This window comes from Nerophis lumbriciformis, linkage group LG20, assembly GCF_033978685.3.
Source record: "Nerophis lumbriciformis linkage group LG20, RoL_Nlum_v2.1, whole genome shotgun sequence".
Lineage (NCBI taxonomy): Eukaryota > Metazoa > Chordata > Actinopteri > Syngnathiformes > Syngnathidae > Nerophis > Nerophis lumbriciformis.
In genome coordinates this window covers 11,712,848-11,834,743 of record NC_084567.2, presented here as the reverse complement: position 1 = coordinate 11,834,743, position 121,896 = coordinate 11,712,848, and the positions used below count along the sequence as shown (strand labels likewise).

At 40.3% G+C, this 121,896-nt stretch overlaps 3 protein-coding genes across 3 annotated transcripts; all 3 read left to right on the top strand.

Moving 5' to 3' along the window:
* Nucleotides 1–776: 776 nt before the first annotated feature.
* LOC133619871 (uncharacterized) lies at nucleotides 777–48,290 on the top strand. Its single transcript, XM_072915278.1, has 6 exons — nucleotides 777–1,206; nucleotides 10,180–11,532; nucleotides 39,381–39,432; nucleotides 39,653–39,665; nucleotides 39,729–39,939; nucleotides 46,777–48,290. Exons 1-6 carry the CDS (start codon nucleotides 1,023–1,025, stop codon nucleotides 48,036–48,038), a joined length of 3,075 nt encoding a protein of 1,024 aa, XP_072771379.1. The 5' UTR covers nucleotides 777–1,022; the 3' UTR covers nucleotides 48,039–48,290.
* On the top strand, nucleotides 18,603–30,427 carry LOC133619419 (uncharacterized). The gene is made up of 2 exons (XM_061980422.2): nucleotides 18,603–19,036; nucleotides 29,065–30,427. Exons 1-2 carry the CDS (start codon nucleotides 18,853–18,855, stop codon nucleotides 30,087–30,089), a joined length of 1,209 nt encoding a protein of 402 aa, XP_061836406.1. The 5' UTR covers nucleotides 18,603–18,852; the 3' UTR covers nucleotides 30,090–30,427.
* Nucleotides 48,291–62,688: 14,398 nt separating the features above from the next.
* Nucleotides 62,689–91,869, top strand: LOC133619870 (mRNA export factor GLE1-like). The gene is made up of 15 exons (XM_061981143.1): nucleotides 62,689–62,905; nucleotides 66,209–66,436; nucleotides 69,998–70,132; nucleotides 74,662–74,810; nucleotides 77,151–77,211; nucleotides 77,287–77,544; nucleotides 80,229–80,457; nucleotides 84,494–84,606; nucleotides 84,666–84,878; nucleotides 84,948–85,138; nucleotides 87,756–87,885; nucleotides 88,014–88,118; nucleotides 91,250–91,332; nucleotides 91,417–91,480; nucleotides 91,742–91,869. The coding sequence occupies exons 1-15, from the start codon at nucleotides 62,807–62,809 to the stop codon at nucleotides 91,808–91,810; spliced, it is 2,127 nt and encodes a 708-aa protein (XP_061837127.1). The 5' UTR covers nucleotides 62,689–62,806; the 3' UTR covers nucleotides 91,811–91,869.
* Nucleotides 91,870–121,896: the final 30,027 nt, after the last annotated feature.

The following is a 121,896-nucleotide window of genomic DNA, read 5'->3' as shown; positions in this document are numbered from 1 at the left end:
ACAGCAATATTCACATGTGAATAATATAAATACAGTCTAGGATGCATTTAAGTACAGTCAAGAAGGAACATATGCATTATACAGTCTGTACAGATGTCAATAAACACTTAGGTATTTTTTTTACATGTGAATAATATAAATACAGTGTATTAAACAGCATTATTCACATGTATATAGTATAAATACAGTCTATTATACAGAATTATTCACATGTGAATAATATAAATACAGTCTATTATACAGAATTATTCACATGCGAATAATATAAATACAGTCTATTATATAGCATTATTCACATGTGAATAATATAAATACAGTCTATCATACAGCATTATTCACATGTGAATAATATAAATACAGTCTATTATACAGCATTATTCACATGTGAATAATATAAATACAGTCTATCATACAGCATTATTCACATGTGAATAATATAAATACAGTCTATTATACAGCATTATTCACATGTGAATAATATAAATACAGTCTATCATACAGCATTATTCACATGTGAATAATATAAATACAGTATCATACAGCATTATTCACTTGTGAATAATATAAATACAGTCTATTATACAGCAATATTCACATGTGAATAATATAACTACAGTCTAGGATGCATTTAAGTACAGTCAAGAAGGAACATATGCATTATACAGTCTGTACAGATGTCAATAAACTTCTCAATCAATCAATCAATCAATCCAGAGGGTGGCGGTAATGCGTTAGCTTAGTTTTCAACCGCCGTGAAACAAAAACGAAGAAGAAGACTTCCGGTAGACCTACCCTTCGTGTAGAGACGAGCAACATCGCCGTGTGTCATTTAAGTTCGCGGTAATTCCTGCATTTCTAGATGTTATACTTATTGTTGGTCTTCGACATACTACACTTTATCAATGTTTCGCGTCGGGATAAACTCGACTCGTCCCGGTGAACTTCGAGGCCTCTCCGGCTAGCTTAGCTCGCTCGTTAGCTTAGCTTGCTAGCTGCTAACAAAGAGAGCTAAAGCGGAGAAAATGTGTAAAGTACAAATGTTGAGGGTGTTGGTGAATCAGCGACTAAAGGCGGCTGCTGAAGAAATATGTGCAGTGTTAGAGAGAACAGTGGCAGAGTACGAGAGGGAACTTTCCCGAACAAAAGAGGAGAACGAGCGACTACGTCAACTACTGGACGCTGTTTTCAAGAAGCTGCCGAGAACAGGTTTGTTTACTTCTTACTCTCACATGTTTACTAACTTTATATTTCATCATCAACAAAAAAAACACTTAGAATAACTTTACTGGGTGGAGGAGCATTGTCAAGATGTGTAAGTAAGATGTGGAAATTGCATTCAATTTGTATTAATACACACTTCAGAGGCGTCAAATAGACTATCTTGCCTTTGACTCACATATGAACTTGAAGTGCCATCCCATTCCTAACCCATAGGGTTCAATATAGGGCTGGGCGATATGGCCTTTTTTTAATAACTAGATATTTTAAGGCCATGTCACGATACACGATATATATCTCGATATTTTGCCTTAGGCTTGAATGAACACTTGATGCATATAATCACAGCAGTATGATGATTCTATGTGTCTACATTAAAACATTATTGTTCATACTGCATTAATATATGCTCATGTTTTTAACTTTCATGCAGAGAGGGAAATCACAACTAAGTAAATTTACCAAAACTGTATTTATTAAACAGTTATTAAGCAGTGTCACAAACATTCATGTCATTTCAAAACAGATAGTGCAAGATTGTCAGAGACATTTTAAAACAAGCTATGAGTGCACTTTTGTGCATGATGTCACCAAGATGACATATCAAAACAACTCTAAATGAAAGTGCACTTTTTGTACAGAACGCCACTGCAATAGTTTAAAACAGGGGTGTCAAACTCAAATACAGAGTGGGCCAAAATTTAAAACTGAACAAAGCCACGGGCCAAGGTAGAACAAATTAACCTTTAATGTAGTCTACGAGCTATCGTCACGTCCGCTTTTCATCCATTGTAACATCGTTCAGACCCAGTCACAAGATACGTGCGGCTTCTGTACACACACACACGAGCGAATGCAACGCATACTTCATCAACAGCGATACAGGTTACACTGAGGGTGCCAGTATAAAAAACTTGAACACTGTTAGAAATATACGCCACACTGAATCCACACCAAACAAGAATGACAAACACATTTTGGGAGAACATCCGCACCGTAACACAACATAAACACAACAGAACAAATACCCAGAATCCTTTGCAGCACTAACTCTTCCGGGACGCTACAATATACACCCCCGCTACCACCAAGCCTCCCCCCCACACACACACACCTTGTAGCGTCCCGGAAGAGTTAGTGCTGCAAAGGGTTCTGGTTTGGTGTGGATTCACAGTGTGGCGTATATTTCTAACAGTGTTAAAGTTTTTTATTCGGCTACCCTCGGTGTAACCTGTATCGCTGTTGATGAAGTATGCGTTGCATTCTAATGTGTGTGCGTGCAGAAGCCGCACATGTTATGTGACTGGGCCAGCACTCGTTGGGCTGGTTGGCTGGCTGGCAGGCTGGCGTTTGGAAGACTCCTGGGAGGATCGGCGGGCCAGCTTTAGTGTTAATTTGATATTGCCTCAAGGGCCAAGTGAAATTACACGGCGGGCCAAATTTGGCCCGCGGGCCAGAGTTTGACACCCATGGTTTAAAACAAATAAAGTGCCATTTTATGCATGATGTCACACAAGATATTTCAATAACTGTCAAATAAAAATGAGCTGCATAATAGGAAATCAAATAGTGTATGTCCTTCACTATGTGGTAGGTTCTGGTTATCTCCTTCTGTTGTTGACTTTTTTTTTCATACGGTGTTGATGTGGATATAGTTGCTTCGGCATTTTGTTGGTGTGGCACCGGCCGGAGATGTTGACATGCAGAGTTTCAAGCACTCTTCATTCTCTAGCGGGTGACTTTTCAACTGATGCTACATTAGCGGGTGCTACTTTTTGTAGCAACGCTTTTGCCGCATAATTGTTCAACATATTCCCGCTTGAAGCCAAACCACCGCCAGACGATAGATCCCGTGCTGTTTTTCTTGGGAATTAATTCTTCCTCCATTTGTTACCAGATTCGCACCTTCTCTCTCTCCTATTACCACCCACACCTCACCGTTAGCATCACAGCTAGCGTTACCATGTCGCTACCTCTCTGCTCCGCGGGAGCGTGTGACGTTGCACATGTGACGTGACGTATGTAAGAAGGTGCGCTTGGTTTACGTCTCTGTGAGAAGGAGAGACAAGAAAGAGTGGGAAACACATGCAGTGTAATGGCCACAGCTAAAAGCAACTGCGTGAGAACGTATACTCGAATATCACGATATAGTCATTTTCTATATCGCACAGAGACAAGCCCGCGATATATCGAGTATATCGATATATCGCCCAGCCCTAGTTCAATATGATGTGGGTCCACCGTCTGCAGCTTTTACAGCTTCAACTCTTCTGGGAAGGCTGTCCACGAGGTTGGGGAGTGTGTTTGTAGGAATTTTCCACCATTCTTCCAAAAGCGCATTGGTGAGGTCACACACTGATGTTGGTGGAGAAGGCCTGGCTCTCAGTCTCCGTTCTAATTCATCGCAAAGGTGTTCTATCGGGTTCAGGTCAGGACTCTGTGCAGCCCAGTCAAGTTCATCCACACCAGACTCGGTCATCCATGTCTTTGTGGACCTTGCTTTGTGCACTGGTGCACAGTCATGTTGGAAGAGGAAAGGGCCCGCTCCACACTGTTCCCACAAGGTTGGGAGCATGGAATTGTTCAAATTGTTTTGGTATCCTGGAGCGTTCAAAGTTCCTTTCACTGGAACTAAGGGGCCAAGCTCAACTCCTGAAAGACAACCCCACACCGTAATTCCTCCTCCACCAAATTTCACACTGCAGTCGGAAATGTACTGTTCTCCCGGCAACTTCCAAACCCAGACTGGTCCATCAGATTGCTAGATGGAAAAGCGTGATTCATCACTCCAGAGAAGAGGTCTCCATTGCTCTAGAGTCCAGTGGCGATATGCTTTACACCACTGCATCCCACACTTTGCATTGGACTTTGTGATGTATGGCTAAGATGCAGCTGCTCGGCCATGGAAACCCATTCCATGAAGCTCTCTGCGTACTGTACGTGGGCTAATTGGAAGGTCACATGAAGTTTGGAGCTCTGGAGCAACTGCAGAAAGTCTTTGCACTATGCGCTTCAGCATCCGCTGACCCCTCTCTGTTAGTTTACGTGGCCTACCACTTGGTGGCTGAGTTGCTGTTGTTCCCAAACTCTTCCATTTTCTTATAATAAAGCCAACAGTTGACTTTGGAATATTTAGGAGCGAGGAAATTTCACGACTGCACAAAAAAAATGTTAAGCAATGTTTGAGGAATTAATCTGAAAGAATTGTTGCACCTTGACACTTAAGAGCAATGTGTTACAAAAGCAAATTAAATCTTCAAACTAATCGATTAATTGAAAAAGAAAATCGATAGATTAATCGATTCAAGAAATAATCGTTTGATACATCCCTCATTATTTTTTATACACACACTGTAAGCGTATACATAAAGTATATAATGTAGTAACAGGCATATTCATAACATGTCATACTTACATATTTTGCTCTTTTTAAGCTAGATTGACAGACACATCAAAACATTTGCTATTTCAAAATGTGACCCAGAACCAAATATTTTTGAGCCTGAATATGCAGAGGATGAGCTCCAAGTTTTAGAAGCTGAGTAATACACAGCTCTAGCAAGTAGCGGTGTTGCTATGTGCTGAACAAGAAAAACAAACCACTAAACCCACATATTAAAACAATCACTTACTGTACAATGTCTGCTCTCACTGGGATGCAGACTGATGGGAATTTCAGGGCTGGAATAAAATGGCAAAAAAACAAAACACACCATTATTTTTCATTGATTGTGAAATTGCGATTATTAATAAGATTATTCATCCATTTGAAAACATGAGTATTTATTGCACCACCATACCTCAACTTTAAATATAGCTTAAAAGAACAACTGATATAAATTAGTAACGGATAATAATAACAACAATAAATTAAATTGCAATAAAATACAACTAAAAAACACTTTTTTTCTTAACCTTTTACATGTATTTTACCACCATAGAGTGTGTGCTTTTTGTGTCATAAATACAATTTTATAAAACACAAAAATCCTCTTTATTGGTGCAATACATTTTTGGACAATTGTCACCAGTATTTGAAGTCAGAGCGTGCTATTTTTCGTAAATGTATCAACAAGTGCTCCAAGTACATTATTAGTAGGATACTTTTTTGAAAACGTTATTGTGTTAGAGCAGTGAGACCGTCATTGTGAAAGAGCTTGACGAGTTTAGTGAAGACTTGAGGCTGTTTATTTGTTTAGTTTTTTAAAAAGAGCGTCTCTCAAGTGTCGATTGCTGTCCTGTTTGTACATTGTTCTTACATCCATGATTCCGTTCACAACTACACAAGCAGATGAGATGTGTTGTGGGTGTATGGATTGTTCTTGCTCGCTTTAGCTTCCTAGTTTAGTAGCGGTTTCAAGGGTGTTTTGGGGATGAATGAGTGGCACCGGCCGGACATTTCCTGTTCCTGTTCCTCACAATGACAGCACTTCACTCACATTTACAGTCGTGGTCAAAAGTTTACATACACTTGTAAAGAACATAATGTCATGGCTGTCTTGAGTTTCCAATCATTTCTACATCTCTTAGTTTTTTTGTGATAGAGTGATTGGAGCACATACTTGTTGGTCACAAAAAACATTCATGAAGTTTGGTTCTTTTATGAATTTATTATGGGTCTACTGAAAATGTGAGCAAATGTGCTGGGTCAAAAGTATACATACAGCAATGTTAATATTTGCTTACATGTCCCTTGGCAAGTTTCACTGCAATAAGGCGCTTTTGGTAGCCATCCACAAGCTTCTGCTTGAATTTTTGACCACTCCTCTTGACAAAATTGGTGCAGTTCAGCTAAATGTGTTGGTTTTCTGACAATTACTTGTTTCTTCAGCATTGTCCACATGTTTAAGTCAGGACTTTGGGAAGGCCATTCTAAAACCTTAATTCTAGCCTGATTTAGCCATTCCTTTAGCACTTTTGACGTGTGTTTGGGGTCATTGTCCTGTTGGAACACTCAACTGCGCCCAAGACCCAACCTCCGGGCTGATGATTTTAGGTTGTCCTGAAGAATTTGGAGGTAATCCTCCTTTTTCATTGTCCCATTTACTCTCTGTAAAGCACCAGTTCCGTTGGCAGCAAAACAGGCCCAGAGCATAATACTACCACCACCATGCTTGACGGTAGGTGGTGTTCCTGGGATTAAAGGCCTCACCTTTTCTCCTCCAAACATATTGCTGGGTATTGTGGCCAAACAGCTCAATTTTTGTTTCATCTGACCACAGAACTTTCCTCCATAAGGTTTTATCTTTGTCCATGTGATTAGCAGCAAACTTTAGACGAGCCTTAAGGTGTCGTTTCTGGAGCAAGGGTTTCCTTCTTGCATGGTAGCCTCTCAGTCCATGGCGATGCAAAACACGCTTGACTGTGGACACTGACACCTGTGTTCCAGCAGCTTCCAATTCATTGCAGACCTGCTTTCTGGTGGTTCTCGCTTGACTCTTGATCATCCTGACCAATTTTCTCTCAGCGGCAGGTGATAGCTTGCGTTTTCTTCCTTTTCGTGGCAGTGACAAAACTGTGCCATGCACGTTATACTTACCAACAATTGTCTGTACAGTTGCACTTGGGACCTTAAGCTGCTTTGAAATGGCTCCAAGTGACTTTCCTGACTTGTTCAAGTTAATGATTCCTTTTTTCAGATCTGTGCTGACTTTCCCATTGTCACGTTAGTAACCGAGTCTAATGACTGCATCACATGAGTCCTATTTAAATGGGCTCAGAGAAGTCAACAGGTGTTGTCAATCATAATCACTCACATGAAGTTAAGAGGCCATGCCATGAAGCTCATTTGATTTGATTGTAACTTTTCTACATCACCAACATTGATCATGTATGTTGCTGTATGTATACTTTTGACCGAGCAGGTTTGCTCGCATTTTCAGTAGATCCATAATAAATTCATAAAAGAACCAAACTTCATGATTGTTTTTTGTGACCAACAAGTACATGCTCGAATCACTCTATCACAAAAAAATAAGAGTTGTAGAAATGATTGGAAACTCAACACAGCCATGACATTATGTTCTTTACAAGTGTATGTAAACTTTTGACCACGACTGTATGTAAATTTCTCTGATATTCTGCATCAAACTGTGCATTCTGTGGTATCGGCCATTTGTGTGACTGTGTCCGTAGTTAAAGGGGAACATTATCACCAGACCTACGTAAGCGTCAATATATACCTTGATGTTGCAGAAAAAAGTCCATATATTTTTTTAACCGATTTCCGAACTCTAAATGGGTGAATTTTGGCGAATTAAGCGCCTTTCTAATATTCGCTCTCGGAGCGATGACGTCACAACGTGACGTCACATCGGAAAGCAATCCGCCATTTTCTCAAACGCCGAGTCAAATCAGCTCTGTTATTTTCCGTTTTTTCCACTGTTTTCCGTACCTTGGAGACATCATGCCTCGTCGGTGTGTTGTCGGAGGGTGTAACAACACGAACAGGGACGGATTCAAGTTGCACCAGTGGCCCAAAGATGCGAAAGTGGCAAGAAATTGGACGTTTGTTCCGCACACTTTACAGATGAAAGCTATGCTACGACAGAGATGGCAAGAATGTGTGGATATCCTGCGACACTCAAAGCAGATGCATTTCCAACGATAAAGTCAAAGAAATCTGCCGCCAGACCCCCATTGAATCTGCCGGAGTATGTGAGCAATTCAGGGACAAAGGACCTTGGTAGCACGGCAAGCAATGGCGGCAGTTTGTTCCCGCAGACGAGCGAGCTAAACCCCCTGGATGTCTTGGCTCACACCGTCCCTTATGTCACCGAAGATGATCAAGAGGAGAATATCGACCCTAGCTTCCCTGGCCTGCTGACATCAACTCCAAAACTGGACAGATCAGCTTTCAGGAAAAGAGCGCGGATGAGGGTATGTCTCCAGAATATATTAATTGATGAAAATTGGGCTGTCTGCACCCTCAAAGTGCATGTTGTTGCCAAATGTATTTCATATGCTGTAAACCTAGTTCATAGTTGTTAGTTTCCTTTAATGCCAAACAAACACATACCAATCGTTGGTTAGAAGGCGATCGCCAAATTCGTCCTCGCTTTCTCCCGTGTCGCTGGCTGTCGTGTCGTTTTTGTCGGTTTCGCTTGCATACGGTTCAAACCGATATGGCTCAATAGCTTCACTTTCTTCTTCAATTTCGTTTTCGCTACCTGCCTCCACACTACAACCATCCGTTTCAATACATGCGTAATCTGTTGAATCGCTTAAGCCGCTGAAATCCTAGTCTGAATCCGAGCTAATGTCGCTATAGCTTGCTGTTCTTTCCGCCATGTTTGTTTGTGTTGGCTTAACTATGTGACGTCACAGGAAAATGGACGGGTGTTTATAACGATGGTTAAAATCAGGCACTTTGAAGCTTTTTTTAGGGATATTGCGTGATGGGTAAAATTTTGAAAAAAACTTCAAAAAATATAATAAGCCACTGGGAACTGATTTTTAATGGTTTTAAGAATTCTGAAACTGTGATAATGTTCCCCTTTAATAAGAAAAAACGACCGACGGGAAGGCGAGAAACACTTTTTATTTCAACACACTTTCGCGCCGTACCTGCTGTCAAAACTCTAAAGACCGACCGCACAATAAAAGCGCTGCTTTATCCTGCCTGCGCTGACAAAATAAGAGTCTCAGAAAAGTAGCGCGCACAAGCTAGCAAGCTACGGAGTTTGCCGCCAATGTATTTCTTGTAAAGTGTCTAAAAAGGATGCTCAAAAAAGTTAATTATGCCTTCTTATTCATATCCTCTTTCAAACGTTCTTGTAATCAGACAATATTTTCGGTATATTAGAATCAGAATCAGAATAGTTTTTATTGCCAGTGTTTGAGAACGGGTTCACAAACTACGAATTTTACTTGGCGCAATCGTGCGACATAAAACACATATAACGCAGAATAGAATAACATGAGCTGTAACTGAGCTATCAGATCTCGTTATTGTTCATGTGCCTGATGGCCGAGGGGAAAAAACTGTTCAGGTGGCGGGAGGTGTGGGTCTGGATGGACCGTAGTCTCCTGCCTGAGGGGAGAGGGGAGAATAGTTTGTGTGATTAGATGGAATCTTTACCTGACATGTTTTGACTGTCATCTGCTGTCTTCTTCAGAAGGGTCACCTGACCCCTGACCACTAACTCATCTAATATACCGAAAATATTGTCTGATTACAAGAACGTTTGAAAGAGTGTATAAAAAGGAGTATGGAAGCTGGACAAATTAGATGGCAAAAAACAAACCACTTTCATGTGGTATTGGACAGAAAGGAGGACTTTGTTTCTCCTCCATTTGAAAATGTGGACCTTATCATCACTACTGTCTGATTCCAATCAATGCAAGTCATCAGAATCAGGTCATACACCAACGTATATTCTTGTCTTCATGAAATAAATGAATGGTAAACATGCTTGTATTATCATTAAACACCGTTAACTTGTTAACAAAAACCTCTCTTTCATAAATAAATCAATATAAATGATAAATATGAATGAGGTAGATCCCCTCCACTTGGTCCATTGAAAAGTAGCTCGCCTGCAAAAAAGGTGTGGGCACCCCTTCTCTTCATAGTGGTCAAAAGGAATATAGCTCACCAAACCAAAGCAAATTTAAATAAGCCCAAACTTAGCAAACATGTCTTCCCTTTTGAGGGTTTCCTTATTTGCTTTTTGATTTCGGTTGTTCTGCTTTCTTTTTTCTCTTGAATGTTCCTTTGTGTTTCTCCCACAGTTGATTTCTTGCAAGATTTGCAAGGGGATTTCATAAATCACGTTTGATTTATTTTTGTCCCGTTCTGTTGTGTCCCTGGAGTGTACAAGCAGCTGTCTTATTTGTATGTAAGGCTTTACTGCTAAGGTTATTTTGTCTTTTTTCATGACATCACATTGACAATGTCTTATTCGATTGACTAAAGCTGGACTTTTCTAAAGCATTTGTTTGTTTTTTTGTCTCCGGTAGACGGCTTTCAAGGAAATCTTCCTGAGCAGCAGGAGTGGTCTTCCAGGATGGAGCAGGAAGAGGCACAGCCAGCGCAAACTAAGGAGGATGAGGAGTACCCACAACTTGAAGAGGACATTGAGGAGCCAGAGTTCATTCACATTAAAGAGGAAGATGAGGAGCCACTGCCCCAGCATATTAAGGAAGAAGGGGAGGAGCCACAATCCCAGCAAATTAAAGAAGAAGATGAGGAGCCACAGCACCCTCACATTAAAGAGGAGGAAGATGAGGTGCCAGATTCCCCCATGTCAAAGAGAAAAAGTCACAGCCCATCTACCTTAAAAATTAAGAGGATGAGCCACAAACCACCTCAAAATAAAGAAGAGGAGGAACACAACATGAGTCAAGATGGAGAGCATCTTGAAGGACTGGAGGAGGTTGATGTCACCAAGATGCCATTGACTGTTGTCATTGTGAAGAGTGAAGATGATGAGGGTGAAGGTGAGGAAAAGGGAGAGGCGGAGCCTCCAACTCCACACATGACAACAGAAGCTGATGGAGACCACTGTGGAGGATCACAAGCAGACAAGCTCTTCGCTCCACTATCAGATAGTGAGGACATAACGTCACACTCTCCTGACACTGATGATGAAGAAGATGATGACACTGATGATGAAGACTCTAAAGCTGACATGACATGTCACACTGACAACAAACACTTGAAGTGCTCTTACTGTGACAAAACCTTTAATCACCGTGGTCATCTGAAAACACACACGAGAACGCACACTGGAGAAAAACCATTCATGTGCTCAGTTTGCAGTAAAAGCTTCTCACGAAAGGCAAGTTTGAAAATACACACAAGAATACACACTGGAGAAAAACCATTCCTGTGCTCAGTTTGTAGTAAAAGATTCCCTCTAAAGCAACATTTGAAAGTACACATGAGAATGCACACTGGAGAAAAACCATTCCTGTGTTCAGTTTGTAATAAAAGATTCCCTCTCAAGCAACACTTGACGGGACACATGAGAATGCACACTGGAGAAAAACCTTTCATCTGTTCGGTTTGTGGTAAAGGTTTCGTGCGGAAATTCGATTTGAAATTACACACAAAAATCCACGCCGGAAACAAACCTTTCAAATGTTCGGTCTGCGGCAAAGGTTTTATACAAAACAGCGATCTGAAATTACACATGAGAACGCACACCGGAGACAAACCCTTCATGTGTTTAGTTTGTAATAAGAGATTCACTCAGAAAGGAAATTTGATGACACACACGAGAACACACACCGGAGAGAAAGTGTTGAGTTGCAGTGTGTGTGATGAAAAATTCTCATATAAGTACCAGTTCAAGAAACACACGTGTGCTGGTGAGAACAACAGTAGCAAATGAAGATGCAGGATTTGAAATAAACTGTGAAAACTTTAACTTTGACTTTCCAACATCAGCACATGTGACATGTGTGACATCATTGTGTGTGGAACACAATCTTGTTAATATGATTTTAACATTTATCGATTAGATTTGCTAGACCACTGTTTGTATGTGTATGTATGTATGTATGTATATGTATGTACAAATGTCTTTGAAAAGGTGTAAGCGGAAGCTTTCGTTTGACTGTGGAAATTAATTACGTGTCCCATGATGACACTGCCAAGTGGAAGCATGTAAATATTAAAAACAAGAGGACCTAAAATAGATCCTTGAGGGACACCACATGTGATTTGCTTGTATCCATACTTAGCAAGAATATTGTGTCTGAGGGATAGGAAGTGAACCACTTGTGAACAGTACCAGCAGGTGTTTGAGTCTATTTCAAAGAATGAAGTGATCTACTGGATCAAAGGCAGGACTAAGATCCAGTAGAACCAAGACTGACACTTTTTGAGGATCAACACCTAACCTGAGATAATTTACTATCTTTTGAAAGTGCTGACTCTGCTGTGGTTCACCTTATATACAGACTGGAAAGTCTCTAAAATATTACAATTATTTAAACATTATAACGCTGTTTAAACACCAGTTTTTCTTCAAATTTGACCTTAAACTGACCTGGATACTGTTCCATAACAGCAATTTATAATAGTCTCATCAAATATTGTAAAAAAAAAAAAGGGTGTCATGTGATGTAAAAGACATGTGGCACCAATTATTAGCAGTGAAGGAGGCCGATGAATTATATTTGAAGCTGATGTTTTTTAGTAAAACTTAACATATTAAATATTATAGCAGACTTCAACACTTTACTAGAATCTATTCTAAAGACGTATACGAATTTGAATAAATAAATATCTCCATGAAGTTTTGTATCTTTGAAATAATTTGTATCCCTTCCACGCAGACAGTCTGAAATAATTTTTATCCCTGAATGACGTCAACTGTGATGGATGAAAATACTCCAATACACAAGTGTTGATAGTTGATATTGACAGATGGCAACATTGGCTAGTGGGCAGCCTGGGACGGAGTCAGCTATCTGTTCCTGTCTGTGGCCGTGCTGCCCACCTCCAACAATGGCGGCCGATGGCTTGAGGCCACTGTGGTGTGTGTGGATGTTGAAATGGTCTTTTGGTTTGTTTCCTTGATGTAATTGTATGTGCAACATTTATATTATTGATTGCTCATTGGGTTTGACTTTTGTAGCTGTATGTAGAAACGACACAGCTGAAATGGCAGCTGGTTGCATCAGCTCTGTGCTCTCTTAATGTATTTGATGTATTTTTGGGGGTTTTTTACCTTATTTTTTGTGGACTTTTTCTATTTGCACAGCAACCACATAATTTGCCTACATCTCCCTAATATTGCTCAAATATGTCCCATTTTGCCAACCAATAACGCCGAGATCATTAGACATGCATTTTTTTACTTCTCGTCTTGTTTATTGTGACGTCTTATATTCTGGTCCCTCCATGTCCAGCAATAAAGGAATGCAGTTGGTACAAAATGTGGCTGCTAGACCAGTGGTTCTCAAATGGGGGTACGCGAACCCCTGGGGGTACTTGAAGGTATGCCAAGGGGTACGTGAGATTTTTTTTAAATGTCTGTCAAAAAGAACTGTGAAAAGAAATGCAACAATGCAATATTCAGTGTTGACAGCTAGATATTTTGTGGACATGTTCCATAAATATTGATGTTAAAGATGTATTTTTTTGTGAAGAAATGTTTAGAATTAAGTTCATGAATCCAAATGGATCTCTATTACAATCCCCAAAGAGGGCACTTTAAGTTGATGATTACTTCTATGTGTAGAAATCTTTATTTATAATTGAATCACTTGTTTATTTTTCAATAAGTTTTTAGGTATTTTTATATCTTTTTTTCCAAATAGTTCAAGAAAGACCACAACAAATGAGCAATATTTTGCACTGTTATACAATTTAATAAATCAGAAACTGATGACATAGTGCTGTATTTTACTTCTTTATCTGTTTTTTTCAACCAAAAATGCTTTGCTCTAATTAGGGGGTACTTGAATTTAAAAAATGTTCACAGGGGGTACATCGCTGAAAAAAGGTTGAGAACCACTGTGCTAGACTTTGGACAAGGACAAAAAAGTTTGATCATATTACGCCTATGCTGTATATACCTTTATATATACACACACACACACACACACACACACACATATATATATATATATATATATATATATATATATATATATATATATATATATATATATATATATATATATTTATATATATATATGTATGTATATGTAAGTATATATTTATATATATATGTGTATGTATGTATGTATATATATATATTTATATATGTATGTATATGTAAGTATATATTTATATATATATGTGTATGTATGTATGTATATATATATATATTTATATATATATGTGTATGTATGTATGTATATATATATATATGTATACATATATATATATATATATATGTATGTATATATATGTATGTATGTATATGTAAGTATATATTTATATATATATGTGTATGTATGTATGTATATATATATATATGTATATATATATATATATATGTATGTATATATATGTATGTATATATGTATATATATGTATATATGTATGTATGTGTATATATATATATGTATGTATATATATATATGTATGTATATCTGCCACCTTAACGTGGTAGAGGAGTTTGCGTGTCCCAATGATCCTAGGAGCTATGTTGTCCGGGGGCTTCCATGCCCCCTGGTAGGGTCTCCCAAGACAAACAGGTCCTAGGTGAGGGATCAGACAAAGAGCAGCTCGAAGACTTCTATGGAAATGCAAGAAACGAGACTCAGATTTCCCTCGCCCGGACGCGGGTCACCGGGGCCCCCCTCCGGAGCCAGGCCCGGAGTTGGGGCACGATGGCGAGCGCCTGGTGGCCGGGCCTGCCCCCATGGGGCCCGGCCGGGCACAGCCCGAAGAGGCAACGTGGGTCCCCCCTCCAATGGGCTCACCACCCATAGCAGGGGCCATAGAGGTCGGGTGCAATGTGAGCTGGGCGGTAGCCGAAGGCAGGGCACTTGGCGGTCCGATCCTTGGCTACAGAAGCTAGCTCTTGGGACGTGGAACGTCACCTCGCTGGGGGGGAAGGAGCCTGAGCTAGTGCGCGAGGTAGAGAAGTTCCGGTTGGATATAGTCGGACTCACCTCGACGCACAGCAAGGGCTCTGGAACCAGTTCTCTCGAGAGGGGCTGGACTCTCTTCCACTCTGGCGTTGCCAGCAGTGAGAGGCGACGGGCTGGGGTGGCAATTCTTGTTGCCCCCCGGCTCAGAGCCTGCATGTTGGAGTTCAACCCGGTGGACGAGAGGGTAGCTTCCCTCCGCCTTCGGGTGGGGGGACGGGTCCTGACTGTTGTTTGCGCTTACGCGCCAAACAGCAGCTCAGAGTACCCACCCTTTTTGGATTCACTCGAGGGAGTACTTGAGAGTGCTCCCCCGGATGATTCCCTCGTTCTACTGGGGGACTTCAACGCTCATATTGGCAACGACAGTGAAACCTGGAGAGGCGTGATTGGGAAGAATGGCCGCCCGGATCTGAACCCAAGTGGTGTTTTGTTATTGGACTTTTGTGCCCGTCACGGATTGTCCATAACGAACACCATGTTCAAGCATAAGGGTGTCCATGTGTGCACTTGGCACCAGGACACCCTAGGCCGCAGTTCTATGATCGACTTTGTAGTTGTGTCATCGGATTTGCGGCCTCATGTTTTGGACACTCGGGTGAAGAGAGGGGCGGAGCTTTCTACCGATCACCACCTGGTGGTGAGTTGGCTGCGATGGTGGGGGACGATGCCGGACAGACCTGGCAGGCCCAAACGCATTGTGAGGGTTTGCTGGGAACGTCTGGCAGAGTCTCCTGTCAGAGAGAGTTTCAATTCCCACCTCCGGAAGAACTTTGAACATGTCACGAGGGAGGTGCTGGACATTGAGTCCGAGTGGACCATGTTCCGCACCTCTATTGTCGAGGCGGCTGATTGGAGCTGTGGCCGCAAGGTAGTTGGTGCCTGTCGTGGCGGTAATCCTAGAACCCGTTGGTGGACACCGGCGGTGAGGGATGCCGTCAAGCTGAAGAAGAAGTCCTATCGGGTTCTTTTGGCTCATGGGACTCCTGAGGCAGCGGACAGGTACCGACAGGCCAAGCGGTGTGCGGCTTCAGCGGTCGCGGAGGCAAAAACTCGGACATGGGAGGAGTTCGGGGAAGCCATGGAAAACGACTTCCGGACGGCTTCGAAGCGATTCTGGACCACCATCCACCGCCTCAGGAAGGGGAAGCAGTGCACTACCAACACCGTGTATGGTGCGGATGGTGTTCTGCTGACCTCGACTGCGGAAGTTGTGGATCGGTGGAGGGAATACTTCGAAGACCTCCTCAATCCCACCAACACGTCTTCCTATGAGGAAGCAGTGCCTGAGGAATCTGTGGTGGGCTCTCCTATTTCTGGGGCTGAGGTTGCTGAGGTAGTTAAAAAGCTCCTCGGTGGCAAGGCCCCGGGGGTGGATGAGATCCGCCCGGAGTTCCTTAAGGCTCTGGATGCTGTAGGGCTGTCTTGGTTGACAAGACTCTGCAGCATCGCGTGGACATCGGGGGCAGTACCTCTGGATTGGCAGACCGGGGTGGTGGTTCCTCTCTTTAAAAAGGGGAACCGGAGGGTGTGTTCTAACTATCGTGGGATCACACTCCTCAGCCTTCCCGGTAAGGTCTATTCAGGTGTACTGGAGAGGAGGCTACGCCGGATAGTCGAACCTCGGATTCAGGAGGAACAGTGTGGTTTTCGTCCTGGTCGTGGAACTGTGGACCAGCTCTATACTCTCGGCAGGGTCCTTGAGGGTGCATGGGAGTTTGCCCAACCAGTCTACATGTGCTTTGTGGACTTGGAGAAGGCATTCGACCGTGTCCCTCGGGAAGTCCTGTGGGGAGTGCTCAGAGAGTATGGGGTTTCGGACTGTCTGATTGTGGCGGTCCGCTCCCTGTATGATCAGTGTCAGAGCTTGGTTCGCATTGCCAGCAGTAAGTCGGACACGTTTCCGGTGAGGGTTGGACTCCGCCAAGGCTGCCCTTTGTCACCGATTCTGTTCATAACTTTTATGGACAGAATTTCTAGGCGCAGTCAAGGCGTTGAGGGGATCCGGTTTGGTGGCTGCAGGATTAGGTCTCTGCTTTTTGCAGATGATTTGGTCCTGATGGCTTCATCTGGCCAGGATCTTCAGCTCTCACTGGATCGGTTCGCAGCTGAGTGTGAAGCGACTGGGATGAGAATCAGCACCTCCAAGTCCGAGTCCATGGTTCTCGCCCGGAAAAGGGTGGAGTGCCATCTCCGGGTTGGGGAGGAGATCTTGCCCCAAGTGGAGGAGTTCAAGTACCTCGGAGTCTTGTTCACGAGTGAGGGAAGAGTGGATCGTGAGATCGACAGGCGGATCGGTGCGGCGTCTTCAGTAATGCGGACGCTGTATCGATCCGTTGTGGTGAAGAAGGAGCTGAGCCGGAAGGCAAAGCTCTCAATTTACCGGTCGATCTACGTTCCCATCCTCACCTATGGTCATGAGCTTTGGGTTATGACCGAAAGGACAAGATCACGGGTACAAGCGGCCGAAATGAGTTTCCTCCGTCGGGTGGCGGGGCTCTCCCTTAGAGATAGGGTGAGAAGCTCTGTCATCCGGGGGGAGCTCAAAGTAAAGCCGCTGCTCCTCCGCATCGAGAGGAGCCAGATGAGGTGGTTCGGGCATCTGGTCAGGATGCCACCCGAGCGCCTCCCTAAGGAGGTGTTTAGGGCATGTCCGACCGGTAGGAGGCCACGAGGAAGACCCAGGACACGTTGGGAAGACTATGTCTCCCGGCTGGCCTGGGAACGCCTCGGGATCCCCCGGGAGGAGCTGGACGAAGTGGCTGGGGAGAGGGAAGTCTGGGCTTCCCTGCTTAGGCTGCTGCCCCCGCGACCCGACCTCGGATAAGCGGAAGAAGATGGATGGATGGATGGATGGATGTATATATATGTATATATGTATATGTATATATATATGTATGTATGTATGTATATATATGTATGTATGTATGTATGTATGTATGTATATATATATATATATATATATATATATATATATATATATATATATATATATATATATATATATATATATATATATATGTATGTATGTATGTATGTATATATATATATATATATATATATATATATATATATATATATATATATATATATATATATATAACTAAAGGGTTTAACGCCATCTTGCTGATTGTATTGTACCTAATGTTCGGTACGGAAATTTAGGTTCCAAAAACGCGGGCTTATTAGTGACCCTCTGAGCTCCTCAAAAAAGCCTGAAGGCTATGGAGTGTTTTCTATTGGGGCTCCAGTACTCTGGAATGTTCTACCACCAATAGTTCGAGACGTTAGCTCAGTAGAAGCAATCAAGTCCCGTCTTAAAATTCACTTCTATATTCTAGCTTGTGCATACACGGATCCTGTTTAGACCAGTTGACCTGCTGCTTCTCTGTTTTGACCCAGAGGACACCAGGTGGTCAGGGATCATTTCTGGAGAGGTTGCAGTCTGGAGGACTGGGTGAAGAATTGTTTAATTATTTATTTTATTTTGACATTGCTTCAAGTTGTTGTGCACTGGGGATTAGATCGTAAACTTGTTTTTTTTTCTTGAGTGTGATGCCATGTTTGTTGCAGATATTTGAAAGAATATCTGCAAGTCAGAGTTCATACAGGACCCCCAAACATAGCTGGCCCTGTCTATGCCTGTAACAGTTGAGTTGTTTCGTTTTATTGACATATTGTTTCAGGTGTTTTTGCATTGGGGATGAGATTGTCATGTCTGACTTCCACTCCGCAGCAGTAGGTGGCGGTAATGCACCATTAAGAACGCCAAACACTAAACAGAAGTACGTCGTCCTTGCGCATGCGCCTACTGAGCCGCTTCCGGTAGGCCGAGCACTCGTGTAGAGACGAGCGACATAGTGTGGTCTATATGTTTGTGGTCATTCCTGCATTTATAGCTTTCTACTTATTTGTTTATCGCACCACTAACTACACTTTTGTTAATTTTTCTTGTCAGGATAAACTCGCCTCAGTGAACTGACGCTTTTCAGGCTAGCTTAGCTCGCTAGTTAGCTTAGCGTGCTAGTTAGCTTAGCTTGCTAGCCGCGGAAGTTATCAACACATCGCTAAGCAGAGAAAATGTGTAAAGTACAAATGTTGAGAGTGTTGGTGAATCAGCGACTAAATGAGGCTGTGGAAGAAATATTTGTAGTGTTGGAAAGAACGATAGCAGAGTACGAAGATGAACTTTCCCGAACAAAAGAGGAGAAGGAGCGACAACGTCAACTACTGGACGCTGTTTTCAAGAAGCTGCCGAGAACAGGTTTGTTTACTTCTTACTCTCACATGTTTACTAACTTTATATTTGTTAGCAGAGATGTGTTGACAGTAGTCCTCGCGTGGTAAACTCTCTGAGGCCTCGGTTAGCTTTATGTTACCATCTCTTATGTTAACGGGTCGGTTTTGACCCATGTCTTAAATCAGCTGTAAAATACACTAAAAACAATTATATAGCATCCAATTTGTTTCTCATCTCTTGGTTACCTTGTTAGGCTTCCTTATCCATGAAAATATTGGTTTTAAATTAAAACCAATATTTTCATGGATATTATCCGATGTTATCGGCCGATAAATGCTTTAAAATGTAATATCGTATTATCGGTATCGGTTTCAAAATTATCAATATCGGTTTCAAAAAGTAACATTTATGACTTTTTAAAACGCCGCTGTGTACACGGACGTAGGGAGAAGTACAGAGTGCCAACAAACCTTAAAGCAGGGGTCACCAACCTTTTTGAAACCGAGAGCTACTTCTTGGGTACTGATTAATGCGAAGGGCTACTAGTTTCCATCCATCCATTTCCTACCGCTTATTCCCTTTGGGGTCGGGGGGGGCGCCTGTCTCAGCTACAATCGGGCGGAAGGCGGGTACACCCTGGACAACTCTCCACCTCATCGCAGGGGCTACTAGTTTGATACACACTTAAATAAATTGCCAGAAATAGCCAATTTGCTCAATTTACCTTTAACTCTATGTTATTATTAATAATTAATGATATTTATCTTTGTGGAAACACTGATCATCTTAATGATTCCTCACAATAAATATATATAGAAACAGATAAATATCAATATGCAACACTTTATTTTTATATTTTCTCTAAGTGCACATTTTTCAAATTGAACATTTTCAAATGATCACTTCTAAGACAGTCTTGTGAAATCACAATATCCCATTTTAACTAGCTAGCCACTAAAATTTGTTTAAGAAATCATGAATTACCATGTTTGTACAAATAATAACTCATGTAAAACACAAAAGTCAACTCTCAAATTTTTAAATAAAACATGTCACACTTTGAACTGGACACCAAATCTGTTTTCTGTTTCTTTGTCAGTTAGTGAAGACCAAGTCTTTAAAATATTTTCTTGGATTTTCAAATTCTATTTGAGTTTTGTTGAGCAAAGCGAGACCAGCTTGCTAGTAAATAAATAAACATTTAAAAATAGAGGCAGCTCACTGGTAAGTGCTGCTATTTGAGCTATTTTTAGAACAGGCCAGCGGGCTACTCATCTGGTCCTTACGGGCTACCTGGTGCCCGCGGGCACCGCGTTGGTGACCCCTGCCTTAAAGGCACTGTCTTTGCGTGCCGGCACAGTTACACAATATATACGGCTTTTCACATACACAAGTGAATGCAAAGCATACTTGGTCAGCAGCCATACAGGTCACACTGAGGGTGGACGTATAAACAACTTTAACACTGTTACAAAGATGCGCCACACTGTGAACCCACACCAAACAAGAATGACAAACACATTTCGGGAGAACATCCGCACCGTAACACAACTTAAACACAACAAAACAAATACCCAGAACCCCTTGCAGCACTAACTCTTCCGGGACGCTACAATATACACCCCCGTTACTCCCTACCCAAAACCCAGACACCCCAACCCCGCCCACCTCTACCTCCTCATACTCTCTCAGGGAGATCATGTCCCAAATTCCAAGCTGCTGTTTTGAGGCATGTTAAAAAAAATAATGCACTTTGTGACTTCAATAATAAATATGGCAGTGCCATGTTGGCATTTTTTTCCATAACTTGAGTTGATTTATTTTGGAAAAGGAGGACTCTTGATATCATATGAAAGGTCTGAAGTGACATTGTTGCCCGAAATATTTCTGCCTGTCGATGCGTCCCAGAGACTATCAGTGGCCTCATTGCAGGATCTGTACACTCCAGCAATAGGAAGAACACCAATATAAGCATCCAGGTATTCCTCATCCATGTCTTTCCACATGTGTCCATCGACTTTTTTTCCTTCAAGGTTTGTCATGGCAATGATGACTCTTTTTAGTGACAATGGCATAAATAGCTCAAAACATGTCTTGATGTCAGTGACTCTCGTCACAGCAAGCCTTGAGATTCCAGGGGTCATTTTGATGACATTTGCAGCAGCTATGTAAATCATGAGGTACTGAGCTCCAACAGATCTTACCATTTTTGGACTTGAATCTTTCAGCGGGAGTAGCTTCACCACCGGTGACCTCCTCATCAGACTCATCAGATGTGTCTGTGTCTTCTGGATGATACTCCACATTGACTTCCTCCTCAAAAACCTGTTCATCCGTATCACTATGCTGCTCTGTGTCCTCTCCCTCTTTTTCACTAAAAATATTATCCAGAACTTCTCTCACTGTAAATCTTTTTTTCATTTTTGCATGCTGCAAATTGGAGATGTGGCGGCAAGGCGTAGTGGGTAGAGCAACCGTGCCAGAAACCTGAGGGTTGCAGGTTCGCTCCCCGCCTCTTACCATCCACAAATCGCTGCCGTTGTGTCCTTGGGTGGGACACTTCACCCTTTGCCCCCGGTGCCACTCACACCGGTGAATTGAATGATGAATGATAGGTGGTGGTCGGAGGGGCCGTTGGCGCAAATTGCAGCCACTCTTCCGTCAGTCTACCCCAGGGCAGCTGTGGCTATGAAAGTAGCTTACCACCACCAGGTGTGAATGATTGATGGGTTCTACATGTAAAGCGACTTTGGGTACTTAGAAAAGCGCTATATAAATCCCAGTTATTGTTATTATTATTATTATGTGCACTCTGCAAGGCACCAACTCTATACTGAATTGACCTCACATGTCTGGACATGCCCGTCTTTGTTTGTTTTTGTACTGGATAACAAGGTAAAATGAGCATCCCCTAAAGCTCACATGATTGGGAGAGGAGCTGGCTGTCAGTGTGTTCAGTTTTTGCTCTAATTATTGCTTTATAATCTTATTTTTATAACTGGGTCAAAACCGACCCTAACAACACCAAGGTCATAATTTCAACCAGAGCATTTTATAATTTAGTGAGAGAGACATTTTTTTTTATTTTGTTGAAAAAGAGGTTCCTGACAAAGTCAAAAAGCCTTGATGCAAAAAAAATAAATTTATGTGGTTCTTTTAGGCATTTCAAAACTAAAACGGGTCGGTGCCGACCTTAACACAAGATGAAGGTTAAATTAACAGGACTTGTTCTTTCTCGATAGGTAGTACAGACAACTTAGTCACCACAGAACACTGCCGGCTAGTGGTCATTGTGAGAATGACACGAGAGAACACAATAGGGAAACCTCACGATATTTCGTCATTAACACAAAAGAACACTTGAAAAACACTTTGTCGTTTAAAAAAACAGAATAGGAAAAATGACAATGGAATATTGTTTTTATTTGAATAGAGACAATACAGTTCAAAGGAGTTCCAAAACAATGAATGCAACTGCACAGTGTCTATAGCTAATGCTAATTTACATCCTTAACATAACATATTTTTTATATATATATATATATATATACACATACATACACACACACATATATATATATATATATATATATATATATACACACATACATACACACACACATATATATATATATATATATATACATATGTATATATACATATGTATATATATATACACATACATACACACACACACATATATATATAAATATACATATGTATATATATATATAAATATACATATGTATATATATATATATATATGCCATCCATCCATCCATCTTCTTCCGCTTATCCGAGGTCGGGTCGCGGGGGCAGCAGCTTAAGCAGGGAAGCCCAGACTTCCCTCTCCCCAGCCACTTCATCCAGCTCCTCCCGGGGGACCCCGAGGCGTTCCCAGGCCAGCCGGGAGAGATAGTCTTCCCAGCGTGTCCTGGGTCTTCCCCGTGGCCTCCTACCGGTCGGACGTGCCCGAAACACCTTCCTAGGGAGGCGTTCGGGTGGCATCCTGACCAGATGCCCGAACCACCTCATCTGGCTCCTCTCGATGTGGAGGAGCAGCGGCTTTACTTTGAGCTCCCCCCGAATGACAGAGCTTCTCACCCTATCTCTAAGGGAGAGCCCCGCCACTCGGCGGAGGAAACTCATTTCGGCCGCTTGTACCCGTGATCTTGTCCTTTCGGTCATGACCCAAAGCTCATGACCATAGGTGAGGATGGGAACGTAGATCGACCGGTAAATCGAGAGCTTTGCCTTCCGGCTCAGCTCCTTCTTCACCACAACGGATCGATACAGCGTCCGCATTACTGAAGACGCCGCACCGATCCGCCTGTCGATCTCACGATCCACTCTTCCCCCACTCGTGAACAAGACTCCGAGGTACTTGAACTCCTCCACTTGGGGCAAGATCTCCTCCCCAACCCGGAGATGGCACTCCACCCTTTTCCGGGAGAGAACCATGGACTCGGACTTGGAGGTGCTGATTCCCATATATACAGGTAAAAGCCAGTAAATTAGAATATTTTGAAAAACTTGATTTATTTCAGTAATTGCATTCAAAAGGTGTAACTTGTACATTATATTTATTCATTGCACACAGACTGATGCATTCAAATGTTTATTTCATTTAATTTTGATGATTTGAAGTGGCAACAAATGAAAATCCAAAATTCCGTGTGTCACAAAATTAGAATATTGTGTAAGGCTAATACAAAAAAGGGATTTTTAGAAATGTTGGCCAACTGAAAAGTATGAAAATGAAAAATATGAGCATGTACAATACTCAATACTTGGTTGGAGCTCCTTTTGCCTCAATTACTGCGTTAATGCGGCGTGGCATGGAGTCGATGAGTTTCTGGCACTGCTCAGGTGTTATGAGAGCCCAGGTTGCTCTGATAGTGGCCTTCAACTCTTCTGCGTTTTTGGGTCTGGCATTCTGCATCTTCCTTTTCACAATACCCCACAGATTTTCTATGGGGCTAAGGTCAGGGGAGTTGGCGGGCCAATTTAGAACAGAAATACCATGGTCCGTAAACCAGGCACGGGTAGATTTTGCGCTGTGTGCAGGCGCCAAGTCCTGTTGGAACTTGAAATCTCCATCTCCATAGAGCAGGTCAGCAGCAGGAAGCATGAAGTGCTCTAAAACTTGCTGGTAGACGGCTGCGTTGACCCTGGACCTCAGGAAACAGAGTGGACCGACACCAGCTGGACTGCTGCTGAGTGGTCCAAAGTCATGTTTTCTGACGAAAGCAAATTTTGCATTTCCTTTGGAAATCGAGGTCCCAGAGTCTGGAGGAAGACAGGAGAGGCACAGGATCCACGTTGCCTGAAGTCTAGTGTAAAGTTTCCACCATCAGTGATGGTTTGGGGTGCCATGTCATCTGCTGGTGTCGGTCCCCTCTGTTTCCTGAGATCCAGGGTCAACGCAGCCGTCTACCAGCAAGTTTTAGAGCACTTCATGCTTCCTGCTGCTGACCTGCTCTATGGAGATGGAGATTTCAAGTTCCAACAGGACTTGGCGCCTGCACACAGCGCAAAATCTACCTGTGCCTGGTTTACGGACCATGGTATTTCTGTTCTAAATTGGCCCGCCAACTCCCCTGACCTTAGCCCCATAGAAAATCTGTGGGGTATTGTGAAAAGGAAGATGCAGAATGCCAGACCCAAAAACGCAGAAGAGTTGAAGGCCACTATCAGAGCAACCTGGGCTCTCATAACACCTGAGCAGTGCCAGAAACTCATCGACTCCATGCCACGCCGCATTAACGCAGTAATTGAGGCAAAAGGAGCTCCAACCAAGTATTGAGTATTGGACATGCTCATATTTTTCATTTTCATACTTTTCAGTTGGCCAACATTTCTAAAAATCCCTTTTTTGTATTAGCCTTAAGTAATATTCTAATTTTGTGACACACGGAATTTTGGATTTTCATTTGTTACCACTTCAAATCATCAAAATTAAATGAAATAAACATTTGAATGCATCAGTCTGTGTGCAATGAATAAATATAATGTACAAGTTACACCTTTTGAATGCAATTACTGAAATAAATCAAGTTTTTCAAAATATTCTAATTTACTGGCTTTTACCTGTATATGTATGTGTATATGTATATATATATATATATATATATATATATATATATATATATATATATATATATATATATATATATGTATGTATGTATGTATGTATATACATACATATATATATATATATATATATATATATATATATATATATATATATATATATATATATATATTAAGGGCTGCAACAACTAATCGACTAAATCGATTAAAATCGATTATAAAAATAGTTGTCGATTCATTTAGTCATCGATTCGTTGGATCTATGCTATGCGCATGCGCAGAGGCTACTTTTTTTATTTTTATTTTTTTATATATTTTTTTATAAACCTTTATTTATAAACTGCAACATTTACAAACAGCTGAGAAACAATAATCACAATAAGTATGGTGCCAGTATGCTGTTGTTTTTTTTCAATAAAATACTGGAAAGGATAGAAATGTAGTTTCTCTTTTATCCGATTATTAATCAATTAATAGACGTAATAATCGACAGATTAATCGGTTATCAAATTAGTTGTTAGTGCAGCTCTAATACATATATACACACACATATATATATATATATATATATATATATATATATATATGTATGTGTGTGTGTGTGTGTGTGTGTGTGTGTGTGTGTGTGTGTGTGTGTATATATATAAATATGTGTGTGTGTATATGTATATATATATATATATATATATATATATGCATATACAGTGAAATAAAAAAGAAGGTAGGACCTAAAAAAAAGTACAACTACATTAATGTGTGCAGTTTTGATTTCCCTTTAGCTAACATTTCAACTTTGTTTTGAACAGATTCACATCTGACATTAAAGCAGCAGCAGAATCGAAAAACAAGTTGACTTTATACGCTTAATTGTGTTTCATTGTATCTATTAAACCATGTACAATTGTATTTACAATCCGCAAAGTATGTGAAAACATACAGACGTTCTAAACATCACAATACGCCATAAATTCAGTCAGCCATTTTAAATATTCCTCTCCGAATACCGTCAGCTATTTTAGGAGAGTAACGCTTTTGCACTCTGACCACATTATTAGATCAGTCATACTGGAAATATGCAAACATTGGAAAGAGATTTGGTTTTTATCATTTAGAATCCTTATGTAAGACAATAACACATGACAACAGAGACTCTTACCAGGAGGACTTTGAGTTGGATACGCAGACACGGTACCGTGAGTACGCTTCCAAACATTTGATCGCTTGCCTGTACGTGTGTGCCGCTATGTGCATGTCACGTAAATAATTCAATGTACACACCCTGATGATCATCTTGTGTGATGACTGTATTATGATGATAGTATATACAATAGTATATATCTGTATCATGACAAGTTGAAAAACTTATTTGGGTGTTACCATTTAGTGGTCAATTGTATGGAATATGTACTTCACTGTGCAACCTACTAATAAAAGTCTCAAAAAGTCTCACATACGTAACTTTGGGGACTTTGGGGAAATATATGTGCTGTATGAACTTTGGGGAGGTGAACAGTACTTTGGGCTGTGGGATTGAGTGTGTTGTGCAGGTGTTTGAGTTGTATTGGCGGGTTATATGGACGGGAGGGGGGAGGTGTTTGTTATGCGGGATTAATTTGTGGCATATTAAATATAAGCCTGGTTGTGTTGTGGCTAATAGAGTATATATATGTCTTGTGTTTATTTACTGTTTTAGTCATTCCCAGCTGAATATCAGGTCCCACCCGCCTCTCACAGCATCTTCCCTATCTGAATCGCTCCCACTGCCCTCTAGTCCTTCACTCTCACTTTCCTCATCCACGAATCTTTCATCCTCGCTCAAATTAATGGGGAAATCGTCGCTTTCTCGGTCCGAATCGCTCTCGCTGCTGGTGGCCATGATTGTAAACAATGTGTAGATGTGAGGAGCTCCACAACCTGTGACGTCACGCTACTCGTCTGCTACTTCCGGTAGAGGCAAGGCTTTTTTATCAGCGACCAAAAGTTGCGAACTTTATCGTCGATGTTCTCTACTAAATCCTTTCAGCAAAAATATGGCAATATCGCGAAATGATCAAGTATAACACATAGACTGGACATGCTATCCCCGTTTAAATAAGAAAATCGCATTTCAGTAGGCCTTTAACTTGGGCACACATATCTATACCTTTGGCAGTTTTAAGCCAGTAATTTCCAGGAGTTATCTCACCCGCTGAGACGCTTACTTAATGTGTTGCCTTCATTATAACACTTACATAGGGCTTTTAACTTTTTGCGGCTCCAGACAGATTTGTTTTTTGTATTTTTGGTCCAATATGGCTCTTTCAACATGTTTGGTTGCCGACCCCTGAACTAGACCCACCCAAACAAAGCAAAAATGTCTCCCACGTGTTCCTTTTTAAGGTTTCCCCATTTTTTAAGGTTTCCTTATTTGCTTTTTCTTTTTGGTTTCTTGCTCTTCTTTCTCTTTTTGATTTGCCCACACTGTATTCAAGATTCAAGATGCTTTATTGTTGTCCATTCTTTAACATGTACAAGACACATAAGAACTGTAATTTCATTTTCGGCACAGTCCCACTAAGAGCGGACATACGTTACAAGGGGACAAGACGGGACCGCCAACGGATCAGCCACTTACGGCGCTCCTTAAAAAAGGTGACATTGGGAAAGGGGGAAGAGTAAAAAAAATATCAGTCTAAGGCTGGACCCTCAGGAGGGGTCCAGACTGAGTTCGAGGAAAAAACCTCACATAGCATAGCACACATAAACATGATACATGTAATCACAACAACTCGCAACAGAGGGGGGCGGGGGGTTAGGGCCCTGGAGGCCGGCGTGCTGCTGTAAAGCGCTACTCAGCCATCCACAACCCCGGAGGAATTAAGCAGTGGTGAAGGCGTTGATTGGGGGAGGGGCGGGTGCGTGCATGTATGCCCAATTAACTTGGGTGAGATGTTGAAATGTTTTTGTGGACTGGGGCCGATCTCAAAGTTCGACACCAGGTGTTGTTGAAAAAAAGGAAGGTCAAAAGCGTCCATCGTTGAGGAGTCCTCGGGGGAGTTCTTCAGAACAGCCTGTTCCTGATAGCATCAAGGCCATTCGAGGGAGTCAAATCGTAGATTAAGATGTTGTTTTCTTCGAGCAGTCAAAACAATGACCTGCCTGCTCTGTGTGTCTCTGCTGGATCTCTCAAATTCAATTGAATTCTTCCTTCTCAGCAAGCTTCTCCAAGATGAGATCCATTTTGCGATTCAAATCAGAAATCGCCCCAGTCTGTGTTCCTACAGCTCGACCCAAACCTTCCATTGCGATGAACAGCCGTTGGGCTCCTTGAGTGGCTGCCATCGTCTTCCGAATTTGACGATACACCAGAGCAATGCCCAGCCCAATCAGCAGGTGCCCCGCGATCACGGTTCCAAATAGGTAGATGTCTTCCACTTCCTCGATGGAAAGGACTGAGAGGCACATGAGTCTCCATTTATCTCAGGAATCTCTCACGTACCCTGCAGCAATGGTTCCATCAGGGCAGCCAGGCTCCCCCGAACCTCTTTTCCTTGTCGAAAAGACTTTGTCAATTGCGTCGAGAGTCCAGCTGATCATATCCATGTTTGATATTTAGATTTGAGGACAGCGCAAAGAAAGAAGCTTCAAAAAGTTCGGACAAGACAAGGACACAAGAAAGCAAGCAGGGAAGGAGGGAGCGGAGAAAAATGCGACCGCCCTCACCAAGAGGCAAGACAAAAAATTCCTTCAAAGATTTGCACAAGATTCCGTAAAAACAATTTGTATCCTGTTCTGTTTTGTCCTTCGGGTGTATGAGAAGCTCTCTTTTTTATATGTAAAGCTTTACTGCTCAGGTTATTTTGTATTTTTTCATGACTTGTTTTATTACTTCTGTTATCCCTGGACAAGGACATGGTCTTTTTTCATTGACTAAAGCTGGACTTTTCTAAAGCGTTTGTTTGTTTTCTTGTCTCCGACAGACGGCTTTGAAGAAAATCTTCCGTGGCAGCAGGAGTGGTCTTCCAGGATGGAGCAGGAAGAGGCACAGCCAGCGCAAACTAAGGGGGATGAGGAGTACCCACAACCCCCTTACCTTAAAGAGGACATGAAGGAGCCTCAGCTCATTCACATTGAAGAGGAAGATGAGGAGCCACTACCCCAGCATATTAAGGAGGAAGGGGAGGAGCCACAGCACCCTCACATTAAAGAGGAGGAAGATGAGGTGCCAGATTCCCCCATGTCAAAGAGAAATAGTCAAAGCCCATCTACCTTAAAAATTAAGAGGATGAGCCACAAACCCCCTCAAAATAAAGAAGAGGAGGAACACAGCATTAGTCAAGACGGAGAGCGTCTTAAAGGACTGGAGGAGGTTGATGTCACCAAGATGCCATTGACCGTTGTCATTGTGAAGAGTGAAGACGATGAGGGTGAAGGTGAGGAGAAGGGAGAGGTGGAGCCTCCAACTCCACACATGACAACAGAAGCTGATGGAGACCACTGTGGAGGATCACAAGCAGACAAGCTCTTCGCTCCACTATCAGATAGTGACGACATAACGTCACACTCTCCTGACACTGATGATGAAGAAGATGATGACACTGAGGATGAAGACTCTAAAGCTGACATGACACGTCACACTGACAACAAACACTTGAAATGCTATTGCTGTGACAAAACGTTTAAATACCCATGTCATCTGAAAACACACATGAGAACGCACACTGGAGAAAAACCATTCATGTGCTCAGTTTGCAGCAAAAGCTTCGCACGAAAGCAGCTTTTGAAATTACACATGAGACTGCACACTGGTGAAAAAACATTATTGTGCTCCGTTTGTAGTAAAAGATTCCCTACAAAGCAAAGTTTGAGATTACACATGAGAATGCACACTGGAGAAAAACCATTCGTGTGTTCAGTTTGTAATAAGAGATTCACTCAGAAAGGAAATTTGATGAGACACGAGAACACACATCGGAGAGAAAGTGTTGAGTTGCAGTGTGTGTGATGAAAGATTCTCATATACCATGTGGTCAGAAGTTTACATACACTTGTAAAGAACATAATGTCATGGCTGTCTTCAGTTTCCAATAATTTCTTCAACTCTAATTTTTTTGTGATAGAGTGATTGGAGCACATACTTGTTGGTCACATGAAACATTCATTAAGTTTGGTTCTTTTATGAATTTATTATGAGTCTACTGAAAATGTGAGCAAATGTGCTGGGTCAAAAGTATACATACAGCAATGTTAATATTTGCTTACATGTCCCTTGGCAAGTTTCACTGCAATAAGGCGCTTTTGGTAGCCATCCACAAGCTTCTGCTTGAATTCTTGACCACTCCTCTTGACAAAATTGGTGCAGTTCAGCTAAATGTGTTGGTTTTCTGACATGGACTTGTTTCTTCAGCATTGTCCACACGTTGAAGTCAGGACTTTCATTCATTCTAAAATGTTAATTCTAGCCTGATTTAGCCATTCCTTTACCATGTTTGACGTGTGTTTGGGGTCATTGTCCTTTTGGAACACCCAACTGCGCTCAAGACCCAACCTCCGGGCTGATGATTTTAGGTTGTCCTGAAGAATTTGGAGGTAATCCTCCTTTTTCATTGTCCCATTCACTCTCTGTAAAGCACCAGTTCCATTGGCAGCAAAACAGGCCCAGAGCATAATACTACTACCACCATGCTTGGTGGTAGGTTTGGTGTTCCTGGGATTAAAAGCCTCACCTTTTCACCTCCAAGCATATTGCTGGGTATTGTGGCCAAACAGCTCAATTTTTGTTTCATCTGACATCACATGGACAAAGATAAGACCTTCCGGAGGAAAGTTCTGTGGTCAGATGAAACAAAAATGGAGCTGTTTGGCCACAAAACACAGCAATATGTTTGGAGGAGAAAAGGTGAGGCCTTTTGATCCCAGGAACACCATGCCTACCGTCAAGCATGGTGGTGGTCGTATTATGCTCTGGGCCTGTTTTGCTGCCAATGGAACCCAGCCGATTTGGTCACATTTTCAGTAGACCCATGATAAATTCATAAAAGAACCAAACTTCATGAATGTTTTTTCATGAAACACAAGTGTGCTGGTGAGAACACCTGCAGCAAATGAAGATGCAGGATGTCACATGGTTGATGCAGGTGATCACATCTGCTGTACAGATTTAATTTACAAAAGAATGGTTGGATACGTCTCTTGTTGCCTTATTTGCATTTGACTTTATTAAATGTTTGAATGGGTAGTACGGTGGCGCAGTGGTCTTTCTTTATGGAGTTTGCATATTGCCCCGTGACTGCGTGGGTTCTCTCCGGGTACTACGGATTCTTCTTCCCACCTCCAACGACACACACCTGGGAAAAAGCGGTTTGGCATCACTATTTAGTCCCTAGTGTGAATTTTGTCTATCTGTGTTGGCCCTGCGATGAGTTGGCGACTTGTCCAGGGTGTACCCTGCTTTCCGCCTGAGTATAGCTGGGATAGGCTCCAGCACCCCGCGACCCAAAGGGGTACATGCGGTAGATGGAAATGTTTGGATATATTTAGTGTTCGGGGCAGGAGGGGAAGAGGAGACAGAGAGATAACAAATACAGTATATGAAAATATGATACCAGTAATTACAAAGAAAAACTAATTAGTGAAGTAGATGGTAATGACAACAAATATTATTACACAACAATTGAAACAAAACACCAATAGAAATAACAATATTGAACTAGAAGAGGTCATTCCTGAAGGAATTGCGTGTGAATGTAGTATGGATGTAAGAATAGTTTGAATGTTGGAATGGTTTAAATGTTGAAGAGTTTGAATTTCCAGGAAAACCTTAATTTGGTTTGAAACTTAGAAAAATGTCCAATTCATTTCAATCGGAATTTCATGGAAATGTGGGAATTTAGGGAAGAAAGGGATTTTTTTTTTTTAAATGCTAAAAAAATGTTAATGTTCTGAATGAGTGACGGTCGGTTGTTGGTGTTGGAATTTTCATATCGGCCGAGAAATGTTGAAGTAGTAACATGTTGAATTGAAAAATGGCATTACGGAATTTCGGGAAAATCTGGAATTTTTGTCCTAATTAGAGGAATGCTTGGACGGTGGAACGGTTGAAATGCGTTGAAAAATGTGAAAGGAGTAGTCGCCAGAAAAAAGGGTGAAAATTGTCAGAGTTTGTAGGTGCCGAACCCCAAGATGCAGAGAAGGCGGAAGGCATTGTGCAAGAAAACATGATTTAATTAAACACTAAGGCAAAACAACAAACAAAAGGGTAATAACAAAAGGCGCGCACAAGGCGGAGAACAAACTTGGTTATGAACTAAAATAGCACAGAGGCTAACTTTGGACAAGAAACAAAAACACTTACTGTGACACGAAGGAACTAGGACATGAGCAGAGTGAAACAAAAGTAGACAGAGCTACATTGACAAGTATTAAGACAGGTAGTAATGACAATGACAATGACAATAATCCAGCACTGACTGGAGGGGAAGGCAGGTTTAAATAGCAGCTGGCTGATTGACACCAGGTGTGGCCAGGTGCCAATCAGCCACAGCTGAGGGGAAGCAGCACTCAGGGAGACAATCAGGAAATTAAGACAAAATAAAAGCGCTGACAGAAAACTAAGACAAACGCAGAGGAAAAACTAAAACACAGTCAAACTGTCAGGGACATGCCTGACAAAAATAGGGCTATGGAAAACCAGAAATGATGGAAAATCCTGGAATTGTTTGGAACTTGGAAAAAGAGTAGTTTGAATGTCCAGAATGGTGGAATATGTTGAAGGTGGAATGGTTTGAATAGTTCGAAAAAAAAGTGGAAATGGTGGAAGTTTGAAAAATGGCCAATTCATTTTGAATGGGGAAAAATGTCCCGGAAAACCTGGAATTCTGGGAAATCTGGGAATGTGTCAAGGGAAAGCCCGCGATTCCTGAATAGGCTGAACAGTTTGAAGTTGGAACGATTTAAATCGGGTGAAAAATGTGGAAGGTAGAGCGCGACAAAGTCTGGAGAAGAAGAAGAAGTTGAATAATAAATATGAATGTTGGTGTAGAAAAGCATATGTGTGAATGTTTTGGAGCACTCACACAATAACGATGATGAAACAGTACTTACCATATTGTACAGATGTATAAACACAAGTGTGCGTACAAAAAAAACTAAACGGTTTAGCACCATCTTACCTTGCTCTGGAATGTTCTACCGCCAATAGTTTGAGACAGTCGCTCAATAGAAGCAGTCAAGTCCTGTCTTAAAACTCACTTCTATACTCTAGCTTGTGCATAGATGGATCCTGTTTAGACCAGTTGACCTGCCGCTCCTCTGCTTTGTCCCTCCCCCTGCCTGGAGAGAACACCAGGTGGTCAGGAATCATTTCTGGAGAGGTATAGCAGTCTGGAGGAGGTGCTAACTGAGCAGAGTTGTGATCCAAGGAGAATCAGTCTTCCACCCTGACTATTTGATGGCTTCCGGGTGGACTGGACTCTCACAATATCTATTCATGAAAAGAAGGATCACAGATTTAGAATAAAACACTTTATTGTCATTAAACATGAGAGCATGGTCAAAATACAGCTACTCTGTTAATATATAAGTAGACATGAGTTAACAATGTGTTAAAATGATGTGGGTGAAGGCTTGTTTAATTGTGTGAATGCTCCCAAACATTCACAGACATATGGTTTTCTACACCAAAATTCATCTATTCTTCTTCTTCTTCTCCAGATTTTGCAGCACTCTACCTTCCACATTTTTCATCCGATTCAAACCGTTTCACCTTCAACACATTCAATTAATCCTGGAAATTCAAACAACCATTTTTACACCTTCAACAAATTTCCAGGAATTCCTGTTTTTTTCTTACCTTATTTCCAACCTTTTTTAGTGCGATGACTCCTTTCACATTTTTCAACCCATTTCAAGCGTTCCACCGCCTATTTGGGACTCGTGGGATTTCCCTTGACACATTCCAAAGATTCCCAGAATTTCCCGTTTTCCGGGACATTTTTCCCCTTCAAAAAGAATTGCCATTTTTCAAACTTCCATTTCCACATTTTACAAGCAATTCAAATCATTCCACCTTCAACACATTCCACTCATCCTGGACATTCAAACTATCATTTTGCCAAGTTCCCAAAAATTCCAGGAATTCACAGAATTCCCGTTTTTTTCTGTTGACTACTCCCTCCACATTTTTCAACCCACTTCAACCGTTCCACCGTTAAAACATTCCTCTTAATCAGGACAAAAAATGTTTTATGAACTGGAAAAATCCTTGGTTTTCCCGAAATTCCAGGAATTCCTTAATACCATTTCTCAATTAAAAAAGTTACTACTTCAACATTTCTCGACCGATTTGAAAATTTCCAACACCAACCATTCAGAACATTCAAATGTTTTAGCATTTTCAAAAACAATTCCCGCTTTTCCCGAAATTCCCTTTGAAATGAATGGGACATTTTTCAAAGTTCCAAAACCCCCACATTTTTTATCCGATTCAAACCGTTCCAACTTCAAAATATTCAGCCTGTTCAGGAATTGTGTGCTCTCCTTCAATAATTACAAAAAACCCCGGATTTCCAAGAATTCCCAGTTTTTAGGGACCTTTCCCCATTCATAATGAATTATCCATTTTTCAGACGTCTACAACTCCCACATTTTCAACCGAATCAAACCATTCCACCTTCAACACATTCAATTAATCCTGGAAATTCAAACAACCATTTTTACACCTTCAACAAATTTTCAGAAATTCCTGTTTTTTTCTTACCTTATTTCCAACCTTTTTTAGTGCGATGACTCCTTTCACATTTTTCAACCCATTTCAAGCGTTCCACCGTCAAAATATTCCTCTTAGTCAGGACAAAAAAACAAGTTGGTTTAAGGACGTGAAAAATTCCCGGTTTTCCCGAAATTCCGTAATACCATTTTTCAATTAAAAAAGTTACTACTTCAACATTTCTCGACCGATTTGAAAATTTCCAACACCAACCATTCAGAACATTCAAATGTTTTAGCATTTTCAAAAACAATTCCCGCTTTTCCCGAAATTCCCTTTGAAATGAATGGGACATTTTTCAAAGTTCCAAAACCCCCACATTTTTTATCCGATTCAAACCGTTCCAACTTCAAAATATTCAGCCTGTTCAGGAATTGTGTTCTCTACTTCAATAATTTAAAAAAATTCCCGGATTTCCTAGAATTCCCAGTTTTTAGGGACATTTTCTCCATTCAAAATGAATTATCCATTTTTCAAACTTCCACAGTTCTCACATTTTTCAACCGATTCAAACCATTTCACCTTCAACACATTCAATTCATCCTGGAAATTCAAACAACCATTTTTCCACCTTCAACAAATTTCCAGGAATTACTGTTTTTTCCTTACCTTATTTCCAACCTGTTTTAGTGCGATGACTCCTTTCACATTTTTCAACCCATTTCAAGCATTCTACCGTCAAAATATTCCACTTAGTCAGGACAAAAACCAAGTTGGTTTAAGGATGTGAAAAATTCCCGGTTTTCCCGAAATTCCATAATACCATTTTTCAATTCGAAAAGTTACTACTTCAACATTTCTCGACCGATTTGAAAATTTACAACACCAACAGAACAGAACATTAAAATGTTTTAGCATTAAAAAAAAAAAAATCCCGCTTTTCCCGAAATTCCCTTTGAAATGAATGGGACATTTTTCAAAGTTCCACAACCCCTACATTTTTTATCCAATTCAAACCGTTCCAACTTCACAATATTCAGCCTGTTCAGGAATTGTGTGCTCTCCTTCAATAATTAAAAAAACCCCGGATTTCCAAGAATTCCCAGTTTTTAGGGACCTTTCCCCATTCATAATGAATTATCCATTTTTCAAACGTTTACAACTCCCACATTTTTCAACCGAATCAAACCATTTCACCTTCAACACATTCAATTAATCCTGGAAATTCAAACAACTATTTTTACACCTTCAACAAATTTCCAGGAATTCCTGTTTTTTTCTTACCTCATTTCCAACCTTTTTTAGTGCGATGACTCCTTCCACATTTTTCAACCCATTTCAAACGTTCCACCGTCAAAACATTCCTCTTAGTCAGGACAAAAAACCAAGTTGGTTTAAGGACGTGAAAAATTCCCGGTTTTCCCGCAATTCCGTTATACCATTTTTCAATTAAAAAAATATTACTACTTCAACATTTCTCGACCGATTTGAAAATTTCCAACACCAATCATTCAGGATATTCAAATGTTTTAGCATTTTCAAAAAAAACTTCCGCTTTTCCCAAAATTCCCTTTGAAAAGAATGGCACATTTTTGAAAGTTCCACAACCCCCACATTTTTTATCCGATTCAAACCGTTCCAACTTCAAAATATTCAGCCTGTTCAGGATTTGTGTGCTCCCCTTCAATAATTAAAAAAACCCCGGATTTCCAAGAATTCCCATTTTTTAGGGACCTTTCCCCATTCATAATGAATTATCCATTTTTCAAACGTCTACAACTCCCATATTTTTCAACCGAATCAAACCATTCCACCTTCAACACATTCAATTAATCCTGGAAATTCAAACAACCATTTTACACCTTCAACAAATTTCCAGGAATTCCTGTTTTTTTCTTACCTTATTTCCAACCTTTTTTAGTGCGATGACTCTTTTCACATTTTTCAACCCATTTCAAGCGTTCCACCATCAAAATATTCCTCTTAGTCAGGACAAAAAAACAGGTTGGTTTAAGGACTTGAAAAATTCCCGGTTTTCCCGAAATTCCGTAATACCATTTTTCAATTAAAAAAGTTACTACTTCAACATTTCTCGACAGATTTGAAAATTTCCAACACCAACCATTCAGAACATTCAAATGTTTTATCATTTTCAAAAACAATTCCCGCTTTTCCCGAAATTCCCTTTAAAATGAATGGGACATTTTTTAAAGTTCCACAACACCCACATTTTTTTATCCGATTCAAACCGTTCCAACTTCACAATATTCAGCCTGTTCAGGAATTGTGTGCTCTCCTTCAATAATCTAAGAAAAACCCGGATTTCCAAGAATTCCCAGTTTTTAGGGACCTTTCCCCATTCATAATGAATTATTAATTTTTCAAACGTCTACAACTCACACATTTTTCAACCGAATCAAACCATTCCACCTTCAACACATTCAATTCATCCTGGAAATTCAAACAACCATTTTACACTTTCAACACATTTCCAGGAATTCCTGTGTTTTTCTTACCTTATTTCCAACCTTTTTAGTGCGATGACTACTTTCACATTTTTTAACCCATTTCAAGCGTTCCACCGTCAAAATATTACTCTTAGTCAGGACAAAAAACCAAGTTGGTTTAAGAACGTGAAAAATTCCCGGTTTTCCCGAAACTCCGTAATACCATTTTTCAATTAAAAAACTGTTACTACATCAACATTTCTCGACCGATTTGAAAATTTCCAACACCAACCATTCAGAACATTCAAATGTTTTAGCATTTTCAAAAACAATTCCCGCTTTTCCCAAAATTCCCTTTGAAAAGAATGGGACATTTTTGAAAGTTCCACAACCCCCACATTTTTTATCCGATTCAAACTGTTCCAACTTCAAAATATTCATCCTGTTCAGGAATTGTGTTCTCTACTTCAATCATTTAAAAAAAATTCCCGGATTTCCTAGAATTCCCAGTTTTTAGGGACATTTTCTGCATTCAAAATTAATTATCCATTTTTCAAACTTCCACAATTCCCACATTTTTCAACAGATTCAAACTATTTCACCTTCAGCACATTCAATTCATCCTGGAAATTCAAACAACCACCTTCAACACATTTCCAGGAATTCCTGTTTTATGCTAACCTTATTTCCAACCTTTTTTGGTGCGATGACTCCTTTCACATTTTTCAACCCATTTCAGTCGTTCCACTGTCAAAACATTCCACTTAGTCAGGACAAAAAACCAAGTTGGTTTAAGGACGTGAAAAATTCCCGGTTTTCCCGAAACTCCGTAATACCATTTTTCAATTAAAAAACTGTTACTACTTCAACATTTCTCAACCGATTTGAAAATTTCCAACACCAATTATTCAGGACATTCAAATGTTTTAGCATTTTCAAAAACAATTCCCGCTTTTCCCAAAATTTCCTTTGAAAAGAATGGGACATTTTTGAAAGTTCCACAACCCCCACATTTCTTATCCGATTCAAACCGTTCCTACTTCAAAATATGCCGCTTGTTCAGGAATTGTGTTCTCTACTTCAATAATTTAAAAATATTCCCGGATTTCCTAGAATTCCCAGTTTTTAGGGACATTTTCTCCATTCAAAATGAATTATCCATTTTTCAAACTTCCACAGTTCTCACATTTTTCAACCGATTCAAACCATTTCACCTTCAACACATTTAATTCATCCTGGAAATTCAAACAACCACCTTCAACACATTTCCAGGAATTCCCGTTTTATTTTAACCTTATTTCCAACCTTTTTTGGTGCGATGACTCCTGTCACATTTTTCAACCCATTTCAGTCGTTCCACTGTCAAAACATTCCACTTAGTCAGGACAAAAAAACAAGTTGGTTTAAGGACTTGGAAAATTCCCGGTTTTCCCAAAATTCTGTAATACCATTTTTCAATTAAAAAACTGTTACTACTTCAAAATTTCTTGACCGATTTAAACAATTCCAACACCAACCAATGCAGCTCATTCAGGACATTAATGCTCCTAATCATTTTCAAAATAATCCCGCTTTTCCCAAAATTCCCAAATTTCCAGGAAGTTCCCATTGAAATGAATGGGACATTTTTCCAACTTGCACAGTTCCCACATTTTTCAACTTATTCAAACTATTCCAACATCAACACATTCCACTCATCCTGGACCTTCAAACTAACACTTTCCCAAGTTCCAAACCAAATTCCAGTTTTCCTGGAAATTCAAACTCTTCAACATTCAAACCATTCCAACATTCAAATTGTTCTTACGTCCATACTACATTCTGTCAGCATTTCAGTTCAACTTCAGCATTGGAGCATTCACACGCAATTCCTTCAGGAATTGCCTCAACTCGTTATTTATTTTATTTTGACATTGTTTCAAGTTGTTGTGCACTGGGGATTAGATCGTCAACTTGTGTGTGTTTTTTGTGTGTGATGCCATGTTTGTTGCAGATGTTTGAAAGAAAAAACAACTACCTTCCTCATTATGCTCCCCCCCCCCCCCACAGGTAAAGTCAGACCTAAAGGACCCCCCAAACATAGCTGGCCCTGTCTATGCCTGTAACAGTTGAGTTGTTTCGTTTTATTGACATATTGTTTCAGGTGTTTGTGCACTGGGGATGAGATTGTCATGTCTGACCTCCACTCCGCAGCAGTAGGTGGCGGTAATGCACCATTAAGAACGCCAAACACTAAACAGAAGTACGTCGTTCTTGCGCATGCGCCTACTGAGTCGCTTCCGGTAGGCCGAGCACCCGTGTAGAGACGAGCGACATAGTGTGGTCTATATGTTTGTGGTCATTCCTGCATTTATAGCTTTCTACTTATTTGTTTATCGCACGACTAACTACACTTTTGTTCATTTTTCGTGTCAGGATAAACGCCTCGGTGAACTGAAGCTTTTCAGGCTAGCTTAGCTCGCTAGTTAGCTTAGCTTGCTAGCCGCGGAAGTTATCAACACATCGCAAAGCAGAGAAAATGTGTAAAGTACAAATGTTGAGAGTGTTGGTGAATCAGCGACTAAATGAGGCTGTGGAAGAAATATTTGTAGTGTTAGAAAGAACGATAGCAGAGTACGAAGATGAACTTTCCCGAACAAAAGAGGAGAAGGAGCGACAACGTCAACTACTGGACGCTGTTTTCAAGAAGCTACCGAGAACAGGTTTGTTTACTTCTTACTCTCATATGTTTACTAACTTTATGTTTGTTAGCAGAGATGTGTTGACAGTAGTCCTCGCGTGGTAAACTCTCTGAGGCCTCGGTTCTCTTAACAGGACTTGTTCTCTCTCGATAGGTAGGACAGACAACTTCGTCACCACAAAACACTGCCGGCTAGTGGTCATTGTGAGAATGACACGTTAGCACACAATATATACAGTCATGGTCAAAGGTTTACATACACTTGTAAAGAACATAATGTCATGGCTGTCTTGAGTTTCCAATCATTTCTACAACTCTTATTTTTTAGTGATAGAGTGATTGGAGCACATACTTGTTGGTCACAAAAAACATTCGTGAAGTTTGGTTCTTTTATGAATTTATTATGAGTCTACTGAAAATGTGAGCAAATGTGCTGGGTCAAAAGTATACATACAGCAATGTTAATATTTGCTTACATGTCCCTTGGCAAGTTTCACTGCAATAAGGCGCTTTTGGTAGCCATCCACAAGCTTCTGCTTGAATTTTTCACCACTCTTGACAAAATTGGTGCGGTTCAGCTAAATTGGTTGGTTTTCTGACACGGACTTGTTTCTTCAGCATTGTCCACATGTTTAAGTCAGGACTTTGGGAAGGCCATTATAAAACCTTCATTCTAGCCTGATTTAGCAATTCATTTACCACTTTTGACGTGTGTTTGGGGTCATTGTCCTGTTAGAACACCCAACTGCGCCCAAGACCCAACCTCCGGGCTGATGATTTTAGGTTGTCCTGAAGAATTTGGAGGTAATCCTCCTATTTCATTGTCCCATTTACTCTCTGTAAAGCACCAGTTCCATTGGCAGCAAAACAGGCCCAGAGCATAATACTACCTCCACCATGCTTGACGGTAGGATTGGTGTTCCTGGGATTAAAGGCCTCACCTTTTCCCCTCCAAACATATTGCTGGGTATTGTGGCCAAACAGTTCAATTTTTGTTTCATCTGACATCACATGGACAAAGACAAGACCTTCCGGAGGAAAGTTCTGGGGTCAGATGAAACTAAAATTGAGCTGTTTGGCCACAATACCCAGCAATATGTTTGGAGGAGAAAAGGTGAGGCCTTTTGTGACGATCTGTCACTTCATTTCTGTTTGTTTCCTTGTTTTTGTATTTACTTCTCATCAGTGCTCTTATTTTGTTCCATTTCCTGTTTGTCTCCGAGCACTGTTTGATCACTCACCTGCCGTTGATTGGCAGGCGGTCCACACCTGCTGCCAGTCAGCGTGTCCTATTTATGCCTTGTCTTGAGCACTGCTCGGTGCTCGAAGATCACTTTATGTTGTGGAACGTTTACGTGCAAGACTGCTTCCCTTCTGTTGATGATAAAAAAATCATCTTACCTCCTCGTCGCTCTCCTGGTTCCTGCATCTTGGGGTCCCAAGAAATTGCAGCCATGCGATTTCCTCACAACTTTAATCCCAGGAACACCATGCCTACCGCCAAGCATGGTGGTGGTAGTATTATGCCTGTTTTGCTGCTAATTGAACTGCTGCTTTAAATGGGACAATGAAAAAGGAGGATTACCTCCAAATTCTTCAGGACAACCTAAAATCATCAGCCCGTAGGTTGGGTCTTGGGCACAGTTGGGTGTTCTAACAGGATAATGACCCCAAACACACGTCAAACGTGGTAAAGGAATGGTGAAATCAGGCTAGAATTAAGGTTTTAGAATGGTCTTCACAAATTCCTGACTTAAACGTGTGGACAATGCTGAAGAAACAAGTCCATGTCAGAAAACCAACACATTTAGCTGAACTGCACCAATTTTGTCAAGAGGAGTGGTCAATAATTCAAGCAGAAGCTTGTGGATGGCTACCAAAAGTGCCTTATTGCAGTGAAACTTGCCAAGGGACATGTAAGCAAATATTAACATTGCTGTATGTATACTTTTGACCCAGCACATTTGCTCACATTTTCAGTAGACCCATAATAAATTCATAAAAGAACCAAACTTCATGAATGTTTTGTGTGACCAACAAGTATGTGCTCCAATCACTCTATCACAAATAAAAGAGTTGTAGAAATTTTTGCAACTAGATTAATGTGTGCAGTTTTGATTACCCTTTAGCTAACATTTAAACTTTGTTGTGAACAGATTCACATCTGACATTAAAGCAGCAGCAGAGTCGAAAAACAAGTTGACTTTTTACGCTTAATTGTGTTTCATTGTATCTATTAAACCATGTACAATTGTATTTACAATCCGCAAAGTATGTGAAAACACTGTCTAAACATACCAAACCATACCAACTTTATTTATAAAGCCCTTTTAAGACAAGCACAGTTGAAAAACAAAGGGCTGTACACCACAAAGAAACGGAGGTAAAGGACAGACTAAAAAATAACATTTAAAACAGAAATAAAAATACACATTTAAAAAGCAAATATAAATTACCCTAAGAACAGTTTTGTTAGATAAAAACAGTTTAAAAGTTAAAAACAGTTCAAAAAGTTAAAAGCTAAAAACAGTTTAAAGTCTCATGCTGGGTTAAAAGCCAGTGAATAAAAATGGGTTTTAAGAAGGGTCTTAAAAATAGCCAAAGAAGGGGCCTGTCTCACATGGAGAGGGAGATCGTTCCAGAGTTTGGGACCCGCAACAGAGAAAGCTCTGTCCCCTCTGAGCTTGCGCTTTGTTTTGGGTACCTCCAGGATCAGCTGATCAGCTGACCTGAGGGAGCGGGTGGGGGCATAGAGGTGGAGCAGCTCAGAGAGGTACGGTGGGGCAAGACCACGTAAGGATTTAAAAACGAGTAAGATCATTTTAAAATGGACTCTAAAAGACACAGGCAGCCAGTTGAGGGAGGCTAAAACAGGAGTAATGTGCTCTCTTTTTCTTGTGTTAGTTAAAAGTCGGGCAGCTGCATTTTGGACCAGCTGCAGACGTGAGAGGGAGGATTGATTTATTCCAAAATACAAAGAGTTACAGTAATCCAGCCGAGATGTGATAAAGGCATGGATTACTGTCTCTAACTGTTGCCTAGAAAGAAGGTTTTTAACCTTGGCCAGCTGACGTAAATAAAAAAAGCTGGCTTTCACCACTGTGCCAATCTGACGGTCCAATTTAAAATCATAGTCAATACGAAAGCCCAGGTTGGTGACCATGGGCTTAACGTGCAAAGCCAAAGGGCCAAAGTCAACAGGGGGGAGCTCACAGGTACCACTAGGTCCAAACACTATTACTTCTGTCTTCTTGTCATTGAAATTTAAGAAGTTTAGGGCCATCCAGGCCTTGATATCCTCAAGACAGGCAAGTAATGGCTGTATTGAAGAGGCATGATTTCTCTTTAACGGAAAATACATTTGTGTGTCATCGGCATAACAATGAAAAGAAATATCATGCTTTCTAAGGATTGAGCCCAGGGGAAGTAAATAAATAGAAAAGAGAAGTGGTCCCAAAACTGAGCCCTGTGGGACCCCACATGTCAAGGGAGCAACGGAGGATTACAATACGCCATAAATTCAGTCAGCCGTTTTGAATATTCCGCTCCGAATACCTTCCGCTCTTTTCGGAGAGTAACGCTTCTGCACTCTGACCACATTATTAGATCAGTCATACTGGAAATACGCAAAAAAATTGGAAAGAGATTTGTTGTTTATCATTCACAATCCTTATGTAAGACAATAACACATATGATTGGCTTTTGTATGTATTCGAAATTGTAAATGAATCGCTAACTGTTGCACTCATTATACTCTCTAAAAACATCCAGAAAGCGCCAATAATACTCAATTTATATGAGTGATATTGTTATTATAAGCGCTAATGCAGACAGACTATTTTAGCGGCACGTTGAGTAGCAGTGAGCTAATGCTAGCTAAGGTGGCTGCTTCTACTTTGTCTCAAACTTGCTAAAAGTACATTTTCGATTGTAATTCATGCATCTCTCACCTGCTAGTAGACAAATGCGACCATGGACCGACCGGCTGGTCCACTTTCACATCCCCGCAAGATGGCCAAAAAGACCCCAAAAGACACATCCTGTAGAACCTTTCTTTTTTTAACTGGCAATGCTGTGGATGCTAAAGTGTCACAAGAAAGCTACATCCGTTTAGCACCCGGCTTCTTAAACCTATTGCACGTCCTCTTTGTGTTCAGCCTAAAAAATATAAGGTTATACATCATAATTTTCCCAAAGTAATCGTTGGCTCTCACAAAGTCTGCTTGATTAGCATTGTTGTTGATGGGGAAGGGATCTGTGGTTCCTCTTCGACCTTACACGATCACCTGACTGGCTTCCTCGTTATCTCTCAAAATTGCTCGGGAATCTCCGTAAGATTGATACTATTTTGATCTATTTATTCGCAAACTTTGTAGGTCTTTAGGTGTCATAAATCCGCTATATGTGATAATAGCTTCAATATAGTGGCAACTTGTTTGTCCACTTTACTGCTACTTTAGTGTGATTTGATGCGATGCCTGAGCCCAAGTTGTTACACGGATGACAGATGAGGACATATGTGAAAAAAAATGATGGCATGTATGAACATCTTAGGTGCCTGAATGGGTGTAAAATTTCTCATTAGCTACTTTTGAGACTTTGGCCTTTTCAAATTGAAGTTGTTGATTGTGAGAATGAGATATTTTTAAGTGTTCTTTCTTAATCCGTAGTTATGTTTAAGGCAGCTAGTATTTTCCCATGCCGTGTGTCTTCTCGTGACCTCCTGGCTTTCATCTTATGTCCGCTAGTAAACTCTTTGTTTTGTCTTAAAGGGGAACATTATCACCAGACCTATGTAAGCGTCAATATATACCTTGATGTTGCAGAAAAAAGACCATATATTTTTTTAACCGATTTCCGAACTCTAAATGGGTGAATTTTGGCGAATTAAATGCCTTTCTATTATTCGCTTCTGATGTGACGTCACATTGTGACGTCACATCGGGAAGCAATCCGCTATTTTCTCAAACACATTACAAACACTGAGTCAAATCAGCTCTGTTATTTTCCGTTTTTTTCGACTGTTTTCCGTACCTTGGAGACATCATGCCTCGTCGGTGTGTTGTCGGAGGGTGTAACAACACGAACAGGGACGGATTCAAGTTGCACCAGTGGCCCAAAGATGCGAAAGTGGCAAGAAATTGGACGTTTGTTCTGCACACTTTACAGACGAAAGCTATGCGACGACAGAGATGGCAAGAATGTGTGGATATCCTGCGACACTCAAAGCAGATGCATTTCCAACTGGACAGATCAGCTTTCAGGAAAAGAGAGCGGATGAGGGTATGTCTACAGAATATATTAATTGATGAAAACTGGGCTGTCTGCACTCTCAAAGTGCATGTTGTTGTTAAATGTATTTCATATGCTGTAAACCTAGTTCATAGTTGTTAGTTTCCTTTAATGCCAAACAAACATATACCAATCGTTGGTTAGAAGGCGATCGCCGAATTCGTCCTCGCTTTCTCCCGTGTCGCTGGCTGTCGTGTCGTTTTCGTCGGTTTCGCTTGCATACGGTTCAAACCGATATGGCTCAATAGCTTCAGTTTCTTCTTCAATTTCGTTTTCGCTACCTGCCTCCACACTACAACCATCCGTTTCAATACATGCGTAATCTGTTGAATCGCTTAAGCCGCTGAAATCCGAGTCTGAATCCGAGCTAATGTCGCTATACCTTGCTGTTCTATGCGCCATGTTTGTTTGTATTGGCATCACTGTGTGACGTCACAGGAAAATGGACGGGTGTATATAACGATGGTTAAAATCAGGCACTTTGGAGCTTTTTTTAGGGATATTGCGTAATGGGTAACATTTTGAAAAAAACTTCGAAAAATAAAATAAGCCACTGGGAACTGATTTTTAATGGTTTTAACCCTTCTGAAATTGTGATAATGTTCCCCTTTTAATGATTATTTGCAAAAAAAAAAATATTTATCAGTTTGAACATCAAATATGTTGTCTTTGTAGCATATTCAACTGAATATGGGTTGAAAATTATTTTCAAATAATTGTATTCCGTTTATATTTACATCTAACACAATTTCCCAACTCATATGGAAACGGGGTTTGTACAACAAAAACAATCTGAGTACTCCCAACACCGGTTATATCGCCATAAAACACTTAGGCAACCTTAAGCACTTTGCAGGTTGTGTTTAAGATACCAGTATATATTGTATGTCACCGTTCGGCCTAAAAATATCAATTTAGGTTTATAATGCCCAGTCCTACTGCCACCACAGGTCAAAAAGAATACAGCTCACCAAACCAAAGCAAAATAAACTAGACTCACCCAAACAAAGCATAAATGGCTCCCACATGTTCCTTCCACCCGAATGTAGCTGAGATAGGCTCCAGCACCCCCGCGACCCCGAACGGGACAAGCGGTAGAAAATGGATGGATGGATTGACGGATGTTCCTTTTGAAGGTTTCCTCATTTTTTAAGGTTTCCTTATTTACTTTTTCTTTTTGGTTTCTTGCTCTTCTTTCTCTTTCTGTTCTTTCTTTTTTGTGTTTAATGTCCTTTTTAATTCGCCCACACTGTATTCCTTCAAAGATTTGCACAAGATTCCGTAAAAACAATTGTTCTGTTTTATCCTTTGGTTGTATGAGAAGCTCTCTTATTTGTATGTAAGGCTTTACTGCTCAGGTTATTTTGTCTTTTTTTCATGACTTGTTTTATTACTTCTGTTATCCCTGATGTAAGGTACGGTTACGACATATTGCATGTCAACGTGGCGACTGATAAGATGCTCCAAGACATTATCAGAATATATACTGGTGAAGGACAATGTCTTATTTTAATTGACTAAAGCTGGACTTTTCTAAAGTGTTTGTTTGTTTTCTTGTCTCCGGCAGACGGCTTTGAAGAAAATCTTCCTGAGCAGCAGGAGTGGTCTTCCAGGATGGAGCAGGAAGAGGCACAGCCAGCGCAAACTAAGGGGGATGAGGAGTACCCACAACCCCCTTACCTTAAAGAGAACATTAAGGAGCCACAGCTCATTCACATTGAAGAGGAAGATGAGGAGCCACTGCCCCAGCATGTTAAGGAGGAAGGGGAGGAGCCACAGCACCCTCACATTAAAGAAGAGGAAGATGAGGTGCCAGATTCCCCCATGTCAAAGAGAAAAAGTCACAGCCCATCTACCTTAAAAATGAAAAGGATGAGCCACAAACCCCCTCAAAATAAAGAAGAGGAGGAACACAGCATTAGTCAAGACGGAGAGCATCTTGAAGGACTGGAGGAGGTTGATGTCACCAAGATGCCATTGACTGTTGTCATTGTGAAGAGTGAAGATGATGAGGGTGAAGGTGAGGAGAAGGGAGAGGTGGAGCCTCTAACTCCACACATGACAACAGAAGCTGACGGAGACCACTGTGGAGGATCACAAGCAGACAAGCTCTTCGCTCCACTATCAGATAGTGACGACATAACGTCACACTCTCCTGACACTGATGATGAAGAAGATGATGACACTGATGATGAAGACTCTAAAGCTGACATGACACGTCACACTGACAGCAAACACATGAAATGCTCTTACTGTGACAAAACGTTTAAATACCCATGTCATCTAAAAACACACATGAGAACGCACACTGGAGAAAAACCATTCATGTGCTCAGTTTGCAGTAAAAGCTTCTCACGAAAGGAATGTTTGAAATTACACATGAGACTGCACACTGGTGAAAAAACATTCCTCTGCTCAGTTTGTAGTAAAAGATTCCCTGTAAAGCAAAGTTTGAAAGTACACATGAGAATGCACACTGGAGAAAAACCATTCCTGTGCTCAGTTTGTAGTAAAAGATTCCCTGTAAAGCAAAGTTTGGAAGTACACATGAGAATGCACACTGGAGAAAAACCATTCCTGTGCTCAGTTTGTAGTAAAAGATTCTCTGTAAAGAAAAGTTTGAAAATACACATGAGACTGCACACTGGAGAGAAACCATTCCTGTGCTCAGCTTGTAGTAAAAGATTCCCTACAAAGCAACGTTTGAAATTACACATGAGAATGCACACTGGAGAAAAACCGTTCATGTGTTTAGTTTGTAATAAGAGATTCACTCAGAAAGGAAATTTGATGACACACACGAAAACCCACACCGGAGAAAAAGTGTGAGTTGCAGTGTGTGTGATGAAAGATTGTCATATAAGTACCGGTGTAAGAAACACAAGTGTGCTGGTGAGAACAGCAGCAGCAAATTAAGATGCAGGATGTCTGTCCTGTCAGACAAATCACATTGTTGATGAGATCACATCGGCTGTACAGATTTAATTTACAAAAGAAGGGTTTGATACGTCTCTTGTTGCCTTTTTTGTATATGACTTTATTAAATGTTTGAATGGGCAGTACGGTGATGCAGTGGTCTTTCTTTATGGAGTTTGCATTTTCCCCTGTGATTGCCGTGCTATAGGCACGCTTGTTTTGTTTGTATCCCGAATGATTTATGGAAAATAAATAATTTTCTTACCAGCACCTTGCCTCCGGAGTTCCATCTGCATCTTGGGAGAACGACCCGCGCATAAACAAACGTGACAATAATAGCCCCAGAATCAGCGAGAGCGGGGGCGGAAGATGATTCATTGGCAGACAACACGGTAACTGACCCAGGATGATGATCAGTACTTGACCTGAAAACCAGTGTTGGGTTAGTTACTGAAAACCAGTAACTAGTTACAGTTACTAGTTACTTTATTTCAAAAGTAACTCAGTTACTTATACCAAAAATTAATGCGCTACTGTGAAAAGTAACTAGTTACTTATTTTTTTCTTTCTTTTTTAAGGCTCCCACTAATGTCCTTTTAGCTTACATTTCAGTACTGTTATTGCACTGGAGAATAATACAATCTGTTGATCAACTTGACATGCATTTGCATCACTGAACTCTGCTAAGCAATGTGGTCTACATACAACACACAAAGACAAAGATATGTTTCAAAGGGCCAATTTATTTCGGGACAGAACAAATTGACACAACTATTTTAAATAGCTGCAACATAACATACATAAGTAACAAACCGCATAATAACATGTCACAACGTAGCTGTAAACCTGGCTTCACCCAAGGAAGGCACACATGACACGATTATATGTCATATCACTATATACAGTACACATACTGCTATACACACGCCTAACCAGGCCTTTTTTTCTCTCAAGGAATTGTGAAATAAAATCATATCTTCAGGAGATCAACACTACTGAAGCCCAGATCACTACGCTTTTCCCCAGTTTTAGTTTAGAGAAAAGGAAAGATTGGCCTGGCCCACTAGGATCCCTCTTTATGTTTGTGAACTTCTAGTCTATACATTTAGAGTGATGTGATAATCAAACACTCTAGAAGTCTAGAATGAAAGAGTATATAAGAGAATTGACAGAGTGTGTGTACCTTCAGTGCTGAATGATGAGCAGAGGCAGAGTTTGGAGTGTCTGCTTTAGCTTGATTTCCATGTTTATGTACTCACTGTCCACTGTGTCCAGGTACTTGGAACATGTTCTCCGTGTCATTTGCTGTTTGATGCCCGATATCATGCTAATTAGCTGGCTGAAAGCGGGTGACTCCACTGTAGAAATAACCTGCATGTCATCTACCACATACGCTGCAATGGCTCTATCAATGTTGTCCTGGCTAGCAGTCCCTCCGTTAAAATCCAGCCGCTGTTGCTGAGGTGGAGGTGAGGTGGCATCGGAGTCTATGTCTCTCTTTACTAGCTTTGTCGAAGCATGTTGCTTTTGTAGGTGTTTCAGCAGATTTGAGTTGCTGTTTTGGGCAGTGGATAGGATCTTTGATCCAAGACACAACTTAAATTTAACTAAAATGTTCTTTTCTTTGTGCTCGACAAAAGAAAAGTAGTGAGAATATCTCCATATTAAAGGGGAACATTATCACAATTTCAGAAGGGTTAAAACCATTAAAAATCAGTTCCCAGTGGCTTATTTTATTTTTCGAAGTTTTTTTCAAAATTTTACCCATCACGCAATATCCCTAAAAAAAGCTTCAAAGTGCCTGATTTTAACCATCGTTATATACACCCGTCCATTTTCCTGTGACGTCACACAGTGATGCCAATACAAACAAACATGGCGCATAGAACAGCAAGGTATAGTGACATTAGCTCGGATTCAGACTCGGATTTCAGCAGCTTAAGCGATTCAACAGATTACGCATGTATTGAAACGGATGGTTGTAGTGTGGAGGCAGGTAGCGAAAACGAAATTGAAGAAGAAACTGAAGCTATTGAGCCATATCGGTTTGAACCGTATGCAAGCAAAACCGACGAAAACGACACGACAGCCAGCGACACGGGAGAAAGCGAGGACGATTTCGGCGATCGCCTTCTAACCAACGATTGGTATGTGTTTGTTTGGCATTAAAGGAAACTAACAACTATGAACTAGGTTTACAGCATATGAAATACATTTGGCAACAACATGCACTTTGAGAGTGCAGACAGCCCAATTTTAATCAATTAATATATTCTGTAGACATACCCTCATCTGCGCTCTTTTCCTGAAAGCTGATCTGTCCAGTTTTGGAGTTGATGTCAGCAGGCCAGGGAAGCTAGGGTCGATATTCTTCTCTTGATCATCTTCGGTGGCATAAGGGACGGTGTGAGCCAAGACATCCAGGGGGTTTAGCTCGCTCGTCTGCGGGAACAAACTGCCGCCATTGCTTGCCGTGCTACAGAGGTCCTTTGTCCCTGAATTGCTCACACATTCCGGCAGATTCAATGGGGGTCTGGCGGCAGATTTCTTTGACTTTATCATTGGAAATGCATCTGCTTTGAGTGTCGCAGGATATCCACACATTCTTGCCATCTCTGTCGGAGCATAGCTTTCGTCGGTAAAGTGTGCGGAACAAACGTCCAATTTCTTGCCACTTTCGCATCTTTGGGCCACTGGTGCAACTTGAATCCGTCCCTGTTCGTGTTGTTACACCCTCCGACAACACACCGACGAGGCATGATGTCTCCAAGGTACGAAAAACAGTCGAAAAAACGGAAAATAACAGAGCTGATTTGACTCGGTGTTTGAGAAAATGGCGGATTGCTTCCCGATGTGACGTCATCGCTCCGAGAGCGAATAATAGAAAGGCGTTTAATTCGACAAAATTCACCCATTTAGAGTTCGGAAATCGGTTAAAAAAATATATGGTCTTTTTTCTGCAACATCAAGGTATATATTGACGCTTACATAGGTCTGGTGATAATGTTCCCCTTTAAGAAACTCGACTCCGGCTCCGCCATGATGTCACACACACAGCGCGCCTCTTGTGAGACAGGAAGATTCAGAAGGACGACACCGCAGCTCTCCAATAAAACACACTCAGATCTTCTCAGTTTCTAGCTGATACTATATAAAAAATAACGTAAAAAAAATGCAGTAACGCATCATGTAGTAACGGTAACTGAGTTATTGAATATAAAAAAATAATGTGTTAAACTACTAGTTACCGCCGAAAATAACGGCGTTACAGTAACGCGTTACTTTCCCAACGCTGCTGAGAACACAACACCTGCTCCAGGAAAAACGCTCCAGAGTTGCATTTGTGGCTGGGCGAAGGTTACATCTGCTGCGGCCCAGAAGATACATCAAAGCAAGAAAAAGTGCTTGAAAAAAGTGGCGCAAGGATCTTGCATCGACCACTACTTATTAAGAAGCAAGTGAAGTTCAGCGGCAGGACAAAAAACATAGTCCGCAGAACATCAATCCCCCGCTTCTAAAGAAGAAGGAGGAGGAATCAAGCACAGCAGAGAACCATGAGCCTAGCCTACAGCATCACGTATCAGAGTCTAAGATCCAGGAGCGGAAGCCACCCACTAGCTGGCCAAAATCCTTTGAGAAAAAGTTGTGGGAAACTGTCAACACAGACCTCATCTTGCAGTTGGAGAAGCTTTGCAGAGATGCAGTGAAGAAACTGGAAAGAATGGGAGAACTCATCTGCAACTACGGAGCAGAAGGCTTTAGCATTGCAATCCAGGAGACAGCAGGAAATAGAGCGACTGGTCAAGGAAAGAAGGCAACAGTGAAGGAAAGCCACAGAGGAGGAGATAAACAGGCTGCAGGCAGAAATGAAGAAGAGAACTGAGAAGAGATGAGAACCTGAGAAAGAGGCACAGACAGAAGGCACGGGCAAGAGCTAACTTCTTCAAAGACCCTTTCAAGTTTGTGAAAGGGCTGCTCACGAAAGAGTAAAGTGGCAATCTCCAAGCAACAAAGGAAGGCCTGGAAGCCCACCTGTCACAAACACACTCTGACAGCCGTCGACATGAACAGGTGACGCTTCCACATGACATGCCATCGTTACAACCTCCAAAACATCAGCTAGACGTCAGCCCTCCCAAGTGGAGTGAAGTCGAAAGAACTGTACGGCAGGCAAGAGCAGCATCCTCCCCTGATCTCAACAGAGTGCCTTACAAACTCTATAAGTATGCACCAGATGTCCTGTGTTTTCTGTGGCGCCTGATGAGGGTGGTTTGGTTGAAACAGACAATACCAAAAGCCCGGCGGAGGGCAGGGAGCATCCTGATCCCTAAGGAAAAGGACTCTACTGATATCGGCCAGTTTCGCCAGATTGGTCTCCTGAATGTGGAGGGTAAAATGTTATTCTCTGTAGTGGCTAGCAGGATGACCACCTACCTGGAAATGAACCACTTCATTGACACATCAGTGCAGAAAGCAGGGATGCACTTGAACACCTAAGCGTTATATGTGCACGCCGCAAAGAGTGATGGAAGAGACCTCCATGTTGTTTTCCTGGATCTGGCCAAAGCCTTTGGCTGGGTTCCACACAATGTCCTATGGACTGCGTTCAGCTACTTCCAGGTTCCAGATGCTATCACTGCCCTCGTCAGGGCCTATTTCCTAGACATGCAGATATGCCTGTCAACAGCAGAGTACACCACGGCTTGGCAACACCTGAAGGTGGGCATATGGCAGGATGCACCATTTCCCCACTGGCCTTCACCATGGCCATGAAGGTCATAATCCATGCATCTCCATGGGTGGTGGGAGGAGAGCAGCTAAAACCAGGCCTTCGGCTCCCTCCCATTAGGGCAAACATAGATATGGCCATTCTCACTTCTACCATCCCATGTACCATACGACTGCTGGGGAAGTTGGAGGAAAACATTGAGTGGGCCTGGATTAAGTCCAGGAGTCTGTCTGTTGTCAAAGGCAAGCTATCGGACCAGCGCTTTTACATCGGCGAGAAGCAGATACCAACCGTGGTAGAGAAGCCAATCAAGAGCCTCGGGCGGTGGTACGATGCAACCCTCAAGGACACAACCCAAGTGAAACAGCTTAGACAGGATGCTACCAGCGGTCTTCAAAGCATCCACAAGACCATGCTCCCTGGCAGGTTGAAGCTTTGGTGTCTTCAGTTTGGTCTAATACCTTGGTTGATGTGTCCTCTGACCAAACTTGAGAGGTTGATCAGCTCCTTTGCCATTTAATGGCTAGGTCTTCTCAGGTGCCTTACCAACATAGCTTTGTATGGTAAAGGCATCCTGGAGCTTCCTCTGTCCAGCCTCACAGAGGAGTTCAAGAGTACCAAAGTCCAGCTGGAGATGATGCTGACAGAATCCCGAGACCACTGTGTGGCTAAAACCGCTCTGACCCCTGCAACAGGGTGGAAATAGACTCCAGCTGCAGCTGCACCCCAGGCCAACTCAGCCCTTAAGCATCGGGACATCGTCGGCCAGGTGCAAAGGAGAAGAGGTGGCCTTGATCTCGGAGAGAGTACACCATCCTGGTACAAGGCAGGTCCAGCCCAGCGACATGGGCTTGTGGTTGAGGAAGTTCGCAAAGAGGAAGAGGCTGCGAGGTGTGCAAAGGCTGTCACAAGGAAATCAAAGTCAATGGATGTGATGGGAAGATGTTGAGAAGCGAAAGCTCTCCTGGAAAGAGATTTGGGACATGGAAGCTTTTCGAACCGGCTTCATACTGCGAGCCACATACGACGGCCTACCGTCACCACAGAACCCCAGCCAGTAGTACGGAGAAGACCCCACATGCCCCCTCTGTCCATCTCCAGCAAACCTGAAACACATCCAAGACAAGCCTTTCACAACGTCGATAGACTGTGCTGAAGTGTCTAGCAGCTTCACTAGAGAGTCGACGCACGGCCGTCAACACTCTGCTCCCACCGTCCTCCCATCCTGCATCTTCAAGGCAGTTTGTGTACGTGGGAGAGAAGCAACCGAAGACCTGCACACATAAAGCAGAGGCCGGACGGTTGGGAGAAGCATGGGACTGGAGGCTCCTTGTTGACCTGGAGCAGAAACTCTCCTCCCCAATGGAGATTGCCACGACCAGCATCAGGCCAGTTCTCGTGATGTGGTCCTCTGCGATTCAAAGCGTCTACATCATAAAGCTGACAGTCCCTTGGGAGGATAATACGGGTGAGGCCTATGAGCGCAAGAAGCTGCCTTGAAGCAGATGCTGAACAACGGGGCTGAAAGGCCACAGTTCTCCCTGTGGAGGTGGGCTGCAGAGGCTTCATGGGCAGGTCAACTACCAGTCTTCTTAAGAACATGGGAATCCGGGGCCAGGCCCAACGTCAAGCCATCAAAGCCCTGTCCACTGCAGCTGAAAGAGCAAGCCAGTGGCTCTCGATCAGGAGGAGAGACAATAGCTGGGCTCCAAAGTGACCAAGACCATGAGATTTTAAGGGGGAAAGGGAGAGGGGAGCATACCTAGGATGCCAGGAGTTGCTACCAAGCTTTCTGGAGGTGTAGTGGGCCTTGTCAGTGAAACACCGGTGAAGGAGGGAGCCCGCCTGACGACCCCAATGGCACCTTTCCTCCCCCCATAACATCATATCATGTGTCTGTAAAACTAACATGGAGCAATCTTTGCGGTGCCCAAGACTGTCATGAACATCCGTATGTCTGACCACGCCTGGCTTGACACTATAATTTTGTGATGACTATCATCCCCACCCACGTTTCTCAAAGAAAAAAGGATTGTCAACACCTCGCTTCTCGACAAGGCACCTCCCCTCTAAGCACACATACTTGTCACATTCGGTCTAACTGCGCTGACACCAACAACATCGCCACGTATAACATGTGAGACTTCATTGTTGTCAATATGCTTCTACTATTTATACTCTTGTTGTTTTCCTGTTTGTTTTGCTTCTTTTTTTTCTACTGGCAGCATTTTTCTTGTGCTTTTGTGTTTGCCTGTCAGCTACTGTGCTTTTCCGAGTAAAACGAGTTACAGTAAAGATTTGTTTCCTCTTTACAAGAACATTGGGAGTTTTTTTAAAGCCAAACGGCAGTTTTTTAAAATTCTTTATTTGCGTAAACTTTAGTGAAGCGCACACGTTTGGTTTGACTTCCGCTCACGTTTTTTGGGGAGGAACTACTGATGGTCCTTTTTTTGGCCTTGTTGGAGTGTACCTCCACTTTTCTTCTCTAAAAGCATTTATTTATATTTTTGTCTCATTATTCTGTCGGAGGATGGTTACCGTATTTTCCGCACTATAAGGCGCACCGGATTATTAGCCGCACCTTCAATGAATTACATATTTCATAACTTTGTCCACCAATAAGCCGCCCCGGATTATAAGCCGCGCCTACGCTGCGCTAAAGGGAATGTCAAAAAAACAGTCAGATAGTTCAGTCAAACTTTAATAATATATTGAAAACCAGCGTTCTAACAACTCTGTCCCAAAATGTACGCAAATGTGCAATCACAAACATAGTAAAATTCAAAATGGTGTAGAGCAATAGCAACATAATGTTGCTCGAACATTAATGTCACAACACACAAAATAAACATAGCGCTCACCTTCTGAAGTTATTCTTCATTCGTAAATCCTTCGAATTCTTCGTCTTCGGTGTCCGAATTGAAAAGTTGCGCAAGCGTGGGATCCAAAATGGCCGGTTCCGTCTCGTCGAAGTCATCGGAGTCAGTGTCGCTGTTGTTGTCCAGTAGTTCTGTGAATCCTGCCTTCCGGAAAGCTCGGACCACAGTTGTGACCGAAATATCTGCCCAGGCATTTACGATCCACTGGCAAATGTTGGCGTATGTCGTCCGGCGCTGTCTGCCCGTCTTAGTGAAGGTGTGTTCGCCTTCGGTCATCCATTGTTCCCACGCCGTTCGCAGTCGTGATGTGAATGCCCTGTTGACACCAATATCCAGCGGTTGGAGTTCTTTGGTTAATCCACCCGGAATGACGGCGAGTGTTGTATTTGTGTGCTTCACTTGTTTTTTGACACCATCTGTGATGTGGGCGCGCATAGAGTCGTATATCAACATGGACGGAGCTGTGTGAAAAAAGCCACCTGGCCTCTTCGCGTAAACTTCCCTTAACCACTCGCTCATCTTTTCTTCATCCATCCATCCCTTCGAGTTAGCTTTTATGATGACGCCGGCTGGAAAGGTCTCTTTTGGCAAGGTCTTCCTTTTGAATATCACCATGGGTGGAAGTTAGCATGGCAAGCTAGAACCACAGTGAAGGATGACTTCTCATTCCCTGTAGTGCGAATATTCACCGTACGTGCTCCCGTTCCACAGTGCGGTTCACAGGAATATCAGTTGCTGTGAAATACGGTAGTAATCCGTGTGCGGATGGAGAGATTGCGTCTTTTTATGAACCGGATCCTTGTCGCTTAGTAGGAGCCATTTTGTGGTCTTTACAGATGTAAACAGGAAATGAAACGTACGGTGATATCCGCGCGTTTTTTCTTCTTCTTCCGGGGGCGGGTGGTTGCTTACAGTAGAAGAAGAAGCGCTTCCTGTTCTATGGGGGCGGGTGCTTTCCTTGGCGGTTGCTTGCGTAGAAGAAGAAGCGCTTCCTGTTCTACCGGGAAAAAAGATGGCGGCTGTTTACCGAAGTTGCGAGATCGAAACTTTATGAAAATGAATCGTAATAAAGCGCACCGGGTTATAAGGCGCACTGTCAACTTTTGAGAAAATTTGTGGTTTTTAGGTGCGCCTTATAGTGCGGAAAATACGGTACTACTTGACTCACTCTGCTTTTTGTTTTTTTTCCCCTTCCAGAATCTCTACTTTTGTGTAATAACAGAGATAGTATGACTTCAGGTTTGTTCAGTTATACACTTGTAAACAATACAAATCTGCTCTCTCCATTTTGTTGTATTCAATTTGTGGACACTTGAAAACTGATCATTTCCAAGTGCACTTACAGACATACCAGTAAATACAAACCCTAAAACCAGTGAAGTTGTCACGTTGTGTAAATGGTAAATAAAAAGAGAATACACAGATTTGCAAATCCTTTTCAACTTATATCCAATTGACTAGACTGCAAAGACAAGATATTTAATGTTCAACCTGGAAAACTTTATTTTTTTTGCAAATATTAGCTCATTTGGAATTTGATGCCTGCAACATGTTTTAAAAAAGCTGGCGCAAGTGGCAAAAAAGACTGAAAAAGTTTAGCAATGCTCATCAAATAACTATTTGGAACATCCCACAGGTGAACAGGTTAATTGGGAACAGGTGGGTGCCATGATTGGGTATAAACGCAGCTTCCATGAAATGCTCAGTCATTCACAAACAAGGATGAGTCGAGGGTCACCACTTTGTCAACAAAAGCCTGAGCAAATTGTCCAACAGTTTAAGAACAACATTTCTCAACCTGCTATTGCAAGGAATTTAGGGATTTCACCATCTACGCTCCGTAATATCATCAAAAGGTTCAGAGAATGTGTAAAAATCACTGCACGTAAGCGATGATATTACGAACCTTCGATCCCTCAGGCGGTACTGCATCAAAAAGCGACATCAGTGCGTAAAGGATATCACCACATGGGCGCAGGAACACTTCAGAAAACCACTGTCAGTAACTACAGTTGGTCGCTACATCTGTAAGTGCAAGTTAAAACTCTCCTATGCAAAGCCAAAGCCATTTATCAACAACACCCAGAAACATCGCCGGCTTTGCTGGACCCGAACTCATCTAAGATGGACTGATGCAAAGTGTAAAAGTGTTCTGTGGTCTGACGAGTCCACATTTCAAATTGAGTTGAGTTTGAGTTTGAGTTTATTTCGAACATGCACGCATACAACATGATACATCACAATTTCAAGTTTCTCTTTTCAACATGTTTGAAAAGGAGTAGGAAGAAGCAGAGTTTATTTAATCCTACCCCTTTTCTTTTACATAACAGTTGCTAAAAGTACCAATGATAGTCACACACACACTAGGTGTGGTGAAATTTGTCCTCTGCATTTGACCCATCCCCTTGATCACCCCCTGGGAGGTGAGGGGAGCATTGGGCAGCAGCGGTGGTCACGCCCGGGAATCATTTTTGGTGATTTAACCCCCAATTCCAACCCTTGATGCTGAGTGCCAAGCAGGGAGGTAATGGGTCCCATTTTTATAGTCTTTGGTATGACTCGGCCGGGGTTTGGACTCAACCTACCGATCTCAGGGCGGACATACTAACCACAAGGCCACTGAGCAGGAAACTTCCTGTTCTCAATTTATTCACAATATACCCCATAAATAATCACAATAAAAATAAATAAATAAATGAATAATACTCTGTGAAGTAAGTTACATTTCATATGGTGAGATGAGTAAGATCATTTTGAAAATTAACGGATGGATGGATGAAATAAATTCAGAATGTTTATCATGGTTCTTTTTCTTTGTACTTTGTAAACACATTAAGTTTGAAGAGTTTCTTGAATTGGATCATATTAGTACATTGTTTGATTGCTTTGCTTAATCCATTCCATAATTTAATTCCACATACTGATATACTGAAGGTCCTAAGTGTTGTACGTGCAAACTGTGGACGTCATGTAAGTAAAGTAAAGTAAAGTACCACTGATAGTCACACACACACTAGGTGTGGGGAAATTACCCTCTGCATTTGACCCATCCCCTTGTTCCACCTCCGGGAAGTGAGGGGAGCAGTGAGCAGCAGTGATGGCCGTGTTTGGCCTCCGGAACAAAGAGGAAAAGAACCATCCGGACTGTTATAGGCGCAAAGTGTAAAAGGCAGCATCTGTGAGAGTATGGGGGTGTATTAGTGCCCAAGACATGGGTAACTTACACATCTGTGAAGGCACCATTAATGCTGAAAGGTACATACAGGTTTTGGAGCAACATATGTTGCCATCCAAGCAACGTTATCATGGACGCCCCTGCTTATTTCAGCAAGATAATGCCAAGCCACGTGTTACAACAGCATGGCTTCATAGTAAAAGAGAGCGGGTACTAGACTGGCCTGCCTGTAGTCCAGACCTGTCTCCCATTGAAAATGTGTGGTGCAATATGAAGCCTAAAATAGCACAACAGAGACTGCTGAACAACTTAAGCTGTACATCAAGCAAGAATGGGAAATAATTCCACTTCAAAAATGTGTCTCCTCAGTTCCCAAACATTTACTGAGTGTTGTTCAAAGGAAAGGCCATGTAACACAGTGGTAAAAATAAAGAAAGCATTTAGGATGAAAGAAAAGAAGAGCGGTGAAAGCTCTACAGAGTGAGGTTGGAGAAGCACCTTCAGACTCCGCAGAGATAAATGAATGCTGACATATTGGAGGCGACTCAAGAGACGTGGCCATGAAAACCTTGCTAAAAGTGTCATTCTGGGAATATAAATCATACAAAGGCTGGGTGGATAGTCAAAGATACAACAGAGGAATATAAAATAAGTAATATCATCGTTAACTCACCTACCTTATCAGTAATATTCCCATTTGGTTGTTTCCAGAAACAGACATAGACTTTGAAAAAGTAGAATTAAAGAGTGAATGGTCAGAGAGAGCTATAGGGTATCAGACAAATAAATATTAAAAGATGTTTCGATATATATATGTCAGTGACGTGCAGTCACTAGAGGCAGGTGAGGTGGGGCCTCACCTGCCATCATGGAAAGAAAAAAAATGTAAAAAGAAAAAAAATTAATTAAATTTTTATATGTATCCAGTGATTATACTATAGAGTTATTTTCCATTTAACTTCACCAGTTTTAGATTATTTTTATTCAAAATCGCTGAATTTTCACATTTGCCGTTCAAATACTGAGAAGAGACGGTGCGGTGAACAGCAGCCAGTCGAGGCACGTCATTCAGTGCCTCAACATGGATTCCGGACTCGGCTAACTGCTGGCCTGCTGTGCAGTGAGACTGTATTGCTATATGAACTATATTATACATTTCCATAGTTTAGTTAGCTGAGGTATATAATGTACAGTGTATTTTGTCAACAACTGTATGTGTGTAACGCGATCATAAAACGGCTGCAAAAGACGCACTGGCTGAGGCTCCAGTAATCCCGCCTCCTGCACCCCCGCCGTAGAATTGTTATATCAACTAAAGCCCACACTTAAACTTTCCACGTGCAAGATTGAATCTATTTAAAAAAATTATTTCATAAGAAGCCAAAAAGTGCAAAAACAATCATGTTCGTGTTGGAGGAGTTGTGAATGACTGCTGGGCCACAACATTAGGTACACCTGCAGACTGCATGTGTATCTAATTCACAACTCCTCCAGCACGAACATTATTGTTTTTGCACTTTTTGGCTTCTTATTAAATAACTTTTGTAACCTATTTTCATGGGCTTTTCTCTTTGTGATGTTAAGTTCCTGTTATGCGCTGTTATACAGTATATGCCTTGAGCTCTTATTTTGAAGGTGCTAAGAGCAGAAGTTATGTGACACGGAGTGGAGCGGAGGTTTTTGAAAGAAGGTAAATAAAGTGGTCCTCCTGTAAACTGGAGCCTCCGTGTTTGTTATTTTGTAGTTTCATACAGTATAGGCACATTTATAAACCCTCGGTTACACTTTTTTAAATAGATTCAATCTTGCACGTGGAAAGTTTAAGTGAGGGCTTTAGTTGTGGACTTGATTTATAAGTAAAGGTAAGACCATAATAACGTTTTTTTTAATCAAATGTGCTTTTTTGTGTGCTACAGTTTGTATGTGTAAAGTTAAAGTTAAGTTAAAGTAGCAATGATTGTCACACACACACTAGGTGTAATGAAATGTGTCCTCTGCATTTGACCCATCCCCTTGATCACCCCCTGGGAGGTGAGGGGAGCAGTGGGCAGCAGCGGCGCCGCACCCGGGAATCATTTTTGGTGATTTAACCCCCAATTCCAACCCTTGATGCTGAGTGCCAAGCAGGGAAGAATGCTGGTATGAGCTTTTAAACATAACCCGTTAACTGCTGCCAATCAAATGGTGAATAAGATACTCTTTAGGGTTCATATGTTTGTAAATCTAACTGTGATGAAGTCAGTGCCTCACCAGTCATGAACCTCACCGCACGTCACTGATATATGTGTATATACAGACGGGTCAACAAATGAAGCAGGGAAGGTAGGAATAGAGAAATTAATTCTTGTTTAATACTATGTAAGTACACAGTACTTACATAGTATGAGAAGAAGACTTCATGATGGAGAGTCAACAACCTTTATATCAACAGAAAGCTAAAAATAGAAATAAAGTTCTGCTGGGGAGCAGCACATTTTGGACTGGAGAGAGAGAGAGAGAGAGAGAGAGAGAGAGAGAGAGAGAGAGAGAGAGAGAGAGAGAGAGAGAGAGAGAGAGAGAGAGAGAGAGAGAGAGAGACAGAGAGAGAGAGAGGGAGAGAGAGAGAGAGAGAGAGAGAGAGAGAGAGAGAGATAGATATATAGAGATAGATAGATAAATAGACAGATATATAGATAGATGGATAGAGAGAGAGAGGTAGATAGATAGAGAGAGATAGATAGATGGATAGATAGATAGATAGACAGATAGACAGATAGATAGATAGATAGATAGTTAGATAGAGTATATATATATATATATATATATACTGTATATATATATATATATATATATATATATATAGAGAGAGAGAGAGAGAAAGAGAGAGAGAGAGAGAGAGAGAGAGAGAGAGAGAGAGATAGAGAGATAGAGAGAGATAGCTAGATAGATAGATAGATAGATAGATAGATAGATAGATGGATAGATGGATAGAGTGTGTGTATATATATATATATCTATATATATATATATATATAGATATATATATATATATACATATATATATATATATATAGAGAGAGAGAGAGAGAGAGAGAGAGAGAGAGAGAGAGAGAGAGAGAGAGAGAGAGAGAGAGAGAGGGAGCAAGAGAGAGAGAGAGAGAGAGAGAGAGAGCGAGAGAGAGATAGAGAGAGAGACAGCGAGAGAGAGAGAGAGAGGGAGAGATAGATAGATAGATAGATAGATAGATAGATAGATAGATAGATAGATAGATAGATAGATATATAGAGAGTGAGACCGACAGAGAGAGAGAGAGACAGATATATATATATATATAGAGAGAGAGATAGAAAAAGACAGATAGATAGAGAGACAGGTAGAGAGATAGAGAGATAGTATTACCAATCAACCTATTCCCAGGACCAGGTGCATGTCTTTGGAGGCCAGAGTACTCGGAGTGAAGCCACGTCGTCACAGGGAGAACATGCAAACTCCACACAGAAAGATCCCCAGCCCGGGATTGAACTCAGGACCATTGATTGATTGATTGGAACTTTTATTAGTAGATTGCACAGTACAGTACATATTCCGTACAATTGACCACTAAATGGTAACACTCGAATACGTTTTTCAACTTGTTAAAGTCGGGGTCCACGTTCATCAATTCATGGTCATTCGTATTGTGAGGCACATGCACTGCACCTGCACTAACCCCTGTACTCCGGTACAGTAGGTGGCGCTATGTGCCTTCTGTACCGGAAGTACTGGCGGATGCAACCCGGCAGAAAAGAAGAAGAAGCGCGTTTGAAAAAGAAAAAAAGGCAAAGGAGAAGAAGATCCAACTTATCTCTCGCGGATACACGACGTCTGCCTGCTTTTTCACCATTTATTTGTCTTTTGACACCTTTTACGTCGTTCGACATGTCCAGCGATCATCGACGTTGGGAAACTTTGGATGCGCTCAAAATGTCGCCGAAGGGAAACATCAAATTTGATCTTTTTTGGTCGGAGAGGGGTGAGGTAAGTCCATCTATCTTAATTTATCTTAATGTATCTTAACTTGGGCCAACTGTCCATCAGCTAAGTCGTTTTTTTTTATTTGTATCTAACACAAACTTCCTTCAGCCTCTCGTTTCTAGCCTTGCTTTTATTTGAAGTTGACTTTCTCTGGACAGAAGTTGACTTTGTGCCACACTCCTCGTCCAAAGTGTCTTTTTAACCACCCTTGGCGTACAGTAAATATAAATGAGTGGATTATTATGATCATATACTATCTTTGTCAGCTGCAACATAAGGTGTGTATCTCTACTTGAATGGCAATGATGTCGAAGGCCAGTAGCTAGATTTAAAAACAAAAACGGTTGGATCACTTATATAACACAATTTACCATCATCAGTCGGCAGAAACAGAACAAACGGCCAAAAACATGCAATGGGCTGCCAAAATTAACGTGATTAATCACGGTAAAATGTTGCATTAATTTTGAACACATTTAGATTAATCATGCAATTTATTTTGACCGTTCGATCTCTTTTACCGTAACCGCTATACATGGGTTTCTGTTCGCGAAGGATTGCGGGCAGCCGCCATCCTGTGTGTCGTAACTTCTTCGCCTGCGGAAGTTTTCTAAATATTATTTGTATTTTTTATTATTATTTTTATACACCTTTATTTATAAAGTTCAACATTTACGCACAAACATATTGTGAGTTTGTGTTGTGTTCCTGAGTGAGGGATATTCAGAGTTCCGATTGTCATGAACGTACCACGCCTGTAAGGTGATTGGCGAAGAGGGAGGAAGCGGTCGTTGTTGCGGAAATGAGGGAGAGGATAGACTTTTTTTAAATTTTTTATTTTATAAAATGTTTTTAATTTTTTATTGAACAACAAACATACATCTACAATTCACACAAAAGTCAATGCACTTCCAACATCAAGGAAAGAAAACAAAAGCAAACACAGAGAGTAACAATACCAAAAAATATGAAAAAATAAATAAAAAAGACAAAAAGGGCTACCTGAATCACTTTAAATGTTTTTAACAAAGATATCAATTTAAGGGCTTTCGTATTCTTAATCATTCTCCAAGATTTGATTGATAATTGTAACCCATTAAGCCAATTAGAAAATGTAGGCCTTACATTCATAAATCGACATTTTTGTAGAAAAAATATTTGCCTGGAGCATAATAATGTTGACAAACATTTCTATGTTACAGTCGCTTATAAAAATACCAAATTTGATCTCTTCTATAGAGAAAAGTGACATAGCCACACTCTTGTTTCTCAGCCAATCTCTGATCTCCTCCCAAAACACATGTACACTCTCACACACACACACACACACACACACACACACACACACACACACACACACACACACACACACACACACACACACACACACACACACGTAGAGTATCACACACACATACAGTATCACACACATGTACAGTATCACATAGACATATGTACAGTATCACACAGACACCTACAGTATCACACACACACACATGTACAGTATCACACACACACTCTCACGTTCTACAAACACATGATTGACATCCTCTACAGCTCCACATATATAATAGCCGTCAACCTCCATGTTAAATTTAAGTTTCAAAAAATCCTTTGAGGGGTATATTTCATTAACAATTTTAAATTGTGTTTCTTTAATTTGGGGAAGAACATATCTTGTCTTTATTTTCCTTAGCTCAACTTTTGTAAACTCCGTCAGGATATATTGTCTATGAACTGTGGCCGGAAAATATTATTTCACTAAAACTGGCCTCATATATTTGTTGGAACATTTTTCATCACAGAAATGAACATCTTCAATATTAAGGTTTCTCAGACCAGGGGTAGGATTTGAATACACAACATCCTGAGTCACCATGGACGAGGATAGACGTGCTTGTGGAAGGAACGAGATAAGTTGAGCTGTGTTAGCATAGGTTGCCCAATAAAAGTTGAAAAAGAGCGTCAGACTTTGTGTGCACTTCTTCTGGACGCTACAATATGAACAAGGAGAATTAAAACAAGTAGAAAAACAGTACAATACAGCGCCAAGGCCTTGTTAATGCAATAAAGTCATTAGACTTAGACTTCCTTTTTATTGTCATTCAAATTTGAACTTTACAGTACAGATAAGAACGAAATTTCGTTACATAAGCTCATGGTAGTGCAGGATAAAAAAGCAATAAGGTGCATATATAAATAAATAAATATATAAAAATATATATAAAATAAATACATATATATATATAAATAAATAGATTACTGTACAGATAAATATATTGCACTTTTTCACATGCGTCCACGTTTATGGATGTATGTTATATTGTCTTTTTTATTCCGGCGAGTTGAGGGGATAATTTAATTAGGTTGCGTTCAAGAGTCTTACGGCCTGAGGGAAGAAGCTGTTACAGAACCTGGAGGTTCTGCTTCGGAGGCTGCGGAACCTCTTTTTAGAGTCCAGCAGTGAAAACAGTCCTTGGTGGGGGTGGGAGGAGTCTTTGCAGATTTTCTGAGCCCTGGTCAGGCAGCGGCTTTTTGCAATCTCCTGGATAGGAAATACTACATTATAGTAGAATGTAAAATATATATATGTAGTAATGTGTATAGTTATAGGCTCACACAAGTTATGTTAATTGTTTAAATTTGGAGCATGGTATCCTAGCTTTTTGGGTTTTAGAGGTAGAAAGCGTTTTAAAGTAAAGTTCTAACTCTATTTTTAAAGGCACAAAAACAGGTCGGGTATTGAGAACCTTACATTTATGAATATAAAACTTAGCCAATAGTGTAATGAGGTTGCAAATGTCAAATTCCTCTTAGAAAAAAAGTTCCCATACGGTTTTCTAAATATTTTTCACACTTTAGAAATTGTATTTTTTGTATTTCCAAATGAAATTTGAATAAATCTATTTTTTTTTAATAGTTTTTTTTAATTTCCCATTCCTGAAAAGAAACTTCCCTAACTAAAACATGTACTGAGCCACAAAGTTAAGATATGGAGGTCTTGTTGACATTGGATTGCTTTTCGGCTCTATAATGAGCAAAACTCCAAACATAAATATTACGTATATGCGGTCCTCAGACCCTGTTGAATGCGTGCTGCAGTAGTGAAGCAGTACACTGATCACAGTGCACCCAAATAAAGACTGCAGAAACTATTAACACCTTTGTGAAACGATACATGTTTGATGCAATTACAGACCCCTGAGATTAATTTCCGTAATTCAGTTTAATGTGCGAGGCGTGTTTTTTTCTACATGTTTACCCGTGTTTACTGTCATTACCTTAACACGTTTTTTACTTTTGTAGGATATTTTGGCCGGTTATGAGGAGATGCTCAGCCTGTCCGCTGAGGCTGGAGAGATACTGAAAAAACTCTGGTCCGAATCCCCTCAGGAGTGTGCTCTTTTGAGCCCCGGTCGGTCCAGTCCTGGGCTCGCTGCCTCCAGCCGACACGGTGGTGACGTCTCCAGCCGACAGGGTGGTGACGCCACTGGCGAAGACAACACGGTGTCTGTAGCGGCCGAACAAAATCCGGCAAGTCAAGTTGTCTTTCTGCTAAGTGTGAAGTGAATTATATTTATATAGCGCTTTTCTCTAGTGACTCAAAGCGCTTTACATAGTGAAACCAAATATCTAAGTTACATTTAAACCAGTGTGGGTGGCACTGGGAGCAGGTGGGTAAAGTGTCTTGCCCAAGGACACAACAGCAGTGACTAGGATGGCGGAAGCGGGGATCGAACCTGCAACCCTCAAGTTGCTGGCACGGCCGCTCTACCAACCGAGCTATACCGCCCCAGTGTAACCCACAGTACGGTTAAATTTTTTTTCCTGTCAAAAATGTCTCTTTATTTTTCTTATCAGCAAAAACTGCATTTTGCAGCAGACAAAGAATCACTGGTGTAATGAATACTATTACCGTATTTCCTTGAATTAGCGCCGGGGCGGTAATTAATTTAAAACCTCTTCTCACTCCGGCGCTTACCAATGGCATGCGGTAAATGTAAGCATGCGCTAATTATTTTAAACCTCTTCTCACTCCGGCGCTTACCAAAGGCATGCGGTAAATTTAGACATGCGCTTATAAATTTGAGTGTGATGTAAGGATACCATCATGAAAAGCACATTTAATAAAAAAAATGTATTATGGTCTTACCTTTACTTATAAATGAAGTCCATGCGCAGCTCCTTCTGAACAAAGGCATCGATAACTTGTTTATAGAAGTCTTCCTTATCTTTCTTCAGTTTTAAAAGTCTCTCTGTCTCGATGGAGATATTCCTTTAATTATTACCTCCTGCTTCGATTGAAAGTCCAGTTTAGAAAACGGTTTTATTTTAGATATGTAATCCTCTGTGTTAGAAGTGCAAGCGAGAGGAAAAAATAAACGATCGCTGCTAACTGTTGCTGCTTGTTGTCACTTCTTCTGCGGCCGAGTAGTCGTAAGAAGGATCACTAGCGCCCTCTACCACCAGGAGGCGGGAGTCATTTAATGACTCATATTTGACACACGCAGCTACGGTATATTCATAAAACATAGCTGCTTACTGTTCTTTTTAGCATATTCTATAGCTTGGACCTTAAATCCTACTGAATAGCTCTTTATCTTCTTCCCTTTATGCGATTTTAAATTATTTAAATCAGCCTCCTCCATTTTGAAAATGATGACCTGACGTGACCCGGCGGAAATTCTAGGCATATGCTAATTATTTTGGAAACGAGTTTGACCCGGCGGTAATTCTGACTTGGCGGTAATGCTAAGCATGCGCTAATTATTTTGCGAAGCGAATTTGACCCGGCGGTAATTCTAGGCAGGCGCGTATTATATCCCCGGCGACAATTCAAGGAAATACGGTAGTCTTAAAGGAGAACTGTACTTTTTATTTATTTTGCCTATCATTCACAGTCCTTACGTGAGACAAGAGCACATGTTTTTCTTTTTTTTAATGCATTCTAACTAGTGAATATATGCTTGTAAAAGTCAGCTAACAACAAAGCCAATGGTACTTCCTCTATTTTGCCCATTAATTGCTCTAAAAAACATCCAGAAACCTGCAACAACGTTTTATATACATGCTATAAGTATCTATGTTTTGTAGTAACATTCATTATAACATGTAATTACGTATTTTGGTCATACAGTGGTGTCGTCAATTACACCAGTGTTTTTCAACCACTGTGCCATGAGAGATGATGTCATTTCACCTAATTGGGATAAAAAAATATTTTTGCAAACCAGTAATTATAATCCGCAAATGTGCCGTTGTTGAGTGTCTGTGCTGTCTAGAGCTTGACAGAGTAACCGTGTAATACTCTTCCATATCAGTAGGTGGCAGCAGGTAGCCAATTGCTTTGTAGATGTCGGGAACATGGTTTGTCGTGATCACAATATGCGGGAGGCAGCATGTAGGTAAAAAGGTATCTAACACTTAAACCAAAAATAAATAAAAGGTGAGTGCCGCTAAGAAAAGGCATTGAAGCTTATGGATGGCTATGCAAAACGAAACTAAAACTGAACTGGCTGCCAAATAAACAAAACCAGAATGCTGGACGACAGCAAAGACTTACATTGTTTGGAACAGATGGCGTCCACAAAGTACATCCGTACATGACATGACAATCAACAATGTCCCCACAAAGAAGAATAGCGTCCGCACAACTTAAATAGCCTTGATTGCGAAAACAAAGCAGGTGCGGGCAATAGCACTCAAAAGAAAGGCATGAAGCTGTTACAGGGAAACACCAACAAAACAGGAAGGGCCACCAAAATAACAGCGCAAGACAGGAACTAAAGCACTACACACTGGAAAACAACAACAAACTCAAAATAAGGCACGACAACCTGGTGGAGTTTCATATTTTAACTTTTTCTGCTGGTGGTGTGCGTCCGTTTTTTTTTAAATTAAAATAATTTGCCCTGGCTCAAAAAAGGTTGAAAAACACTGAATTACACAGATGCATCACAACTAGAGATGTCCGATAATGGCTTTTTGCCGATATCCGATATTCCGATATTGTCCAACTCTTTAATTACCGATACCGATATCAACCGATACCGATATCAACCAATATATGCAGTAGTGGAATTAACACATTATTATGCCTAATTTGGACAACCAGGTATGGTGAAGATAAGGTACTTTAAAAATTTTTTAAAAAAATAAGATAAATAAATTAAAAACATTTTCTTAAATAAAAAAGAAAGTAAAACAATATAAAAACAGTTACATAGAAACTAGTAATTAATGAAAATTAGTCAAATTAACTGTTAAAGGTTAGTACTATTAGTGGACCAGCAGCACGCACAATCATGTGTGCTTACGGACTGTATTCCTTGCAGACTGTATTGATATATATTGATATATAATGTAGGAACCAGAATATTAATAACAGAAAGAAACAACCCTTTTGTGTGAATGAGGGGAGGGAGGTTTTTTGGGTTGGTGCACTAATTGTAAGTGTATCTTGTGTTTTTGATGTTGATTTAATAAATTTAAAAAAAAAACGATACCGATAATAAAAAAAACGATACCGATAATTTCTGATATTACATTTTAACGCATTTATCGACCGATAATGTCGGCAGGCCGACATTATCGGACATCTCTAATCACAACGTTCGTTTTTTCCTTCAACAGCACGACTCATAATGACAGACTTCATGACAGACAACAAAGACTACTTTGGGACAATTGATGATCCAGAAACTTATATTTTTGAGCCTGAATATAAGGAGGATGAAGCTGAGCTACAAGTTTTAAAAGCTGTGTGCTAAACAGATACAGCCTTAGTGAAGTACTGGTTATAAAACTGGTTTTAAAAGCCAAAAACCGCGGTCCATAAGGGTGTTTTTTCCCATGCAGAGTGGACCGAACGGTGTACGTTGCATCCGTACTTTCCACAATGAAGACATCTAACAAGCGATTGCCTACTTTTTTTTTTTACTTTGTGGATTATTTGGTCTTTGTGAGTTGTGATATCGCCCTCTATTATGAAAGTTTATGGAACATAACTGCGAAGGAGCAGGGGCTATGCTGCACATGTGCATGTAGATATGATGCTAATCTCTTGAATTTGTGCATGTCTTTTCCTCTCATCAGATCGCAAGCGAGAGCGAGCAGAATGTGGAGGAAAGTTCCACGCCTCCGCCGACCGTCTCCCTGCACTCCCTTGAAGCCAGTGTAATTGCTGGAAAAATCTCCCAGTATGAAGAGGCTTACCGTCAAAAAGCAAGGGTGAGCTTGATCTTCCGCATGAATGTACTTTTCCCATGAATGTATTTTATTGTGTACTGAAGTATTGGTTCTGTAATTATGAGACAAAACACTTGCATCTCAAATCTGCCCCGCCCGCTGAAACGAATTAAAAATGATTTAATCCGTGCTTGGCCCTCCCGAAACAGCACAATTTTAACATATAACATACATTTTTCTAAGAAAAACTAACGTTTAGATCCGGCCTGGGCAATTATTTTGACTCAGGGGGCCAAATTTAGAGAAAAAAAATGTGTCTGGGGGCCGGTATATCTAATTTTAGGAACACTAAGATGTCTCACAATAATGGCTGATTGAATGCTAAAAACGTTATGACAGATCGCCTTCAAAAACAGAATGGAATTTCAATTTTTTTACTGAATGAGACACCCAGAATGTACATGAAAATAAAGAATGTGGATTTACAATATTAACTATGAACAATAAAACACTGAATATTGACAACATTTGAACTCACACCCCTTCTCCGTCGACATATTTTACAATCAAGCGAAACGCAACAAAAATGCAACAAACACAGCAAAATATGAACATGAAGGGTAAAAAAAACCCCCACCTACAATCTGTTACATCTGATATATCGCTAAGCTTTAGAACTTTGTTGTAAAAATCTCCCTATGCGGCTGTCCCTGACACCCACATTTCAGGCTCGCTTTTTGGGAAACACTCTTGATGCCTCGTTTGTGCTGCTGTGACTTAGATTACCATAGTAACTAATTAGATTACCATAGTAACTAGTATATCATGCAAAAGCGCAGATTCAAACCATTCAAATACTTTGTATAGTTCAAGACTTACGGTCATTAGAAAACATCACTGCACATCATAATGGCAGCTACAGTTTCCGTCTTAAATATCTAAAAAATCAATTGGGAATGTCCGGATTTTGTTCAAATAAAGCAAATAATGCCATTGTTTGTGGTCCCTTTTTATTTAGAAAAGTATCGAAATACATTTTGATACCGGTACCAAAATATTGGTATCGACACAACCCTACCTAAGACACTTGCCCCTAAACCTAAACAATAGATAGATAGATAGATATTTTATTGATCCTGAGGGAAATTTAAGAAATTCATGGAATCAAACAAATACAAATCGATGGTTTTTTCTAATGGAATTGATGGATTTAAAGAAATAATTGTTGCAGCCCTGCTGCACATGTTCTCATTGGTCTGTTTTTCTAAAACAGTGGGTGTCGTCGTTCTCTCTAACCCAAGGGCGTCAAACTCCTTTTCATCGTGGGCCACATCGCAGATACCAAAGCCCTCAGAGGGCCGCGTCATGATAATATTACACAGTTTCCATTTCGTTGGTGAGAAGCTCTGCCATCCGCGGGGAGCTCAAAGTAAAGCCGCTGCTCCTCCACATCGAGAGGAGCCAGATGAGGTGGTTCGGGCATCTGGTCAGGATGCCACCCGAACGCCTCCCTAGGGAGGTGTTTAGGTCACGTCCGATCGGTAGGAGGCCGCGGGGAAGACCCAGGACACATTGGGAAGACTATGTCTCCCGGCTGGCCTGGGAACGCCTCGGGGTCCCACAGGAAGAGCTGGACGAAGTGGCTGGGGAGAGGGAAGTCTGGGCTTCCCTGCTTAGGCTGCTGCCCCCGTGACCCGACCACGGATAAGCGGAAGAAGATGGATGGATGGATGGATGGATGTTATCGTTGTTTACTAGCAAACTAATGGAAAACCTGCTTTGGAATCAATAGTCAGAGTGACAACTTAACTTCAGCTAGTGTAGAATTTTCATTAGAAACAGGTTTGAATGAAACAAAGGCAAGGAATACAGTATGAACGGGATTCAAAAGGCACTATTTGTCGCGGTTTACCTGACACATGAAACGTGACAAATTGCGGGAGTGCACTATCCACTTTCGCCGCTGTTCCAACTTTGACCACAGTTGCTATGTAGAGTGGAGCTTTCCCTCATTTTCAGCAGACTGCATTGCAAAATGATGAACCCCTCCTCTTCCTCTCATGCGAGATCTACCCAGGAATGGGGCCGTATAAATCCCTTTCCTACTGTAGCTTGTTGCATCAATTAATATTGAGTTAAGAGCTGCATTTGCATGCCTTCATGCTTTTTTTCTGTCAAAATGATGATATACTAATCAATAAAGAGGAAATACAGTTGATGCACATTCTTTCTAGGTAATCGTGGGTCACAAAGAATAAAGTTCGACACTTGTGGTCTAACCTAAAGCATAACAAAAAGCAGAGAGACTGCGCCTATCTCAAAATACGCGTAAGTTACGGAACCAATGTATTGGGAGATTATAAACCTTTTAGTGTTAGCCGTATTGTTTCAAACTCTTTCACGTCCAGACTTTGGCTCGTAGTCTAACGCAGAACACGTTCAATCCGGCCCGAGATGAGTTTTTGTTCAGCGTAAAATTGAGCTGCATTTTTAAATGTTCTAAATGTGTCCTATAGCAATTCTATTAGGCAAGCAAATAGTATACCAGGCAAGAGGTGCACGGTAAAGCGGGGCTGCGACTCCTCCCCCTCGATTTGGCGTAAACCACAAGCTTCTGGTGGAATTTTTGACTACGGTACTCCTCTTGACAAAATTAGTGCAGTTCAGCTAAATTTGTTGGTTTTCTGACATGGACTTGTTTCTTCAGCATTGTCCACACGTTGAAGTCAGGACTTTGGGAAGGCCATTCTAAAATGTTCATTCTAGCCTGATTTAGCCATTCCTTTACCACTTTTGACGTGTGTTTGGGGTCATTGTCCTGTTGGAACACCCAACTGTGCCCAAGACCCAACCTCCGGGCTGATGATTTTAGTTTGTCCTGAAGAATTTGGAGGTAATCCTCCTTTTTCATTGTCCCATTTACTCTCTGTAAAGCACCAGTTCTATTGGCAGCAAAACAGGCCCAGAGCATAATACTACCACCACCATGCTTGACGGTAGGCATGGTGTTCCTAGGATTAAAGGCCTCGCCTTTTCTCCTCCAAACATTGCTGGGTATTGTGGCCAAACAGCTCAATTTTTGTTTCATCTGACCACAGAACTTTCCTCTAGAAGGTATTATCTTTGTCCATGTGATGTCAGATGTAAAAAAAATTTAGCTGTTTGGCCACAAAACCCAGCAATACAGGTAAAAGCCAGTAAATTAGAATATTTTGAAAAACTAGATTTATTTCAGTAATTGCCTTCAAAAGGTGGATCTCAGGAAACAGAGTGGACCGACACCAGCAGATGACATGACATGGCACCCCAAACCATCACTGATGGTGGAAACTTTACACTAGACTTCAGGCAATGTGGATCCTGTGCCTCTCCTGTCTTCCTCCAGACTCTGGGACCTCGATTTCCAAAGGAAATGCAAAATTTGCATGGTTGGGTGATGGTTTGGGGTGCCATGTCATCTGCTGGTGTCGGTCCACTCTGTTTCCTGAGATCCAGGGTCAACGCAGCCGTCTACCAGCAAGTTTTAGAGCACTTCATGCTTCCTGCTGCTGACCTGCTCTATGGAGATGGAGATTTCAAGTTCCAACAGGACTTGGCGCCTGCACACAGCGCAAAATCTACCCGTGCCTGGTTTACGGACCATGGTATTTCTGTTCTAAATTGGCCCGCCAACTCCCCTGACCTTAGCCCCATAGAAAATCTGTGGGGTATTGTGAAAAGGAAGATGCAGAATGCCAGACCCAAAAACGCAGAAGAGTTGAAGGCCACTATCAGAGCAACCTGGGCTCTCATAACACCTGAGCAGTGCCAGAAACTCATCGACTCCATGCCACGCCGCATTAACGCAGTAATTGAGGCAAAAGGAGCTCCAACCAAGTATTGAGTATTGTACATGCTCATATTTTTCATTTTCATACTTTTCAGTTGGCCAACATTTCTAAAAATCCCTTTTTTGTATTAGCCTTAAGTAATATTCTAATTTTGTGACACACGGAATTTTGGATTTTCATTTGTTGCCACTTCAAATCATCAAAATTAAATGAAATAAACATTTGAATGCATTAGTCTGTGTGCAATGAATAAATATAATGTACAAGTTACACCTTTTGAATGCAATTACTGAAATAAATCAAGTTTTTCAAAATATTCTAATTTACTGGCTTTTACCTGTATGTTTGGAGGAGCAAAGGGGAGGCCTTTAATCCCATGAACACCATTCCTACCGTCAAGCATGGTGGTGATAGTATTTTGCTCTGAGCCTGTTTAGCTGCCAATGGAACCCAGCAGATTTGATCACATTTTCAGAAGACTCATAATAAATTCATAAAAGAACCAAACTTCATGAATGTCTCAACAAGTATGTGCTCCAATCACGTAAACTTTTGACCACAGATGTACATTTTCAGAATGGGCTTTTTCTATTTTGGGCCAAAGTAAAACAAAGACACCAATGTGAAGTTGTCGTCGTTTTATTCTTGCGTTATCATGCCATGATTTTACCCGGCCCCCTGAGCTAAACTCGGGTTTGACACCTAACGGTTCTAACCTAAACCTTATTTGTTGTGGTTCAGACAATTTTCAGAGGGCATCAGCAGAAGATGGAGGACATGGTAACTCGGGTGGCAAAGGCCCAGTTGGAGCAGATGAAACGCTATGAAGAGCGCATGGAGTTGAAGCGGAGGCAGGAGTACCAGCACATGAGTGACATGATGGAACGAGAGTGAGATGACTTTGCAAATATTAACATATATAAGTATTTCATTAAAAAAAATATGTACAATCCATCATGTTATGGTAGCTTTAACAGAGAGAGACAGGAATGTTTAGGTCTCCTAAAATCTAATCAGTTGTTTCTTATCCCATTTCTGACATTTCCTAAAAGTTTCATGAAAATCCAGCCATAACTTTTTGAGCTATGTTGCTAACTAACTAACTGGCAAACCCTGGTGATCCTTTGTTATACTTTTTTAATGATTGACAAGTCTTATAATTCTGACACACGTATGAGCAAGACCAAAGGGCTGTCGAAGGACTTCAGGAACAAGATTTGAGAGCTGCACAAGACTGCAATAGACTGTTCTTTTCTTTCTGTCTCTCAATTAGGGATGTCCCGATCCAGGTTTTTGCACTTCCGATCCGATACCGATATTGTTTTTGCATTTCCGATCCGATACCGATACTGACCGATACCGATACTGACCGATACTGGCCTATCCGAGCATGTATTAAAGTTTAAAGTTATTTAGCCTACTTAGTTGTCAGAATCATGTTGAAAAGGGTTTTAGTACTCTTGATAACAACTAGCCAGCTGAATTAGGTGAGTTTGAATAATACACAATGGTTGGTAACAAGAAACTGACCTGTTTATTCAAGGATAAACACAAAATAGACAAAATTATACATGACAAACAGAAATGGCATCATTGAAATAGGGCTGGGCGATATGGCCTTTTTTATATATTGCGATATTTTAAGGCCATATTGCGATACACAATATATATCTTGATATTTTGCCTTAGCCTTGAATGAACACTTGATGCATATAATCACAAAAGTATGATGATTCTATGTGTTTTGATTGATTGATTGAGACTTTTATTAGTAGGTTGCACAGTGAAGTACATATTCCGTACAATTGACCACTAAATGGTAACACCCCAATAAGTTTTTCAACTTGTTTAAGTCGGGGTCCACTTAAATTGATTCATGATACAGATATATACTATCAGATATATACTATCATCATAATATAGTCATCACACAAGATAATCACATTGAATTATTTACATTATTTATAATCCAGGGTGTGGAGGGGGGCGCCGGATGTAAGTGTCAAAAAGACAGCCAAAAGAGTTTGATATGAGAATAAATCTAAAGTTAAAATATAGGGTAGAAATGCACCCATTTGCAGGAAATGTAGTCTTGATTTTCAAAATTTTCTTTCAAGGCTTGCATGTCTACATTAAAACATTCTTCTTCATACTGCATTAATATATGCTACTTTTAAACTTTCATGCAGAGACGGAAATCACAACTAAAAATATCACTAATTTTTTCATACGGTGTTGATGTGGAAATTTTTGCCTCTGCATTTTGATGGTGTGGGCGTGTGGCACCGAATGGAGATAAGCGTCTTGACAGACGTCACAATATTTGAACAATGATGACGAAAACTGTTTTCTCTGTCGTGTCCGTGTGTCGAAAATTGTTATGCGCTTATTTTTTTATTAGATTTTGTGCCTGGCATAGATTTGCTATGCGCAGAGGACGCTTAAACAGTGCGCAATTGCACAGGCGAGCACCTTAGAGGGAGCGTTGCTCGCACGGCTGCGCTAGCATCACAGCTAACGTTAGCCATGCTGCTACCTCTCTGCTCGGGGAGGACGTATACGTATGTGACGTATGACGTGACAGTATGTGACGTGTGTCGTGAGAGTATGTGACGTGTGTAAGAAGGTGCGCTGCTGTCTGTGAGAGGGAGACACAGGAAAGAGTGAGAAGAGCCTGTCGTGTAATGCCAGCAGCTAAAAGCAACTGCGTGAGAATTGTGGATGTGTTGAAGGTGTGCTGGAAAATGCGGAACGGAAATTACGGAGCAGCAGAAAAGTGGAATGTATTATTTAAATCGGTGCGTTGGAAAACACGGACCGGAGTTTTTTTTTTTAACTGGATCTGGATCGGCATTTTCCCATGCCTTGCCGATACGCAATTTTTGGCAAATATCGGCAGCCGATCCGATCCAAATATCGGATCGGGACATCCCTACTCTCAATACAATAAACCTACCATAACATGTTGATGTCTTTGTAAACTTTAAACTTCTTCGATTAAACTTTCTAAACCAGGAAGGGGATCAAATGAACGAATTAAGTGCTTTCCTGCTTTGGTATTTTCTTTCAAACTCTTGCTTCTGTTACTCATAAGTCCTGTGGCTTTAGGTGTGCTGCGGTCGCCGCTATTAACACTAGATCTTGGCTTAGCAGCACAAGCAGCTTCGGGGATCAAATACTTATTTTCCCTGACTTCCACAATAATGTTTTTTCAATGTTTCGTACTGTAGAACAAAAGAGAGCATTGGCCGTCAGGAGAAGCTAAAGGAAGAGCAGCGCCACAGACTGAAGGTACACTACAATCCACTTTGAAATACATGGTGAATGTACCTTCACATCTCACTGACTTGTCCTCCTGACCCAAAGATCCTTAACCTCCGTGTGAGGGAGGCGGAGCAGCAGCGTCTGAGGGAGGCGGAGCTGGAGCGACAGCGTCAGACTGAAGGCAAAGAGCGGCTGCGGAACCTCAACTCCATTCAAGAGGAGATCCTGCAGCTCAACCAGCTTCTGGAGTCCTCCACCCAGAACCAGACCACGGCGCACCCAACCAGCGTTGGCACATACACCACCCGTGGGAACCAGTTTTGCTCCCAGGTGTCCGAGGTGGTTCAAAAGACGGCAGAAGTGAGTGTAGTGTTTATTTCATTTTTTTTTAATTAAAGGGGAACATTATCACCAGACCTATGTAAGCGTCAATATATACCTTGATGTTGCAGAAAAAAGACCATATATTTTTTAAACCAATTTCCGAACTCTAAATGGGTGAATTTTGGCGAATTAAACGCCTTTCTATTATTCGCTCTCGGAGCGATGACGTCACAACGTGACGCCACATCGGGAAGCAATCCGCCATTTTCTCAAACACATTACAAACACCGAGTCAAGTCAGCTCTGTTATTTTCCGTTTTTTCGACTGTTTTCCGTACCTTGGAGACATCATGCCTCGTCGGTGTGTTGTCGGAGGGTGTAAAAACACGAACAGGGACGGATTCAAGTTGCACCAGTGGCCCAAAGATGCGAAAGTGGCAAGAAATTGGACATTTGTTACGCACACTTTACCGACGAAAGCTATGCTACGACAGAGATGGCAAGAATGTGTGGATATCCTGCGACACTCAAAGCAGATGCATTTCCAACGATAAAGTCAAAGAAATCTGCCGCCAGACCCCCATTGAATCTGCCGGAGTGTGTGAGCAATTCAGGGACAAAGGACCTCGGTAGCACGGCAAGCAATGGCGGCAGTTTGTTCCCGCAGACGAGCGAGCTAAACCCCCTGGATGTCTTGGCTCACACCGTCACATCGGGAAGCAATTCGCCATTTTCTCACTTTCGTTGGTGTGTTGTCGGAGGGTGTAACAACACGAACAGGGACGGATTCAAGTTGTACCAGTGGCCCAAAGATGCGAAAGTGGCAAGAAATAGACATCGCAAAATAGACATTGTTACAAGAGAATAAATAAATGTTAATACTAATAACACAAATAATAATACCATTTGTCATTTATAACACAAAGGCTGCTATTTCTTTAAATCTGAGCGTTTCAGTACATGTTCTTTAGTGGAAAAGTTTTAAACCTCCTTTCATGTGTTAAAGGGGAACATTATCACAATTTCAAAAGGGTTAAAACCATTAAAAATCAGTTCCCAGTGGCTTATTTTATTTTTCGAAGTTTTTTTCAAAATTTTACCCATCACGCAATATCCCTAAAAAACGTTTCAAAGTGCCTGATTTTAACCATCGTTATATACACCCGTCCATTTTCCTGTGACGTCACACAGTGATGCCAATACAAACAAACATGGCGGATAGAACAGCAAGATATAGCGACATTAGCTCGGATTCAGACTCGGATTTCAGCGGCTTAAGCGATTCAACAGATTACGCATGTATTGAAACGGATGGTTGTAGTGTGGAGGCAGGTAGCGAAAACGAAATTGAAGAAGAAACTGAAGCTATTTAGCCATATCGGTTTGAACCGTATGCAAGCGAAACCGACGAAAACGACACGACAGCCAGCGACACGGGAGAAAGCGAGGACGAATTCGGTGATCGCCTTCTAACCAACGATTGGTATGTGTTTGTTTGGCATTAAAGGAAACTAACAACTATGAACTAGGTTTACAGCATATGAAATACATTTGGCAACAACATGCACTTTGAGAGTGCAGACAGCCCAGTTTTCATCAATTAATATATTCTGTAGACATACCCTCATCCGCTCTCTTTTCCTGAAAGCTGATCTGTCCAGTTTTGGAGTTGATGTCAGCAGGCCAGGGAAGCTAGGGTCGATATTCTTCTATGCCATCTCTGTCGTAGCATAGCTTTCGTCGGTAAAGTGTGCAGAACAAACGTCCAATTTCTTGCCACTTTCGCATCTTTGGGCCACTGGTGCAACTTGAATCCGTCCCTGTTCGTGTTGTTACACCCTCCGACAACACACCGACGAGGCATGATGTCTCCAAGGTACGGAAAACAGTCGAAAAAACGGAAAATAACAGAGCTGATTTGACTCGGTGTTTGTAATGTATTTGAGAAAATGGCGGATTGCTTCCCGATGTGACGTCATCGCTCCGAGAGCGAATAATAGAAAGGCGTTTAATTCGCCAAAATTCACCCATTTAGAGTTCGGAAATCGGTTAAAAAAATATATGGTCTTTTTTCTGCAACATCAAAGTATATATTGACGCTTACATAGGTCTGGTGATAATGTTCCCCTTTAATAATTTCACACATAAGTCGCTCCTGAGTATAAGTCGCACCCCCGGCCAAACTATGAAAAAAAACTGCGACTTATAGTCCGAAAAATATGGTAAGTGCTTTCCTGCTTTGGTATTTTCTTTCAAACTCTTGTTGTCCTGTGGCTTTACGTGTGCTGCGGTCGCCGCCATTAACACTAGATCTTGGCTTAGCAGCACAAGCAGCTTCGTACTGCGTCCATGAATCTTCACAATGGTGAATTTTAAAGCGACTCATTAGATTTGTTGTGTTGAAGCACTTCTTTTTCCGTCCTGGTGGAATTTTAGTTTTGCAAACTGAAAGTGAAATTCTTCCGCCACTGTAAAAGAAAAGCCCACACAACAAGGTTTGCTGGAAAAAAAAGCCCACAACAGTGACTATATGCCGCGTCGTGTTGTTTTTTTCTCTGTACACACCAGGTTGTGTGCGCAGTATCATGACATCACAAATATGCACGCACACTGTAACCAGGTAGCAGGACAAGCCACAGCAGAAACCAACGACAAACACAAAGAGGCATAAACCCTGATTATTATCAGCTCATTTTATCTGTTGATTTTTTTTTTTCCAGGTACAGTATCCCAGCGTGGAAGACATGACCGTGGCAGAGCGTGCCCTCCACGAAATGAGGGCGCTGATCTGCTCGATGCAGGAGGAAGCGGCCACAGCTCAAGAGGAGATGAAGAAAAAGGAGCTGGAGGAGGAGGAAGAATCCCGTCGGAAGCTGTCATTGCTGAAGACTCAACAGGAAGCACAAAAGAAGGCAGAGCTTTCAGCCAAAGAGAAAACAAACGAGCACGGTTAGCACTGAGTATTTTCCCTCTCAGAAAGATGTGACAGTAGCTGACTAAGTCCTTCTTTTTTACACAAAACGTACACATTGCTCAAAAAGGTTCATTATGTCTTCTTATTCATATGCTTTTTTAAATGTTCTTGTGATCAGACCATATTTTCGGTATATTAGATGGAATCTTTACCTGACATGTTTCGACTGTCATCTGCAGTCTTCTTCAGAAGGGTCACCTGACCACTGTGACCTGTTGCCTATCAGCTGTTCTTATAGGCGTGGCCAACCAGGAAGACCTGTCAAGTCTACCTGGTTTTGCAATTATCTGATATGGCTGATTTTAAGATTTCCTGTTCGGATTTTTGTTTTAGGCTTCTTGTAGGTTCGCAGCCGAGTGTGAAGCGACTGGGATAAGAATCAGCACCTCCAAGTCCGAGTCCATGGTTCTCGCCCGGAAAAGGGTGGAGTGCCATCTCCGGGTTGGGGAGGTGACCTTGCCCCAAGTGGAGGAGTTCAAGAATCTTGGAGTTTTGTTCACGAGTGAGAGAAGAGTGGATCGACAGGCGGATCGGTGCGGCGTCTTCAGTAATGCGGACACTGTATCGGTCCGTTGTGGTGAAGAAGGAGCTGAGCCGGAAGGCAAAGCTCTCAATTTACCGGTCGATCTACAAACCCCGTTTCCATATGAGTTAGGAAATTGTGTTAGATGTAAATATAGACGGAATACAATGATTTGCAAATCATTTTCAACCAATATTCAGTTGAATATGCTACAAAGACAACATATTTGATGTTCAAACTGATAAACTTTTTTTTTTTGCAAATAATCATTAACTTTAGAATTTGATGCCAGCAACATGTGACAAAGAAGTTGGGAAAGGTGGCAATACAATGTCAGCAAGACAATGCCAAGCCACATTCAGCACGTGTTACAACAGCGTGGCTTCGTAAAAAAAAAAAGAGTGCGGGTACTTTCCTGGCCCGCCTGCAGTCCAGACCTGTCTCCCATCGAAAATGTGTGGCGCATTATGAAGCGTAAAATACGACAGCGTAGACCCCGGACTGTTGAACGACTGAAGCTCTACATAAAACAAGAATGGGAAAGAATTCCACTTTCAAACCTTCAACAATTAGTTTCCTCAGTTCCCACTCGTTAATTGAGTGTTGTTAAAAGAAAAGGTGATGTAAAACAGTGGTGAACATGCCCTTTCCCAACTACTTTGGCACGTGTTGCAGCCACGAAATTCTAAGTTAATTATTATTTGCAAAAAAAAATAAAGTTTATGAGTTTGAACATCAAATATCTTGTCTTTGTAGTGCATTCAATTGAACATGGGTTGAAAAGGATTAGCAAATCATTGTATTCCGTTTATATTTACATCCAACACAATTTCCCAACTCATATGGAAACGGGGTTTGTACTTTCCCATCCTCACCTATGGTCATGAGCTTTGGGTTATGACCGAAAGGACAAGATCACGGGTACAAGCGGCCGAAATGAGTTTCCTCCGCCGGGTGGCTGGGCACTCCCTTAGAGATAGGGTGAGAAGCTCCGCCATCCGGGAGGAGCTCAAAGTAAAGCCGCTGCTCCTCCACATGGAGAGGAGCCAGATGAGGTGGTTCGGGCATCTGGTCAGGATAATAATAATAATAACAATAATGGATTAGATTTTATATCGCGCTTTTCTATTATTAGATACTCAAAGCGCTCACAGAGAAGTGGGAACCCATCATTCATTCACACCTAGTGGTGGTGGTAAGCTACATTTGTAGCCACAGCTGCCCTGGGGTAGATTGACGGAAGCGAGGTTGCCAGTTTGCGCCTACGGCCCCTCCGACCACCACCTATCATTCATTCATCATCCATTCACCGGGGATGTGTCACCAAGGACACCACGGCAGCGATTTGGATGTCAAGAGGCGGGGAGCGAACCTGCAACCCTCAGGTTTCTGGCATGGCCGCTCTACCCCACTACGCCATACCACCCAAACGCCTCCCTCGGGAGGTGTTTAGGGCACGTCCGACCGGTAGGAGGCCACGGGGAAGACCCAGGACACGTTGGGAAGACTATGTCTCCCGGCCGGCCTGGGAACGCCTCGGGATCCCCTGGGAAGAGCTGGACGAAGTGGCTGGGGAGAGGAAAGTCTGGGCTTCCCTGCTTAGGCTGCTGCCCCCGCGACCCGACCTCGGATAAGCGGAAGAAGATGGATGGATGGATGGGCTTCTTGTAAAACCTTCCAGTTGTCTCTTTTTCGCATTCTTTCTGACACTTTCTGTTCTTTCTTCCTTGTGTTGAATGTCCTCCCTGTTTCTCCCATGTATGATTTTTTGCATGATTTACACGGGATTTTGTGAATTATATTGCATTTCTTGTCTCTATCTGTTTTGTCTTTTGGATGTACAAGTAACTGTCTTGTTTTTGTGTGAGGTTTAACTGTTGTTTATTTTGTGTTTTTTCTTGACCCGCTATTTTGGTTCAGTTATTCCCCTAATGCAGTTGTTCTCAAATAGAGGTACGGGATTTTGTGAATTATATTGCATTTCTTTCTCTCTATCTGTTTTGTCTTTTGGATGTACAAGTAACTGTCTTGTTTTTGTGTGAGGTTTAACTGTTGTTTATTTTGTGTTTTTTCTTGACCCGCTATTTTGGTTCAGTTATTCCCCTAATGCAGTGGTTCTCAAATAGAGGTACGCGTACCCCTGGGGGTACTTGAAGGTATGCCAAGGGGTACGTGAGATTTTTTTTAAATATTGTAAAAATAGCAACAATTCAGAAATCCTTTATAAATATATTTATCGAATAATACTTCGACAAAATATGAATGTAAGTTCATAAACTCAGTGAAGCACAAGCTCAGGTTTCTCACTGAAAATGTCTGTCAAAAAGAACTGAAAAGAAATATAACAATGCAATATTCAGTGTTGACAGCTAGATTTTTTGTGGACATGTTCCATAAATATTGATGTTAAAGATTTCTTTTTTTGTGAAGAAATGTTTAGAATTAAGTTCATGAATCCAGAGGGATCTCTATTACAATCCCCAAAGAGGGAACTTTAAGTTGATGATTACTTCAATGTGTAGAAATTTTTATTTATAATTGAATCACTTGTTTATTTTTCAACTGTTCACTGTTATACAATTTAATAAGTCAGAAACTGATGACATAGTGCTGTATTTTACTTCTTTATCTCTTTTTTTCAACCAAAAATGCTTTGCTCTGATTAGGGGGTACTTGAATTAAAAAAAATGTTCACAGGGGGTACATCACTGAAAAAAGGTTGAGAACCACTGCCCTAATGTATGGTAAGGTTTTGACCTCTTTGTTCTGTATTTCAGGTTTTTCTTTTGTTTTCCTTTCCCTGTTTTTTACTTGTTGTTTCCCCTTTTTTGATGGCCCGGGTTGGATATTGGCAGTTTTTAAGTGCATTTTTTTATGTGTTTCTCTTCTTTTTTTCTATCTTGTTCTGCTGTTATGATGTTGGCTCATTTGTAGAGGTTTCTTACGACTTATAGTTTGTGTGCTGTGGGATGTTTGGAGGTCCAGAGTTGACATTGGTCGGTGTGTATCGGTTTTCGATGAACAGTCATGTTTTGACTGCCGTCATCTTTGAGGTGGATTTTCATGTCCAAAAAAGTTTTGGTTCCGTTCATTGGTTGGCCACGCCTATAAGAACAGTGGTCAGGTGACCCTTCTGAAGAAGACTGCAGATGACAGTCGAAACATGTCAGGTAAAGATTCCATCTAATATACCGAAAATATGGTCTGATTACAAGAACATTTGAAAAAGAAAAAGAAAACTCACACATTCACGTTCAAGGAACTTTATTGTCATAGAAGCACACGTGAGATGGCATGAAATGTATTACCAAATTCCCACATTCACTTTCATAAGTGAAAGCAAGAGAGAGCCTTTTCTTTGCGTTCAAGTACGGTCCACTTGCAAAGTGCATAGTTGTGTTGAAGTAAAGATGCCGTACGTTGTTGCTGCTTTGGTCCAGTTGTGTAACAGGATTCTGCCAATGTTTAACTGTCGTGTTCTTCTACAGGGCTGCAGAACAATGCTAAAGACACCACTTTGAAATGGTACAAGGACTTGCAGGAGTCTCTTGATCAGTGCGCTCAAAGCATAGAACAGCTCAGCTCCTCACAGGACAACCAGGTTGGTTTGTGCACGTGAAGTTGATGAGCATCAACATGTCAACCTTCCTCTGTGTGCAGACGAGGAGTGTGAAGTTGAACCTCCAGAGAGCCTCCACCATCCCCGTCAGTCAAATCTCCTTCAATTCTGGATCTCATCTACAAGAAATCTTTGGAAAGCTCACCAAGCTGCTCTCTGGCCAGGCAGTGGTGCGTGGGGGCCAGTCTGTGTCCACCTCGCAGCACCCACAGGGCCTGGACTTTGTGTGTTACAAAATGGCCGAGAAGTTTGTGGTGAGTACTACACCCTCAGAATCCTCCGTTAAGACCAGAAGGTGGCAGCTGAGGATTTTGTTGTTGCAGAAACAAGGGGAGGCGGAGGTGGCGGCTCATCACGAAGCGGCCTTCCCCATCGGTGTGGTGGCGTCGGGTATCTGGGAGCTACACCCCCGAGTGGGCGAACTCATGCTTGGACATCTGCACAAAAAATGTCCGTACGCCGTTCCACATTATCCCATGATGAAGGAAGGCATGTCTGTGGAGGAATATCAGAGGTGAGACCAACATATCAGCTGTGAAACTCAGAGAGTATTAAGAATTTCATAGTCAAATCTGATTTGTTAGCTTTTTCCTATTGTCGACTATTAGCCGAATTTACGGCTGTATGACTGGTCTCTAGGTGTCAGTATAACGTCACACGATGTAAGTCTAGCACAAGGGATTCTTTTAGATACTCATTACAAAACAAAGGTCTCATATGCGACTTTTTCCACTTCAAAAAAGGCTAAACCACCGATAAACACGGTGAAGGTTGGATTGTTCAGTGGCAAGTCCCACTGAACAATCACCAACTTTTCTAACCTCTGTTTTAAGATCTTATGGTCAACTGTGCCAAGGACCAACCAACTGAGAACGTGCCTGGTATGTTAACGTAACATATTATGGTAAAAGTCATTCAAATAACTATAACATATAGAACATGCTATACGTTTACCAAACAATCTGTCACTCCTAATCTCTAAATCCCATGAAATCTTATACATCTATTCTCTAACGTGAATGAGCTAAATAATATTATTTGATATTTTACAGTAATGTGTTGTTAATTTCACACATAAGTCGCTCCTGAGTATAAGTCGCACCCATACTTGCCAACCTTGAGACCTCCGATTTCGGGTGGTGGGGGGTGGGGGCGTGGTCGGGGGTGGGGCGGGGGGCGTGGTTAAGATATATATATATATATATATATATATATATATATATATATATATATATATATATATATATATATATATATATATATATATAAGAAATACTTGACTTTCAGTGAATTCTAGCTATATATATATATATATAAATCAAATAAATACTTGAATTTCAGTGTTCATTTATATACACATATACACACACACATAACACTCATTGTTGAGTTAAGGGTTGAATTGTCCATCCTTGTTCTATTTTCTGTCACTATTTCAGAACACACACATTATACAAATATACATTATAAAATCAATAAGAAAACGGGAGCTCTAATTTTGGAGTCTGAATTAGGATCAGAAGTTCCTATATAAACATTGCGCACTCACGTCGCCTTTTTGTATTGATTACTGCAGCTGTGCACTGGATTCATTCACAAATACAAACTACAACTCACAAACACTTTAGAGTTAGGCTCCACCATCAGAATGTGTACTTAAACTTATAAAGATCACATGGATATTATTCAGTGAGTTGATTCACCAAAACTAACCTGTTATACAGGAGGAAAAAGCACACAGGACGTTTCAATTGTTCACAGACTGGTCGCGCTCATCAGAATGACAAGACACTTCAGGTCTGCAGGTGATCGCATTCAATTGGGAAGAAACGCCCTACTGCCCGCTACTGACCAATGTGAATACTGATAAATGTGTAATGACAGCTCCAAAAACTAATTCAAACCACAAAATAAAATAAATAAATCAACACAAAAATGTGACACATTATGGGTGCGTCACATATGCATGTACAGTAGATGGCAGTATTGTCCTGTTTAAAAGTGTCACAACATTGCTGTTTACGGCAGACGAACTGCTTTATGGTAGACGCTGTTGTTGTGTGTTGTCAACACGTCACTCAGATCCGCATGGAGCTGGAGGGGGCGTGGCCTCCAGGTCCGCATGGAGCTGGAGGGGGCGTGGCCTCCAGCTCCGCCTGAATTTCGGGAGTTTTTCCGGAGAAAATTTGTCCCGGGAGGTTTTCGGGAGAGGCGCTGAATTTCGGGAGTCTCCCGGAAAATCCGGGAGGGTTGGCAAGTATGGTCGCACCCCCGGCCAAACTATGAAAAAAACTGCGACTTAAAGTCCGAAAAATACGGTACTTCATCAATCAATCAATCAATCAATGTTTATTTATATAGCTCTAAATCACAAAAGTCTCAAAGGGCTGTACAAGCCACAACGACATCCTCGGTACAGAGCCCACATAAGGGACGTCGATGTGAATGACTATGAGAAACCGCATATGTGGGTAACCCCCCCTCTCTAGGGGAGACCGAAAGCAATGGATGTCGACTGACATAATATTATGAAAGAACAGTCCTTAGTGGATCTAACATAGTAGTGAGAGTCCAGTTTAGTGACATGTATGTTCTGACACCACCAGATGGCAGTATAAGTGTCCACATAAGCGGCCATAAGACCCCAATTCAGTGGTGTACACAATTTGGGAAATAAGAGCTAAAAGGTGCTGTCCACGCATGTGGCCACTAAGGCCTTTAGAGTTCAAGCACGACGTGCCGTCATGCCTATAAAAAAATATGGCGAACCGGTACTTTTCAAACAGAGTATAGTACCGTTTTTGGTTCATTAGTACCGCCGATACTATACTAGTACCTGTATACCATACAACCCTAATATGCAGATAGGAATTCTCTCTTACTCTCTAAAACTATTTGTCTGCACACAATAATCTTTTACTAACGCAATCTTTTATCTTTCCCACAATCCTGCTGTATGCGGGGGGGGCCTCGTAGGTACATAACCCTGCCTCCCTTCCACGGAGGGAGGAAGGGTTTTGATGTTTCACAATTTGACTGTGAGGTTGATGATCAAATCAGACTCCTCCGAATCAAATTTTTGAAGACAACCTAAGGAGGACAATTTTTAAAGTCCCCTTTTCACCCAACAGAACTCTTGGTTACCGAGTGGACGACTCCGGAGTCGAAGGTCAGGACAGTTTTCTCAAAAGTATGTCTGGCATGATCCGCTTCTACGCTGCTGTGATCCAGCTGAGGTGGCCCTTTGACTCCAAGCAGGGGGTAAGGACCCTTTCAATTCCTGCATGCTAGTAATGTCTCACATTTGGAATCCATTTTGTGTGTTGTTGCTCTTTCAAAAACGTGTCCACCAGTGCAGCAGAATACTAAACTTCCTGTCATTACGTCAGTCGTCCCCTCACGGTCTGAACCACGGCTGGCACTGGTTAGCACAGATGCTAAACATGGAGCCCATTGCTGACATCACGGCAACGCTGCTGTTCGACTTCCTCGAGGTGAGTCCTACTTTGAGCAGATTTGAACCGATACTGGTGCCAAATAACGGCTTTTTGTGCAAAGAAACACCTGCTTGTGTTGTAACGTTTGCGTAATCAAATAGGGGAGGAGGTAGCATTGCTTAGTTAACAAATCAATCAATCAATGTTTATTTATATAGCCCTAAATCACAAGTGTCTCAAAGGGCTGCACAAGCCACACCGACATCCTCGGTACAGAGCCCACATAAGGGCAAGGAAAACTCACCCCAGTGGGACGTCGATGTGAATGACTATGAGAAACCTTGGAGAGGACCGCATATGTGGGTAACCTCCCCCCTCTAGGGGAGACCGAAAGCAATGGATGTCGAGTGGGTCTGACATAGCATTGTGAAAGTCCAGTCCATAGTGGATCAAACATATTAGTGAAAGTCCAGTCCATAGTGGATGTAACATAATAGTGAGAGTCCAGTCCATAGTGGATCTAACATAATATCAATCAATCAATCAATCAATGTTTATTTATATAGCCCTAAATCTCAAAAGTCTCAAAGGGCTGTACAAGCCACAACGACATCCTCGGTACAGAGCCCACATAAGGGACGTCGATGTGAATGACTATGAGAAACCGCATATGTGGGTAACCCCCCCCTCTCTAGGGGAGACCGAAAGCAATGGATGTCGAGTGACATAATATTGTGAAAGAACAGTCCTTAGTGGATCTAACATAGTAGTGAGAGTCCAGTCCATAGTGAGGCCAGCAGGAGACCAGCAGGAGGCCATCCCGAGCGGAGACGGGTCAGCAGCGCAGAGATGTCCCCAGCCGATGCACAGGCGAGCGGTCCACCCCGGGTCCCAACTCTGGACAGCCAGCACTTCATCCATGGTCACCGGAACCGGAATAACCCGGCGAGGAGGCAGAGGAGAAAAGAAAAGAAACGGCAGATCAACTGGTCTAAAAAGGGGGGCTATTTAAAGGCTAGAGTAAATGCGTTTTAAGATGGGACTTAAATGCTTCTACTGAGGTAGCATCTCTAACTGTTACCGGGAGGGCATTCCAGAGTACTGGAGCCCGAATAGAAAACGCTCTATAGCCCGCAGACTTTTTTTGGGCTCTGGGAATCACTAATAAGCCGGAGTTCTTTGAACACAGATTTCTTGCCGGGACATATGGTACAATACAATCGGCCAGATAGGATGGAGCTAGACCGTGTAGTATTTTATACGTAAGTAGTAAAACCTTAAAGTCACATCTTAAGTGCACAGGAAGCCAGTGCAGGTGAGCCAGTATAGGTATTTATATATATATATATATATATATATATATATATATATATATATATATATATAGGTATATATGTATATACAGTATAGGCGTAATATGATCAAACTTTCTTGTTCTTGTCAAAAGTCTAGCAGCCACATTTTGTACCAACTGTAATCTTTTAATGCTAGACATAGGGAGACCCGAAAATAATACGTTACAGTAATCGAGACGAGACGTAACGAACGCTTGAATAATGATCTCAGCGTCGCTAGTGGACAAAATGGAACGAATTTTAGCGATATTACGGAGATGAAAGAAGGCCGTTTTAGTAACACTCTTAATGTGTGATTCAAACGAGAGAGTTGGGTCGAAGATAATACCCAGATTCTTTACTGAGTCGCCTTGTGTAATTGTCCATCCATCCATCCATCTTCTTCCGCTTATCCGAGGTCGGGTCGCGGGGGCAGCAGCCTAAGCAGGGAAGCCCAGACTTTCCTCTCCCCAGCCACTTCGTCCAGCGCCTCCCGGGGGATCCCGAGGCGTTCCCAGGCCAGCCAGATTTTCAAATTCTATTTGAGTTTTGTCTCTCTTAGAATTAAAAATGTCGAGCAAAGCGAGACCAGCTTGCTAGTAAATACATAACATTTAACAAATAGAGGCAGCTCACTGGTAAGTGCTGCTATTTGAGCTATTTTTAGAACAGGCCAGCGGGCTACTCATCTGGTCCTTACGGGCGACCTGGTGACCGCGGGCACCGCGTTGGTGACCCCTGGTATATATGATAGTATATATCTGTATTTATATCTGTATCATGAATCAATTTAAGTGGACCCCGACTTAAACAAGTTGAAAAACTTATTCGGGTGTTACCATTTAGTGGTCAATTGTACGGAATATGTACTTCACTGTGCAACCTCCTAATAAAAGTCTCAATCAATCAATCAAAGGAACTCCCTGTTGTGCACTGCTAACTTGGGTAATGCTGCCTCCCGCTGTCTAAAGGAGGAAGTGCACCTCACTGTTGGATTCCAAAGTGAATTTAAACAAACTCGTTTACATATATTCTTAATAAAGTCAACAAACAGGACAGAACAAAAGTATTAGTATTTAATTGTTCTCCTGCAAAGAAAGTATATATATCAATCAATCAATCAATCAATCAATCAATGTTTGTTTATATAGCCCTAAATCACAAGTGTCTCAAAGGGCTGCACAAGCCACAACGACATCCTCGGTACATAGCCCACATAAGGGCAAGGAAAAACTCACCCCAGTGGGACGTCGATGTGAATGACTATGAGAAACCTTGGAGAAGACAGCATATGTGGGTAACCCCCCCCCCATATACATATATATATATATATATATATATATATATATTTGTTTTTTAATGAAAACTGGGTTAAAAGTACTATTTGACTATATTTAGCAATATCATGATCATTTTGGTGAAAATAACCCTAATAAGAAATGTTCATATCAATGCATCCCTAAAGTAAAATCAGTTTCAGCCTTGAACCGTCGAAGCACTTTCCCAACTCGGCCTCTGAAGGAACCTGTCAGTCTCTGGGGCGGTATAGCTAGGTTGGTAGAGTGGCCGTGCCAGCAACTTGAGGGTTGCAGGTTCGATCCCCGCTTCCGCCATCCTAGTCACTGCCGTTGTGTCCTTGGGCAAGACACTTTACCCACCTGCTCCCAGTGCCACCCACACTGGTTTAAATGGAACTTAGATATTGGGTTTCACTATGTAAAGCGCTTTGAGTCACTTGAGAAAAAGCGCTATATACATGTAATTCACTTCCCTTCACTTCTGTCGAGGAAAAAATGTGCTGGAAGTGTAATTATAAAAGAAAAGTAACATTTATTGTTTGTACTTCTTCTTCAGGTTTGTGGTCACGCATTGTTGAAAACCTATCAGGGTCAGTTTTGGAAACTGCTTCTGCTTTTAAAAGAGCAATACATGGCCAGGTACACCCCCACGCACCTGTTGGCACGGTCCTTAATTGTATATTGTGTGTGTGTATAATGACCCGTGTGTGTGTGTGTGACCAGGATTGAAGCCGTCACAAGCAGTGGACAGATGGGATCAGTCTCCAGACTGAAAAACTTCCTGCAGGTAACGATCACCTGGAACACACGGAAGAATGAATGATATTTATAAGTGCAGTTCCCCACCGTTATTGTTATTATCATCTTGTGTTCTTATCAGATAACATTGGACTATGTACGCCCTATTGATGTTTTAATGACATTATTATTATTGATAGGATTGTGCTCATTCTGATTGAATTAGTGGAATATCTAACTATCGTTACAACATGTCTGCTTTTCATAGAAAGTGAAAAATACTAATTGATAATGAACTTTTTTTTCGCAGCGATCACTGCAAGAACAACAATTAAATCCTCCCAAAGGCCAGCTGAGTGCCATGTTTTGGAAGTCGTAATGCTGGACAAGAAGCTTATGTCTGTGTTGAGTTGGTAAATAAAGTTAAGTTGTTTTTTCCCCCTCCGCATTTTTCTTTGTAGAGTTCAACAGTTTTTAATCCACAGGAATGTTCCAATTGTGCAACAACACTTCTTGTGCCTTGGGGTTAACACCAAGATGATAATAATAATGTTAATTGGAAAAAAAATAGGAGCTGAAGACACTGGATGTCTGTCAGATTGCTACACTGAATATCCATCCATCCATTTGCTACCGCTTATTCCCTTCGGGGTCGCGGGGGGCGCTGGAGCCTATCTCAGCTACGATCGGGCGGAAGGCGGGGTACACCCTGGACAAGTCGTCACCTCATCGCAGGGCCAACACAGATATTACACTGAATAGTTGCTGCATATTTGTCGTTAGCAGCAAAAGATAAAGTCATACATAAAATTGGACTAAGAAAAGAAAAAAACTAATTTTTGTGTTTGCAAACCTTACAAAAGCACACGTTTCTAGTAAAACTCATAAAGATATGTTAATACAGGCATTATTAGACATATTACATGTTTGGTTTAGGAGTTATACTTGAAGACATTTTTTATTGCGTTATCTCAGGATTCTAAGAAAATGACTGTCCTATTGAGTAAAAAACAATTTTTTGTGTATGCAAACCTTACAAAAGCACATGTTTCTAGTAAAATGCATAAAGATACAATAATACAGGCATTATTAGACATATTACATGTTTGGTTTAGGAGTTATACTTGAAACAATTTTTTATTGCTTCAAACACATTATCCCAGATTCTAACAACACTACTGCCATATTGAGTAAAAAACGATTTTTTTATTGCTTCAATCGCATTATCTCCAAATTCTAAGAACACTGGTCATATTGAGTAAAAAACTAATTGTGTTTGCAAACCTTACAGAAGCACATGTTTCTAGCAAAACTTTCAAAGATACATTAATACAGGCATTATTAGACATATTGCATGTCTGGTTTAGGAGTTATGCTTGAAGACATTTTTTATTGCTTCAATTGCGTTATCTCAGGATTCTAAGAACATTACTGTTATATTGAGTAAAAAAAAAAATGTTTGTGTTTGCAAACCTTACAAAAACACATGTTTCTAGTAAAACTCACAAAGATACATTAATACAGGCATTATTAGACATATTGCATGTTTGGTTTAGGAGTTATGCTTGAAGACATTTTGTATTGCTTCAAACACATTATCTCCAAATTCTAAGAACATTACTGTCATATTGAGTAAAAAACTAATTGTGTTTGCAAACCTTACAAAAGCACATGTTTCTAGCAAAACTTTCAAAGATACCTTAATACAGGCATTATTAGACATATTGCATGTTTGGTTTAGGAGTTATGCTTGAAAACATTTTTTATTGCTTCAATTGCGTTATCTCAGGATTCTAAGAACATTACTGTTATATTGAGTATAAAAAAAAATTTTTGTGTTTGCAAACCTTACAAAAACACATGTTTCTAGTACAACTCACAAAGATACATTAATACAGGCATTATTAGACATATTGCATGTTTGGTTTAGGAGTTATGCTTGAAGACATTTTGTATTGCTTCAAACACATTATCTCCAAATTCTAAGAACATTACTGTCATATTGAGTAAAAAACTAATTGTGTTTGCAAGCCTTGCAAAAGCACATGTTTCGAGCAAAACTTTCAAAGATACATTAATACAAGTATTATTAGACGTATTGCATGTTTGATTTAGGAGTTATACTTGAAGAATGTTTTTATTGCTTCAATCGCATTATCTCCATATTCTAAAAACATTACTGTTATATTGAGTAAAAAACAATGTTTTGTGTTTGCAAACCTTACAAAAGCACATGTTTCTAGTAAAATGCACAAAGATACAATAATACAGGCATTATTAGACATTTTACATGTTTTGTTACACACATAACACAACTTTGTGGATGTTGTTAAAAATGTCCACGCACTACACATAATTCAAAATGACACCCATTTAATCCCCTGCAATGCATGATGGGAAAAATGCAAAACATTCTCTCCACACTTTTAGCTGCTTGATATTTATGTATGAGTACTAAACATTAACATTACGCAATTTTAAATATCTGATATTATAGACCCAATCCAAACAACCTTTCCTACTCATGGCACAAATAAACCAACATAAAAAGTCAACACACATGGTCACACATAACACAACCTGCTAAATGAACTTTGTGGATGTTATTAAAAATGTCCAGGCACGACACATAATTCAAAATTACACCCATTTGAATCCCCTGCAATGCATGATGGGAAAAAAATGCAAAACCCTCTCTCCACACTTTATCCATGTTTGGCACATTTTAGCTGCTAATTTAAATATCTGACATTATAGTTGCTGCCACCTTGTGGCCATCTAAAGTCGGACTTTTAACAACGAGTGGACAACAAAGTATGAATTTTCTACCTCGAGTCATTGTTTTCTGGGGGACCTTTTAAGCGACGGACACATTGAGCCAGACAAGCAGCATCAATGGTAAGTTCATCACGAAACTTGGTCAAACATTTGTAAGTAGATATGATTTGTGCATTAAGATATAAAGATATATATATATATATATATATATATATATATATATATATATATATATATATATATATATATATATATATATATATATATACAGAGGTGGGTAGAGTAGCCAGAAATTGTACTCAAGTAAGAGTACTAGCTACTTTAGAGATTTATTACTCAAGTAAAAGTAAGGAGTAGTCACCCAAATATTTACTTGAGTAAAAGTAAAAAGTATGTTGTGAAAAAACTACTCAAGTACTGAGTAACTGATGAGTAACATACACACTCATATCATATATATATATATATATATATATATATATATATATATATATATATATATATATATATATATATATATATATATATATATATATATATATATATATATATATGTGTATATATATATATATATATATATATATATATATATATAAATATATATAAATATATATATATATATATATATATATATATACTGTATATATATATATATATATATATATATATATACTGTATATATATATATATATATATATATATATATATATATATACATAGATGCATATACATTGATATATACAGTATATCATTTATATGTATTTATTTTGCTGTTTTTGTTTACATGTTAAAGGTGTTTTAATGAATATACATGCATGTTTAACACATATAGATTCCTTTCTTTCATGAAGACTAGAATATAAGTTGGTGTATTACCTGATTCTGATGACTTGCGTTGATTGTAATCAGACAGCAGGGATGATAACGTCCACGTTTTCAAATGGAGGAGAAGAAAAGTTCCTCCTTCCTGTCTAATACCACATGAAAGTTTCCAGCTTCCATATTCGTTTTTATATACTTTACAAGAAATATATTGGCGTCAAACTCCGTAGCTTGCTAGCTTGTTTGCGCTGGCTTTCGGGGACTCTTGTTTTGAAAGCGCAGGCGCGATGGAGCGGCACTTTTATTGTGAAGACAGGAACGTCCTCATGTGCGGTCAGTCTTTAGGCTTTTGACAGGATGTACGGTTGAAATAAAAAAGTATCTTTTTTCCTTCACACTTTTGATTGATTGATTGGAACTGTTATTATTAGATTGCACAGTACAGTACACATTCCGTACAATTGACCACTAAATGGTAACACCCCAATAAGTTTTTCAACTTGTTTAAGTCAGGTCATGTGACCACCTGGCTCTGTTTGATTGGTCCAACGTCACCAGTGACTGTATCTGATTGGTGGAACGAAGTGAAACGTCACCAGTAAGGCAGGCACTTTGAAGGTCTGTCTGACAGACCAAAACAAACAAAGCGTGCATTAACAGATCGATAAAAATTAGTAGCGAGTAGCGAGCTGAATGTAGATAAAAGTAGCGGAGTAAAAGTAACGTTCCTTCTCTATAAATATACTTAAGTAAAAGTAAAAGTATGTTGCATTAAAACTACTCTTAGAAGTACAATTTATCCCAAAAGTTACTCAAGTAGATGTAACGGAGTAAATGTAGCGCGTTACTACCCACCTCTGTATGTATATATATATATATATATATATATATATATATATATATATATATATATATATATATATATATATATATATATATATATATATATATATATATATATATATATATAGTTTTGTTTTGTATTGAAATAGCTGCCTTCTTTACGTCTTTTGTATTCGTGGTCGTGTTGTTTTTTTGTCTGAGAGTAATGATCAAGCCCCGTTTAATACGTGTAGTGCTACATTTCACCAGTAGAGGGTGACAACGTTAATAGTGTTAATCCATCCATCCATCCATTTTCCTACCGCTGTTAAGTCACACACAATGTTTAGTGTAGTTTATTGTGTGAATATATTAACACTAAACCTAGTTTATTAATGTAAAATACACAGTGTCAATTAATCAAGCAATCAAATTCCATTTATATAGCCCTAAATCACAAGTATCTCAAAGGGCTGCACAACCCACAACGAGATCCCACAATGGACATTATTTATGTAAAATACACTATGGACATTATACTTTTATATTTATTTCATGTTTATATTTCCAGTCCTACAAACCTAAATGAAGGAAGAAGTGTAAAGGAATACAACTTAGGAAGGAAAATAATTTAAAAGAAGGAACATCTATCCTCAACAAAAAACTAGACCTTATTTTCCTTCGTACTCTTAACTAAGCTGCACACGCTGGAAACGAGTCGCGGGGGCAGAATAATTAATTTATTGATGTGTTTACTTTGCAATTAAGTCTCAAAGAAATACAACCTTTCCCTTATGTCGTTGAATTGCCCCGTATTAAAACGATGTGGAGATCTTGTTGAATTAGGTCCTGACATTGAGCGACTCAAACATAACGTTGAAACAACATGCTTTTTGATGACGTTTAATCAATGTTGGGTTCTGACGTTGATTTGACCATTGAATTTTGGTCATTTCCCAACCAATATTCTACAACACAAATACAACGTTGAAACAACATGCTTTTTGACAACGCTTAATCAATGTCGGGTTCTGACGTTGATTTGACCATTGAATTTTGGTAATTTCCCAACCAATATTCTACAACATAAATACAACATTGAAACAACATGCTTTTTGATTACGTTTAATCAATGTCATGTTCTGACGTTGATTTGACCATTGAATTTTGGTAATTTCCCAACCAATATTCTACAACATAAATACAACATTGAAACAACATGCTTTTTGATTACGTTTAATCAATGTCATGTTCTGACGTTGATTTGACCATTGAATTTTGGTCATTTGCCAACCAATATTCTACAACACAAATACAACGTTGAAACAAAATGCTTTTTAATGACGTTTATATAATGTCAGGTTGTGACGTTGATTTGACCATTGAAATGTGGTCATTTCCAAACCAACATTCTACAACACAAATACAACGTTGAAACAACATGCTTTTCGACGACGTTTATACAATGTCAGGTTGTGACGTTGATTTGACCTTTGAATTTCGGTAATTTCCCAACAAATATTCTACAACATTGAAACAACATGCTTTTTGACGACGTTTAATCAATGTTGGGTTCTGACGTTGATTTGACCATTGAATTTTGGTCATTTCCCAACCAATATTCTACAACACAAATACAACGTTGAAACAACATGCTTTTTGACAACGTTTATTCAATATTGGGTTCTGACAATGATTTGACCATTGAATTTTGGTCATTTACCAACCAATAATCTACAACACAAATACAACGTTGAAACAACATCCTTTTTGACAACGTTTAATCAATGTGAGGTTGTGACGTTGATTTGACCATTGAAATTTAGTAATTTCCCAACCATTATTCTACAACACAAATACAATGTTGAAACAACATCCTTTTTGACAACGTTTAATCAATGTCAGGTTGTGACGTTGATTTGACCATTGAAATTTGGTAATTTCCCAACCATTATTCTACAACACAAATACAACATTGAAACAACATGCTTTTTGACGACATTTAATCAATGTCAGATTGTGACATTGATTTGACCATTGAATTTTGGTCATTTCCCAACCAATATTCAACAACACAAATACAACGTTGAAACAACATGCTTTTTGACAACGTTTAATCAATGTCAGGTTGTGACGTTGATTTGACCATTGAAATTTGGTAATTTCCCAACCATTATTCTACAACACAAATACAACGTTGAAACAACATGCTTTTTGACAACGTTTATTCAATGTTGGGTTCTGACAATGATTTGACCATTGAATTTTGGTCATTTACCAACCAATATTTTACAACACAAATACAACGTTGAAACAACATCCTTTTTGACAACGTTTAATCAATGTCAGGTTGTGACGTTGATTTGACCATTGAAATTTGGTAATTTCCCAACCATTATTCTACAATACAAATACAACGTTGAAACAAAATGCTTTTTAATGACGTTTATATAATGTCAGGTTGTGACGTTGATTTGACCATTGAAATGTGGTCATTTCCAAACCAACATTCTACAACACAAATACAACGTTGAAACAACATGCTTTTCGACGACGTTTATACAATGTCAGGTTGTGACGTTGATTTGACCTTTGAATTTTGGTCATTTCCCAACCAATATTCTACAACACAAATACAACGTTGAAACAACATGCTTTTTGACAACGCTTAATCAATGTCGGGTTCTGACGTTGATTTGACCATTGAATTTTGGTAATTTCCCAACCAATATTCTACAACATAAATACAACATTGAAACAACATGCTTTTTGATTACGTTTAATCAATGTCATGTTCTGACGTTGATTTGACCATTGAATTTTGGTAATTTCCCAACCAATATTCTACAACATAAATACAACATTGAAACAGCATGCTTTTTGATTACGTTTAATCAATGTCATGTTCTGACGTTGATTTGACCATTGAATTTTGGTCATTTGCCAACCAATATTCTACAACACAAATACAACGTTGAAACAAAATGCTTTTTAATGACGTTTATATAATGTCAGGTTGTGACGTTGATTTGACCATTGAAATGTGGTCATTTCCAAACCAACATTCTACAACACAAATACAACGTTGAAACAACATGCTTTTCGACGACGTTTATACAATGTCAGGTTGTGACGTTGATTTGACCTTTGAATTTCGGTAATTTCCCAACAAATATTCTACAACATTGAAACAACATGCTTTTTGACGACGTTTAATCAATGTTGGGTTCTGACGTTGATTTGACCATTGAATTTTGGTCATTTCCCAACCAATATTCTACAACACAAATACAACGTTGAAACAACATGCTTTTTGACAACGTTTATTCAATATTGGGTTCTGACAATGATTTGACCATTGAATTTTGGTCATTTACCAACCAATAATCTACAACACAAATACAACGTTGAAACAACATCCTTTTTGACAACGTTTAATCAATGTGAGGTTGTGACGTTGATTTGACCATTGAAATTTAGTAATTTCCCAACCATTATTCTACAACACAAATACAATGTTGAAACAACATCCTTTTTGACAACGTTTAATCAATGTCAGGTTGTGACGTTGATTTGACCATTGAAATTTGGTAATTTCCCAACCATTATTCTACAACACAAATACAACATTGAAACAACATGCTTTTTGACGACATTTAATCAATGTCAGATTGTGACATTGATTTGACCATTGAATTTTGGTCATTTCCCAACCAATATTCAACAACACAAATACAACGTTGAAACAACATGCTTTTTGACAACGTTTAATCAATGTCAGGTTGTGACGTTGATTTGACCATTGAAATTTGGTAATTTCCCAACCATTATTCTACAACACAAATACAACGTTGAAACAACATGCTTTTTGACAACGTTTATTCAATGTTGGGTTCTGACAATGATTTGACCATTGAATTTTGGTCATTTACCAACCAATATTTTACAACACAAATACAACGTTGAAACAACATCCTTTTTGACAACGTTTAATCAATGTCAGGTTGTGACGTTGATTTGACCATTGAAATTTGGTAATTTCCCAACCATTATTCTACAATACAAATACAACGTTGAAACAACATGCTTTTTGACAACGTTTATTCAATGTTGGGTTCTGACGATGATTTGACCATTGAAATGTAGTCATTTACCAACCAATATTGTACAACATAAATACAACATTGAAACAACATGCTTTTTGACGACGTTTAATCAATGTTGGGTTCTGACGTTGATTTAACCATTGAATTTTGGTCATTTCCCAACCAATATTCTACAACACAAATACAATGTTGAAACAACATGCTTTTTGACAACGTTTATTCAATGTTGGGTTCTGATGATGATTTGACCATTGAAATTTAGTCATTTACCAACCAATATCCTACAACACAAATACGTTGAAACAACTTGCTCTTTGACGACGTTTAATCAATGTCAGGTTCTGACCTTGATTTGACCATTGAAATTTAGTCATTTACCAACCAATATTCTATAACAGAAATACGTTGAAACAACTTGCTCTTTGACGACGTTTGATCAATGTTGGCTTCTGACGTTGATTTGACCATTGAATTTTGGTAATTTCCCAACCAATATTCCACAACACAAATACAACGTTGAAACAACATGCTTTTTGATTACGTTTAATCAATGTCGGGTTCTGACGTTGATTTGACCATTGAATTTTGGTCAATTCCCAACCAATATTCCACAACATAAATACAACTTTGAAACAACATGCTTTTTGACGACGTTTAATCAATGTCAGGTTGTGACGTTGATTTGACCATTGAAATTTGGTCATTTCCCAACCATTATTCTACAACACAAATACAACGTTGAAACAACATGCTTTTTGACAACGTTTATTCAATGTTGGGTTCTGACGATGATTTGAACATTGAAATTTGGTCATTTCCCAACCAAAATTCTACAACACAAATACAACGTTGAAACAACATGCTTTTTGATTGCGTTTAATCAATGTCAGGTTGTGACGTTGACTTGACCGTTGAATTTTGGTAATTTCCCAACCAATATTCTACAACACAAATACAACGTTGAAACAACATGCTTTTTGACGACGTTTATACAATGTCAGGTTGTGGCGTTGATTTGACCTTTGAATTTCGGTCATTTCCCAACAAATATTCTACAACATTGAAACAACATGCTTTTTGACGACGATAATTCAATGTCAGGTTGTGACATTGATTTGACCATTGAATTTTGGTCATTTCCCAACCAATATTCTACAACATAAATACAATGTTGAAACAACATTCTTTTGGTGACGTTCATTCAATGTCAGTTTGTGACGTTGATTTGACCATTGAAATTTGGTCATTTCCCCAACCAACAACGTGGATCCAACGTTAAGACATCAACGTTGTCTCAATTTACAAATACAACTATTTTGCCACGTTGTTTCAAAGTCACTTTTTGGTGCATTGTATCAATGTCTTGTGCCTGCTGGGAGCAGAGTGCGTCAAATAACGGCCGCAAAGTTATACTTTCAAGAAATAAAAGCATGTTTGTATGAGCTGGAGTAATGTTTAGAACTACACATGGATGTATTATTTTGGTTTATTTCGTCAGAAAAAACTAACGCCGCACGTCCTTGGTAGCAGTCATGGCGCATGTTTAGTTAGCAGTACTCTCTTCATACAGTCGTGGTCAAAAGTGTACATACACTTGTAAAGAACATAATGTCATGGCTGTCTTGAGTTTCCAATCATTTCTACAACTCTTATTTTTTTGTGATAGAGTGATTGGAGCACATACTTGTTGGTCACAAAAAACATTCATGAAGTTTGGTTCTTTTATGAATTTATTATGGGTCTACTGAAAATGTGAGCAAATCTGCTGGGTCAAAAGTATACATACAGCAATGTTAATATTTGCTTACATCTGAGTCACAGAACTTTCCTCCAGAAGGTCTTATCTATGTCCAATTGTCCATGTTATGTCAGATGAACCAAAAATTGAGCTGTTTGGCCACAACACCCAGCAATATGTTTGAAGGAGAAAAGGTGAGGCCTTTAATCCCAGGAACACAACTCCTACCGTCAAGCATGGTGGTGGTAGTATTATGCTATGGGCCTGTTTTGCTGCCAATGGAACTGGTGCTGTACAGAGAGTAAATGGGACAATGAAAAAGGAGGATTACCTCCAAATTCTTCAGGACAACCTAAAATCATCAGCCCGGAGGTTGGGTCTTGGGCGCAGTTGGGTGTTCCAACAGGACAATGACCCCAAACACACATCAAAAGTGGTAAAGGAATGACTAAATCAGGCTAGAATAAAGATTTTAGAATGGCCTTCCCAAAGTCCTGCCTTAAACGTGTGGACAATGCTGAAGAAACAAGTCCATGTCAGAAAACCAACACATTTAGCTGAACTGCACCAATTTTGTCAAGAGGAGTGGTCAAAAATTCAAGCAGAAGCTTGTGGATGGCTACCAAAAGCGCCTTATTGCAGTGAAACTTGCCAAGGGACATGTAAGCAAATATTAACATTGCTGTATGTATACTTTTGACCCAGCACATTTGCTCACATTTTCAGTAGACCCATAATAAACTCATAAAAGAAGCAAACTTCATGAATGTTTTTTGTGACCAACAAGTATGTGCTCCAATCACTCTATCACAAAAAAATAAGAGTTGTAGAAATGATTGGAAACTCAAGACAACCATGACATTATGTTCTTTACAAGTGTATGTCAACCTTTGATCACGACTGTACACCACTCTATTTCTTATATGTGACTGCCATCTACTGGTGACACTCGTCATTACACATTAAAAAAACATGCCGAGTCCCTGCGCATGCGCATATCGATCTGTGTTCTGGCGGGCCTCCCACTAGCGTAGAGACGAGCCACAGGTCTTTCGCGCTTAAGTTCGCGGTTTGTACGTATTTGTTTATCGTAATACGAACTACACTTTAATACTTCTTAGTGTCAGGTTAAACTCGCCTCGTCTCAGTGAGATTTAAAGCTTCTCAGGCTAGCCGATATTGCTAGTTAGCTTAGCATGCTAGTTAGCTTAGCTTGCTAGCTGCTAGCAAGGAGAAGTTATCAACACATCGCTAAGCAGATAAAATGTTCAAAGTGCAAATATTGAGAGTGTTGGGAAATCGGCGACTGTTGAAGAAAGAACGGTAGCAGAGTACAAGAGGGAACTTTCTCGAACAACAGGAGAGGAAGCGACAACGTCGACTACTGGACGCTGTTTTCAAGGTTTGTTTACTTCTTACTCTCACATGTTTACTGTAAAATAATGTACACTGCGCACCGTGTGCGTCGAATTTAGCATCTTTATTATTATTATTTTTATTTATTTTTGGTATAGCAACGTTGCATTTTATTCTAATTTCCAATAAACTAGGAATATATAAGCCCTTATTTGTACAAAAATACCTGAACAGGATACAATGTAGATCCAGGTGACAAAATATGAAGCAAAAAGCACATAACTAGCATCTCTTTGTTGTTGTTTTCTAATTGTCCTTTCCCTGACATGTTTACAATTTGAGCCTATGATGACTCAGCTTATGAACAACAACAACAACAACAACACTGTCACTGCTGTCCAATAACTTTTGGCCCACAGAGAAATGAGCAATCAAAGAGTGGACGGCCAAATGACGCAACAATGATGAGGCACCTGCTGCAATTAACTCTTTTTTTGGAAAGCACCTTGGATTGGAAATGGAAAATGACGCTGCTGTGAAAACTGCCACTAATGAACATTAAACACTCTCAGGTGTGTACATGTTATGTACAATTATGTGGATCAATATTGATCTCCTTACAGATGAAACAGACACGTCTTTATATAAACAAATCACCCACTTCTTCAGATTATGTAAAAATGACAAAGGAGTGTACTGAAAAGTTAAATATGGGGGGAAAGTCCAAATTTGACATGAATTAATGAAATAAGTTTATTTCTGTCATATAATCAACCATTTTGTGTGATCAGTTTAACAGTACAGATTATACATATTTAACAATCATACACATTTACACACAAAAAGAAAAGAAAAAGAATGACCGAAAAAGGAATAAGCTGAAGCCAAAGCTTATATTTGCCTATCCTATACCATCACTGAAAATAAGATTACCTGGAACATCAACGTTAAAAAAAATCAATGGGATGAAAGTAGGACTGCAACTAAAGATTAATTTGATAATCGATTAATCTGTTGATTATTACTTCGATTAATAATCGGATAAAAGAGACAAACTACATTTCTATCCTTTCCAGTATTTTATTGGGGGTAAAAACAGCATACTGGCACCATACTTATTTTGATTATTGTTTCTCAGCTGTTTGTACATGTTGCAGTTTATAAATAAAGGTTTAGAAAGAAAAAAAAATTGCCTCTGCACATGCGCATAGCATAGATCAGGGGTCTGCAACCTGCGGCTCCAGAGCCGCATGCGGCTCTTTAGTGCCGCCCTAGTGGCTCCCTGGAACTTTTTCAAAAATGTATGAAAAAAGAAAAAGATGGGGGTAGGGGGGAAATATATTTTTGTTTTAATAGGGTTTCTATAGGAGGACAACATGACACAAACCTCCCTAATTGTTACAAATCCCATTGTTTTTATTAAACATGCTTCTCTGATGAGAGTATTTGGCGAGCGCCGTTTTGTCCTACTAATTTTGGTGATCCTTGAACTCACCGTAGTTTGTTTACATGTATAACTTTCTTCAACGATGCCAGAGAAAGACGTGTTTTATGCCACCCATCCTTTGTCTCATTTTGTCCACCAAATGTTTTATGCTGTGCGTGAATGCACAAAGGTGAACTTCGTTGATGTTATTGACTTGCGTGGAGCGCTTATCAAGCATATTTGGTCATGACTGCGAGCTAATCGCTAACATGCAATTTAGGCTAGCTTTATGCATGTATTGCATCATTATGCCTCACTTGTAGGTATATTTGAACTCATTTAATTTCCTATGTCCTCTGTGTATTTAATTTATATCTACATTTCTTATGACACATTGTCTGTATGTAATATTGGCTGCATTTCTGATAGTTGTTTGTGTGCCATGTTGTTCCAGACCACAGCAAACGTAACTCAGCTTGCATAGATTGTTATTAATCCATTAGAAGAAGACAGCCCGCCATTTCCTTTAACTTGGACACACACATCTATACCTTTGGCCATTCTGAGCCAGTAATTTCCAGGAATTATCTCTCCTTCGAAGAAGCCTGCATTTGATTAATGTTTTCCGATGTCAAAATTTCTGTCAGCGAAGATTTGTGTCAGCCTCCGACACATAGTCATTTTGATAGTAGGCTAATTTAGCTAATATAGACACTTACATCATGTGTTGCCTTCATTATATCACTTATAAAAGGCTTTTTATTTTTTGCGGCTCCAGACAGATTTTTTGTGTGTGTTTTTGGTCCAATGTGGCTCTTTCAACGTTTTGGGTTGCCGACCCCTGGCATAGATCCAACGAATCGATGACTAAATTAATCACCAACTATTTTTATAATCGAATCTAATCGATTAGTCGTTGCAGCCCTAGATGAAAGTAATTGTTACTATATTTTATCATTTTCAATTATTTCACCTTTCAAGGTTTTCTTAAACCTTAACAAAGAGCTTGTTCCATCAGTTAACTCCTAAAATTGAAATACATATTTTATATTTGTTCTTACTTTACCTATTTCAAAAATCAATATCCCCCGTAAATTATAGTTTTCTCCTCTTAATTGAAATAACCTAAGAATACAAGCTGGAAGGCTGTTGTTCTTTACTCGAAACATAATTTCCGTTGCTTTTAAAAACACAATATCTGAACATTTTAACGCATTGGAACTTATAAATAATGGATTGGTATGTTCAAAGTAGCACGCTTTGTGTATTATTCTAATGACCCTTTTTTGAAGTTTAACTATTGGGTCTATGTTTGTTTTAAAAAATTTCCCCAAACTTCAACACAATATGTTAAATATGGACAAATACAAGAATAATATAACATATGCAGACATTTCTTATTCAGCATGAATATGACAAAGGTGTATCTTTACAAGACAAAAAGTCGGTTTTGGTGAAAAAAATATAACTTAAAAATGTAGGACAATAAAGTTGAAATATGATGGTATAAGTAAGGAGAAATGGGAAATGTGTATACATATAGTGTTTACAGTAAAGAATACATTACAGCAATTTAATTTTTGCCAGAATTAAGTCAAATTTTTTAGAAATGAAAAAGTAAACAAAATTAAGAATAGAAACACAGTAATTAGTATCTTTATTATTGTGCTCACGCACCTGCAACAATGTGATGTCTATGTGCATGCTACGGGAGCCCTGCTGGGACATGACATGACTGCTCAGTGGTCTAGTGGTTAGAGTGTCTGCCCTGAGATCGGTAGGTCGTGAGTTCAAACCCCGGCCGAGTCATACCAAAGACTACAAAAATGGGACCCATTACCTCCCTGCTTGGCACTCGGCATCAAAAGGTTGGAATTGGGGGTTAAATCACCAAAATGATTCCTGAGTGCGGCCACCGCTTGCTGCTCACTGCTCCCCTCACCCCCCAGGGGGTGGAACAAGGGGATGGGTCAAATGCAGAGGGTAATTTCGCCACACCTAGTGTGTGTGTGACTATCAGTGGTACTTTAACTTAACTTCAACAAGTGAAAGTAAGGCAAGTTTATTTATAGAGCACAAGTCGATCCAAAGTGCTTTACAGAAAATTACAAGACTTAGACTTCCTTTTTATTGTCATTCAAATGTGAACTTTACAGCACAGATAAGAACGAAATTTTGTTACTTAAGCTCATGGTAGTAAGTGCAGGATAAAAAAGCAATAAGGTGCATGTATAAATAAATAAATATAGATAGATAATATATATATATATATATATATATATATATATATATATATATATATATATAAATATAAATAATATAATAATATAATATAAATAATATATAAATACAAGAAGCCACAAATAATATAAATTCATAATAAAAACAATTAAAATCGATGAAAAAATGTAGATAATATACTTTCAGTCGTGGGTGGCGTGGCTCGGTTGGTAGAGCGGCCGTGCCAGCGACTTAAGGGTTCCAAGTTGGATCGCCGCTTCCGCCATCCGAGTCCTTGGGCAAGATAGTTTATCCACCTGCTCCCAGTGCCACCCACACTGGTTTGAATGTGGTTTCTCTATGCAAAGTGCTTTGAGTCACTAGAGAAAAAGCGCTATATAAACATAATTCACTTCACCATATGCACAATTCAATTGAAGTGTTTTCAGGCTGGATTTGAACATTGCCAACGTCACACGTCTTTAGGAAGACTTATTCCAGATTTTCGAAGCATAAAACTGAAACGGTCTCACCATGTTTGGTCCGGACTCTGGGCCCCAGCAGGAGAGACCACTCCACTGAGGTTTCATATGGTTCTAACTAGAGATGTCCGATAATATCGGACTGCCGATATTATCGGCCGATAAATGCTTTAAAATGTAATATCGGAAATTATCGGTATCTGTTTCAAAAAGTAAAATGTATGACTTTTTAAAACGCCGCTGTACGGAGTGGTACACGGACGTAGGGAGAAGTACAGAGCAGTAGCGTCTCCCAGTCATACTTTCCAACCCTCCCAATTTTCCCGCGAGACTCCCGAATTTCAGTGCCCCTACCGAAAATCTCCCGGGGCAACCATTCTCCTGAATTTCTCCCGATTTCCACCCAGCCAACAATATTGGGGGGCGTGCCTTAAAGGAACTGCCTTTGCGTGCCGGCCCAGTCACATAATACCTACGGCTTTTCACACACACAATTGAATGCAATGCATACTTGGTCAACAGCCATACAGGTCACACTGAGGGTGGCCGTATAAACAACTTTAACACTGTTACAAATATGCGCCACACTGTGAACCCACACCAAACAAGAATGACAAACACATTTCGGGAGAACATCCGCTCCGTAACACAACAGAACAAATACCCAGAACCCCTTGCAGCACTAACTCTTCCGGGACGCTACAATATACACCCCCCGCTACTTCCTACCCCTCCAACCCCGCCCACCTCAACCTCCTCATGCTCTCTCAGGGGGAGCATGTCCCAAATTCCAAGCTGCTGTTTTAAGGCATGTTAAAATGCAGAGACGAGCTTCTGATTCTTCCTCTGCGCTCTCTGTGTGTGCGTGTGACTGTGTGTCTGAGTGTGGGGAGGGGAGGGGAGGGGAGGGGAGGGGGGTGCGCAATACAACCGTTGGCCAACAAAAAAGTAACCACAGAACACTATACGCCTATACGGTATAGTGTTCTGTGGTTACTTTTTGGTTGGCCAAGCGGACGTGACGACAGGCTGTCCCCACTCAGATCCGCACAGACCTGGAGGGGGCGTGCCTTAAGTCCGGCTGGAAATCGGCAGAAATTTGGAGAATGGTTGTCCCAGGGAGAGGCAGTGAAATTCGGGAGGGTTGGCAAGTATGAGATATTCTCACTTCTTTTCTTTTGTCGAGCACAAAGAAAAGAACATTTTAGTTAAATGTAAGTTGTGTCTTGGATCAAAGATCCCGTCTACTGCCCAAAACAACAATTCAAATCTGCCTGGTTAGGCTCTGTGTATGTCACGTGTGCCTTCCTTAGGTGAAGCCAGCTTTACAGCTATGTTGTTGATTGATTGATTGATTGATTGAAACTTTTATTAGTAGATTGCACAGTACAGTACATATTCCGTACAATTGACCACTAAATGGTAACACCCAAATAAGTTTTTTAACTTGTTTAAGTCGGGGTCCAGATACAGATATATACTATCAAATATATACTAACATCATAATACAGTCATCACACAAGATAATCATCAGGGTATATACATTGAATTATTTACATTATTTACAATCCGGGGTGTGGGATATGGAGGGGGGGGCGGGGGGGGGGGGGGGTTAGGTTTGGTTGGTATCAACACTTCAGTCATCAACAATTGCATCATCAGAGAAATGGACATTGAAACAGTGTAGGACTGACTTGGTAGGATATGTACAGCAAGTAGTGGACACAGAGAGAGAGATCAGAAAGTATAAGAAAAAGTGTCTACATTTGATTATTTACAATCCGAAGAGGTATTATGTGGAAGGGAGGCTGTTAGTTTAGGGTTGTAGTTGCCTGGAGGTGTTCTTTTAGTGCGGTTTTGAAGGAGGATAGAGATGCCCTTTCTTTTACACCTGTTGGGAGTGCATTCCATATTGAAGTGGCATAGAAAGAGAATGAGTTAAGACCTTTATTAGTTCGGAATCTGGGTTTAACGTGGTTAGTGTTAGTGTTATTATGCTGTTTGTTACTTATGTATGTTATGTTGCAGCTATTTAAAATAGTTTTGTCAATTTGTTCTGGCCTGAAATAAATTGGCCCTTTGAAACATATCTTTGTCTTTGTGTGTTGTATGTAGAGCACATTGCTTAGCAGAGTTCAGTGATGCAAATGTATGTCAAGTTGATCAACAGATTGTATTATTCTCCAGTGCAATAACAGTACTAAAATGAAGGCTAAAAGGGCATTAATGGGAGCTTTAAAAAAAAAAAGTAGAAGAAGTAACTAAATAGTTACTTTTCACAGTAACGCATTACTTTTTGGTGTAAGTAACTGAGTTAGTAACTGAGTTACTTTTGAAATAAAGTAACTAGTAACTGTAACTAGTTACTGTTTTTCAGTAACTAACCCAACACTGGGTAGGACACACTCATTACGTGTCCATGCACCGAATTAGTCCGATTTCTCAAATAGTTCCACTCCAAATAAGCAGCCGAGGACCCACGGCAACACCTTAATCTGATCCTGTTCGGTTTTTGAAAAGTTGGACTAACACACCTAGATTATTCAGCAAACCAGATCTCTGGAGTGGGTAGGGTTGGGCCGATAAAACAATATCAATACATATCACTATAGACATATAATCGATATCAATATAAAATGTATCCTTTTAACCAAGTTTTTTTTTTTTGAAGTACATTAATCCGCGCTAAAAGGAAATAATAATAATACATTGAATCCCTTCACAGTAACAGTATATTTGCAGTAAAATGTCGCGGTGTACAACTATTAGGTTTCAGGGAGAGGTTAGTATTACTGTTTTAAATCAAAATGATCAAAAAACGGTCATTCGTAACCACATTTTGGTACAGACTGGTGCTAGCTTAAATGCTAACATTATCGTCATTCCCCAATCTAAACTTGTACAAACACGTTACTGTCCAAACAAGTGATGGATACAAACGTGTCAAGACACAAACTAACTCTGTTCAACAGGAAGTGTCGTCACATAAACTGGAAGTGAAACAGCCGATCACTCTTCGTAATTTAAAATGAAAGAAAGTAAACGTATTTATTAAACACACAAATAAAAACAATAGTTGATGTGTCCTCTACCAATAAAGTATATCCTTTATTTATTTTAGTTTAAAAAAACGTGGTTAACATTTTTTGAAGTACATTAATCCCCACTAAAAGGAAATAATAATAATAAATTGAATCCCTTCACAGTAACGGTATATATCGCAGTAAAATGTCGTGGTGCACAACTATTAAGTTTCAGGGAGAGGTTAGTATTACCGTTTTAAATTAAAATGATCGAAAAACCGTCATTCTTAACCACATTTTGATACAGACTGGTGCTAGCTTGCCAGCAAGCTTAAATGCTAACATGTAAACAACAGACATTATCGTCTTACCCTAATCTAAACTTGTACAAACACATTACTGTCCAAACAAGTGATCGATACAAACGTGTCAGGTTGAAACGTTCGGAAACAAACTAACTCCGTTCAACAGGAAGTGTTGAACACATTTTGATACAGACTGGTGCTAGCTTGATACGCTTCTGTACTTGGTATCATTACAGTGAATGTTAGGTGTAGATCCACCCATGGCATTTGTTTACATTCAGGGGTGCTAGCTTGCTGTTAGCGGTTAGCTATTGTATTCCCCTACGGTGTGTAGTGAAGCATGTTTAGCTATTCCTTGTCCTGCAGTGATACTTGTCAGAAGAGGCGAGAATTATTGATTTAAAAGTAGCTAAAACACTGCAGACTAACTAGCTAGCCATGTCTTAGAGCACCTCTTCCTGAGGGCGTTTCAGTGTTATAACTTCACCTGTATCTTTAGTTTTTAAGCCAAAATGCATCTATTCTCCCTTTTCTGTCTACACACTGTGTCTGCTTGTAAGTACTCTGTGTGTGTGCGCTGCCGAACATGCTCCTCTGCTTGTAAAACCAGTGATGTCACCACGTGACGACGACGCGCCGTAATGCCCGGGAAACGGTACTTTTCAAACAGAGTATAGTACCATTTTTGATTAATTAGTACCGCGATACTATACCAGTGTACCATGCAACCCTAATATAATGTATTACGTTTTTCATCTAAAAATAATAGTTTTCATGTAATTAAAAAAATCTTATTTTCAAGGTGTGGTGGCTTTTATTTTGCTGTGGTGGTGCCCCACGATCAATTACATGTAAGGGAAACTCCGCTTGTTGCGTTGCTTCTGTAATTCCCTAATGTTTGGTATGGTTACGACATCTTGAATGTCCACGTCACGACTGATGAGACCCTCAGAGACATTCTCAGAACATATCAGGACTGTGTTTGTTATCTTGTGGTTTTGCAGAAGATCATCTTCTCCCTGAGCAGCAGGAGTGGTCATCCAGTATGGAACAGGAGGAGCCACAGCCCCTTCAAATTAAAGAGGAGGAGGAGCCACAAGCCCCTTATTTTAAAATGGAAGAAGAGAAGCCAATGCGTCCTCAATTTAAAGAGGAAATGGAGGAGCAACATCCACCCTTCATTAAAGAAGAGGAGTTACAGCCTCCTTGCATTGAGAAAGATGAGGTGCCACACTCCCCTGCAGGAAAGAGGAAGAGGAGGACCCGCAAAGGTGGAAGTGATGAGAAGGAAGAGGTGGAGCCTCCAACTCCACACATGACAACAGAAGCTGATGGAGACCACAAGCTCTTAGCTCCACTATCAGATAGTGACGACATGACGTCACACTCTCCTGACACTGATGGTGAAGAAGATGATGAAGACCCTCAAGTTGACAGGACCTGTCACACTGACAACACAGGCTTGAAATGCTCTTACTGTGACAAAACCTTTAACCAGCGTGGTCGCCTTAACGTGCACACGAGAATACACACTGGAGAAAAACCATTCATGTGCTCAGTTTGTAGTAAAAGATTTTCCCAGAAATCTAATTTGACAAGACACGTAAGTGTACACAGTGCGGAAAAACCATTTATATGTTCAGTCTGTGGCAAACGTTTTGTGCGAAATCAAGATGTGAAGTCACACATGAGGGTGCACGCCGCAGACAAACCGTTTATATGTTCGGTCTGTGGCAAAGGTTTTGTGCAAAATCACAATTTGAAGCTACACCTGAGAACACACACTGGGGAAAAACCGTTCGTGTGCTCAGTTTGTAGTAAAAGATTCTCACAGAAAGGGAGTTTAATAATACACACAAGAATGCACACCGGGGAAAAACCTTTCATGTGCTCAGTTTGTAGCGAAGGATTCTCCCGCAAAGCAAAGTTGATACAGCACACAAAAATGCACTCTGGGAATTACAAACATTTTATTTGCTCAGTCTGTGGTAAAGGTTTCGTGCGGAATTGGGAATTGAAATTACACACGAGAACACACACTGGACACAGACCCTTTATATGTTCAGTCTGCGGTAAAGGTTTTACACAAAATTGCGATTTGAAAATACACACGAGAACGCACACTGGAGAAAAACCATTCATGTGCTCAGTTTGTAGTAAAAGATTCTCCCAGGAAGCGAGTTTGCGAAAACACGTCACAATGCACACAGGTGAGAAACCTTTTATGTGTTCCGTGTGCGGTAAAGGTTTCACACAAACTTGGGACTTGAAAAGGCACACGAGAACACACACCGGAGAGAAAGTGTTGAGTTGCAGTGTGTGTGATGAAAGATTCACTTATGAGTACCAGTGTAAGAAACACAAGTGTGCTGGTGAGAACAGCAGCAGCAAATGAAGCGGCAGGATTTAAAAAACTGTCCAAACTTGTACTTTGACTTGCTAACATCACCAAATATATCCTGTGTGACATCATTGATGTGTGTGTAACACAATCTTGTTAATAAGCTTCTAACATTTAGAGATTATATTTATTTTGGATTAGTGGTGTTATTTCCATCAAGTATGTGCATTCGGAAAATAAAATTAAATAGCACTTTTTGTTAACAGTAGAAAAGAAAGTCATACATAAAAGAGATGGAGAAGTAAGAAAAAGAGTAGAAAATACCACAATTTTGACTGCAATACTCGATGATGAAATCAATGAAATCTCATCAAATATACAACATAAGGTGGCAAAGGTTTTTCAATAATGAAATAACATGTTTTACATGAGAAATCTCTTCATAATCTCTACTGCCCGCTAGTGTTGCCATATCTGTGCTACGGTGTAGAAATATGGGGAAATAACTACAAAATGACGCTTCATTTACTAACCGCGTTACAAAGCTGGTTGGTTAGAATAATATTGGATATAGAAAATCTTCGAAGCCTTTGTTTAATTAATTAAATAAAATTGAAATTCAAGGCTAAAATTATGCACAAAGCAAACTATAACTTGCTACCCAAGAATATACAATCATTATTTTCAACAAAAGTGGGAGAAATTAACACAAAACAAATTTAACTTAAGCATTTGTATGCACGTACAACACTTAAAACCTTCAGTATACAGAATTCAAATTTGGAATAGATTATTAAACAATGTCCGAATATGATTCAGTTTCAAAAAGTGTTTAAACTCCCAAGCATTTACAAGGTGAAAGGAAGAAGAATTCTGATGAACATCTTGAACGTTATTAAAAATTAAATGATATTCTTCTTATGAAAATATTAACAGACTTAACCATTTATCTAAGAACTATTGAATTGATGTATATTCCGTCCTACTTGTGCGTGACGTAAACAAGTCGACAGATAGTTAAAATGAAGATCCCAAGAAAAAGGAAGAAAGAGTCTTTTATCTTTAAGAAGCTTCAGGGGTTTTTCACAGAGAATACACTTTTCTTTCCCTCTTGTCTAATTGGTCATTTCTTTCTTTTCTCTTTTCCTGGTTTTTGTTTCGTTTACTTTTCTTGTACAACTGTATAAAGAGACACAAAATATATGTCAAATAAACATTACTAAGTAACTGGATGAGGCACTTCCTGAAGGAAATGCGTGTGAATGCTCCAATGCTGAAGTTGAACTGGAATGCAGACATAATGTAGTATGAATGTAAGAATAGTTTGAATGTTGAAGAGTTTGAATTTCCAGGAAAACCAGAATTTGATTTGCAACTTGGGAAGGTGTTAGTTTGAATGTCCAGGATGAGCGGAATGTGTTGATGTTGGAATGGTTTGAATAGGTTGAAAAATGTGGGAATTGTGCAACTTGGAAAAATGTCTCATTCATTTCAATGAGAACTTCCTGGAAATTTGGGAAAAGCGGGATTGTTTGGAAAATGATTAGGAGCATGAATGAGCTGAATTGATTGGTGTTGTAATTGTTTAAACCCGTCAAAAAATGTTGAAGTAGTAAGAGTTTTTTAATTGAAAAATTATATTACGGAACTTCGGGAAAACCAGGAATTTTTCAAGTTCTTCAACCAACTTGTTTTTTTGGTCCTGACTAAAAGGAATGTTTTGACAGTGGAACGGTTGAAATGGGTTGAAAAATGTGAAAGGAGTCATCACACTAAAAAAAGGTTGGAAATAATGTTCGGAGAAAAAAAATTGAATTCCTGGAAATTTGTTGAACATGGAAAAATGGTTGTTTGAATTTCCAGGATAAATTGTTTGTGAATGGTTTGAATCAGTTAAAAAATGTGGGAATTGTGGAAGTTTGAATGGGGAGCATGTCCCTAAAAACTAGGAATTATAGGAAATCCGGGATTTTTTAAATAATTGTTGAAAGGGGAGCACACAATTCCTGAACAGGCTGAATATTTTGAAGTTGGAACTGTTTTAATCGGACAAAAAATGTGAAAGTTAGAGCGTGCCAAAATCTGGGGAAGAAGAACTAGATGAGGCAATTCCTGAAGGAATTGTGTGTGAATGCTCCAATGCTGAAGTTGAACTGAAATGCTGACAGAATGTAGGATGAATGTAAGAATGGTTTGAATGTCTAAGAGTTAGAATTTCCAGGAAAACCGGAATTTGGTTTGGAACTTGGGAAAGTGTTAGTTTGAATGTCCAGGATGAGTGGAATGTGTTGATGTTGGAATGGTTTGAATAGGTTGAAAAATGTGGGAATTGTGCAACTTGGAAAAATGTCCCATTCATTTCATTGAGAACTTCCTGGAAATTTGGGAAAAGCGGGATTATTTGGAAAATGATTAGGAGCATGAATGAGCTGAATTGGTTGGTGTTGGAATTGTTTAAATCCGTCAAGAAATGTTGAATTTGAGTTTTTTAATTGAAAAATGATTCGGGAAAAACCAGGAATTTTTCAAGTTCTTCAACCAACTTGTTTTTTTGTCCTGACGAAGTGGAATGTTTTGACAGTGGAACGGTTGAAATGGGTTGAAAAATGTGAAAGGAGTCATCACACTAAAAAAGGTTGGAAATAATGTTCGGAGAAAAAAATTTGAATTCCTGGAAATTTGTTGAACATGGAAAAATGGTTGTTTGAATTTCCAGGATAAATTGGATGTGTTGAAGGTGGAATGGTTTGAATCGGTTGAAAAATGTGGCAATTGTGGAAGTTTGAATGGGGAACATGTCCCTAAAAACTAGGAATTATAGGAAATCCGGGATTTTTTAAACAATTGTTGAAAGGGGAGCACACAATTCCTGAACAGGCTGAATATTTTGAAGTTGGAACGGTTTTAATCGGATAAAAAATGTGGAAGGTAGAGCGTGCCAAAATCTGGGGAAGAAGAACTAGATGAGGCAATTCCTGAAGGAATTGTGTGTGAATGCTCCAATGCTGAAGTTGAACTGAATGTAGGATGAATGTAAGAATGGTTTGAATGTCTAAGAGTTAGAATTCCCAGGAAAACCGGAATTTGGTATGGAACTTGGGAAAGTGTTAGTTTGAATGTCCAGGATGAGTGGAATGTGTTGATGTTGGAATGGTTTGAATAGGTTGAAAAATGTGGGAATTGTGCAACTTGGAAAAATGTCCCATTCATTTCAATGGGAACTTCCTGGAATTTTGGGAAAAGCAGGATTTTTTGGAAAAGGATTAGGAGCACGAATGTCCTGAATGAGCTGAATTGGTTGGTGTAGGAATTGTTTAAATCGGGCAAGAAATGTTGATGTAGTAAATGGTATCAAGGAATTTCGGGAAAAGCGGGAATTTTTTTTGAAAATGCTAAAAAAATATGTAAATGAGTTTAAATGATTTGTGTTGGAGATTTTCAAATCAGTCGAGAACTGTTGAAGTAGTAACATTTTTAATAGACAAATGGTATTACGGAATTCCTGGAATTTTGGGAAAACCGGAAATTTTTCCAGTTCAAAAAAACAACTTCGTTTTTTGTCCTGATTAAGAGGAATGATTTGACGGTGGAACGGTTGAAAAATGTGGAAGGAGTAGTCACCAGAAAAAAAAGGGGTGAAAATAGGGCTTTGGAAAACCAGGAATTCTGGAAAGTCCTGGAATTTTTTTGAACTTAGGAAAAAGGAAGTTTAAATTTTCTGAAAGGTGAATGAAGTGAATTATATTTTTATATAGCGCTTTTCTCTAGTGACTCAAAGCGCTTTTACATAGTGAAACCCAATATCTAAGTTACATTTAAACCAGTGTGGGTGGCACTGGGAGCAGGTGGGTAAAGTGTCTTGCCCAAGGACACAACGGCAGTGACACTAGGATAGCGGAAGCAGGGATCAAACCTGGAACCCTCCAGTTACTGGCACAGCCACTCTACCAACCGAGCTCTACCGCCCCAACACATTCCAAGGTTTAAATTGGTTGAAAAATTAGGGAATAGTGGAAGTTTGAAAAATGGCCAATTCATTTTGAATGGGAAAAATGTCCCGGAAAACCTGGAATTCTGGGAAATCTGGGAATTTTTGGAAATTGTCATGGGAAAACCTGTTATTCTCGAATAGGCTGAACAGTTTGAATGGGATTAAAAATATGCGGAAGGTAGAGCGCGCCAAAATCTGGATAAGAAGAAGAAGAAACCATATGTGTGAACGCTTAGGAGCATTGACACAATTACTGAGGAGAAACCCAAACATTGCACCCTCCCTTAGAGGAGTGAGCCGGCGAGCAAATAAGCTACATGCTAAGTAGCATCAAGCTATCGTCGCACAGTACTATCTCTACAGTTCCACGCGCACACGGGAAGAAACCACATACCTGCGCGCTGAAACCCGTAAACACGGCAGCGTCTGACTGCCGCTATCGGAAACCAGCGGAGGGAGCAACTCGCCTTCAAAATAAAAGGTACCTTCTCATGACCTGATAATGTTACGTCACAATTGGTTACACAATTGCAGAAACAAAGCAGACAATATTGTGTACATATATTTGTGAACAATTATTAACGCTTGGGTTTATTTTTTATTTGCTTTATCAAACTGATCTTGACTTGGAGACATCTTGGTGAGTAACGTGCACATTTTCTTTTATACCATTGTAAACTAGCATACATTTGTATTTGGTCACCAAATCTTTTAGGGGATTATTCTATTAAGTAAATATGCCCTTAGATAGTTTCAGGTCTAGATGTCCATCACAGCTCATCCAGAGACCGGTGGCTCTTGCTCCCAGGACCATGGGGATCTTAAAGGAATGCAGGTTTGGACTTTAGTGACAACTGGTAGGAGCCCCCACCGGTAGCAGAGTGACAACGCCAGGAACTTGATTGCCTTGGTACCAATAAACTGGACTTTGTCCGGACTGGCCGGCCCCAAGGCTGGAACATCAATAGAAAATGTGAGAATTGTGGAAGTTTGAAAAATGTATCATTTTGAATGGGGAAAATGTCCCTAAAAACCAGGAATTCTAGGAAATCCGTGATTTTTTTTTTTTTAGAATTGTTGAAAGGGAGCAAACAATTCCTGAACATTTTGAAGTTGGAACGGTTTGAATCGGATGAAAAATGTGGGATTTGTGGAACTTTGAAAAATGTCCCATTCATTTCAATGGGAATTTCATGAAAATTTGGGAATTCTGGGAAAAGAGGAATTTTTTTTTTTTTTTTTGAGAAAATGACAAAAACCTTGAATGTTCTGAATGACTTGAAATGGTTGGTGTTGGAATTTTTCAAAACGGTCGAGAAATGTTGAAGTAGTAACACGTTGAATTGAGAAATGGTATTATGGAATTCCTGGAATTTCGGGAAAACCGAACATTTTTCCATTTAAAGGGGAACATTATCACAATTTCAGAAGGGTTAAAACCATTAAAAATCAGTTCCCAGTGGCTTATTTTATTTTTCGAAGTTTTTTTCAAAATTTTACCCATCACGCGATATCCCTAAAAAAAGCTTCCAAGTGCCTGATTTTAACCATCGTTATGTACACCCGTCCATTTTCCTGTGACGTCACATAGTGATGCCAACACAAACTAACATGGCGGATAGAACAGCAAGTTTATAGCGACATTAGCTCTGATTCAGACTCGGATTTCAGCGGCTTAAAGGGGAACATTATCACCAGACCTATGTAAGCGTCAATATATACCTTGATGTTGCAGAAAAAAGACCAGGTATTTTTTTAACCGATTTGCAAACTCTAAATGGGTGAATTTTGGCGAATTAAACGCCTTTCTGTTATTCGCTCTCGGAGCATCGGGAAGCAATCCGCCATTTTCTCAAACACCGAGTCAAATCAGCTCTGTTATTTTCCGTTTTTTCGACTGTTTTCCGTACCTTGGAGACATCATGCCTCGTCGGTGTGTTGTCGGAGGGTGTAACAACACGAACAGGGACGGATTCAAGTTGCACCAGTGGCCCAAAGATGCGAAAGTGGCAAGAAATTGGACGTTTGTTCCGCACACTTTACCGACGAAAGCTATGCTACGACAGAGATGGCAAGAATGTGTGGATATCCTGCGACACTCAAAGCAGATGCATTTCCAACTGGACTGGACAGATCAGCTTTCAGGAAAAGAGAGCGGATGAGGGTATGTCTACAGAATATATTAATTGATGAAAACTAGGCTGTCTGCACTCTCAAAGTGCATGTTGTTGCCAAATGTATTTCATATGCTGTAAACCTAGTTCATAGTTGTTAGTTTCCTTTAATGCCAAACAAACACATACCAATCGTTGGTTAGAAGGCGATCGCCGAATTCGTCCTCGCTTTCTCCCGTGTCGCTGGCTGTCGTGTCGTTTTCGTCAGTTTCGCTTGCATACGGTTCAAACCGATATGGCTCAATAGCTTCAGTTTCTTCTTCAATTTCGTTTTCGCTACCTGCCTCCACACTACAACCATCCGTTTCAATACATGCGCAATCTGTTGAATCGCTTAAGCCGCTGAAATCCGAGTCTGAATCCGAGCTAATGTCGCTATAGCTTGCTGTTCTTTCTGCCATGTTTGTCACTGTGTGACGTCACAGGAAAATGGACAGGTGTATATAACGATGGTTAAAATCAAGCACTTTTAAGCTTTTTTTAGGGATATTGCATGATGGGTAAAATTTTGAAAAAAACTTGTCATAATGTTCCCCTTTAAGCGATTCAACAGATTACAGATGGTTGTAGTGTGGAGGCAGTAGAGATGCGCGGATAGGCAATTATTTCATCCGCAACCCCATCACAAAAGTCGTCAACCATCCGCCATTCACCCGAACTAACATTTAATCAAAACCGCACCCGCCCGCCATCCGCCGCCCGCCATCCGCCACCCGCCCGTTGTTATATATGTAATATAGACGATGCAAGGCATTAGTGAGGTTAGAAAGCTTTTGCCTGTTAAAGAAAGGAGACTGATCCAATTCAGCAGAGACATTCAATGCGTGCCACGCTGTCACGGCCCAGACGCACACCAGTGCGCAATCATCTAGGAGCCGCGCTGAGCGCACCTCCAAGCGCGCTCGCGCCACTCAAACTGCTGCAGGCAGCTGCGTTCTATCTTGTTTTAACATCCTGTGGCACTCTTCTGGGATCACGGCGGACGAAACTGCTCATGCTCAGGGTGTTTGTGGAGGTTCGGGGTTTTGCACAAATGTGATGCACCATGTTAGATGTCCCGGTTTTGTGACTGTCGTAGACATAAACAGCGTCGCAGCTCTTGCAAATCATGTAGCCAGCATTACTATCATCCTGTATTACAACCTCATAAAAACGAGTCCACGCTGAACTTTTCTGGCCTTTTTTTCCCCTGGTCGTTAGTATTCCCTTTTTTAGTTTGTCGCGTACCACGTTTGCTGCCGGCGTTCCCATCTCTTTTTTTTTCTTCTTCTGTTGTGGCATATGCTGCAGGTGCCTGCTCGTTTTTCGTATGTGGGTAACAACATTTAACTATGTATATATATTTCTGAATTGGTTTAACTGCCACCCGCCTGAATCTATTTAAAATCTAATTTTTTTTTATTTCAACCGCCCGACCCGACCCGCGGATAAAATCTAATTTTTTTTTATTTCAACCGCCCGACCCGCGGATAATCCGCGGACTCCGCGGTTGTGTCCGCAAACCGCGCATCTCTAGGAGGCAGGTAGCGAAAACAAAATTGAAGAAGAAACTGAAGCTATTGAGCCATATCGGTTTGAACCGTATGCAAGTGAAACTGACGAAAACGACACGACACTTTCGTCGGTAAAGTCATCAATCAATCAATCAATGTTTATTTATATAGCCCTAAATCACAAGTGTCTCAAAGGGCTGCACAAGCCACAACGACATCCTCGGTACAAAGCCCACATAAGGGAAAGGAAAAACTCACCCCAGTGGGACGTTGATGTGAATGACTATGAGAAACCTTGGAGAGGACCGCATATGTGGGTAACCCCCGCCCCCCTCTAGGGGAGACCGAATGCAATGGATGTCGAGTGGGTCTGACATAGCATTGTGAGAGTCCAGTCCATAGTGGATCCAACATAATAGTAAGAGTCCAGTCTATAGTGGGGCCAGCAGGACACCATCCCGAGCGGAGACGGAAGTGTGCGGAACAAACGTCCAATTATTTACTCTGAGGGCGAATAATAGAAAGGCGTTTAATTCGCCAAAATTCACCCATTTAGAGTTCGGAAATCGGTTAAAAAAAATATGGTCTTTTTTCTGCAACATCAAGGTATATATTGACGCTTACATAGGTCTGGTGATAATGTTCCCCTTTAAAAACAACAAGTTCGTCTTTTGTCCTGATTAAGAGGAATGTTTTGACGGTGAAACGGTTGAAATGCGCTAAGAAATGTAGAAGGAGTTGTCGCCAGAAAAAATGGTGGAAATAAGGCTTTGGAAAAACAGGAATTCTGGAAAATCCTGGAATTTTTTGGAACTTGAAAAAAGGGTAGTTTACATTTCCAGGATGGTGAAATGTGTTAAATGGTATGAATCGGTTGAAAAATGTGGAAATGGTGGAATGGGAACAATGTCCTGGAATTCTGGGAAACCTGGGAATTTTTGGAAGTTGTCAAGGGAAACCGTTTCTATGTATTTAAGGAAAGTTGCCCGAGAAGACCGTAGGGGAGATATTTTCATTTGGCGAACATCTCCTCCAGGTTTGCTGCGGCACCTGTGATTGCAAGGACTCGCGCCATCAAATAAAAGCCTTTTTGTTGAACGGTTCCTCACCGCCGTCATGTTTGGTCCGTTCACAGCACCAAGTCGTCTTCGGGTCCAGACGAGGATGACAAGACCTGTTGGGGAGTTACGGGGGATGATTACAAAGACTTGAGGAGTGGGATTATCCACTTTTAATGTATGAGGATGTGTGTACAGCTGTTTTGTCAGTTATGAGTAATGTCATTAATTACTGTCCTCATGCTTGTTGGCATTAGTGAGAATGCAAAGTGACTCAGTTTGCCTGAAGCAAGCGCCAGGTGTCTGGTGTCTGTCACACAAGCGGAGGTG

Bases quoted from the DNA above. Each gene is read 5' to 3' on its own strand.
- LOC133619871 (XM_072915278.1), top strand. From the start codon at position 1,023: ATGTGTAAAGTACAAATGTTGAGGGTGTTGGTGAATCAGCGACTAAAG. The intron at 11,533-39,380 runs GTGAGAACAACA...ATATTGTTTCAG, and splicing joins CAAGAAACACACGTGTGCTG to GTGTTTGTGCACTGGGGATG. The intron at 39,940-46,776 runs GTTTGTTTACTT...TGTCTCCGGCAG, and splicing joins CAAGAAGCTACCGAGAACAG to ACGGCTTTGAAGAAAATCTT.
- LOC133619419 (XM_061980422.2), top strand. From the start codon at position 18,853: ATGTGTAAAGTACAAATGTTGAGAGTGTTGGTGAATCAGCGACTAAAT. The intron at 19,037-29,064 runs GTTTGTTTACTT...TGTCTCCGACAG, and splicing joins CAAGAAGCTGCCGAGAACAG to ACGGCTTTGAAGAAAATCTT.
- LOC133619870 (XM_061981143.1), top strand. From the start codon at position 62,807: ATGTCCAGCGATCATCGACGTTGGGAAACTTTGGATGCGCTCAAAATG. The intron at 70,133-74,661 runs GTGAGCTTGATC...GTTGTGGTTCAG, and splicing joins CTTACCGTCAAAAAGCAAGG to ACAATTTTCAGAGGGCATCA. The intron at 91,333-91,416 runs GTACACCCCCAC...GTGTGTGACCAG, and splicing joins AAAGAGCAATACATGGCCAG to GATTGAAGCCGTCACAAGCA.